Source organism: Ursus maritimus, unplaced genomic scaffold, assembly GCF_017311325.1.
Source record: "Ursus maritimus isolate PB19 unplaced genomic scaffold, ASM1731132v1 scaffold_22, whole genome shotgun sequence".
Lineage (NCBI taxonomy): Eukaryota > Metazoa > Chordata > Mammalia > Carnivora > Ursidae > Ursus > Ursus maritimus.
Genome location: NW_024424675.1, coordinates 20,028,518 through 20,171,570, shown reverse-complemented (window position 1 = coordinate 20,171,570; position 143,053 = coordinate 20,028,518). Strand labels below are relative to the sequence as shown.

At 49.4% G+C, this 143,053-nt stretch overlaps 1 protein-coding gene, 2 long non-coding RNA genes and 1 other non-coding gene across 4 annotated transcripts; 3 read left to right on the top strand and 1 right to left on the bottom strand.

Moving 5' to 3' along the window:
* Positions 1-27,842: 27,842 nt before the first annotated feature.
* LOC103674378 lies at positions 27,843-36,508 on the top strand. Its single transcript, XR_571622.2, has 4 exons — positions 27,843-28,451; positions 30,103-30,215; positions 33,620-33,688; positions 36,429-36,508. It is a non-coding gene; the product is annotated as an uncharacterized LOC103674378 (long non-coding RNA).
* A 21,579-nt stretch (positions 36,509-58,087) lies between these two features.
* On the top strand, positions 58,088-58,192 carry LOC121104663. The gene has a single exon (XR_005837013.1). It is a non-coding gene; the product is annotated as a U6 spliceosomal RNA (small nuclear RNA).
* A 791-nt stretch (positions 58,193-58,983) lies between these two features.
* STK35 (serine/threonine kinase 35) lies at positions 58,984-102,225 on the top strand. Its single transcript, XM_040638083.1, has 4 exons — positions 58,984-59,714; positions 60,308-60,905; positions 73,450-74,199; positions 97,543-102,225. The coding sequence occupies exons 1-3, from the start codon at positions 59,406-59,408 to the stop codon at positions 74,160-74,162; spliced, it is 1,620 nt and encodes a 539-aa protein (XP_040494017.1). The 5' UTR covers positions 58,984-59,405; the 3' UTR covers positions 74,163-74,199; positions 97,543-102,225.
* Positions 102,226-109,479: 7,254 nt separating this feature from the next.
* Positions 109,480-112,034, bottom strand: LOC121104544. The gene is made up of 3 exons (XR_005836855.1): positions 111,772-112,034; positions 111,542-111,651; positions 109,480-110,133 (listed from the first exon to the last, which is right to left on the bottom strand). It is a non-coding gene; the product is annotated as an uncharacterized LOC121104544 (long non-coding RNA).
* Positions 112,035-143,053: the final 31,019 nt, after the last annotated feature.

The window sequence follows — 143,053 nt, the reverse complement described above, 5'->3', positions numbered from 1 at the left end:
TCCTCCCCTGTTCGTGCTCTCTCTCTCAAATAAATAAATAAATCTTTTTTTAAAAAGTTACCTATTGTATAATTCCATTTTATGACATCTATAGGCCAAAATTATAGGGACAAAGAATAGATCCCTGGTTATCAGAGGTCAGTGGATGGGAAAAGATTTGTCAAAAAGGAGCAACCTCCAAGTTTTGGAAGATAATGGGACTGTTTTGGATTCTGATTCTGGTTGTGGGTATATCAACATTACGTGCATTAAACTTCCTAAAGCCATATATCGGAAAAGTCAATGGTGCTGTATATAAATTGTTTTAAACACCCAATGACAGAAAAACAGTAGAGCAATGTCTACAAGTTCCGCACCAAAACCCCATAATTTTATACCCAGTTGAGTTTTCATTTGTATAAATGAAATGGCAGCACAGAGACATTTTCAAGTGTGTGTGAACCTAAGAGCAAAGACACATTGTAGGGGGTTTTTTCTTCACATTTTTATTTAAATTCTAGTTAGTTAACGCACAGTTTCAGGAGAAGAATTCAGTGACTCATCACTTACATACCACACCCAGCGCTCATCACAAGTGCCCTCCTCCATGCCCATCCCCCATTAGCCCATCCCCACCCACCTTCCTCCATCAGCCCTCAGTTTGTTCTCTATCTTAAGAGGCAAAGAGACATTGTTTTTTTTAAGTATTCATTTGTGAAATCCAGCCAGTAAAGAGATAAACCAAAGTAAAGAATTCAGGAAACAGACAGTGGTGAGCACAAAATTATTTAAATACATAATCAAGATTAAACCACTCCAGTAACAATGAAGAAGTCAATGTTCTAAAATCTTGACAACACAAAAATAATTAACAAAAATTTGCACGTTTAGGAGGAGAAAATGAAAGGATTTCTAGGGGCGCTAATGCCATCATATTTCACAACAGGGAGTGTTCCATACCCTCTTGAATAAAAACATAATTAGAAACCACTCTAATCTTGTATGCCAATTGTAATTCAATAAAAAACCTACTCTAATCTTTTGTGTCTTATAAATTTTTTTCTTAAACTGGAAGCGATTTTTAAAAAACCTTTCACTTTGAAGTAATTCTAGATTTATGGAGAAGTTGAAAAAATAATACAGAAGATTTGGTGTGCCCTTCACTGGTTTCCTCTAATGTTAACATTTTACATGACCATATACGGTTATCGAAACCAGGAAATCAACACTGATATAATACTATTAACAAAACTACAGATCCTATTAAAATATTGCCAGTTTTCCCAATCATGTCCTTTTTCTGGTCCAGAATTCGATCCAGGATCCCACATTGCACTCAGTTGTCACGTCTCCTTAATAATTTCCTTAGAGAGATCTGTTAAAACATAATATCCCTTGTGTGAAGAAAAAGTATTTGAAAATCAGCAATTACTTCAATTTCACTTCTGTTTCTTCTTCTTCTTTAAAGTCGGGTAAAGTTAAACTTAATACCCTATTTGAAATGCTATTGCAATAACACCAGTGTCATATGAGTTGAGTGAGAGATTAATATCTCAATATTCATCAGAAAAAACTAATCAAGGTGCTGAGATGCTCTTTGAAAACCCTTATTTAGCCAGAAAATAACACCGTGCCCAGGGACTATTGTAGGCGACGAGAAATCTTTGAAAAGTTTTCAGCACAGAAGGGAACTGATTTGTATGCTTCAAAACATACCTGTGGCTGCTATGCAGGGAATGAATTAGGGGGCTCACCCCAGGGGAGGCAAGTTGGCAAGCTGGGAGGCTGAAAACACAACACGTAGACCATGTACGAATTCATTTAGTTCTTAGTAATAGAAACCCCAAATGACAGCAGCTTATACAAAGAAGGGGTTTCCTCTTTTTCTTACAAGAAATTTAGAGGTCAGCAGTTAGCTATTTCACCAAGGATCCAGGATCTTTTTTTTTTTTTCCAATGGGATGGGGGGATTCTTTCTGTTCCATCTTATTACTTCATGGTTCCAAGATAGCTGCCACAGCTCCAGACATCACATCCATGTTTAAAGAAAGAAAAAATCAGGGCAGGTATAAAGCAAGGCTCCACATCTATCCCTTTTACCTCCACAAGACTTTTGTTTCCCTCTTCTTGGTCACAACTGCCACTCCTAAGTGCTAGAGAAGCTGGGAACGTGAGTAACCGGAGATGTAATGGACATTACAGACACAAACAATGACACTTTCAGTGTAGAAGAAAGAGAGAATGTACATTTTGGGTAAGCAGTTAACAATGTCAGTCAGACAGTTTTGACATTAAGAGCCCCAAGATATGTCAATGAATGGGGGCTGGAGATGAGTGGGTACATCCAAGATATTTAGAAGACAGGAAAGGCAGAACTTGGTGACCAACTGGCTATTGGGTACGAGGAGGAGGAGGAATGAAAGATGCCTCTCCCACTTCTGAGTTAGTGGAACAAGTGAGTGGCAGTGCTAGGACTGCAGGGGAAAATGCTACTTGCTACCTCCTTGGGGCATCCAGGATACTGAGCAATGTTAGGGATGGGGTCCTTGGTTAATTTTTAAAATAATAATCAAAACAACCACCATCTAATAAGCATATACAATGGGCCAAGTATGGTATCAATTGTTTTATTTGCATTATCTCATTTAATCTTTATAACAACTCAGTGCATTTTGTCTGTTTTGGTCATTGGAATATCACCAGTGTCCAGAAAAGCACCTGGGACATAAGAGGTGCTATTTAAATATTAAACAAAGGAAGAAAGACCAGCAGGATTATCATTATTTTATAGGTGAACAATCAGAGGCTCAGAGAAACTTTTTTTTTTAAGATTTATTTTAGCAGGGGAGGGGCAGAGGAAGAGAGAGAGAGAGAGAATCCCAAGCAGGCTCCATGCTGAGCACAGAGCCCCTCTCGGGGATCGGTATCATGACCCTGAGATCATGACCTGAGCCGAAACTGAGAGTCAGACACTCAACTGATTGAGCCACCCGGCGCCCCCAAGGTTCAGAGAGGTTAAACTTGCCTCACAAGGTCATACACCTGTAGACTGGTTCAGCTCTGTGCTTTCCCACGTGGTTTACCACCTTCCTGTTAAAGCTGTGAAACTCCCACTTTTTCAGAGAAAATGGAACCACAGGAAAACTGGAAGCTTTCCAGACACCAAATCTTCCATGGCTTCCAGTCAGGCTTCCCAATGATGTCTCCCTCACCCAGTCGTTTGTCATTCTTAGATCCGTAATGCACTCCAGTCACTCCTTGCTCACTCAGATGTCTTCTCAACCCCAAAGCTGTCCTCGAGCTCTTCTCTCTGCCCTGAAAGCTCCATTCGGCTCCCAGGTAGATGGATGGCTCGTCCTCACCCATCAACTCTCAGAAGCCTTCCCTGACCCCAAGACTAGTTCCCCAGGGACAGGATCTCTAAACACCACCTACCCCTTTTCTACAGCCCTCCCTGGAGCCTATCACCAAAAAGATACAGGCATGGTTATCTGCTTATTTTCTGAACTCATGCTGGAAAGTAAGCTCCATGAACGCAAAATATCTGACTTGTCTACTATATTCCCAGTGCTCGGCACAGTGTCGGGCACATAGTAGATGCTGCGTGCACATTCTGTACCTGAAGGGATAGACTCTGATGGACGGGTGGTTATGATGGATGGATGGATACAATGAATGAATGAACAAATGGCTGGAGGAACACGTTTGGATGGATGATCTAGGTAAGTAACAGATGCTATGTATGGACAGAAGGACAGCTGGATGGATGGATGGTTGGATGGGTGAATGAATGGATGGATGAGAAGCTTTTCCTAGACCACCTATCCCAGAAGGGTCTCCATCTCACCTTCCATGTTCCTGGCAGGCTGCCGTGGGCTGCGGCTTTTGATGGCTCCTTCTTCCTTTGCCAACAAAGTCTTCCTGGTTGGATCTCACCTAGGCCCACACTGCTGGGAAAGTAGCCAAGAGCCTCCAAATCTGACTTGGGTGGGCAGCAGCAAAAGACTGTGGGCTGGCGTGGAAATATCCTTTCCCTGGGGAGAAGGTGGGCCCGTGGCAATGATGCAGCAGAAAGGGTTCTCGAAGTAAATCTGTCTTGCACAACAGGTTAGAGTTAAATTTGACCTGAGCCATGAGTCATGCTGTCAGTCTCCCATTCAACCACATCACTGAGCCAGCAACCTTTGTGAGTGCTACTATTTATATAGATACAAATACATGTATTTATATAGACAGGGATATGTGCGCATCTGAAGCATTCTGATTAATTGTATCCTTGGGGAGCAAGACTTTTTTTTGTCACTCTTCCTTTCAGTAGAAACTGGTTCAAGGATGTAGAGATGGGGGGCCTTGAAAGGCCGGAAGTAGGAGGTGTGGGAGATCACCGATTCACTCGGCAAACACTTCCTGGTGCCCACTCTGGGACAAGCCCTTGGGAGTGGGAGTGGGGTGGCAGAGGGTATGAAATTAATAAGATATGCTTTTCGCCCCCATTAAAGTCTGGGGGTGCTGCTGACTGACAGGTGGAAGGATGGTAGGTGGTTGAGAATTTAGACTCTTGTAATCAAATAGATGGAGATTCAAATCCCAGGTTCACCTTGTACTTGCTGTGTGACCTTGGCAAGGTGTGTCAAGTCTCTGAGCCCAGGCTCTCAAGTCTATGGGTAAAGAGAGATACAAATTCTGCCTTCTGGAGTTTGTGTGAGTCTGGAATAAGACAATGAAGTAAAGCCCGGCACTGAGTAAACACTCCAGAATCTCCCTCATCGGCCCCATCCTCATCACTGCTAATACTTTTTCAGCATTCTGTACGTGCCAGGTGTCTGTGCTCGCTCGCTGACTCCTCACAACGCCCCTAGGGAGATACTATTACATTCCCTCCATTTTTCAGATGAAGAACGTCTCTGAGACGTTAAGGTCACACTTCTACTAACCGGTGGGGCCAAGCCTTGAACTCAGAATACAAATGCAGATCCAGGGGGTCCCAGACCACCCCAAGATTTCTTCAGCACCCTTCCAGCACCCTTTTCCTAACTGCGATGATCCTCCTGGGGACATTGCCTCTTGGATCATTAATCATTGCTAAGGGCCAGGTGTTTCTCAGGATCAGAATTGCATGGTGTTCAGGGTTCGAATCTGTGCTCTTCTGTCACGTTAGGGAGAAGATTCATAGCAATCGTGATGAGATGAACAGTCTAACTCGAAAGGCAATGTACCGGGAACAGCTTTAACTCCGATTGGGCTCTGAAGTCACTCAGTGCCATCGGCTCTGGGCCGCTCCCTTCCCCTCCAACACCTTTTAGGCTACTTTACTTCTTTAGCAAACACTTCCCTGGCCGCTGTTTTGTTGTTTTGTATTTTTCAGTATAGTTGATACACAGTGTTACATTCATTTTGGGTGTACAACATAGTGATTCAACAAGTTTACACATGACGCTATGCTCACAAGTATAGCGACCCCCTGTCCCCATGGATACATCGCTACTATACATTGACTCTATTCCTTATGCTGTGTCTTTTATTCCCGGGATTTATTCATTCCATCACTGATCACTGTTTTTTAACATTTTAATAATATTAATCTTCATAACAATCTTAGGAAAAGAGGAACAATGGTAGCTCCATTCTGTGGATGGGAAAACTGAGACACAGAGAGGTCAGGAAACTTGCCAAGGGCAGACAGCCGGTGAGGACAGAGGCAGGATTCAAACCAGGCCACCTGGCTCCATGGTCATCAGTCCTCTTAAGCATGACACTCTCTGGCTTTACTCGCCTTCTCACATTCTAGGTATCCTCCCAACGACCCAAGGAGGGTCAACATTTTCATCTCTATTTTGCAGATGAGGACACTGATGCTCAGAGAGGTAAAACCACTTACTCGAGACCTCTGGCTCGTGAGCGGCAGTGCCCCAAGACAGAGGCCAGGCCTGCCGTGGGTGAGGTGTTCTCCACACGCAGCGCTGGGATCTTCTGGGGGACAAATCTGATCGAGCCACGTGCCAATCAGATATAAGCATTGGCTCCTCGTTGCCCTCAGGATGAAGTGCGAGTGCTCTCACCGGGCTGATGACCAGTATGCTCTCCTGCCCTGTCACTCACCACTCCCTCTGGCACCACAGACTCAAATGAATGATATGCACCTCCCAAGAGTGCCGGACCCTTCTGTCCCAGAATCCTGGCATCCTGCCCTGCTGCCCCCAAAGAGCATAGAGCCTCCGCCTCACAGCCTATGGAAACAGAAGTCCCCCCCCACCACCACCACCAAGTTTCTGGGACTTCCATGGGGCTGTGCCTGGTTTTCTCTGTTGATATCAGGGCCACTGTTCTGTAAGGAGAGAAGAAGGGAGGGAGGAAGTGGGAAGGGAAGGAAGGAGTGGGGAGGGAGGGGAGTGAGGAGGGAGGGGGGAATGGGGAGGGAAAGAAGGAGGGGAGTGGGGAGCACAGGATAGCCCCCTACGCCATCTCCATTCCTAATTCATTTCAGAACCAAAAGAGATACCCCCGCTTTGCTCAGTTCCCACATTAGAGCAATCACCACTCCATAGTTAAGCGATGGTCTTGAGGGTGTCATATCCAATCCACCCCAAAAAGTCCATCGAGCCATTAATTTTAAACAATGACAGGCTCCCCAAAGGCAAACTATGTCCAGGTCCTACCCCAAACCAACAGAACACAAATCTTTGGGGGTAGGACCTAGGCATTGGTAGCTTGAAAATGTTTCCCCTTCATCCCCCCACCACCCCTGCACCATTACCACTCTCCTTGTATGGTTAACTCTCACTGGTCCTTTAGGTCTCTCTTCCTCCAGGAAGCCCTCCTATTGTCATTCTTAAAACCCAATTGGGTGTGCTTCCTCTGAGCTCCCACAGCACTGAAAATCTACTGTAGTCACACTTACCGCCCTGGTAAAACTGTACATTTACTTTATTCCCCCTCTGAACCTTGCATGCTACATCCAGATTGTGTCTTATTACTTGCATGTGTCCCCAGAGTCTAATACAAATGTCTACCCCATTGTAAAAGGCCTTAATAATGGAAATAAATGGGTGAATTGCACATTGAGGATGCTTCTGGAATTTTACTCTTGTAAATAACAGTGAGCATCTCCATAAATAAGCCTTTTCTTGGGTTTTAGAATATTCCCCCAGAAGCAGGGCTACTGGGACAAGGACATAAAGATTCATGTGTCTCTTGCTACAGATACATATGTCTTGCTCCATACTTTTCCTTTCCTTCTTCTTTTAAGACCTGAGATACGCCGCCCATAGGTTTGGGTAGGATTGACCAATCCTAATCCCTTGAGTAAATTTTCGGTGTAATCCAATCAGGATATCCTGCGGCTCCCCACACCCACACACTGCCACATGCAGCGATGGATTTAAGGATAATTACATGATCAAAGCTAGGCCCATGGGGCCAACCAGACTCAGATTCAACACTTCTTTTTTCACTATCAGGCATGACTCTGACCAGAGCCAGAAAGCATATAGCTCCTATGCTCGTGGCATCAATTTTGTGGCCATAAGGGGAAGGCCCATTGCTTAATAAGGATTAGCACCGCCCCCTCCCTCCTGCAAGGAAGCAAAGGAGGGAAATTCACAAAAAGAAATTGACCCTGGTTACATTGCTGCTGGATTAAGCTTCACCTGAAACTTCTCTACCTCTCAGCTTTTGAGTTTTGTTAGTCAATAAATTCCCTCTTTCGTTTAAACCACATTAAGTTGCTTTTTTTTTTTAATATTTTTTAAAAAAGTAATCTCTACTCCCCAACATGGGGCTCGAACTCACAACCCCAAGATCAGGAGTCATGAGCTCTACTGGCTGAGCCAGCCAGGTGCCCCTGAGTTGCATTTCATTTTTACTTTCAAACATAAGCATCCTAATGCATATACTATATGTTGCCAGATTGTTTTTCAAGGATTTATCCACATTTGCAATTAGGCTGAAATTGTTTTAACCTGTGGATAAGACAGCTGCTTCGAAGAACTCAATAAATCAGGATATTGGGGGCACAAAGACTCTAGGACATTGACTCATTCCTATTGCTCCCCCTCCCAGCGAGCGGTAGAAGAGGAGGTCAAACAATATCTGTCACCCTGACCTGGAGAAACAGGTAGATGCAAGACCAATTTCTGTTCCCAGATGGTGTTGTGCGGTTTTTGTGTTTGTTTTCATGTCTGCGACTTTTAAGAATAACCTTTCCTGTTGGTTTTTCTTTTTCAATCCTTAAATATAAAACAAACCTTGTTCGTTGCAGAATGACCAGAAATATCTAGGTTCCAACCATTTATTGCTGTGTAACAAACTGCTCCAAAATTTCACAGCTTAAAGTAATTTTATTTCGCTCCCACATTCTGTGGGTCAACAATCTGGAAAGGACACAGTGGGCATGGCATATATTTGCACCACCAGGGGCCATCAATTGGGAAGACCAAAGGCTGAGACTGACTTAACTGCTGGGGGCAGAATTATCTGGAGGCGTCTAGAGACGCTATCTGGAGAACTTAAATGTCTGGTCCCTGATGCTGGCTATTAGCTGGGACCTCAGCTGGGCTGTCAAGCTGGAACACACACACAGGGACTGTCCGTGTGGCCTGGGCTTCCTCAGAGCATGGCTGCCTCACACTTCTCACATGGAAGCTCTAGGCTCCAAGGCTTGTGTTCCAAAAGAACGAGACGAAAGCGTCATAGCATTTTATGACTTAGCATTGGAAGCCACATAGCATAATTTGCACCACACTCCAGAGGGCATTCAGTCACCAAGGTCCTCCAGATTCAGTGGGAGAGAACAGAGAACCCATCTTTTGCTGGCAGAGATATCAAAGAATTTGTGGACATGTTTGGGGTTTGGTTGGGGGGAGGGGGTTGGACATGTTTTAAATTTATTACAATATTCCAACAAAAAGAAGACAATAAGCAACAACATAGCCCTGGCCACCCAGAGAAAATCACAATCAACACCTTGGGGGTGTCTACTTTTATGAATACTTTTTTAAAAAGATTCTATTTATTTGAGATAGAGCGAGAGGGAGAGAGAGAAGCAGACTCTCCATTGAGCAGGGAGCCCATGCGGGGCTCGATCCCAGGACCCTAGGATCATGACCTGAGCGGAAGGTAGACATTTAACTGAGTCACCGGGGTGCCCAATATTTTTTTTTAATTTTTTGTTACTGATTTTTATAAAACTGGGCTCGTTTTAGTCAAGACTCTTTTACTTTAAAGTGAGAGAAATCCAATTCAAACTGATGTAAGCAATAAAAGCAATGCATTGGCTCCTAGAGTTGAAAATCCTAGGGGCTGGCTTCAGGAGCGGGTGGCTCCAGGAGCTCAATGAATGTCATCTGAATCTGTCTTCCCATGTCTCCTGGTTCTACTTTCCCTTGTTTGATTTCATCCCAGGCAGGTTCTCCCACATGGAGGCAAAAAGGGATACCACAACTCTAGGCATGGATGGTTCTCAGGTCCTAGGCCTATAGAAAGAGAGCTGCTTCTCTCCCGAGGGTTTTAGCATCATCCCAGGGATGGCCTTCATTGGCCCAGCTTGAGTCAGGAGCCCAGGGCGTCCTGTCATGACATGGGCCTGTCCCGAATATCCTGGGGAAACGAAAAGCTCACGTCCACTCCAGGGATCATACAACACATGCAGTTTTATTCCCTGGTTCTCTCCAATTATCTTTATATTTATGCCAATGAATACACTTCCGAAAACATCATTTAGAACGACCACTTAGCCCTATCAGCAGACGAACCCTTATTTATTTAAGAATTTGTTGCTGAACCATAAGCTATTTTCAGTTTTCCCTGCAACTGTCAGTCTAGCATGTCTTTTAATTAAATCCTTGCAAGTATCCACTAAATATTATATCTGGACATGGAATTGCTAAAGTCAAAGGACATGCATGGTTTTAATGCTCTTGGTGCTTTTTTTTTTTTTTTTTTTTGGTCAGATTCCCTTCGTGAAAAGTTGCAGCAACTTCTACTCCCACCTACTCCCACCTACATGATTTAAGACTGTTAATTTCTCCCCTCCCAGACCCATGCTGGACACTAAAACTTCAAAAACAAAATCTTTACCAAACAGACAAAATGTTATTTTGTGGTTTTCATTTGTATTTTTTCCCCTTATTGCCAGGGAGGCTCAATGAATTTCACTTCTTTCCATTCATTGCATTTCCCAGGAAAGAAGCAAACCGCTTGTGAGGGTAGCTTGGTTCAAGACCTGCAGCTCCCAATCCCCCAGCGGCAGCGGGAAGTAACAAGAGTGCTATTTGCAGTGATAATTTAAATAATAGTAGCTAGGGTTATAAAGGCTCCGCAAGGATCAACTGCTGCGCTCAACACCGTTGAGTGTCTGACCTCCTGGGACATCATATGTAGCCCCTTCTGTTGGGGGCCCCTCTGGTAGAGGGAGAGCTTTGCTCAGACCTCAGTTTCATGGCTAGGAAGTCCTCTCTCGGAATTTCTGCCAAGGGGTTTCTTTACTGCGCCCTCTGCGGGAAAGTCTCCGTTGTATCCCCTCCCTACTCAGCCTCTTCACTTAACACCTGACAGCCCCGGAAAGTAGGCAAGGGGCTTACAGCACAGACGGGCTGGCCAACTTCACTGTTTCTTGTCTTCTCTCCTCCTCCCAGGAGCAGAAGCATCCCTCTCCATCCACACAGCCTCATAGGAATCGCCCTGGGTGAGTTCAACACGCCCCAGTCAGGGGATGCGGCTCTCAGCCTGCACGGGCTTATCAAGGTATTTATTTCCATACACGGAACAGGAAAGAAGTGGAAAATAAAATATTCTCTAGGCTTTCAACATCTACAAGGTAGGGGGCTGATGCTGCCCCAGTTTATAGATGAGAAAACTGAGGTAAAAGAAGTACCATCGTTTGTCCGCGGTCCTCCACTTACATGGGCTAAGAAACTCTCAGGGAAGTTGCCTTGGCAACAAGAACCATCTACTCAGCCTTAATTCACAGCATGTCTTCTTGCCCCCAGGCCTTCCCTCCTGCAGTTTCCCTTGTTTCTCAATGACTGTCCCACATCCTCTCATTATCCCAATATCTGCTGGGCCAGGAGGCCACAGCTGCTTCCTGCGTCCAGCCAAACAGCTCAGCCCCTAACAGCTGGAGAGATCGGTCACAGACACAGGTCCCCGTCGGCCTGAAAGGTGAGCAGCTGTGACCTTGAGACCTCTCTGTCCAGCACAACACCCCCCACCTTGGCACTCAGCCTGGAGAACGAGGACACCCCCCCGTGCAACTCTTGAGTGGCTCACAGCTCCTCCAGACCAGGTAGAGACCAGCCTGTACCAGGGCTGGCACCTGACTCATTCACCCAGATCCCTTCCCATCTTCTCAGCTCCGGCAGCTCCCGATGCAAAGCTGAACGCTCTCCTCTGCGTCCTTGTGTGCCTGCTGTCGGGGGCGGGGGCTTTGGGTAGATCTCTGAAAAGCAATTATGCTTATTACTGGTTAGGATTTCAGAAACCTTCTCTGTTTGCTGAGTGCATTAATTGCCAACCCTTTCCATCACTCATGCTTCCTGACAGCCCCATTTTGCAGGTGGAAAAATGTGCCGATGCCAAGCAGTAGAGAAAGGCTGTAACAGGAAACCAAAGAGGGAAAGAGAATGTCCTGACGACATTATTGGTGTCCGTGGAGTTCCCAAGCCCTCACCCTGGACACCTCAGTTATGTGAGCCAATAAATCCTTTCCTTTACTTAAACCTGTTCCAGGTGGATCTCTCTTCCTTACCATCAGCAGGTTCCTGACTTCCTCTTATATGTGGTGTCCTTAAAATATATGTTTTAAAAAATAAAATATGAATTATATATATTTTTACTAATCATTAATCAACTTGTTGAAACAGGTAAGAGGCCATAAAGTAAATACAAATAAAATAAAGACAAAATTATGTTTTAAATAAATACTTCATTTTGTTTATTTATTCTTTTCTTATGCAGGGCCTTGCTGGCAGGTGCTGCTGCAGCTCCCCCAGCTCCTTGTGCAGTTGTCATGCTCCACCATAGCCCTGGGCACTCCCGTAAATATTTTAAATAAAAATTTTAAAATATAAAAATATTTTTAAAATATAAATATTTTATATAAATATAAAAATATAAATAAAAAATGTATATAATATTTTAGTTTATTTTACAAACTAAGGGCTCGTGTTAAAAATCAAAACCATACAAAACTATCTAAGGTAGGGACTTGGGGTTAAGCATCATCGAAGAAGCACGCGGGCATGCCCCCTTGCAAATTCCCGCTACAGTGAAAAGAAAGGGATAAAAGAAGCGAGCCACAAGGGTGAGGCGAAGGAGAGGGAGGACATCAGTCGTCACACACAGAAGCCCTGCACCAAATGGACAAACGGGGACCAGCAGCGCCGAGCTGAGAAAGCTGAACCTGTGCAAAGCCGCGGAGAGCGGGCGAGCCATCTCCTCTGTGTGCCTGGATTCCCCAGAAGGATCAGCAATGGGGGGTGTCACGGGCCTCCTAAAACAGGTGCAGACAGGGCAGGAAATGGCCGGTGTGTTAGGAGTCTGTAAAAAGAAGCTGTTAGAGGCCTCCGCGTGAGGACCCGTCACCCAGGCAGAAGATTAAAGGGTGTCTTTCGGGGTCGAGGCAAGAGACTGTGGCCGTGGAGTGTCCATCCGGAAGCCAGGAAGGAGCTGAGTTACGTGAGAGGTATGTTCTGAAGGCTGGGGCCCTGATCTCCTCTCTACTCTGGGAGAGTCAGGCTTTCCCCCACCGGGCCACTGGAAGATTCCACTGTGGGAAAATGAGCAGCGTAGGAGAAAAGGCGTATCAATACTCATAGCTTCGCTCAAATAAACAGCTCCGCCAGACCAGTCCTTTTCCAGGCAATACCACCTCCGACGCATTTACTCACGCATAGTCACTTACGAAGGAGGGAAGGCTGTCGTTACGCACACAGTGCTGCCTTCTGCTTTTTTAATTTAATAACGTACCGTGGACACATCCCTTGTCAGTACGTGTAAGTCTCTTTGTGCCGTAGGCTGATCTGTACAAGGAACAAGATATTCATGCAGTCTCCCAGAATCACCCCACAGGTGACTTATTTACAGAGCGAGGAGGGTTCTTTTCCAATGAGAAATCCGATGACTGCTGCTTTCATCAAAGCATGGAATCGGGCCGAATCAGTGAGGGACGCACTAGTACCGCTCGCTGCTTCTGGGACGCACCGCCAAGCACACAATTCCCTGCAAGACGTTCCCGCCAAAAATGCATATCCTGAATCTGGCCGGGAAGAAATAGACGAATCTGGAATGTGACACAGTCTCCTAGACTCTTCAAAGGTGTCAATGCTATGCGAGGGGGAAAGAAAAAAGCCGAGAGCTGTTCTAGATCGAAGGCAACTAAAGAGCTCTGACAACCAAACGTAACGGGATCCTCGATTGGAGAGAAACTAGCTGAAAAGGCCATTTGGGGGACAGCTGGGGAAATCTGAATATAGGATGTAAATCTGAATACAGAATGGATAGAATGTATTAATTAAAGTATGGCACAAATACGGCAAATTGCTGGCAACTGGTGGAACTAGGTAAAGGGGATGTGGGTGTTCATCGCACGAGTCTCACAAGTTTGCTGTAAGTTTGAAATTTTTCACGATAAAAATCTGGGGGGGGGCTGAGGGATTGGCCTCTGGAGACTCCTCCACGTGATCCATTTGGGCAGGAGACTCCACTTCTCGAGTGCCTCCTGTCGAGAGTGATAATAATAGAACGTACCTCATGAGCCCGTTGAATTAAATGAGGTAATGCTTGCAAAGTGCGTATCAGAGTGCCTGACATAGCAAATGGTAACTGTCACGATCCTCTGCCTCGTTCTCTTTAATGGATGCATAATTCCATTGTCTTGAGATTCTCTTGATTTGGCAGGAAAGTCATCGCCCAGCTAATGAGCTGTGCTATTTTCTTGTCAGTGCCAGATAAGGTGGCCACAGTTGGTGCCGCCTGCAAGGGATTGGAGCAGAAAGAGGTCTTGCCCCGACTGTTGAATTTGGATGTCCAACCAGTGCACCGCTGCCCCTTNNCCTACCTCTTTTGGGTTAGAGCTCCCTTTTCAGAGGAGCACCCATTCGAAGTGGTGTGATTTGGGTTAACTCTGCTTCTATTGCCAATGAGGCAGCCGCCCCCCCTCCCCAGTCCTCGATAAAGCCCTTTCCTCCTGGCTGTAGTGGTTACTTTATTTATTTATTTATTTTTTAAAGTTTTCTTTCTTTTTTTTTTAAAGATTTTATTTACTTATTTGACAGAGAGGCAGCCAGTGAGAGAGGGAACACAAGCAGGGGGAGTGGGAGAGGAAGAAGCAGGCTCCCAGCAGAGGAGCCTGACGTTGGGCTCGATCCTAGAACACCGGGATCATGCCCTGAGCCGAAGGCAGACACCTAACCACTGAGCCACCCAGGCGCCCCTGTAGTGGTTACTTTAAGCATCATCTCACGCAGGGTCCTCCCTAGCAGTCGTTTGCCAGCACGGTCTGGAATACCTACAACGAATCAGAAGTACAGGAATAGATGGAGCCCAGCCCGGGACAGAGGTGATCCTCGGGTCTCGAAGGGGAGACAGCCGATACAAAGATCAGCTCCCTAGAACCCCAAATCCCAAAAAACGCTACCTTTCGTTTCTCTGTCATTCCTTCAAATGAGGCACCAGAACTGAACTTCTCAGAAACTTGCTTCATCCGCAAGAGGGAGATTTAAGGTTGCCTCAGACCCGCAAGGAGCAATTTCCTCCCAATTACCACAAGTTTCTCAACGCCATTCCCTTGGGAGGCTTTATAGAGGGGAGATGGTGCCGGCTGATAATGTCAGGGGCTCTGCACTATTAAGTAAGTTCTGGAAATCCCCAGGGCTTAATGACAATGCTTTTCCTTTGAACTCCTAACTTCTTTTTTTTTTTTAAAGCATTCTCCAGCTATTTCATTTTATTGTGTTCAGACCATCCTTTGACGCAAGTGGGACAAATATAGTCGTATCTGTCCCTCTGATAGCAGAGGAGGGGGTGTGGCGTTGTGGAGAAGAACACGGTCTCTGGCGTCAGACTGCTGCATTCCCTCTTGGCTCTTCCAATTAGCAGCTGTGTCATCCTGGGCCAGTGACTTGGCTTTTTTTGAGCCTCAGTTCCCTCTTCTGTGAAATAGGGGTGAAAAAGTACTTGCTTCGTGACGTGTGGTAAAGCTCAAGGGGAATCATGGATGCAGGGGCAAAATCTGGCACATAGCAAGTGTTTAATAAGTACTAGCTATTATTATTGCTATTGTTGTTGTTGTTATTGCAGACAGTCCGGGGATGGCAAAGTTGGATAAGCAATCATAGACGGCTTCCAGGCAGAAGCATGATATTGTCCCTGAATATCATATCCCAAGAAAATTGTCCCCGCTCCCAGGGACCTGAAAACTAGGTTGGGAAAAGGGGACAAAATCAGGAGCAAGCAAAATAATAATGCCAACAGTTAGAAAGGGGTGTGCTATCAAAGACATCGCAAGGAGGCATCAACACACAGGTGCACAGTCGGGCACTGGCGTGAGCTCCACACGGTCAGATGGGAACTCATTCATCTCCAGCCGGGAATCAGCAGAGAAGCAAGCCCCAGGAGATGCTCAAATGAACATATATACACATATACATGTTCAAATGTTCAGAGTGAGGACATTTGTTACAGACAGATGTGCTTTGAGAAGTGTCTTGCCAAATTCTCCCAGGGAAGATACCTCATGAAGTTAGCCTGGCTTGGAATTCAGGTCTGTCCGATGCCAAAGCTCCCAATCTTTCTGTGACGTCCCACTGCCTTCACTGATTGCTGCCTACAGCCCCACCATTCTGAAGTATGGTGGGTGGAGAGGATGGAAGGATGGGTAGATGGCATATGGTGGGTGGATTGAAGAGACCAGGTAGATGGTGCATGAATGGAAGATGAGGGATAGAGAGAAGGATGGTGGGTAGAAGAAGGGGTGGATGGTGGCCACATAGATGTACAGTGGATGGCTGGCTGGCTGGTGGCTGGAAGAACGGTGGGGGATGGATGGATGGGGGCGATGGAGGGATGGCAGATAGATGGACGAAGACACAGACTTGTTTCAGACAAAAGCTCAGAAGATGTAACCTATAGATGAGACGCTAGCCCGGGGTGAAGTCCGGATGACAAAGCAACCAAGTATAGTCAGGTACTTAAGAGCCCAGTTACTCCTTGTTAAAGTAACAACTACTTCATGGTAGTTAGTAAGTACTATAGCTGAGTACTTACTATGTGCCAGAGACTATGCTAAGCCCTTGAGAAGGAGCATGTCACAGAAATCCCGAGGTCACTGTTGTCATACCCCTACAGAAACTGGGGCTCCAGGAGGTACGGCTCCAGGTTGCACCGCAAGTAAACAAGGGGGCAGAATCAGGCCGCCGAAAACCCCCAAACTCCTGTTCCTAACCACTGTGATTGACCTTCTTCTCCACAGAAGCGTCAGAGCACCAGCTAGGAGTCAAGAAACACTTCCCAGGGAAGGAGATACCAGAGCTGAGTCTTAAAAGCCGGGAGAAGGAAGGACTGTCGAGGCAGAAAGCGCAGAGAGCCCAGCACCGAGGAGGCATGACAAATCCTACCCACACGTGAGAGCGAAGCAGGAAAAGAGATGAGGCTGGAAATGTAGGCTGGGACCACGTCAAGGAGGGCCTCAAGTGCCGTATCTAGAATAATTAATAGTAATATTAATAGCAGAGTATAAGAGTCAAGCATTCTGCTAAGTACCTTTACTTGTATTAGCTCATCTGATCCTCGTAAATATGTGAGCTCAGCCCCATTTGCGGCTGAACAGCTGAAAGACGGAGTCACTTACTGCAGGTCACACAGCTAATAAGTGGCAGAGCCAACCCTCGAACCCACGCGTCTCTGGCTCCATGGTCCATGTCTCAACCACCATGCTGTGCCGCCCTGTGTGAGCTTGAACTGTATCCATTCCACAGGGGTTTGGACTTCCTCCTGTCCAATGGGAAACCACTGGAAGTTTTTGAACAGAGGAATAGCCTGATAAGATATGCGTCTTCAAAATGTCCCCACTGTGCAAGTTGGACAGAGTAAGACAAAACTGGTGTCTACTGTAAGCCCACCTTTGATTGGCCTCTCCTAAGTGCCTCCCTCTGCCTAGACAACCCGGAGCTCACCTCCAGCCCTCGGAGCCCACTCACTGCATCGGAGGCCAAAACAACTGCTTCTCTATGGGACCTTAAGGAACGCCTGACCCTCAATGGGCCTCGAATTCCTGATAGGAAGGGGGTGGCTCCTACATCTTTAAAAATCTCTCCGGCTCTGACATTATACTTCCCTCTGATGTTCTCTGGGGCGAGGCAGCTAAATGTGTCACTTTAAGCCACTCATAACAGCCTCGGGAAAGTTGACATCTGCATTTTATCCCCACCACCACAAAGTTCCAATGGCTCTTCCTCCCAACATAAAAGAGTTATTTTTGGCCACTGTTCAATATAAAGCTTTGTTCTCCCGGCCCTCATGTGTCATCACCAGCTTGTCGCTACAGAATCCCCTTCAAGACACCTTTGCCTTCCAGAGCCACTAACTCCAAGGGGGAAGCTATTTATAAGCCTCTGACAGCGCGTAATTGCTGATTGCGTCTAGCCGAGGAGTTGTCAACAAGGAACGTTATGCTGGAGACTGGCTTTCTTAATGCCAGCAGATGTGTCAACTGTCACTTTGTTGAGACTCTGGGGAAGCTCTGCATTCCATTTAAATGGGGTCCAAGGGCTAAATGGAGGTGGGGGGGTTGTAAACCAAATGGTGAACATGGCCTCTGGCCTGTACCGTGAGGCGTATTCGGGTAAGCCTGCCTCCCTTCGTCCTTGATGGAAGGACAGGTGCTGAGGAACAGGGAGCACTGCAGTGTGGTATCCAGAGGTGTGGGCTTGGAGCCAGACTGCCTGGGTTCAAAGCTCAGCTGTGGTTCTTAGATGTGCTACAACCTTGAGCAAGTTACCTAACATCTCTGTGCCTCGCTTTCCCCATGGGGAAAAATGGGGATATTGTGGGTTTAAGGGAGTTATTGTGACGTCCTAACAGTATCAAGCACATCATCACAGCTTGATAAAATGTGGGATATTGTCGTTATTATTAGGATTCCAGGCATAGTGAGAGCCTCCACTGGCCTGAAGAAATAAGGAGACCACAAGGCAGTGGTCCTCAAAGTGTGGTCCCTAGCTCTACCAGAGAACCTGTTAGAAATGCCAATTCTCAGACCCCACACAGACCCACTGAATCAGACTCTCTCAGGGTGGAGCCATAGATCTGGGTTTTAAGATATCATGTATCTGTGTGACACTGATACACAAAGACATCTGGATGGCATCCCTCCCTTTCTTCCGCAACACTCCTAACCGGTCATCCTTTAAGATGAATGAAAATGGCAGCATCGCTGTGTGACTTAGGGCAGGGCTTTTCCTTTGCCTGGGCCCTTCTCTCCACGGTGAAATGGGTGAAAATACAGGGCTGGCGTGGGGAGCCAATGATATTAGACTATGACAAGCTTGAATGACGTCTCCCGCCTCTGTTTTGTCTTCCCGGGTGACCTGAGGGAAATGTCCCTAGGATAAAAGGCAAGCCCCAGCTGATTGCAGAGTTTGGTTCACTGGCTTTGGAAGCACGCAGACCTTTACAGTGAAGAGAAAACCAACAGAGAGGTGAGCGGCTGGGTGGCTCTCAGCAGGTGGCATCCTCCTCCCTGGGATCCGGTTCCTCCTAGCCATTGATAAACCTGGCAGCAGAGGGCCTTCAGACCAGATGACTGGGGAAGAGGAATGGCTCCAGAATGATCAAGACTCAAATCTTGGTTCGAGGTGAGTGACATGGGCAACTGTGGCGCCTCTCTGAGCCTTTCTATAAAACAGAAATATCATCCTTCCGTGCAGGTGGCTGAGACAACGATATGAGATCTCTCACCGAGAGACCCTTCTCAAGCACACACTGTGTGCAGGCTCTGTAGACACAGCAGTGGCAAGACCAACGGGCTCCTGCCCTTGTGGAGCAGCTGCTCTAATGAGGGAGTGAGAGATCCAGCATCCGGTTACCAGGCTGATTATCTTATTTCACTTGTGATCGATACGTGGTGGTGCAAGAAGGACTCACGCTGATGTGTGAGCTTCAGGACAGGTGAGAAGATGGTAACTTTTGGTCTGAGAGCAGGAATTCCAAGGGCAAAATTCCAGAACCTTGACAGCCACCTTGAGAGTTTTGAGCAATAAGAAGCAATAAAGGATTTTCAGCTGGGGCATGAAGTTGATCAAATCTGAGTTTTTTGAAGAACCCTCTTATTAAAAAAAAAAAAAAAAAGACCATAGCAAGTGCTGATGAAAATTCGGAGCCACTAGAACTCTCCTCTGTTGCTGGTGGGAATGTAAAATGGTGCAATGACGTTGGAAAACAGTTGGCAATTTCACATAAAGTTTCACATTATAAAATACTTCTATTACCATATAATCCAACAATCCCATTTTAAGGTATTTACCCAGGTGAAATACACCATATGTTCATACACACATACACACACATTGGAGGCCAATGTCTATAGCAGTTTTGTACAAAACCTGGAAACAATCCAGATGCCCCCTGACTGCTCAAGGGATAAACAAAATGCCCACTGCTAAGCAGAAAAAAAGACACAAATCACAAGTCCATGCAGCGACATGGCTGAATTTCATAAGAATGATGCTGTGTGAGAGAAGACTCGGGAACGCCTACTGCATTGTTGTATTTATATGCTATTTTAGAAAAGCCAAAGCTACGGATGAAAAACAGATCAGTGGAGCACCTGGGGGGCTCAGTTGGTGAAACGCCTGACTTCAGCTCAGGTCATGATCTTAGGGTCCTCGGATCAAGTCCCGCATCAAGTCCCATGTCGCATCTGGCTCTGCACTCAGAGGGGAGCCTGCTTTTCCCTCTCCCTCTGCCCCTCCTCCTGCCTGTGCTCTCTCTCTCTCTCTCCCTCTCTCTCTCTCTGTCAAATAAATAGATAAAATCTTTAAAAAAATAAAAATAAAATACACACTGGCTCTCGAAGCTGTAGTCCAAAAGAGGGTGTAAAATACCTCATTAATAATTTTATATGGTGCCTGAGTGGCTCAGTTGGTTAAGCAACTGCCTTCAGCTCAGGTCATGATCCTGGAGTTCCAGGATGGAGTCCTGCATCGGGCTGCCTGCTCAGTAGGGAGTCTGCTTCTCCCTCTGACTCTCCCCCGCCACGCTCTCTCTCTTTCTCATTCTTTCTCTCAAGTAAATAAATAAAATCTTAAAAAAAAAAAAAAACCAGATCAGTGGTTGCCAAGGGATAGGGGGAGGGAGGGCTTGCTTGTAAAGGGGCACAGGGAAACTTCTGGGGGTCACAGAACTGTTCTATATATGATGATCAAGGTGATGGTTACCTGACTGTGTTTGTCAAAACTCACAAAACTGTACACAGAAAAGAGGGAACTTCACTGTGTGTGAATTATGCTTAAAAAAAAAAAAAGACGTGTTTGTTACAGAAAGGAGACTAGTTAGGGCCAGGGGACCATTAGAAGACTTTTACATGTCAGAGGTAAGAGATGACAAGTCTGTGCTTGGGGTGGGGCGGTAGGGCTAGAGAAGCAGGCAGATTTAAGGACTGGTCTGGAGGTGAGTATATACACAAAATGCCCCACAACATAAGGCACCTTACAGCCTCTCTGTGCCATTTATGAGCCATACGTATACATAGACAGCTTTCATATATACATCCTTTACTCCTGCCCATCACAGCATGCTATGGCCCTGCAGTTTCATAAGGGACAGTGGTCAGGTGAAGGGGGGGCATCACTGGGGACAGAGTGGAACAGAGATTCACAGGAGGACAGCAGGGCAGGTTGGAGTCAAGACACACCTAAGGTGTGAACTGGGTCCTGAGTGATGGTGGCAGAGGCACAGCCAGCCCCGTCCCTGAATAAAGAGACCAAGGAAAGGGTGACAAGTGACCCTGACCGGTCTGTCCTGGGCTGCCATGACCCCTCCCTGTACCTGCTTATCTATCCCTTCTCCTCTGAGCCTTTAAGCCTCAAAGCAGAGCCATGAATCATGGTTCAAATCTCAGGTCTAATTATTTCCTTGGATGACATTACCCTGTCTCTCAAATCTTGGACACAGAGCGAGTCTTGTGCAGTCAGACCTGGGGTGGGAGTCATGAGACCTGAGTCATCAGCCCTGTTCTCACTCTCTCACTCTGGGTGGCTTACTTTCACTCTCTGGACTTTGACTGCTATGTTTGGAAAAGGAGCTAGTTGATCTGAGGACTCCCCCAGCTTTTAAAATAAGTGAATTCTATCTGAAAAGTTTTTATTTTGCCCACCCTAATTCCAAAATGTATGTTAAAATATTTTACCAAAACGAATAGAGCGAGATAGAATGAATTGATTAGGAAATTGAGAGGAAGGAGGCCAAGGGTGGATTATAGGCTTGTACTTGGCTAGAGATTAACCTTAGCCTTGACCTTGGAGATTGAATTTATCTCCAAGATTTCTAGCAGCCAAAGCAAAGAGGCAATCAAGATTCATTAGATCAGGGACCGCCTGGGTGGCTCAGTCAGTTAAGTGTTAGACTCTTGGTTTTGGCCCAGGTCATGATCTCAGGGCCCCAAGATCAAGCTCCATGCTGGGCTCTGCACTCAGCGTGGAGTCCACTTGTCCCTCTCCCTCTTCTCCTCCGCCTGCTCACTCTCTCTCTCTCTCTCTCCCTCTTGAATAAATAAATAAAATCTTTTTAGAAAGATACATTAGATCAGAACTGTTTGATAGAAATTTCTGTGATGAATCTGATAGAATATTCTATATCTGCACTGTTTTTTTTTTTAAAGATTTTATTTATTTATTTGACAAAGAGAGACAGCGAGAGAGGGAACACAAGCAGGGGGAGTGGGAGAGGGAGAAGCAGACTCCCCGCTGAGCAAGGAGCCTGATGAGGGGCTCAATCCCAGGACCCTGGGATCATGACCTGAGCCGAAGTCAGATGCTTAACGACTGAGCCACCCAGGCACCTTATCTGCACTGTTTTAATGTAGTAGCCTCTAGCCTCGTGTGGCTATTGAGAACTTAAAATGTGGCTAATGTGACTGAGGATTGGAGTTTCAAACCTTTACTTAATTTTAATTAGTATAAATTGTGGTAGGCTCCAGCCACATGTTTCACGTGGCTGTTGTATTGGACAGTGAAGCTTTAGATAATTCACAATGTTTTCTCAGGGTGCCAATTATGAATTTACTGCCTCCGTTCCACCCCTCATTGCCTGGTCTGCAATACTGCAGGCGGGCCTTGTAACTATTTCTTCCTTTGCCAGCTGGCACAATGTTAAGTTTCGTCACTAGCAGCAGGGGCGCGACCCCGAAGGAGGAAGAGGTTTCTCTTCTTGTTTCCAGCCCACTCTACCAGGTCGGCTTCCACAACTCTGCCTGGTTTATGCAGCTTCAGGCTCTGGCAGCTCCTGCGGCTTTGCAGGTCCCAGTTTCTGCAACACACACGGCTTCTCCTGCAGTGTCTGTGGCGATTCTCAGTGTCTGGCAGCGTCTCCAACCCTCGGCCTCTGAAGAGCAGGCAGCAGCCCCTGCCATGTCCTGCAGCCAGCAATGGCCAGAAACAATCAGCTATCCCCAGGACCTCTTCAGGTGACTTCGGAGTGGAATGCTACAGACCAAGTACGTCCCTGTGAACAGCTCCCCCCAGCGTCCCTCTTGGACAATCTTATAGCAAGTTCTAAAGCATCACATCTCGGGGCAGATGGCTCCCCACTGGGACCCCAGAGGGCAAATGTCCAGCAAATCCTGCAGGTGCAGTACCCACTACCCAACTGGCCCTCTCCGAGGTCTGGATCACAGCCCTGGGGCCAGGAGCCTTTCCTAAGGTGCTGTCTTCCTCCCAAGGGTAGGACTACCCTCAGAGCCTTATACCCACTCTTCTTGTATTCTTCACAGTGCTTTACTGCTCACTAGCCAATTCTTCGTTACTCCAATCTTCTCTTAGAGTTAATTTTATATTCAAAAATTCTCTGCTCAAATTTCTGTGTAGTTTTTATCTCTTGATTGGACTCTGGCCGCTATCGGCATAGTCTCTGGAGACAGACCTGTAAAAATGGGGTTTGGGTGTTGGTGTGGTCATGCCCTTGGGCTTGAGAGCAATAATGAGCTCCTCACCAATGGGAAATGGGATGTAGTGACCCACTGCGTGCGTCGCTGATTAAGTAAGCTATCACCTGTGGTTGACTGATGAAGAGCCAACTGAAACAAGTGCCCAGGGAACCCCATTAGACGCTTCACTTGACTCTATGGCCATAATGATGACGATAATGACTATACTGTGGGATATATTCCTTTGAGCAGACTGGAATGCTTACTTACAGAGGGAAAAAATGCCAAGTTCAGTTCCAACCATGGTCGGAAGTTAAAAGGATAGAATTTAAGTGGGTTGAGTATGCAACTCTTGATTTCAGCTCAGGTCAAGATCTCAGGGTCGTGGAATCTGGCCCCATGTCAGACTCCACGCTAGGCTTGAGATGCTCTCTCTCTTTCTCTCTCTCTCTCGCTCTCTCTCGCTCTCCTCTGCCCCTCCCCCCTCTAAAAAACAAAACAAAAGGAAGTTAAAAGAATATTTTCTTTCCTAAAGACATACGGTTGATATGACTGAAAATACAGAAATTGTCTGAGTCGCTGAATGTCAATAACAGTTGAATTCACAGCTTCATTGGGTTGTTCACGTGAAACTGGATTGGGAAAGAATGGGATCCTAAAACGTGACAGGAGAACATCTGATTGAATCCAGATGAAACTGACGTCATTCTGAGCATCCAATATCGGTGGCAGTAGCTTCCCCCCCTGGTGTATTAGGACACTAGCACTTCTTTTTCTTGAACCCCATGACAACTTCAACTAAGACAAATGCCTTGAGAGGATGTGCTCACTCTCCTCAAGACCCACCGCAACCACCTCTAGTTGCCCTAAACCCACAGGTAGTGGGTATGCTTTATGGAGACAGGTACACATGATGACCTTGGAGGAAACAGCTTAAATATCCAAGAATTGCAAAATTTTGCTAATATAGATCTGCAGAAATCTGAGATCGTACGTGGGTCTGGATTTGAAGAGTGTTAGACCAAGGACGGTGGGCTATAACACTACGGCGAGCAAATTCATTGATGTAGATGAACCTACTAGAGACTCCAGATTTATTATGTTATCTCATATCCTTGGAAGTGTCTCTAACTGCTCACTTGGTGATTGAAACTTGAACTCAATAGTGACCTACATGTAAAGAAATTGAGAGGCTACAGCCTGGATTCATATGCCTGGGATTATATGGAAGAGGAAATTAAAAGATGTAGGGACATGAGGTTTGATTGGATTTATCATGTACGACTTGCACACCCACCCACTAGCTGTGTTCCATAAGAACACCCAGAAGACCCTCCCTTGATTAAGGCATTGAGAAATACATCTGAGAGGGGAGCACCTATGTTCTTGAAAGCTCTATGCTTGCTCTTTTTGAATGATAGGTTCAACCATAGGGAATGTCACCGCTGATATGGGCTCCCTGATTTCAGTGAAAATCATGGGATCCTGAAGTAGCAGAGGACAAATGGCATTACTTAACTGCTAACGATCAGGTGGGTATATCTAATGGCAGCAGGGATGTACCAGTAACTAGATGTCTTGGTACATGAAGATCTTTGGTAATGGTTAATTGATCATGGGAGCCTAGGGATGAAACAGATGGGCACCCTAATAGGGAACTGCTTGATTTCTATAACAGGAAAAGAATCTAGGTCTGGTAACCAAAAATCTGACCTACTGTCCACAGCAAAGAGTCATGGCTCTCACCCAATTTCAAAGCCTAGGTCAATTCATACAGTAAGAGCCCTTTGATTGAAAGAGTGGTGGGGTACCCTTAAAGAACCGTTCCACACCATTGCCTCACATACACGGTAAATCTTCCCGTAAGAGTTCCCCCAAAAGGACCAGTAGTCATTTGCTAGACTGACTTTATTAGGAGGAGAAAGAAAATTTCAGAGATAACTAGACACTAGCTCTAAACTGATGCTTATTCCTGGAGACCCCAAATACCACTGCAGCCCAAAGTGGGGGTTACAATGGTCAGATGATAGAATCTTAGCTCAAGTCAGATTCACAGTAGACCCAGTTCATCCACAAATCCACCCTATAGGTGATTTTCCCAGCTTCTAAATTTATCATTTAAATAGACATACTAGACAACTGGCAGAGTCCGCACACTGGCTCCCCTGACCAATGGGAAGAGGATCATTATGGTAGGAAAGACAGTGGAAACCCTTAGAATGTTCCCTCTTACCAGAAGTAATCCCACATCAGTGGGGAAATTGCAAAGACTGATGTCAAAGACTTGAAAAAAGTAGGGATAATGATACCTATCCCATACCTCAATTAACTCACCAGTTTGACCGATAAGGAAATCAGACAGATCTTGACAAATGTGAACTCCTATAAACGTAATCAGTGATGCTTCCCACCGCAGTTGCTGTTCCAGATTTAGTATCTTTACTGGAACACATCACTTCGGTCCCAGGCACTTAGCAGGAAGCTCCTAGAGTGTCTAATTCTTCCCCCCACCCCAGATCAGTGTGTTCCGACAGTTAGAAAGAGTTTGCATTTCCTTAGCAGGAACAACACTCTCCCTTCCCAGTTGTGCTCCATGAATACATCAATTCTGTTCTCTGCCGTAAACAATAATCTGTAGAGATCTTAATGATGGTGATATTCCATAAGATAACATACCGATTCACTACATCGATGACATTTTGCTAAGTGGATCTGAGCTATTTTATGCTTCTCATATTTTTGTTTTATATGCAAGTTTTTGAAACTTAATCTTACAATCTGGTCTTCAGATAACAATGTTCAGTGGGACTGTGACAGAACTGGGGGACAATTAACATAGCTAGCAATGGATACAATGCCTGTTGGGATGGTGTTCTCCTCTTTTGGGAGAGAGGGTGAGAACTTCTTCATGTGTAATAAGAGAACTGTATCTTATTAGATGGAAAGTTTAACCCCACTGGGGATTTCTGGGACACAATGTAGAACCCACACCTCAGGGTTACCCTCCCCCCCGAGGGTGAACAGAGATAGACTATTTTTGCGCGAACTCCCACCAGTCAGTGGTTGAAAGCTGCTGGGGAATTGCTGAGGCTTCGGCGCCTCTGGCCTGCCGGGCCAATGGCAACAGGAAATGCCTGGGCATAGAAACACAGGTGCCCACTGTTGGAAGGGGTGGTAAGGGCAGGAAGATGCAGGTGGGGCCTTGAACGTGTCTGCTCCCCTGCAGGTTCCTTCTCTTTAAACCAGGAAGGAGAGGGGCTCCTTGGTGGCTCAATGGATTAAACATCCAACTCTTGATTTCAGCTCAGGTCATGATCTCAGGGTTGTGAGATGGAGCCTCGCATTGGGCTCTGCACTCAGCAGGGAGTCTGCTTGAGATTCTCTCTCTCTCTCCCTCTGCCCCTACTTACCCCCCTCAAAAAAATGTATAAAACAGGGACACCTGGGTGGCTCAGCCAGTTAAGCAGGTACCTTCGGCTTAGGTCCTGATCCTAAGGTCCTGGGATCGAGCCCCCCATCGGGCTCCTTGCTCAGCAGGGAGCCTGCTACTCCCCCTGCCTGTGCTCACTCTCTCTCTGTGATTAAAAAACTCTCTCTGTGATTAAAAAAAATTTAAATTAAAAGAATAACAAATTTTTAAAAATGTATAAAACAGGGAGGAGAATTCCTACTTCATGGAGTTGTTTCTGGGCTGCCAACTTGCAAGCCCGGGGAGTTACTATTCATGACTTGGGGACCCTGAATTTTGCTGGGTGAACTAAGAGAGATGGTGTAGGGAGAGCAGCTGACAAAGAGTCCACCCTCGATGTGAGTGAGTCCATTCCTCTCCCTTTTCCCTGTAGGAACTGCTTCCCTATATCCAGGACTTACCCTGTGCCCGTGTGGTACAGGTGTTAACCATCCCATCCAGAAGAGGAAACAGAGGCTCAGAGGGTTTAAGTCACTTCCCCCGGGTCACTGTGCGCCCTGGAACCCTGACCGGCTGACTCCAGAGCCCTGGCTCTTAACCTCGGTGCTGCACTGCACCACCGACGGCTGGTTTCCCACACGCTCGTCCCCATGCTTGTGGAGGAGCTCGGCTACCAGATGCCTCGGAAGCACCCGCCCCTGCCAGACGTGACCCAGATCAGCTTTGGGAGAAGCCGCTGCCAGGAACTTGCCTGTCTTCTGCTTCTCTTCCTTCCTCATTGATGTCCCACCAAGAGAGCTCAGGTGGGTGGGAGTGTCTCCTTTCTACCTGCCTCAGGCTTTGTCCTCTGCTGCCCACACACGCACCCGAAGCATCACATAGCCTTACCTTCTGAGGGCTTCCTTCGGGGAATTCATCTGAGTCTAGGCCTGGAGGCTCGATGGCCAGGCTCTTTGTTCTGTCAAGCTGGTTCATCTGAGCACAGGAGGACATTCTGCCTACTTTCTGCCTGGGGAAGCTGTAGCTGCTCCCCTTTTCCTCATTGGGCTCGTGGTCTAGCAGAGGCAGACTGAGCATGTGCTTAGGGTACCAGCAAAGAAAGGCACTGGAAAGGGATAGTGATAAGTGCAAACCAATGTAGTGACCAGGAAAATGGTTCCTACCTTTGGGCCGTGTTTCCGACATCAGGGGTTGCCTCGCTCAACTCCAAACCCCGCCCCTGTGGCTACTTTACCACATGCTAGGGGCTGGCGAGCCCAACTCTACAGACGGGGTCCTTGAGGAACCTGGGTTCCAAAAATGGCCGCGCTGTGTGGAAGCTGGAAGCGAGGTGGACAGTGTACTTCCCCGGAACTCTGCACTAACAAGCGTGTTCTTGGAGCATTCTTTTTTTTCCCTTGCAGCAGGGACAGCAGAGGTCCAGTGACCGGGGCCTCACCGTGTTTTCCTAAAAGGAAGGCCCTGGGACATCCATTTGGTGGCCCTCAGTCAAGGCAGAGGCAGTGTGGCCCTGGAGCCCAGAGTGGTAGAGGTTTCCTGATCTATGCATCTCAGCTGAGGCAACATGGCCTGGGAGCGACTGAGACACAGACTTCCTGAATCTTCCTCTTCCTCATCATAGACGCTCCTTTGGCGGGCCAATCCCACTGGCACATTCTGCGAGACATTCCTGGAAGTTCTGCCTACGTCTGGGAGGGAGAAGGCACATGTTGCTTCTCTGCACTCGTGGGCAGACACATGGGCTTCAGCAGATGGCCACAGAAGCCTCTAGACATTCCCTTACGACTGTGGGACCTACAGGCCATCGTGGAGCTCCAGGCAACACGTCTGATACTGGAAGGGGCTCTGGAAAACACGTACATTACCTCATTTGATTTTCACAGCAACCTTATGAAGAAGAGGCTGTCCATAATCCCACCTTACAGATAAGTAAGTAGAGGTTAAATAGTCACCCTAGGCCACAGGTCCATGTGACTGCAGAGCTCCTGTTCACTTTCTCCTATCCCTGACATCCTGCCCGGCTCGCCTCCACCCCTCATTTGCAAAGGAGAGGGAGTAGAGGTGTAGGAGAGGAGAGAGCAGGGCAGGAAGGAGGCAGTAGTCAAAGCATAAACTATCCCTGGAATGTCAGAAAGTTCTCTTGGAAAGTCCTTCTGAGACTGAAGCACATTCTTCTAAGGCACTTTGGAAAAATCCAGTGCTTTGAGGATGGAACTGAATGTGTGGAAATGGCCCAAGGACACCGGGTAGCACCGCTGCAGAGTAAGGAAGCCGGTCAGGCTAGGGGACACCATCAAAGGTCAAAGCCAGCCAGCATCACACAGAGACAGGCCCTGGGGGGGCAGTCAACACTGTCAGGACCATGGCAGCTTCAATGGAGGAACCCAGAGGATGAGAGTTCCAAAGGCACTCATTAGCTGTGCACCCTCGGGGAAGTCACTCCACCTCTCTGAGACTCAGCCTTCTCATCCACCCTCTGCCCAAGAGGCAGAACACTTGGTTAGGATTGCTGGCTTTCAAATCCAACAGCTGAGTCCTTGGCTCTGCCCCTACTTGCGTGGTTTCTCTATGCCTGTTTCCACATCTGTGAAATGAGGGTGAAAGTATCTATGAAACAGAGTCATTGGGACAATTAAATGAATTGGCACAGGAAAAAGATTTTGAGCTTGCACTAGGCATAGAGCAAACACTGAATAAATGTTAGCTGCTGTTTTCCTTACCAAAGAGGGAAGTGTGAGGATCAAAGGAGACAGTATGGGGGTACCTGGGGGGGCTCAGTCGGTTAAGCGTCGCCTTTGGCTCAGGTCCTGATCCCAGAGTCCTGGGATCAAGCCTTGCATCAGGCTCTCTGCTCAGCCTGCTTCTTCCTCTCCCTCTGCCTACGGCTCCCCCTGCTTGTGCTCTCTGTGTCAAATAAATAAATAAAATCTTAAAAAAAAAAAAAAAAGAGAGAGAGAGAGAGAGAGAGACAGTATGTGTGTAAGGTTTCACATATAATTTGCCTTAGAAGATCAGCTCAGAAAGTGGTGGTATTCTGGTTATCAAATACTGCATAAGAAACCGTTCCAAAGCGTAGTGCCTTAAAATAACAATGATCAATTACTTTGCTCACAAATCTGCGATCTGAGCAGTACTTAGCAGGGCTGGCTCATCTCTGCTCCATGCAACACCCGCTGGGGAGGTTTGAGGGGGACTGATGGATTCACCTCCAGGATTGTTCACTCCCATGGGTAGCCAGTTGATGCTAGCTGATGGCGGAGAGTCCAGCTGGAGCTATAGACCAATGGCCTATATTCTCTCTCTATGGCTATTCCGTGGGGCTGCTTGAGCTTCCTCGCGGCGTGGCAGCCAGATTGTAAGAGCAAGTGTTCCAAGACACAGAAGGTGGAGCTTCCACTCTCTAAAGGCGTTGGCCTGAAAATGGGCCCAACTTCACTTCTGCTGTGTTCTGTTAGTCAGCTCCCTGAGCCTGTCCAGTCTCAAGGGGAGGAAGATAGATTCCTCCTCTTGAATGGAAAGAATGTCGAAAAATTTGCAGCCGTCTTTAATCTACTACAGGTAATTTGTGTTTTCACTGCAGGTACTGGCCCCAGGTCTGTGTAAGACATAGGTGGGTAAGCTCTTTGTTCCCAAACCACACCCAACCGAGAAGCAGATGATCGAAGGGGGAAAGAGGGACCCCCTCCAACCTGGGTAAGTCCTATTTGTTGTTCCAGATTCAGTAGAAGAGATTCCATGAATCTCTCATCTTCCAAGATCCCTGGGTCACGTGCCTACCCTACATCCCCGTATTCTTGCTTCCCTCTCCCTGGAGCTGGTCAGGGAGCCCATGGTTGTATTGAGGGTTATAAAGTCAGAAGGGTGAGGCACACAGGCTGTGGAGCCTTTGGGTGGCTTCCTAAGCTCCTTCAGCCTTAGGTATCTCATCTGGAAAATGGGCATGAGACGCCCTACAGCACAAAGTCGTTCTGAGGATTAACAGAGGTCACGAGTAGGTAGGGTACAAGCAAATTAACAAGTGACCCATCGGCCTCATTTTTTTTTAATGTGGCATATTTTTTATTTCAGAAACAGATTTCCTCTTTCCCTCCAGCTCCCCACCCTACTAGGTGGTGGCAAGGAGGCAGGAGTCAGGAGACTTTAAATAACCAATTAAAAGGAAGCCTTCCTGAGATAGATAACAAGTACAGATATAAGTACAGCTATAGACACATAGTAAAGCACATAGAGATAGTGTGATCTCAACCATGTGAAAAGATAGAGGCTAGAGGGAATGTGCCGAGATGTTAACAGCGGTTGACTCTGGAAGATGAGACTATGGCTGATTTTTTTTTTTCCTGCTTCTCCTTTATAGCTTTTTTGTGTGCGTCCCCACATCGTAGCAGTTTATGTGTTACTTTTATAATAAAGACATACATATAAGATGAATAGATATGTGATAGCACCCTTCCCATGCACCCCCACGCATCCTCCCACACAAACTTGTCTTTCTACAGAGCAGGCTTTGCACAGGATGATGCTATCGGTCCTTTGGGCCGACAAGTCTTCCTCGAGCTGGAGTAGACCAGGCATCGGGAGACATTGAGCATCCCTGCCCCTCGCCCACGGAACTGCCAGTAGCGCTCCCCAGTGTCAACGGAGAACGCCCCCGCGTTATGCAGCAAAAAATGTTCTTGTTTTTCAGAGATGCATTTGGGGTGAAATGTCAGGATGTTTGTAATTTAGTTTCAACTACTTCAAAAAAAATGGATAAAACAATTACGTGGAACAAATCTAACGATCCAGAAATCTAGGCCATGGATATATGTGCATTAGTTCAATTCTTCTTACTTTTCTGCTTGAACATTTTCATAATCAAAAAGTGGCGGAAACGCCCCCTCCCCATTTTCCAAATGCCCCCAGTGGGTGTGGTACCAACCCCTTGTTGGAAAACCTACAGCTGCGTTCTGTACCAGCCTCCTCTCCATAGATGGTGTGTCTGGTTATAAGGCGAAAACCCCTACAGCAGTGCTTCTTTGGTCTTCCAATGTTTCCTCGATGACGTCTGGAGGTAGGGGAAATGTCCTCATGGCAACGGGAAGAAGGGGCCCTTGTCTGCTCCTCTGGGGCCTTGCAGGTTCCATTCGGTGCCCCCTGCACTGCCTGGTCAGTGGTGTCCCGATGACATGAGCTGAAACTCGAGATCTGTTCCCACTGGCACAGACCCAATGCCTCCACCTCTCTCCTGGGCACCTGCGTGGCTCGGAGACTCAGCTGTGCCCTCCATGCAACCCGGGCTCAGCTTGCCACCTGGCCGCTCTCCAGGCTCATCCATTCCTCCCTGGGGGCACATAGAGACCTCTCGGGCTCTCCCGGGGTGTGCACACCCTGAGATTGTTCCTAACACAGGTGACAACACCGGGATGGGATAAGATGCAGTAACGGGGGAGCCCAACCATCCACCCGTACTTTACTCGTACGTGGCATTTTATAGATTTCATGGACACGCTCCCTTCAGTCACAAACCCTTTCTGAGTGCCTACCCCACACCAGGCACTGTACTAAGGGTCTGGGCCCCCCGCCCCACGGCATATACACACCAGGTATCTGTGGATACGTGCAAAGGCAAGCAGATCATGCTTCAGCCATACAAGTGAATATCAAGCAGCTGCCACAAAGAATAAAACGAATTGATATGTACTGATAAGGAAAGATAGCCACGCAATTTCGTTCCAAGGAAAGGCAAGTTTCAGTATAATGGGTGGGGTAGGCTAGGAGCCCTTTACCACACACACACACAAAAAGTATAATAATGAGAACTGAAAGCAACACTCTTTTCTGTCCCTGCATTAAATAATATTTCGACCAAGTAATAATTTAGTTGCTTGCTCTAGGAAATACCTGCTCTCGGAAGATAAGACAGAACCAACCACATGCCTTAACTTATCGAAACAAAATTTGCTCATCTGGACTCACTTCAAGTCCCTTGCCTCTCTGGGTCCACAATCCAAAGCTCTTAGGTCATAGATTTTGCTCAATCTCAACCAGGTACCTGCCTTATACGACCCACCTTATGACCAGTACAGCTTTTAACACCGCGCAGTACCCTTCCTTAATGTCTTCGCTTTCCGACGCCACTAAGACTTTTTCTAGGTGGTGTTCTCCCTTTTTGCAGGAAGTTGAATACACTTGCTTTGTTTGATCAAGTTTTCCTGGTGGCCTTTTAGGGAATCGATGATCAAGAATTTATAATTACTATGTGCTAGGAACCGAGCTGATTGTTTTATACACTCCTCTTACTCTGTGAGATGTTTAATATCGCTGTTCCCACTTCACAGGTGAGGAAAGTAAGGATTGGAATTGGAACAACTTGCCCAATTTTACACAGGGAATAAGTGGCAGAGAAGAACTCAAGATGTCTGACTCCAGAGCCCGAGAGTTTAAGCCCTTGCTATGACCTCGGTTCTAGTTATTATGACTATATAACAAGGTACTCAAAATCCCAGCGGCTTAAAAAATTTTATTTTGCTTACAGATCTTTAATTCGGGCCGGGCTGGGTAGAGATAAGTGCCTCTGCTCCATGCAGCCTCAGCTCAGGCGGCTCAAACGCTGGAAGCGGGAATCATCTGGAAGCTCATTCTTTCGCTTATCTGGCAATTAATGCTGACTGTCAGCTGGGACCTCAGCTGGGCAATTAGCCACCACATTTGCATGGGGCCTCTTCCTGTGACCAGGGCTTCTGCATAATGTGGTGGCTGGCTTCCCAGAGTGAGCATCCCAGGAAAAGAGATTTCCAGGTAAAGCCATATTGCCTTTCATAACCTAGCCTTGGAGGTCAGGCCACGTCACTCCTGCCACATTCTATCTGTCAAGGCAATCACGGAGCCCTCTCCAGATTCCAGGGGAGGGGAAATAGACTCACCTAGTGATGGGGAGTGGCAGTGTCTGGAAGAGCGCACGGGACCCAAAATATTGATGTGGTCATTTTTGGAAACACGATCTTCCACAGACCCACATATTTATATGCATGCATATAAAACCTGAAATATTGTATAACAAATAGTTAGCTATGCTTATTCTGGAGCTAATCGGGCGTTTTTAAAAAAATTTTTAATAGGTGTCTAGAACACTATGGCAACATATTTTTCAAAGCCTTGTGTCCAATCTCAAGAAGCTCGCACTGAAGGTGAGTGGACCACCCACTGGCTATTTCTTCTCCTATGTCCATTTTCTGCCTCTCACTGCTTTACTTTGGTGCCCCAAGAGGATGGTCTCTACAGATGGTATCACCCGGATTCCTTTTCCCTCTGTCTTCTGGTTGGGTTGATCTTATGGGAGCTGAAGTCAGAGGTTGAGGGGAGAGAGAGGTGGGTATCTATTCTCCCCTTCCCACCTACCCATGGTTCTCATGATGGCCATGTTCCCCTATAGCCCAGAGCATCTGTTGGGGAGCCCCTCTTCCGTAGCTACAGGTCTCACTGGGTCCCAGTATCACTTCCTTTATCTCGATTCTTCAGAGAGAATGGCTTGCCTCTGTGGCTAGTCCCTGGGACACCTCGTTATCCCTTACAGGTTTCCTAAATCCTCTCTATTCCTCTATAATTGTCTCTTCATTAAACTCTCTTCAGTTAAGCCCTTTAAGTGTGCTCTCTATTCCCTACCACGCCCCTGTCCCTGACTGATCCAGTAAGACACTGATGGAGACACACATGCAAACAATGACACTACAGTGTAATGACTGCTTTGAAAGTCATGTCTAGGAAAAGAATATCTTTTATTTTTAACTTTTTTAGAGAGAGAGAGCATGAGCAAGGGTACTGGGAGGGAGAGAGAATCCCAAGCAGGCTCCAAGCCCAGCGTGGAGTGCAATGCGGGGCTCAACCCCATGACTCCAAGACCATGACCCAAATCAAAATCAAGAGTTTCACGGTCAACCAACTGAGCCACCCTGGCACCGCAGGAAAAGGATATCGTGGTTTTAAAGGGAAGCGTCAGGGAAATCTTCCCAAAGAAAATGACCTTAAATTGAGACCTAAAAGATGAGCCAGTATTCGCTAGTTTGTGAAAAAGAGAAGAACTTTCAACCTCATGAGGTTTCCATGGATAAGGAAACAGGCCAAGAGAGGGTTAGGTGACTTCCTTGTGGCCACACAAGATGTAGCCTAGACTCAAGCCTTCTGCTTAATCCATCACACTACGGGACAAGTTTATACTAGTTATACTAGTTGAGATGTTTTTGGCTGCAGGTAACCAGGAAAAAAATTACTTAAGCAGTAAGGAAAATATTTATATAATAGATTTATATAATCTATTTATATAATTTATATAATCTAGTTATATAATCTATATAACAACAAGAAGACCAAAGTAAGGTAACTCCAGGACTGATCAATGAAATCAGATGTTTGACAAAGTCATCCACGGATTGGAAGACTGAATATTGTTAAATCAATCCTCCTTAAATTGACTTATAGATTTAATACAATCACAATCAAATCCCCATGAAGTTTATGCCTGGACAAGCATTTGTTGCTTCTTTGCTCCCAGCCCCCCATTCGGGTTGCTGAGAAGGATCATCTGTTAGGGGGAAGGACTTGGAACGGGTAAGGCACTTGAGGGGCTCCAGCTTGGAACCTGGAAAGCAGCTACTCTCCCCAGATTGGGGGTACTGTGGAGCAAAAAGGGGAGATGCTAGAATTGGGGAGGCCCAGCTCAGCTGCAGGAGTGAGAGGTCCAGGGGCTGTGCCAGATGTGAGCAGTCAGGGTCAGGAGCCCCTGCAAGGATCAGCCCGTGGGCAGACCCTGAGCCCTGGGGGACAGAAAGGGTAGATCTGGACCTGGGGGCCAGGGAACCCACGGAGGTAGGAATCGGCCTTAGGGCAGCAGGGTCCCCTCCCAGTCCAGGCATATCCCATTTCATCTCACTAACCAGGTCCTAAAAAACAGATGTCCTTAATAAAAATATCAAAAAGAAACCTATTCCTATTATATTTAATGGGAAAAACTCAAAATCCTCAACAAATTCCCTGAAATTCTACTGACGTAAAACTCAGTAAAATGTATGTATGTGTGTATATACATATATACACAGTTTAAAAACTATTTAAAAAAAAACTATCATGTTAGGGGCATCTGCGTGGGTCAGTTGGTTAATTGTCTGCCTTCAGCTCAAGTCATGATCCCAGGATCCTGGGATCGAGCCCCACATCGGACTCCTTGCTCAGCGGGGAGTCTGCCTCTCCCTCTGCCCCTCTCCCCTGCTCATGTGCATGCATTCTCTCTCTCTCTCTCTCTCCCAATCTCCCTCTCAAAAATAAATAAAATCTTTTAAAAATCCTGCCATGTTAGGAGCCAGACAGTCTGGGTCACTTGGTTGACTTTTCAACACTTCTCCATGTATTTCTAATCTATCCATTTTGATTGGGATATAATGTGAAACTTTTTCTTCTCAATAATTTTGTTTAAAATGTTCTAATGAGCTTTAGGATCTAAATATAAATGTTTTCCTATATAAACATTTGCCCAAAAAGCACTGGTATTGACAGACACATCTACACTATGGGCTTGGGTATTATAACTAAGAGTCATTCCAGCGGGAGAACATTAAGGAGGGAACCATTCTGCAGGACATGCCTGAATACTCCGGAGGCTTCTCCTCACTTACAGCTCAACCCCGTCCCTGCAACAGTCACATAGTAAACACACCATTGTGTGCAGTAATTGACGTAAACTGTCCTCTATTGTTGGACATTTAGAATGTTTCCAATGTTTCATAACTGTAAACAAAGCTGCGTTAAACATCTTTGTACAAACATCCTTTTGTCCAATTACCTCTTTGAGATAAATCAAATCCTTGAAATGAAATTGCTGGGCTGAAGGTTCTACAATTTTAAAATTTTGATACATACCGCCACATTGCCCTCCAGAAAGGTTGTACCAACTCCACGACTTCTCCATTGCTGGAACAATGAACATGCATCACTCTGGCACACCGGCCCACCTCGATGGAGAGCAGAACGGATGGCTTTGTTAACATAGCATTTGGAAGCAGAGAGCTTCGTAATTCAGGTACCAATTACATTTGGAAATGAGATTAGCACATGGAATCTTCCCATTCATCTCTCTGGGAGTTTCAAGGTTCCATTCCTGGGCAGATGAAACAATAAAACAAAACTGGTGAAATGAAGTCAATGCGGAGCCAGGACGTTTACCCTGATAAATGTTTTCGCTTAGGACAGATTTCCAGGGCTTGCTTCCTTCTGACCTGAAGGAACGTCCACAGCGCATTCCGTCCCTGGTTGTTCCCCACCAGGGCCCCTTCCTTCCTGAAACATACACGCGGAGCCCATCAGCCCCCTTCTTAAAAGTAAATCATGATGCCCCACCCAGAACGTGTTCTCGAGAATGATGCCCAGTTTCCTAATCACGTTTCAGTTTGGGGTAATAAGAAAGTTCTGCAGATGGGTGGTGGCGATGGCTGCATGTACTTAATGCCTCAGAACTGAATACTTAGGGGCACCTGGGTGGCGCAGTCGTTAAGTGTCTGCCTTCGGCTCAGGGTGTGATCCCAGTGTTCTGGGATCGAGCCCCACATCAGGCTTCTCCACTAGGAGCCTGCTTCTTCCTCTCCCACTCCCCCTGCTTGTGTTCCCTCTCTCGCTGGCTGTCTCCCTCTGTCAAATAAATAAATAAAATCTTTAAAAAAAAAAAAAGAACTGAATACTTAAGGATGGTTAAAATGATACATTTTATGTTATGGATATTTTACTATAATGAGAAAAAAATGTAAAAAAAAAAAAAATCCCCAACATTCAGTTTTCAGTCTAGCATGTAAGGAACTTGGAAGTCATCATTCTGTCCTGACAACAAGGACAGAGCTGAACAAACTGAAAAATCAACAACTCTTCTTGGGTCTATAAGAGAAATGAGGTCCCAGGGCAGACGGCTGCCCCTAAGATTAGACAGACAGGCAGATACGGAGAATCACAATTTGCAGGAGCAGAGACCTCCACGGGAACCAGTACCGGGGGAGGCACACCTGAGCAACAACTGGCAAGTTGCAGGAGGCTCAGTGTGAATAACACTGAGAGATATAGCCTCTAGGGGCCCCCAGTCATGGGGAACACCCAGACTTTTATGAGGTTTTCCTCCAGGAGCTTGACCAGGTTCTCACAGTGAATATTGGAATTTCAGTGAATATGGGAGGAAGACCGCTTCACGCCTCTCCCAGGGCAAGAGGAAATACAAGAAAGCACTCTCTTCTTACCAGTGCCTGCCCTCAGGAGAAACTATTTTACCAGAACTTAACCTATTGGGGTTTTATCAGATCCTAACTGACCTAGGCAAAGCAAATACCCAACTCCAACACTCTCTAGCCATCTTGTCCCACGCACAGGAGGGAGAAACTGAGAAATGCTTGTGAAGTCCACAGCCTAGACACACAGCCTCATTAGAAGACTGAGACCTAATCGCAGGACGATAGCATGCTTGCCCTCCCCTACACTTTACCACCACATCACTAAAGGCCTATTTACTGGAATTTTCTATCCGCCTGGCTTTCAACAACAACAAAAAATCATAAGGCATACTAAAAGGCAAAAACACAGTTTGAAGACAGAGAAAACATCAGAACCAGACTCAGACACAGTAGGATGTTGAAGATCAGACTGGGAATTTCAAATAACTATGATTACTATGCTAAAGGCACTCATGAAAAAGTAGGCCACATGCAAGAACAGATGGGCCGTGTAAGCAGAGAGACGGACATTCTAAGAAAGAATGAAAAAGAAATGTTACAGATCGAAAACCCTGTAACAGAAATGAAGTGGTGTCTGCCTCCCATCAAGACACATAACATGAGGAATTCTTCAAATAGAGCATTGCGGTTCAGATGCAAGGTGGCTTCTGAATATTCCGAATAATGTCTCTTCCACATATCACGTGGGTTAGGGCTGGACCAACTTAAGTACTTCATTCGCACCCTTCTCCTGGCAGATACTAGCATCTGGTGCTGAATCAGATGGTCAAGGTGTTGCCCTGACCTCACCTTCCCTTTCCCAAGTTCAGGTTCAAGTTCACAGTATTCAGAAGAGCCTCAGTAAACCCAGCCCTAGTAGGTAACCTAAGGACAGAGGCAAAAAGGGTTTCAGTGATTGCCCTGTCTTCCCCTTTCTTTCTCCAGTCAGCTCACTCTGCCTTCTGCTGAGCTTTGAAGTGTAATTCAAAGGCGTGAGCTGATTTACTCCCAAGCACCTACCTAGTCCAGCTCTCAGCCCAATTAACAAGCACTTTATCCTGAGACTGGGCAAGCAGGTGCTGCTGGGAGATTATTACTCAGCTCTCCAACCAGGCTATTGGGAGAAAAGGGGCTTTTGCATCCAGAGGCAGTAGAGGTATCCCACCAAAGGAGATGAGGGAGGTGTGCAGAAGTTTGGGGAAGCACCAAGGGGGTCACCCAACCCAGACAGGAGGTTGGCAGTCAGGGACGACTTCCTAGAAAACTGTATGTCAGATGAGTCTGGAAGGAGGAGTGGGAATTACTCTACCAACAAGGGAAAGGTGCTCCCAGTCAAAGTACCTGTGTGTGCAGAGCCCAGAGGTGTAAGAAGGAAAATACATACAGGGAGGAAGCCCAGGTGAGAGCTTAGAAATCTATCCAATAAGTGACCCAGCCTTTAGTGCATCTCACACTCCCCACCCCCCCCGAGAATCTGATGCATTCGTTCTACCCAAGTCACCAGCCCATATGCACACCTATGCCGAAACTGGCACCCACTGTCAAGGACAGCAGGGATCCCAGGTTAAGGATCCTTTCCGTAAGTCAACCCTTCAGAAGCAGATGCCCAAACAAGCCCAGAGAAGGCCAAAGAGACCACTGCAGCTAAACCTTGCCTCTGCAACATGTTCTTGCCTCTCTCTCATTCGCTGGAAAACGTAGTGACTAAACATTTTTATTTCAAAGGGAGACAAGTAAAAGCTGACCAGAAGCTTTACAAGCATGGAGAAAGTTTGACAACAGATATGTTTCACTATAGGGGAACAGAGTGTCCAGCTAGACCCCATGAGAAGCCCCAGATGCCATGATTACAGTTCTTTTCTCAGGGGCAGTTGGGTTTCTTCATAAAAGGATGCTCTAAGCCACTGCTTGGGGCAGGAGAGGAGCAGGGGGTGTTGCTGAATGAGCCTAGATGCAAATATTCTGGAGCTCAGCTGGGAAGGGCTGGGGGTGTCATCCTTCAGAATGAAGCTTTATAGGTAACCCCTATGTCTAGTTCAGCACCCTCTCCCCCTCTTCCCGTATGCTGGGACTATGGTCCCGAAAGCTGGAACCTCTCTGGTTAAAATTTTCCAGAGATTAAACCCCTGAGGAAAGAAGCACCTGCCGACATGGGGTCAAAGCGCCCCATGACACAGAATTTCAGTCGGTCCTCTTGTTTTGGGCGCCCTCCCTTACCTCCACTTCCTGCAAAACCTGGTTCTGCCAATTCCAGAGCCTTCTGAGATTCTGGGGTGAATGGGCTGTCCATCAATATACGCCCCTCCTTAGGCAGGATGGTGGACCCTCCTCCACTCGGCCAAATCTTTTGTCATTCCCCAACCCAGTTTCTGTCTTCATCGATTGTGTTTCACAGTTACAGCTGTCTCCTGGTCTCATCAAAGACGGAAGTGGTGTTTGCATGCTCTTCTTGTCTGAAGTGGATTCAATGAGAAGAGAACAAGATAGAAGGAAAACCCAGCCATCCTTGAATACACTGAGTACTACTGAAATACACACTCATGCATGGTAAAGACGGTACGTGTAGTGTGAGGTGGTTTTTTACCACAATTAAAAACAAAAACGAAACTTAGCCATCTTAAAACCAGAAGTCTCCCCATTGAGTTTCCTATGGATTTTGAAAACCAAACACAAGAAGCCATTCCTTGAAAACCAATTTACATGGAGAACACGAATGTTTTGAGTCCTTCCATACAATTTATCAAGTCAATTACTGGGAATACCTACGGCGGTGGTTCTCAAAGTGTGTTCTCCAGACCAGCAGCAACAGCATCACCTGGAAACTTGTAAGAAATGCAACAACCGCCCCCCAAAAAAGAAATGCAAATTCCCAGGCCCTACCCCAGACCTACCGCATCTGAAGTTCCGCAATGTGTGTTTTAAAGCCCTCCAGGACTAAATAGTGAGTATCAGCTCTATGACAGCTGATACGTAAAGTCTGAGAACTACTCATCTAGAGCAAGGTGGGGGAAAAAGAATGAAACCAATAGAGGCTGACCATCAGAGGAAAGGTCTAACTCCGTAACACAGATAAAATGTAAAGGAAATCGTGACACGGGGAGAGAAAGTCATTCATTGGGTGCCTTCCATGCGTCAGGTACCCTGCTGGCCAGGTTAGGTACTTATTTAACCCTCACAGTTTCCTTGAAAAGAAAGAATTATTCCCCCCATCTTACAGATAAGAAAACTGAGGCTTAGGAAAAGTCAGAAACTTAGCTAATTAAGGATTTCAACTATGGTCTGCCTGACTCCTTAGGTCCTTCTCTTTGTTCTCCTCATCACTGAGAATATCACTGGCTATGGAAGACAGAAAAGAAAACAAGGTTTCTTCTCTGCTTGGTAAAGCCTATTCATCCTCCAAAGCAGAACTTACATGTCACCTCCTCTGGGAAGTCTTCAAGAACCGCCTCACTCAAAGTTAACCTTTCCGTAGCACTTTGCACATCCCTGTCTTAGAGTACCTCGTGTAGTTTATTATAGAAGTTCTCAAATCTTTGGTCCCGGGATCCCCTAGAAATTATTGACATTCAGAGGTAAATGAACCTTGACTAAACCTCACAGTTTATACAAAAATTAACTCAAAATTTTTCATCAAAAAAGGATTAGTTGTAGAATGAACACTACACAAAATTTTTTAAAGATCTATTTATTTGAGAGGGAGAGAGATATAGAGAGCAGGGGGAGGGGCAGAGGGAAAGGGAGAAAGAGAATCCTCAAGCAGACTCCCCACTAAGGGCAGAGCCTGACGCAGGACTTGATCCCAGGACCCTAAGATCATAACCCCAGCTGAAATAAGAGTCAGCCACTCAACCAAATGAGCCACCCAGGTGCCCCAACACTATACAACTTCTGGGGGAAAAAAAACTTAAAAAAAAATCTTTGTGACCTAGGGCTGGGCGAAAAGTTCATAGTAAAAGCATGATTCATTTAAAAATGATAATACGTTGGATAATGCAAAATGAAAATCTTTTGCTCCAAGAAAAGCCCTGTAAAGAGGACAAAAGCAGTGGGAGAAAATATTTGCAAACCACATATCTGACAAAGGACTGGTATGGAGAATAGGTAAAGAACTCTCCAGACCCAAGAGTGAGAACAAACAATCCAATTAGAAAATGGGCAAAGAACATGAACAGACATTGCACTGAAAAGGATATACAGATGGCAAGTAAGCACATAAAAATATTTTCAACATCATTAGCCATCAGGAAATGCAAATTCAAATCATAATGAGTTATCACTACCCAACTATCAGAATGGCTAAGATAAAACACAGCGATAACACCAAATGCTGGTGGAGATGCGGAGAAACTCGATCACTCATAGGCTGGAATGTAAATTGATACAGCCACTCAGAAAAAAAAAAATTGTGATGGCTTCTTACAAAATGAAATATGCTTACTATACTACCCAGCAATTGTATTTGGGGGCATTTACCCCCAGACAAGGAAAAACTTCTGTTCACTCAAAAACCTGTACATGAGTGCCAATAGCAACTGTGCTTGCAATAGTGAAGAATCAGAAACGATCCAAATGTCCTTCCCCAGGGGAACCATTCAGTAAACCGCAGTGCGTCCACACCATGAGACACCATGCAGCCAAAGGAAGGGGTGCACTCTGGATACACACAACACCTGGGGTGGTCTCAAGGGAATCATACTGAGTGGAAAAGCCCATCTCAAGAGGTTACATAGCGTATTATTCCATTTCTAGAACATTCTTGATGACAAAATTATAGAGAGGGAGAACAGGGGTTCGGGAAGGGAGAGGGAGGGAGGTGGCTGTGGGGACAAGCGGGTAGTAGGAGAGACCCTTGTGATGGAATTGTTGTACATCTTGACTGTGGCGGTGGACACACAAATCTATGCATGGGATAAAGTGGAGTAAATTAAACACACATGCGCACACACACGCATATACACGCAAGAGATGGAGTCTGGATAATGGAGTTGGATTGTATCATCACCAATCTCCTGGTTGCACTGAAGTTACACAGGATGTTTGCCATCAGGGCAAACTGGGTGAAGAGTAGACAGACTCTCTCTGCAGTCTTTCTTACAGCCCCATGTGAACCTACCATGATCGCAAAGTGAAAACTTGAAAAAAAAAATTATTGAGGACTGCAAAGAGATTTCGTTTCTGTGAGCCCTATTAATTGGTATTTGCTATGTTAGAAATTAAAATGGAGATTTTTTTTTGGTATTTATTACCTTTAAAACAATAATAAGCCCCTCTTGGGCTAATATAGACAAATCATTTTTGTATGAAATGCATTTTTTGAAAAATCGTGAGAAGAGTGACACTCTTTTACAAATTTACAAATTCTCTTTAATGTCTGGCTTCACAGACAACTGATTCTCCTGTCTGCTTCTGCATTATAATATGTTGTGATAACAGACATCATGCAGTCTCTGGAAAATTCCACCGTACACACATGAAAAATTTAGAATGAAAAGGGCAAATAATGTCTTAGTGTTATTCTGAAAACAGTTTTGGCCTCATGGATCCCCTCAAAGGTCTCAGCCCGCCCCCCTCCGCTGTCCTGGGACCACACTTGGGAAATTCTTGCGTTATTGTGATCATTCTTTCACACACTTGCACCTGCACTTACTGAGTGAGGACGGGGAGGACATCTTTTTCGTCTTTGTATTCCAAGCACCTTATACAGTGCCTGGCAAAAAGCTGATACCCGATAAATATTTGATGAACCAATGGAATATTAACAACTTGTTAGCCCTTGGAGAGAGTGAGAGAGAGAGAGAGAGAGAGAGAGAGAGAGAGATCACCAAACTGATTGACAATATAGGCTTTAGACTTTTGAGTTCTCAGTCAGAATAAAGGTCAGAGTGTTCTGCCATAGCTCGGTCCCAAAGAACAAATATTGTTCTGAGAAACCGGGAGGCTCCTGGGGCATGAAACATGGGTTTGCAATGACTGAGTGGCCTTTTGAGAAAGGTCTCACTGTGTCCCCATCTCTCACAAGTCTTAACCTTGAGGCCTCTCCGCACCGTTCAGAACAAACGCGGTGGGGAGATGGGGGCTTCAGGGGTTGTGAAGGGATATAGTGAATTCTTTCTCCTGCTTTATTATCCTCCTACACCTAACCCCCGGGTCATCCCCCAAAGCACCCACTGGTGGCCAGTCTCAGTCCACTTGGTCCACAGCCATTCTGGGAAGAGAAAAACAGTTCTAACCACCATTCCAGATCACAAAATTGATTCTCATTTCTCATCCAAAGAATTCACCAAAGCACAATTTAGCAGGGAGCCCAGAAAAACAGCCAAAGCTGATGTAAAGTTGCCACTGAAAATGTTCGCTAGAATCCACCCTGCGTCAGACACTGAGCCAGACCTGTGGAATATTCCACCATGACAAAGCTCATGCCCCACCCCACCCCCGCCTCCCCCGCCGAGGAGCTCCTGCTCCAGTGGGGAGATGACTTGACTCTAAGCTAGCCAGCAACCAGGGCTCTGAGGTGGAGAGAGAAATCAACTCTCCTAGGATCAGGGAAAGGAGGTACATTTGATTTTGTCCTTAAAAGGCAGGAGAGGGCTGTTGCCAGGCAGACGGGGGATCAGCACACCGGAAGGTAGCATGTTAGGGAAGAGAGTCAGTTGTGTTCACACAGACCTCAGGTAACAGGGGCCTAGTAAAATGGAAGTTTCTTTCTTTTATCACAGTCCAGGCTTACGTGGTCTAGGGCCCCCGTGGCGACCCCACAGCGTCAGGGACCCAGGCCCCCTCCCTCCTGATGCCCCACTGTACCTGAGGCCCGGCCCTCGTCAGTTTGCGTGGTTCCAGACCACCATGTCTGTATTCCAGCCAGTGGAAATGGGCAAGTGGGGGGCAGACATGTTCCTTCCTTCCGGGGGCATGAGTAGGAAGTTGCACGCTCCACTTCTGCTCCCATCCCATGGGCCAGAACACAGTTGCAAGGGAGGCTGGGAAATGGGGTGTCAAATGCGAGCTTCCATTGCTCTATAGAAATTGGGGGACAGCTAGGGGTTTCTGTCCCCCAGCACAGAAGTGAGAAAGTACAGGGAGGTTTGAGAAGCCAGTAGCTAGGTGTGTTTAGAAGTTGCGGGAGGGAACAGGAAAGGTGAGTGGGGAGCATAGGATGAAGAGGGGCCACTTCATGCTGTAAGTCAGTGGGGCCCAAACTGGAGCCCATCCGCATCACCCGACGGCTTTGTTGAAGCCCGAGTGCTGAGCCCCACCTCTAGGGAGTCTGATTCAGCAAGTCAACAGTGGGGCCCGAAAATGCACATTGCCCATCAGTTCCCAGGTGCCGCTGGTGCTGCCAAGCCAGGAACTTTGAGGAAGGTGGGGTCACAGAAAGTTTTAAAGAGAAGAATGAGATGACAAAGTCTGTCTTTCAGAAAACTGATTCTGTTCAGCGATAGGGAACGGGGTGTACCGAAGCCTCCCAGAGCACAAGAGCTTCTCACTCTCTTGATCCTTAGTGTTCCCGAGAAATCTCACTCAAGAAAAACAGGGATGATAAAAAGCTTGCAACGCAGAGTTCACAGAACTCTGTGCTCAAGGGTCGCTCCCTACTTCCTGGCGGGGCCCGTGGCGTCAGTACAACCCGGACCCATCCGTTCTTCCTCTTGCATGCAGAAGCCTGGATGTGGGTGAGGACAGGCAAGTCCCTTTCCTCCCTGGACCTGGGTTTCTCCACCAATAATAATCATGAGGGTCATTTACCTATCCGGGGGCCAAGGACTGTCAGATGGCACAGATCAAAAAGCTGGACAATGTCCCGAGGCTGTAAGGACTCACTGACCCCCCTACGCCGTAGGTTGGAGAGTAAATTGGACTCCCGTGAAGGGCAATTTGATAATCAAATCAGAATTTAAGATGCCTATGCCCTTTGACCGAATAGCTCCATTTCCAGGAAATCAGCCTATAAATACACTCATGTTTATGTGCAAAAGACAGGTTGTTCGATGCTCATTGTTTGTACTGGCAAGAGGTGGGAAACAACCTAGAAGTCACCCACAGGGGGCTCGTTATATAAACCGTGGTGCATCCACAAATGGAATAATGGGCAGTCCTGAAAAATAAGCTAGATCTAGGGTGCCTGGTTGGCTCAGTTGGTTAAGTGTCTGCTTTCGGCTCAGGTCATGATCCCAGAGTCCTGGGATCGATTCCCACATCAGCTTCCCTGCTCAGCGGGGAGTCTGCTTCTCCCTCTCCCTCTGCCCCTCTCCCCACTCATTCTCTCTTTCTCAAATAAATAAATAAAATCTTTAAAAAAAAAAAAGAAAAGAAAAAAACAAACAAAAAAATCAGCTAGATCTATGAGCCAGTTTATCTATCGTGGATAGATGACGAGGAGGATGATGACGATGATGGATAGAGATAGATATATGTATGTCTGTAGAGCTCCCTTTCTCATATACATATATACGATATGTGTATGTAATTCATATGATATATACACACGATACATATGTGCCTAGGGGCTAAATACTGTCATGATATGCTGCCGTTTAAAAATATATACATATGTCCAGAAGACCATACACACACACACACACATACAAGCACGGGTACACACATATATATGCTTACATATCTCTGGAAGGATTCGGAGAAACAGGTTGCCTTTCAGGATAGGAATTGGAATGGAGGTCCAGGTTGAGAAGGAAACTTACTTCTCATTGTAACATTTGTTTGTTTCCAAGTCTCAGTATGCATCATTTATTTAAATAAACCTACAAGCAGTGCCTTGTGCTTTGCATGCTTTATCTCACTAAATCTTCAGAATAACCTAGAAGGGAAGTACTCTTACTATTCCCATGGCATGGGGAGAGTCACTTATTTGGGGGAGAAATGTGGGGGTGGAAGGAGCCTTGATGTGTAAGATTTGCTCATTCCCGCAAGGTAACTTCTCCCACCGTGGCTAATTTCAAGCTGCCAATGTGATGTCACTGAGCAGAGCTGGGGAGAGATGCGCGCCGTCGGCTCTCGTGGGCCCGGAGGAACCAGCTCCAGCACGCAACTATAATGGACCCTTGCACTCAGAAGGCAGGCACCACTGACTTCCCACTTCAAACCTGAGAGGGTCGCCTTTCAGGAGCAAAACAAATGTACGTAAATACATCATTTCAGGACCTAAGAACAGCTTCCGGGGATCTTTAGACATAGATGCTGGAGCATTTATTTATAGAGTAAATAACCTGCCTTGTTCTGCAATGGATTTGAAACAGAAACCCAGAAATTAAAATTAAGCATCTGGGTTTTATATTTGCAAATTGCTCTGCCACTCTCTTTATGAAATACTGCACACAGCTATACAAGCAGAAGGCAATAAAAGAATAATAAATTAATCAGTGTTAGCATTCTGTCAACACAGCCCCACAGACTCACCAGAGCCAGTCATCTAAATTAGCAAGTTGGTTTAGAAACTTTTCCAGTGGGGCACCTGGGTGGCACAGCGGTTAAGCGTCTGCCTTCGGCTCAGGGCGTGATCCCGGTGTTCTGGGATCGAGCCCCACATCAGGCTCCTCCGCTATGAGCCTGCTTCTTCCTCTCCCACTCCCCCTGCTTGTGTTCCTTCTCTCGCTGGCTGTCTCTATCTCTGTCGAATAAATAAATAAAATCTTTAAAAAAAAAAAAAGAAAGAAACTTTTCCAGCGATTTAATGGGAGAGGCGGGGGCGAGAGGACCAGATACACTTGGACTTGAGTTGTGTTCCGGCTCTGCCATCTGCTAGGCACCCTGGGTAAGTCACATTACCTTCTGAGTCTCAATTTACACATGTGTTAAGTAAGGATAGTGGCACCACGCGGATTTGCACAGACAGGTTCACCACGTTTAACAGGAGAGGTTAACATGTAGTATGGTGGTACGTACGTAGACATAAGGCAGGGTGTTTTTCCCTAAAAAATTACCCCATGGCATAAAGTGAGAATTGCCTTATATTTAAGCTCTTACAAAGGCTTACAGAATGTTACGTATTCCCTAGACTCTCAATTACTTGATTTTAAGCAACAAAGTATCCTTTGAGGAAGACCAATTTATAGAAGTCACCGGATGGAAGTGATTTCAGAAAAAAAAACAAAAAGGCAAACAATCTTTGATACAGACATAGCCGTTATACTGGGGGTTGGCCTCACACCCTGTATAATGAACCCAGCCCTCTAAAGATGACTTTAAAGCAACAAATTAAATGCTAGGATGTTGTGATCGCAAAGATAAACCAATAGGACGAACGGAAAAACAATAGTGTCCTAAGATTAAGTGAAGCGGGACTTCGAGGTTAAAATCTTTCAGCAAGAGAATCAATACAGGCTTAAACAGTGCTGCATCACACACAGCTTCAATAGGAGTGAAATTTATGTGATCTAGAAAGGGAGCTGGGTGATCCGGAAACCACCCCCGTAGTAATAACGATCATAAAATCAAAGACGCACAGGAAGAGACAGAACAAAATTGTTTTGTAAAATGTGAGAGTGGAAAAAAAAACGGTATTTCTCAATTAAGGCATTATTTATTAAGACGTAATATATTCAAATTTATTTAAATAATATCTTAATCTTGAAAGCGTGTGCGTACCTTAAATAATAAATTAAATATTACACAGAGACATTGGATTATTTCATCTACAGCCTGAAGAATCGATATATTCGAGTTGCGCCCCCCCAGATATTTTCCTTTTTGCAATATTCTTATTGTGAAAACTGGGAGGGCCGCCTTCTATTTAGGACTACCAAATGCTGAGAGAAGGATACGCAAGCACTTAAAACTCAACACAGTTGCATGTGATTTGCGACAGGTACTGTTATGGTTGTTAATATGATTTTTCTTATGACTGCTCCACCATCGGCTGAGTTCTTGCTGTGCTCCTCAAAGCACTTACCTGGATTGGAATTCCCTAATCTTCTACTTCCTAGCTGTGTGATCTCGGGCAAGTTGCCTAACCTCTCTGTGCCTCATCTGGAAGATAGAAATAATAGTAGTATCTCTCAATAAATTAGTATATGTATGAAGTGTTTGAACCAGTGCCTGGTAAGTGCTTCTTAAATGTTATCACCATTACATTCACCAATGGAGAACTGTATTTATAAACGAGGCAGTGTTCCTCCAATGCAGTGAGATTTTATCAGCAGGGAACTTGTCTTGCTCTTTCAGATCGCCAGATCACACAGAGGGCCAAGTGCCCAGTAAATGTTGGCTGAACTAATAATGAGTTCTGTAAGAGAGGAAGGCAATGTGTAGGGTTTGGGCCCAGCACAGCACCTGGCTCCCAGCTGTGGCTGGGATGGATGACACTTAGAGCTTGATACCTAGGCGGCAGCCTCATTCCTCCCTGGCCAACTAAAATCGAAAGTAAAATTACAGTGCAATAGAGATGGGCAAAATTATAGACTGGAATTGGTATAACCACTGTGGAAAACAGTACAAAGGTTTCTCAGTAAATTCAATGTACACCTACCATAGGATCCAGCGATTCCACTTCTGTGCGTTTATCCAAAGAAAACTAACATGCTAACTCGAAAAGATATGTGCACCCCCATGTTTATGGCAGTGTTATTTACAACAGCCAAGATATGGAAACAACTTTAGTGTCATGTCCATCCGTGGATGAATGGATAAAGAAAATGTGATACACATATATATGAATATATATATATATATAGAGAGAGAGAGAGGAATATATATATTACATAGAGGAATACATATATTTTATAGATAGGTAGATAGACAGATAGGGAGATAGATGGGAATTTTACTCAGCCATAAAAAGAATGAGGTCTTCCCATTTGTGACAACATGGAATTTGAAGGCATTATGCTAAGTGAAATAAGCCAGAAAGAGAAACACAAATACTGTATGATCTCGCTTACATGTGGAACCTACAAAAAGAAAAAAACAAAACAGAACAAAAACAAAACACCCCAATAACCCAAGGTCACAGATACAGAGAACAAATTCGTGGTTGCCAGAATCCGGCAGGCAGGTGACATGAGTGAAGGGGTCAAAGGTACAAATTCTCAGGTATAAAATAAATAAGTGACGGGGAGAGAATGTACAGCACGGTGATTATAGTTAATAATACTATATTACATATCTGATGGGACACCTGGGTGGCTCAGTTGGTTAAGCGTCTGCCTTCGGCTCAGGGTACTGGGATTGAGTCCTACATCAGGCTCCTTGCTCAGCAGGGAGCGTGCTTCTCCCTCAGCCTGCTGCTCGCCCTGCTTGTGCTCGCTCTCTCTCTCCAAATAAATAAAATCTTTAAAAAAATAAATAAAATTAAAAAAAAATTTAAAAATAATACTGTATTACATATCTGAAAGTTAGTAAATCTTGAAAGTTCTCATCACAAGAAGAATAATTCTGTAACTATGTATGATGATAATGTTAACTCGACTTGTGGTGGTGATCATTTCCTTATACAAATAAGGAATCTTTATGTTGTACACCTGAAGCTAATATTATATTACATGTCAATTATACCTCAATTTAAAAAAAAGACCATAGACTGCATCTTTCTTTCTGTCTCCACAATGAGTTCCTTCATAATAGGAACTGGCTGTTACTTGTCTCAGTCCCCGAGCTTGCAAACAGTAGGAGCTCATCAGTACTCATTGAGCAAATGAGCAATGAGATGCAGCCTACATTACTGCACATTAATTTTTAACTGAATTTTACTGTTTTTTCCTCTCTATAAAAAAGTACCTAAAAATTAATAACCAAAGACTCCCAGGTGGCTCAGTCGGTTAAGCGTCTGCCTTTGGCTCAGGTCATGATCCCGGGGTCCTGGGATCAAGTCCTGCATCGTTGGGCCTCTTGCTCAGCGGGGAGCCTGCTTCTCCCTCTGCCTGCTGCTCCCCTGCTTGTGCTCTCTCTCTGACAAATAAATACATAAAATCTTTAAGATAATTAATAACTGAAAGACAGGGGTGCCTGGGTGGCTCAGTCGTTAAGCGTCTGCCTTCGGCTCAGGGCGTGATCCCGGAGTCCTGGGATCGAGTCCCACATCAGGCTCCTCCACTGGGAGCCTGCTTCTTCCTCTCCCACTCCCCCTGCTTCTGTTCTCTCTCTCACTGGCTGTCTCTCTCTCTGTCAAATGAATAAATAAAATCTTTAAAAAATAAAAATAAAAAATAAAATAACCGAAAGACAAACATTAGAAGTTCAAATTATACAAAAATGTTGAAAGTAAAAGAATCACCTGAAGGGAATTCTTGGCATCTAGAGTATTATTTAGCTAAATGTTCCTTTATATATGCATGAAATTTGCATGTAAGTACACAGGCTATATCACGTGATAGTTTAAGACCACAAATCAGATATGCCCGGGTTTAAAATCAGGCTCCACCTGTTTAGTGTCACGGCTTTGAGAAAATCACATAACCTCTCCATGCCTCAGTTTCTTTACATTTTTTATTTATTTATTTATTTGTTTGTTTGTTTATTTATTTATTTATTTATTTATTTATGAGAGAGGGAGAGGGAGAAGCAGGCTCCCCACTGAGCAGGGAGCCCTACGTGAGGCTTGATCCCAGGACCCTGGTCACGACCCCAGCCAAGTGGAAGGCAGACGCTTAACCCCCACGGAGCCACCCAGGCGACTCCGTGCCTCCGTTTCTATGGAAAATGGGGATGATGGAGCCCACCCTCCAGGCTTATTGGAATAATAAGTCTAAATAGAGCACTGAGGATAGCGACAGATACAGAGAAAACAACTCAGAGAAGATTAGCATTTATGAACTTACAAATATATATTAAAACGAAATATGAAGTGACACTATAGATCCTGGTTTACTGTTGCCTTTTTTTACGTGACAGTATGTTGTGACTAGTTCCTGCTAGTACATACAGAGCTAATTCCTTCTTTTTGAGGGTTACATTATGTTCAAATGCATATGTAACTAATCCCCTGTGTCTGCTACCTGAGTATGTCTAATATTTTACTATTACAAATAACCACAATAAAAATCCTCATTGCACACATATTGTTCCACCCTTGAGGAAGTATTTCTATAGGGTAAGTGCTACAAATGGAATCGCTGGGTCCAAGTATATGACTTTTTCACTCTATTAATAAACAATGAGTGATCGAATTGCCTTCCTGTAAGGCTGTATCCCTTACACTTTGATCAGCGAGCGTACTTTGTCTGTCGCCTTGCGGCTGTATACACTTCAGATTCCCCAACCATTGATTTTGAATGTCCCAGTCGTTAACAGAATCAGGGACTTTGCCCTGCTACTTCTCCATTATATTCCTTTATCTTTCCAAAAAATCATAAACAACGCCTAAGAACCTAGCAACCAATTTTCTGCAGCAAAGGTTCAGGTACATAGCCTGACAAGAGAATTTTTATACTATTCCCATATGGGAGAGGAAGAAAGGCTGGCATTTCTGAGCCTTTTCAGTGGCCAACAGGAGGAACATGTGAAATTAGAACAATCCATTAAGTTTGGGAAACAGGATGCTGGTGTCGGCTTCCATCTTTGTTTTCTGTGACTTGGACCCTCGGTAAAGAGACAAGAGGCCGCCTTTGCTGAGTCTTGCCAGGGATGGGATGTCTCTAGTGCAGGGTCCCCAGGAGGTAATTTGAGCACTTAACTACTTTGCAGCTCTTCTGATGCCTTAAGATAATATGGGTGGGACAACAGGTGGGCGTCAGAGCCAGAAGCTGAACAGCGCCACCAAGAGGACAGGCGGCCTCAGTGATGGCTAAATCCCATGCCCACTTTTATTTTTAATATCGATTTTAATCCAAGTAATAAGTATTCATAATGGTTAAGAGTTAGTTACTACTGCAAACTAGATCCTAGGACAAGGCTTATAAGAATGCCACCTCCAAGGCTCATCCATGAAGCAGTAACTCATTCTGTCGTTGTCTCTTCAAACCCAATTATGGTGGCACTTCCAAGATTTTTTAATTTTAGGCTTTTCTATCAACTTACAGCTATGGAGAATAAGAATTTAGTTTTCCTCTCTCTCTCCTCTCTTTCTCTACACACACACACACACACACACACACACCCTCTCCAATTTTCCCCAAATAATTATAGCATAATTTTTGGTTAAATCAATGTGCTGTTTTTACATTATAATGACAATGTAATATTATTTCCAGTTAAATGTTGTAGTTTATGATGATTACAATGTTTTTCTTATAAATCGTTTTTGTTTTCTTGGCTTTAATAATCACTGTGTGTCTTATTTGCTTAGTTTTCTCGGTAATAGCTTCAATCCATCTGTGAATTCTTTGCCAGAATGCCAATCCTTTATAATGGCCTCAGCTTTGTGCTCAGTCTAGGGGCAGCATAGTGTAATGTTGTGGTTCTCAAAGCGTGCTCAGTCCCTGGACCAGCAACAGTAACGGCATGGCCTGGGACGCAGCTAGAGATGCAAATGATGGAGCCCTACCCAAGACTTATTCATGAGGCCCCTCTCTGGGGCTGGAGTCCAGCCATCCAGTTTTTTAACCAGCCCTTCAGGGGATGCCAGTGTGCAGTCAAGCTTGAACACCTGTATAAGGGTTAAGAGCTTGGATACCCAAACCCAAGGCTGCTGGGGTTCGGATCCCGGCCATCTCACTCATTTGGGATGGAACAGCTTCCAGGGCCCAATCTTCCCGTTCGCTAAATGGACACAAACCGTCTCTCCCACATAGTTGTTGCGAGCTCCAGTTTTCCTTGGGGATGCCCCTCCTGGAGCCCAGTGAAACCCATTCCAGGATGGGAGGCAAGTGCAAGCTGGCTGCAGAGCCTGCCCCTGGCCTTCCTGGGTCCCCTGCTCAGAATATGCCCTCCTTTGAGGCACCCACCTCGAGCCTCTGTCTTTCAGCATGTCCACAGCCCTCTGAAGTGAAGCACCCTGTAGGAGCCTCACCTCCCCCTGCTACAACTACCAGTTCACAGCATTCTCTGCCAGAGCCCGCCACCCAGCCCCACCCTCCCTCCTCATCCCCCACTCACCCTCTCCTAGCCCACTACAGCCAGCTCATGCCCCTCCCAGCTTCCTTCCTTCCACACTCCTCCACTCCACACAACCTTCCCCTCCTGGGCCACAGCTCCCCATTTCCCCACAGAACCACCCCCACGGCTGCCCCTGGGGCATTCTCCTCCCCCTGAAATACAGGGATGGGCCGGGAGCATCACCAGCTCTGCCTTCTCCCTTGGGGCAGTTCTCAGAGGAACCACCTCTGCGAGCCTCAGCTCCCCTGCTCCTTTGCTGCCTTCTGTGTGCTCGGGATCCCACAAGGGCACCATAAATGCCAAGTCTTCACCGTGGCCCCCGAGTTCCCGCCTCAGCACCGGCCTACCACATCTCCCTCGCTGGCTCCTGCTTCTCTTCCCCCATTCCCTGGGCTGCAGCCACTCTGGCCTCCTTTGTCCGCGGCATTTGGCTGACTTTTCTACTTCTATCAGGTGTCTGCCAACGGTCACTTCCTTAGAGAGGTTTTCCTAAACCACCATTCTAAAATGGCACCTGCTCTGTCCCTTGCTATCCCTTTACAAACTGCTTTAGTGTCCTGTGTAGGTCTAATGTTATTTAGAACCACATAATTCCATTATGCCTTTAAATAACCTTTCTTTTTAAGATTTCATTTATTTATTTGACGAGAGAGAGAGCGAGTGCATGGAGAAGCAGCAGGAGAGGGAGAAGCACGCTCTTCGCTGAGCAGGGAGCCCGATGCAGGGCTCCATCCCAGGACACTGGGATTGTGACTTGAGCCAAAGGCAGCCGCTTATCCCACTGAGCCACCCAGGCGCCCTCCGTTACGGCTTGTGTTCTGTCAGGCCCTCAAAGGCAGGGACCAGCTGGAAGGGCGCAGACCTCGGGGCTGCCCCTCCCGTTTCCTTAATTTCTTCAGTCACTGAATGTTGGGCTCCAGTCATGATCTGGCACCGTTTGAGGCTCCGGGAATACGGAGGCAGGCATGTGTGCCAACAGAGAAAGGCGTGGAAGGCTTGCCACAATTTTCACATAAATGCTTACCTTGGGGAAGGCTGAGCAGGAAAGGTGGAGTGAAGCGTCTGGGGTCTCAGTTCCAATCCTAGCTGGGCAACCTCGTCCCTCCTCAGTCTCCTCATCCGTAAAATAGGGCTAATGACAGTAACCACCTCACGGGATTGGCACGAGAATACTTTGTCAAATCCTGTGGCTGACAGACAACTTTAATAGCTATTGGCAACTGGTAATAATAATAATAAGAAGGTTCCTTCTGTAACTTAAGAAAAGCCAGAATAAAGGGAAAAAAAAAAATCAGTCAAGCCATCAACAATGTTTCAAGCAGCCTGGCCCTTCTCACACACACAGAAAGATTTACGCTCCTCGTGGTTCTCCCACAACTTCAGATCCAATCTCTCTTCTAAGACTCAGGTGGGATAACTAGCTGGGAGAGAGCGTCCCCTGGCCTTGCTCAACCTCTGGGGCCAGTCATGGCGGGAAGCGGGTCAGCCCTGCTCAGCACCACGCCGCCTTTCGGCCTTGGAAGCTCTGAGTAAAGATAAAGGTGTTCAAGGCATGGCAGGATTTTGGTCTGTTTTTGCACCTTTTAAATCGACTTTATGGCAGTATAATCTCCATACAATAAAATTCCATCACCCAGAAACCGCTCTTGTGCCCCTCGGCAGTCAACTCCCACCCCAAAGATAACCACTGATACGTTTTCCGCCGCCAGGGATCGATGCTGCTTGACTTTATATTAATGCAATCATACAGCATGGACTCTTCTTAATCCATTTTTTTACAGCTTTCATGAGGTAAAGCCGTAAAACTGATGTACATAAACTGTACCTATTGGAAGTGTACAATTTGAAGTGACTTTAACATATTCCCCACCCCCGGAAACGATCACGGGATAATTTCGAGATAATAAAAACATACCCATCAGCCCAAAAAGTTTTCTTCACGTACCTGCCTCCCCACCCCAACCACTAATCTGCTTTCTGTCACTGTAAATTCGTTTGCGTTTTCAAGCACTGTAAACAGGATTATGTAGTCTGTGCTCTTCCGTGCCTGGTTTCTGTCATTCAGCATGATTATTTTATTTTATTTTATTTTTTTAAAGATTTTATTTATTTATTTGACAGAGAGAGAGACAGCCAGCGAGAGAGGGAACACAAGCAGGGGGAGTGGGAGAGGAAGAAGCAGGCTCCCAGTGGAGGAGCCCGATGTGGGGCTCGATCCCAGAACGCCGGGATCACGCCCTGAGCCAAAGGCAGATGCTTAACCGCTGTGCCACCCAGGCGCCCCGGCATGATTATTTTAATTCAACCATGTTGCTGTATTCCTCCCCGTCCCCCTCAAGCCCCCACCCCAGCAGCATCTATGGGTCAAGGAAGACCACAGTTTGGTTATCCATGCGCTTACTGATGAACATGAGAGTGTTTTCCAGTTTGGGACTCTTCTGGAAAAAGCCCCCATAAGCATTCTTATGAAAGTGTATTTGTGAAGAAAAATTTTCATGTATCTTGGGTAAATACCGAGGCACGGAGGTGCTGGGCCATAGAATAGACGTTTATTTAACTTCGTAAGAAACTGCCAAACTTTTTTTTTTTTTTTTTCCCGAAAGTGGTTGTTCCACTTTACACACTCACCAGCTGGCTGAAGATGAACATCCAGTTTATTCCTGTCTCGAGGCTTCTATACTTCTTCCTGCTTCCTTAATGCCTTACCACTAGTTTTAGCATGGCTGGCTTCAGGTCCTCCCCTCCCCAAATTCATATGTTGAATTCTTAAGCCCCAGTACCTTAGAATGTAAATATTTGGAGATAGGTCTTTAAAGAGATGATTGAGGGGCGACTGGGTGGCTAAGTTGGTTAAGCGTCTGTCTGCCTTCGGCTGGGGTCGTGATCCCAGGGTCCTGGGATGGAGCCCTGTGTCGGGCTGCCTGATCAGCGAGGAGTCTGCTTCTCCCTCTCCTTCTGTGTCCTTGCTCACTCTCTCTAATAAATAAATAAATCCTAAAAAAAATAATAGTAAAGAGACAATTAACACCAGCCCATTAGGGTAGGGCCCTAATCCTATATGACTTGTATCCTTACAATAAGAGGAAAAGATACCCACACAGAGGAAAGATCTTGTGGGGACACAGTCAGAAGGTAACCACCTTCACGCCAAGAAGAGAGGTCTCAAGGGAGAAACTAAACAGACTCTTTCATCTGTAGTTCATTTCATCTCATTTATGTTTTTTTAATTGTCCAGAGCACGGGTGCCAGGAGTAAACACTCATTACGGCAGCTCAAGTAGTAATGAGGCAAAGCCTCCACTTTGATATTTGTTTTCCTAATTTTATCGTCAGGACAGGGGGCAGCTCTTGTATCACAGGTGGGGAGGGGGTGGTACATGGCGATGTTGCCCCAGGTCCCCCTGCGGCTGGAAGACTGAAGGACAGTCTGCCGACACTTTGATCTTAGGCTTCTAGCCTCCAGAACTGTGAGAAAATGAATTTCTGTCAAGCCACCCACTCTAATATTTTGTTATGGTGGCCCTAGCAAACCAATACAGAGGACTTCCCATCGCCATTTTGCAACCATTATAATAATAATTGATTCAGGCAAGAATCATCAATGAATGCTAAAACCAGTGGGCAGAGAGTGAGAGGAAAAACAGGATAGTCTCAAAATACCTTCCCACAAGGTACTTATTAATTACAAAGGGGAAAACAGCAACTTTTCAGTGTAGTAAGTTGGCTGACATCATCTTAACCCAATGATGAAAGGTAATATCACTAATTATGGGACAAACCAAGCCATGTGTCTTCTGATGTGATACCCTCAGGACATACCTCTCTTTCCATGGCATTCCTGCCAAAAATGCATAACCTGAATCTAATCATGAGAAAATAACGGACAGATTCAAATTAAGGACATCTACAAAATAACTCACCAGTACTTTTCAAAAACGTCAAGGTCATGAAAGACAAAGGCTGAGGAACTCACTGCTTCTCCAGATTAAAGCAAACTAAAAAGACAGGACAGCTAAATGAAACCTGTGATCCTGAACTGGGTCCTCGGGAATGGCTACATTATTGGGACAATTAGCAAAATTTAAATATTAAAGGTGTTTTAAAAGAATCATATCATTGTTAAAATTCCTGATTTTGATCATTACCCTGAGATTCTGCAAGAGAATGTCCACGTTCTTAGGGCATTATACACAAAAGTACATTGGATAAAGGGGCATAATGTCGGGAAATCCACTCCAAAATGATTTAGGGGAAAAAAGTACATGTCCATATTATACACACATACACATACACAAGAGAGACTGTGATAGTGCAAACGTAACAAAATATAACAATTTGTTATTTTGGTTAAAAGTATATCAGAATTCTTGTGTTCACTTCAGCAGCACATATACTAAAAATTGGAACAATACAGAGACTAGCATGGCCCCCGTGCAAGGATGACACACAAATTCATGAAGAGTTCCACATTTAAAAAAAAAACGAGAATTCCTTACTATTCTTGTAACTTACATGTAAATTTGAAAATTTACCCCCCCCTCCAAAATTACAGCCTTTCAATGACCACACTATCGGGAGTGGCCTGCTCCCAAACCCAAAGCACTTTCACTCATTCTTTTTCTCCATCATACCTATCCATGTCAAAAATTATTCTATTTGTTTAGTTAATAGCATCGAACATTTACTGTGTGCAGGGCCCTGTCCTGTTTTAAGTGTTTTAACTGTACAATCACAGTGACTCCTCCAACTACTGTTCTTCCCATCTTACAGATGAGAACTATAAAACACAAGAAAGTTAATTAACTTGCACAAGATCACCCATAGCATTTGTCTCCTCCAGGGGCATAGATCCTCAACAAAGGTAGAAATTGCCTTGTTCACTGCCCTTTCCTCAGAGGCTTAGAACAGTGCCTAGCACATTATAGGAATTAATACAGATTCAGTTTAAAAATAACGGGTACCTACTAGGCATTGGAGTACAAAGCAGTGAACAAAATAGCACTTTCAGCCTTGCACCCAATTAGCCACTTATTATATATATTCATATATACTTAGCCACTCTTAAAAATGTTTTACATATAAATTTTATATATATGAAATATATATCTATATATGAAATATATTTCTTTATATGAAATATACATTTTATATATGAAATATATATTTATATGAAATATATTTATATGAAATATATATTTATATGAAATATATATATGGATATATATATTTCATTTGGCGCTATCAACACTGGGATGTTAAGGTCCAATCACCCATTTTGCAGATCAGAAAACTGAGGCATGGAATCGGACAGTGATTTGCCCAGAATCAAGGGGCTATTGGGAGGCAGGGTGTGGATTCCAACCCAGTCCCGAAGGTTCCCAGGCACTGCCTATGAATCAATCAAACCGACCAATCCAATCAACCAATCAGTATTTATTAGGCGCCTGCTGCGCGCAGCCCTTCTTCACGCAGCGAAGGCGAGGAGGGAGGAGGCTGTGGTGGGCAGGCAGCCGCGGAGACTCGGAGGACGCAGCGGATCGCGGGAATTTGGCGCCTATTTTTTGTTGGCTGGGTGTTCTCGCCTGTGATTGGGCCCCGGCGCGGCGTGCCCGGTACGCCTGGCTGCGGCTGCTCTGTCGACCTTGGCAAGACCCAGGCGGCGCGGGACGCGATCGGCCTCCCGAGGGATGGGCCACCAGGAGCCCCCGCTGGCCCGAGTGCGGGCGGGAGGTGCGGCTTATATAAACAGGTTATGTAAAGGGCTCAGCTGGCGCGAACACGTGGAGAGCCGCGGGAGCCCGGACACCCGGTTCTCCCCCACGGGCGCCGCCGCCACCACCACCCGTGCAGCAGCAGACTCTGGAGCACACACGGCCCGGGCCGCCGCCTCTCGCGCCGCTCCGTACCGGAGGCAGCCCTGGCCCGGAGCGGACCATCCCCAGCCTGGGGCGCCAGGGGGGAAACGGGCCGCCCGGAAGTGGCGGGGCGCTAGCCAGGTAAGGGCGCAGTCTGCGGAGTCAAAGCGAGCGCCGAGGCTGGAGCCATCTCCGTCCCCTCGGGCGCTTGGGGAGGGCACTCGGGCCCCCAGTTAGGCGGGCTCAGGGACGCGGAACTTTTAAGCCAACCTCCTCCACCCGTTGCCCTCAGGGACTTGGGTCGGTCCGCCGAGCTCCGCTCAGGCTTAATTCAATGGACTGTTTACACCCGGGAGAACCCAAGCCGGGATGCGGGGAGGGGGATCCCAAAAGGGGCCAGGCAGGGAGAAAGATTTCCACAGTCAGACTTGCCTCTTAAGGTAATTTTCTTAAGTCGTAAGGAGTGCAGGTCCTTGTTTTTCCTATTCTTAGGCGATAAATTAACTGGGAAGGCGGGGGTGTTTTGCTTTTCTTTCCGGGTCCCCCTCTGAGTTACAGCGTAGTGGTTTCGTCCTTCCCGCTTTCCCCTCCCCTCCCCCGTTCAGTCAGCTGCGGCGGCTTCCGTCTTAAAGGGGCCGCGGCGGCCGGAGGAGGTGGAGGTGGGTCGCCCTGCGGCCTGCGCTCGTTTCTTCCCCGCTTCGGCCTAGTTGGTTAACCGATTCTTTCGCCCGCAGGTCACAATCCAAGGTCCCACTCCTCCGCGTCCCGGGGCCGGACGGAGGGATGAGGCAGGGGGGACCCGGGCAGCGCCGTTGCTGCTCCCCCCGCCGCCCGCAGCCATGGAAACGGGGGAGGAGGACGGCGCCCGCAGAGGTACACAAAGCCCCGAGCGGAAAAGGCGAAGCCCAGTGCCGCGGGCGCCCAGCGCGAAGCTGAGGCCGGCGGCGGCCCAGGCCATGGATCCGGTGGCGGCCGAGGCCCCGGGCGAGGCCTACCTGGCGCGGCGGAGGCCAGAGGGCGGCGGCGGGTCGGCGCGGCCGCGGTACAGCCTGTTGGCGGAGATCGGGCGCGGCAGCTACGGCGTGGTTTACGAGGCAGTGGCCGGGCGCAGCGGGGCCCGGGTGGCGGTCAAGAAGATCCGCTGCGACGCCCCCGAGAACGTGGAGCTGGCGCTGGCCGAATTCTGGGCCCTGACCAGCCTCAAGCGGCGCCACCAGAACGTCGTGCAGTTTGAAGAGTGCGTCCTGCAGCGCAACGGGCTAGCCCAGCGCATGAGCCATGGCAACAAGAGCTCGCAGCTTTACCTGCGCCTGGTGGAGACCTCGCTCAAAGGTAGGAGCGCCGCCGGCCGTCCCGCCCACACAGGGCCTGCACCCACTGCTCTGGATGGCTCGGCCCTAGCGGACCCCCAGACCTGTAGGTCCTGGTCCTGTCAGCCTGGGCCCAGACACGCCCTCCTTGCCGGATCCCAGACGTCTAGGCCCTCCTCTCATCTCAGGACCCCGGATCAGTCCCTGGTACAAACGGGAGTTGGTATTTTCATAAAAGGGGACTCATTAAGTGCTCACCATTTTCTTAGTTAAGTGCTCAGTAAAGGTGGACTGTTATTAAACTTCTGGCACTCTTGAGTTTCCACAAGGGGAGTGAGGGGGATTGGGCTGCGTTGGTAGGAGAACTTCAGAGCCCCCTCTAGGCCCTCTTCTTTCCCTCCGAAGCAAACTAAAAGAACTTTACTGGACCCACCCACTCCCCCTCCCTGTTTGGTTCCAAAAGTCCTGACACCCTTCAGCTCCACCCCCAAACTCTTGCTTCCTAGTCTTCCGTTTTCCTCTGAGACCCCCAGCCCATCCCAAGGCAGTCAAGCAAACTGGCGGGTTTCCTAAGTCCTCTGGGGCGTGCTGCATAATTAACCCCCCAAGTGGGCCTAGAGCTGTCACACAGTGGAACATCTTTTTTCTTCCTTTCCTCAGTTTTACATACTAAATCTTTTTGTAAACCCCCTAAGGCTGGCTGGCTTGGGTGTTTATAGGGAAGATGGACCTCAGTGAAGCAGGGGGGCTTTGCAGTCGTGGGAGGGCTAAGCCTAATTTCTGGGTTTTAGCTGCAGTTAGGAAGTGAGTTCATCTTGAGTGCCCAGTACTCACATGTCTTGTTCAGACTTAAAAGTAGCCAGGGATCTCTAAAGAGAGGAGAGGGCCAGTGGCCTAGAAAGGTCTTAGGAGACTTCCTCAGGGAAGAGGTTACTAATCTTGGTCCCAGTTATGTTCTAGATGTCTTAGAGAGTGACTTTCGGTAATAATTTTAAGAGTAGATCCTCTTCTCTTTCTATAAATGGAGAAACTAAAGGTTAGAGGTAAACAAATATAAGTTGATGAAGTTAATCAGCTTGTAAGGGACGTTGGATTTCCTTAGTTTTTCAGAACTTAAGTGACATAAACCCAGATCTGTCTTGATTCAAGGCCTAGATCCTTTCAAATGGGTAATGGTGTCCTCACTTCCCCAAGAATAAAGTGGAACTGACCTTTAAGAATGGGTAGGATTTGGGGTGGGGTTGGACAGGGCATTTTGTTTGGAGTTTTTGCCCAGTTTTAAGCTCCTGCAACCCATCCCAGGAGAATTCCGTCCCATTTCAAAATAAGTCAGTTGTTTCACAGTGGATTGGGGGTGTGTGATCAGTATCACCTGAGGTCCTTTTTCAAAATAGGTTTTCACTTTTTATGCCCAGCCCTGCCTCATCCATTCTGAAACGCCCATCCTCTCTCCCCAGGGAGAATACATTTGTTTTGAAAAGACTTTTCAGGAGATTCTTTGAAGCTTACCTGTGTCCTACAAGCTCTTCACTTCCATTCTCAGATTGTCTTCTCCACTGTGATTAATGAATAGTCTGGACTTCATAGTACATGACTGCCTTGGGATGTGGGAATTCACTTTGCCAATGATCCCCTTCTACCCTCAGTTCATTGAGGCTGATCTTGAAACTTCCTACCAGGTGTGAAGTCTTGACTTCCCCTCCTTACATATAAATACTGTCCAGATTCTCTCACCTGTAGAGTTTGTCAGAACTCCGCAGTAAACGGTGGCTGTATAGCCTCATGGTTAATACCATAGACTGTGGTTAGGCTCACCTAAAGTCATGGCTTGTCTGAACTGACTACATGAGGCATGGGACAAGTTGTTTAAAACCTCTGGGGAGCATTCCTCTATCCATAAGATAAGGATGCCAGTGTCCTCGAGCTGCTGTGCAGCCTGGGAATGTCCTTAAGTTGTCTGATAAGAGGAACTCAGCAAATTCAGTCCACATTTTGAGTCCTCTTTCCTCGTCCCCTTCGAGATTCACTATGTTCTTGATCAGGTTTGACAGTGGAACTCATGCTGTTGTCTGGGTTGTTAGTAACACCAGGTCGAAAGAAACACTGGTATTTTTTGCCTCCCTTTGTGAATTAAAACAGGTCTAGAGAAACGAAATACTTTTGCTTTATGCCATACACTTCAATTGTCCCTTTCTGTTGTTGGGAGTCTTCAAAATATTTGAGCCTCTGCTATGGGTCAGGTAATATTCAAGGCTCAGAGACAGAGCAATAAAGGAAATGGTGCACAATCTCGCTGATGAAACTGACATGGAAATTTACATGTCAAATGTTAACAAGCAGTAAATAGGCATTGTTTTCTGCTGTTTGTATTAAAGTGAAGAACAAAAAAGACCCACATTGCACTTAGGTTAAGTTTTCCTGCCTTCAGCTTCCAGGATTGAGCAGTCTTAATCAGCCCTGGGGCACTGGCTTTACAGTGTGCTGATACCACTCAGAAATGTCAGAGCTGGAAGGAATCTTAGAGATAATCTGGTTCAGCCCTGTCATTAAACAAACTGCTGTGCAGTCAGCTTTTGCCCAGTCTCCTGCAATTTAGAATACTTTTGAAATAGCCCAAAAAAGTGTTAATCAGCCTCAAAGTCACTTTTGAACTAAATCTACATCGTGTTACTGAGTCCTCATAGTAGCACTTCGGGCGGGGGCCGCAGCGCGGCAGCCTTTGCCCCAAAGGAACTTAATTGGAAAGTTTGAGGACCTGTAGAAGTTACAAGTGCTAATTAAAGTCCCAGGAGGAAAAGGCAAGTTGTGTGGTTAACAAGGGCTTTCTACAGAGTTTTGCATGGCTTCACAGGAATGATAATCTAGAGTTTAGCTAGGCGTTGGCAGAGAAGATAGGCTTGGAAGAAAGGTGTCTGGGACCATGTGGATAGGTAGAGAAGTGGGATTTGTTTTACAATGGGCCAAAAAGGGAATAGTTGGGGTTTTTTTTTCCCTCTTCAGTATCAGCACTCTAGTGCTGATATGCAGAAGGCATCTCTGTAGTCCTAAGAAATTATTTGACCTGTAAATCCAGTATCAGAAAGAAGAGAGAAACTTATTAATGCAGTTCTTGGTCTTACCCAACTTTTTTTTTTTTTTCCTTTTTTTAAAGACCCCATTCATCTATTCGACAGAGACAGAGACAGCCAGCGAGAGAGGGAACACAAGCAGGGGGAGTGGGAGAGGAAGAAGCAGGCTCATAGTGGAGGAGCCCGATGTGGGGCTCGATCCCATAACGCCGGGATCACGCCCCGAGCCAAAGGCAGACGCTTAACCACTGCGCCACCCAGGCGCCCCTACCCAACTTTGTTTGATAGGCGTCTAGGTCTCCTGTCCTTCCTCTCTGAACATAGACCAAACACAGAGCATTACGTAGTGAACAGAAGTTTCAGTCAGGGGTGGTCTTAGAAGCCTGATCTGGCCTTCTGTTTCACAAGGAAGGAAACAAGCGTAGGAAAGAGACAGGACTTGCCTCACCTGAATTAGTGGTAGCATTCCGACCAGGCTCCCAGACTTTTTAAAACCAGATTAACAATCCTGTAAATTATTCGGTTGATGCCTTGATGTCTTTGTTTAACTTTTACGTACTTGTCACAAAAAAACAGGAGTTAAAGCATCACCAGTTTGCTTTTATCCCCCCGTTTCCATTACCAAAGGACCCTGTCCTGAATGCACCTAAAACTAAATTCAAGATTGCTGCCACTTAGAAAACAGCAGGCAAGCCTGAACTCAGTGTCAAACTAAACTCAAATTCCTGTGTGCTCCCTCACGCACTCACTGATCTTTTGACAAACCGCGACGAATAAGGAGTTTATATCTTATGGTATATCATCTCCAGGACAAACCCAAGGCTCATAAGACCAAATAAGAAGTTTGGAAAAGCTGGGGGTCTAGCTTATCCCATCTTGTTGAGACAGTAGTTCTACTTTACCACCTATTTCATGTTTACTGCGCTCGAGAGATCTTTAGGCGGCTTCACGTGGGTGGGAAGCTAGGCCCTTGGGAAGTCGGGTCAGTGCATTTGTGCCCAGTGTTGAGTGTAAGCCAGACACTGCGGGAGAGGCTATGCAAAGTTTCTTCCATGAGGCATGCGGAAGACACAGGCCCAGGTGACCACAATTCAAGGTCCCGAGTGGTGGGTGGCCTAGAAAGCGAACAGCAGAGGTTCTGGGGAGTATAGAGGCATGGGGAACCAGAGAAGGTAGACTTGAGTAAGCCGAGGCGGGAGTTAGTGTGGGGAGGGAAACCTGGGTCTTAGCAGTGGATTGGCTGTCAGCCTGCACACTGCCCTCACCCCCCAGCCTATTGAGTCCCAAGGAAAACCGGAGGCTCAGAGCTGGCTCACCCCTTCCCGGACCCCTAGAAAGCAACTCTGAATTCTCTACTATGGCTTGGGCCTCAGAAGGGCAGAGAGCTGGGCGGTGATGTTCAGCTACTTGGACATAGATCAAAGGTGTCATTAGGGGCCTTGGAAATTAACGGGATGCAACGGCACTAGCATTGACTGGGAGTCCGAAGGTTTGGGTTCCACTTCCACCCTGTTAATGAGAGCTACAGCTTACTAATTGCTGTGGGCCAGGTGCTGTTCTAGACTTTATACCCATTAACTGATTCAATCCTCACAACCCCCTTTTGAAGTCGGTGCTATAATTACCCCTGTTTTACAGGTGAGGAGACCCAGTTTAGCGAAATTGCCAGGTGTAAAACAGCTAAGCAGATAACCGAGCTGAGGTCCAAGCACGGGCACTCGAACTTGAGTCCACTCTTCCTGACAGCTGTGCGGCACTCTTGGGACAGGTGGCTTAAATTCTGGGTTCTTCTCTTTTTCTTGGTTGTTAAATGGCCATAATCACATTTTACTCAGAAACTAATGGCTACTGTTTATTTTTTAATTAGGTGCTAATTAGCACTTGGCACTGCTAGTCTCCACGGGTGCCTCCCCTGTGTGTCAGCTGCCAGGGACCCTGTTCCTGCTTTCTGGTCCGCCCTTGAATGTCTCGAGACAACCACGCAGACTTCTCTCTCCCCGCTGCCTGCCCGCCTTCTGTGTGCACTGGGAATTCTAGATATCGGCCTCAGGAGACAGGAACAACCCTTGCTTAATGGAGAGTTTTGGCTAATTGTGTTGCACTGGATAGGTTTTTATAGTGCAAATTTCTAAGAATTGTTTCGCTTCCTATAAAACATCAGTTCTCGCTCAACTCCAGCTTGGCCTTCGGTGGGGTCATTAGTGACTCAAAAATTCTGGATCCTTACCTGGTTGTTTTTAACGTACACATTCTACACACCTACCACTAGAAGTTTCACTGTGTTTTGTTTCGTTTGGTTTTGGTTTTTTTAGCCTCTGTCTCACAGTTCTCCTCTTGTTTCATTTCACCCAATTATTGAGCCCCTGCTATGTGGGAGGTGGACCGTGAGGAGTGCAGAGACCTGGTTTCCTTCCACCACGGTGCGCAGGCTCTTGGAGGAGCCGGATGGAGCACAGCAGATGTTACCTCACTGCAGCCTCTGAGAGGCGCTCTAGGGGAACAGTTGCCAAGAATGTGGACTAAGTTTAGGGGAGGGAAGGATGAGTTGTAAAAGGGTAAACAGAAGCAATCCTGGCAAGAGGTGAGGCCTAGGTAAGTGGGAAGGCCCTCAAATGTGGAGAGAAAAATGGGCCGCGGTACCCAGGGGTTACTTCCTACTCTCCGCTTGGCTGGCAGGGTCTGTATTTTAACAAGACCCCTGTAATGTTCCGGTACTAATAGCTAGGCTTAGTATTTGCATGCTTGTTCTCACTGAATACCCCCACTTGAAGTTGGTGTTTTTGTAACCTGGTCTTATACGGGAGAAAATCCAGATCCGTCAAGGTCAAGTAACTTGTCCAGTACCACCAGTGAAGGGTCAGGCTCTAGATCGACATCCAGAAGCTCTTTCCAGTTTCCGTGTGCTTGACCTGGGGCTGCGCCTGGTGTCCAGACACATCAACAGAATTAATACACCCAGTAGTACCATGCAAAATGTTTCCTGTATCATAGTTAAGCCTTACCGTAGCCCAGCGAGGTAGATGTCTCCCAATTTATGGATAATGAGACAGATTCATAGGGTCTTAAGACCTTTGCCTGGGGTCACATAGTCTTGGAAGTGAAGAGTGAGGGTGCCGACCCTGGGCCTGGTAGGCTCTGCGGCCCTTGTCCTGTCTTTGCTGTTAGGCCTGCAGGTTCCTGGCCTCTTGGCCTCTGTAGGACACTGGATCTTGTCTTGGCGGCCACCCTACGGGGTTGATTGTCTAGTGCACAATGACATTTGACTGATCTTGTGAAGGGCTTTGAACACACTGCATGTTGATACTGGACCCAGCCTCTTTCTAGTGACAGGACACAGCCCAAGGTCATTGAGAGCAGGACCAGGGCATGGTCTGTGTGCTCATCTTTCTTTGGAAGAAGAGCTGATCTTGGGAAGGGTCATTGTCTTCAGCTTCTCAGGACTGATTTTTGGCTGAGCCATTTCTTTAAAAAATATAAATTAGGCGCGCCCGGGTGGCTCAGTGGTTAAGCATCTGCCTTCGGCCCAGGTCATGATCCCAGGGTCCTGGGATTGACCCCCACATCGGGCTCCCTGTTCTGCTGGGAGCCTGGTTCTTCCTCCCACTCCCCCTGCTTGTGTTCCCTCTCTCGCTGGCTGTCTCTCTCTCTTTGTCAAATAAATAAATAAAATCTAAATATATATATATATATATATATATATATATATATATATATATATAGCTTTTAACTAATCAAAAACAGGGATGGTATAGTCATAATGAAAATTGAATTCTTTTTTTTTTTTTAGGTTTTTTTTTCTAACCCTTTTTCTTAAAATTATAATTTTATATTCTCTTTTTTTCACTTCACATTAAACTTACTTCTGCCCTGTTATGTGACCTTCTCTTGACTTTTTGTCTAAGTAAATTAGAAGTATAACGTGGCCCTTTAAAGCATTCAACCAAATGGCAGTACTGTTCTTTTCGGTCCTTCACTTTTACTTTGTTGTGTGGAATACCCGTTCTGGGTGCTTTGGGGGCTCGTTGTGTCCTTTTTGTTGCTGTCGGTGATGGGGGTCCGTTTGTTTCTGTTTTTGTGTTTTTTTGGTACTCTTCTTAGAATAAATTCCTCGGTGAGATTTTTTTGATGTCCAATGGATTAAGCGTTTTTAAGACTTGTGATACATACTGCTGAATTTAGCACATTCAAGTCAAAAGCTGATTAGTGCTCTGCTGAGAAATGCATCTGCAGGTCGTGTGGTTGGACTGTCAACACGAGGGACTTGGTGAACGTGAAACTCCTTGGGGTCAGACGCCCGTGAACTTAACACAGAACCTGTGTCAGCGGTGGGCAGTAGAACGTCTGGGCTGTAGGATCATGGTTAGGGATCCAGGCTGTAGAGCCTGGGCCCCGTCCCTTTCTAGCTGTGAGACCACAGGCTAGTAATTCAATCTTGAGCCTTTATTTCCTCCCCCTGTAAAAGGGGGTATAATTATGGTCTCGGTAGATAGGGGTTTGGAGTAAGAAGAAAGGATTGGCTAGAGTACTCTCTCAGTGCTTCCTTCCTGTCACAGAGGACATGTGATGTTACTAAGTTGTATTGATTCGAAACCTCCCAAGACCTCCCCCCACCACCACCCCTTCTCATCTTCTCCCTTGCCAGTCCTCACTTCTTGGGGTTTCCGAAACTCCCGATGACTCTCTCAGCTGCCGAGCTGTCTTCCGTCTCTAACTCGTCATGCCGGCAGGGGAACTTGCGGCAGGGATCCTGAGACCTCTTGCACTCGCAGCATCTTGGCAGTCAGAACCCCGCGGAAGCAGTGGTGTGCGGTACTGTTGTTAGCAGCCTGTAGGTCTTACTTAAATGGTAGGTCTTAGAATTGGTGACTTAAGACTCAGTAAGCAGGATATCTTTCTAAAACGTGTCAAGAATTTTAGTTCCCGTATCTTAGAACCTAAGTTCAAATCCTTCAGTCTGCCAGACCCCGTTTGTTAGGACCCGACCGTGGCGGCTTCACCTCCAGCCTCCTTTCTGTGCGTCTCTTCTGTGCTGAGCCCGGATCACTTGGGTCCCGCGCTGCGAGCTCACACTCCGTGGGTGATGTGCTCACTGCTTACTTTCCATCCTGCGAGAACACTGCTCAAGGGCCACCCCGACTGATCCTCAGCCTGCCTCTCTCCTAACCCCCTTGCCCAGTCCTTGGGCGAAATTGCACCCTAGTCCTTGTTCTCATCGCTGTGGGCCGTCATTCTGCTTCTAAGGACCAGAAACCTTAATGAGGGCAGAGACGACTGCTGATCTCCTCTCCGGCATCTCCAAAGCAGTGCGTGCCCAGGAAATGTTTAGTGCATGGCCAGGAAGTGTGTAAGTGGAATCGACTAGAATAGGGAAACTGCAGCTCCTGGAGGCAGCTTGGGAATAGGCTCATAAAGCCCTGGGTATGTTGTATCCCTTTCTAGGAGTTTCCTGCTCCTAGGCACCCAAAGCTCCGACTCCTCCTTATTCCGAGCCTGCGGGCCTCAAGTTCTGAACAAAGCAGGCCACATTTTTTTGGGAGACACCTGCTTGACTTGTTTTTTCCCTCTATTTTCTCTGTCTCCCTGGGAACTGTGGCATAGAATGTTTTGAAGTAGAGTTTATTCTGTGGCCTTCTGGCTGTTGGGCTTGAGGGGAAGGTAAGCAACTGTCCTGAAGGCGGGCCTGTCTCTCTTTAATCACAGTGCATCTCTCAGCCCCCTGGGACGCGGGGCACAGCACTGTGTGGTGGCAGGACTTGGCCGCGGAGGCTCATGTCTTACCCAACCAGCCGTGGCCGTGATCTTCGGCAAGTTACCTAACCTTCTTCTCAGTTTGCCCACCTGTAGAAGCGAGTCCAGAGAGCTGAGACGGCCTTTACATAGTGCCTGGAACCCAGTGGCCTCTCAAATGAATTTATCTCAAATCCTTAACACTTCCAGGGAACACTCCGTCTTTTCTTTCGCTGCGGGAAGCTAATTTTTGACTCATCCTCACCTTATAGAACCGCCAGGCTGTCCCAAACAAGGGAATTATAAAGTTTAATTTTGTTTCTATCCCCTCAAAACACTGTAAGCTTCATGTGGGGATTCTGCTCTAGTTGGTACATGTGTATTCCAGTCCTCTGTCCCGAAACTGGGGGAAGCCACAGGCTGGCGTGGCGACCGCGGGGCCGGCTGCAAGATGGATGGGCACTGAAGCTGCCTGAGATCCCCTGACCTTCACGAGTCCCTGCTGGCTGGTGGACCCCAGGGGTGTGTCTCCAGGAATCCGTGTCCTTGCAGGACCGTGGTTTGGTGATCCCTGAAAGTTCGAGCACTTTTCCCTTCCCCAGCGTGTAGTCACCTTGGTGAATTAGAAGATGAGGGTTGTGGCTGGTCGGAAGAGGGAAGTTACCTGGGCAATCAGGCAAACATGGAGTAGGTCGGCCTTCAGGCAAGGTGTAAAGGGACACGTTCAGATGCTCCGGCGGAGATTTGGGGAGAGGGAGGGCTTTCTAGGGAGAGAGCACCTCAAAACAGCCTGGTCTGGCTAGAACATGGGCTTAGCTATTTACAGCCCGAGCGATACGATACAGTCATCCACTTTCATTTTCTGATTTCAACGTCCTCTGTTTCCTAGCATGTGAGAACTTCATTCTGTGGCCTACAGCGCTGGGGTTATTGGGATCCGTGGCTTCTTTGGACCTGGCCGAGGCCCAGTGGGGATGTTATTGATGGTCAGAATGTCATTTCCCCAAAGTATCTGAGGCCCTGCAAAATCTATTTCTTGTCAGTGACTTAACTCCCAGGAATATATGGTGTCTGTGTCCTTCTCAGTGTGGCGGAGGCTGCAGAGGCTCACAGAGCTTCAGCCATCTTCCCAGCCTTTGCCCAAGGTTCTTCCCATGGTATCCGTCTCTCCCATGTTTTCCTTCGAGCTAGGAGACCACCCAATTAACCAGTGGGCAGAGCTGTCATCTAACCCCCAGACTCATCACCTTCAAGCCTGGGCCCTTCCTGTGACTTCCCTCTGGCTCGCCTCTCAGCAGAAACCCGTCAGGTGCCACGCGCCCTCCATCCTACCATGAGGGAGGCAGGGGCCCGGGTGGGCAGTCTGCCAGAAGGAAAGGACGGGAATTCTCGCATGCCTCTCCTGTTTGTGAGTGGGCAGCAGGGGATCCCCGCATGAAAACATAAGCTATGGTTTCTGACAAAAGGAGCCCATGGCCCTGGCCTGTGCAGAGAAGTGCTGCTTGCCTCTGGGACAAGTGGCCGCCTTCCCTGGTTTTCCATTCTGTCATGATCCCTGATGCCGGGGAGCCCGTTTCGTCCTGTCCAGCTTTCCTCTCAACAAACAGCCCCTCCCGTAGCATCTCCTGAGCTCAGCTCCTTCCCCCCGGAGCAAGCTCTTGGGTCCCCGGCCCATAACCCCCCCCACCCCCGCACTTGTTTACCCTTCTTTTCTTTCCCTGGGTTCTCATAACCTGAACTTACAATGTCTGTTTTGCAGGCTTGTTTTCTTTTTACTTGAGTTGCCCTGGTTACCAACTTTGTATATAAAGTAATCACCATTCCCCACCCTTTATTTCCCCACTGTTTCAGTGAAAACGTTGCACTGTTTTCTGACGGTAGCCCTCGCAGAAGGAATCGGATGGCTTTTTAATCGCTTCCTTTCTGGCTGTACCGCCAGCAGACCTTTCTTGCCCTCCTTTTTATGGGTCTTGACTGTGGCGTTGGGATGGATTTGGGCTTCAGATCCCCACATCATTTCGCAGTGTTTTTAGATAAAGAGCCTCAGCCCACCAGAGCCAGTGACCTAGAAAGAGGATTATGAGATGGGAAAGAGCGAATTTTAAAAAGAAAACACCCTGTCTGCCCTAAGCTGGTTCCACCTGTATTGCTTTGGTTGTGAGTAATAGAAACAAACAAATTACATAATTACAGGGGAAGTGAGGTCCGTCAGATCGTGGTCGAAAACCCCAAGCTTCTGCCTTGTCCGTCTCTTCATCCTGCCTCGCCCTGGAACTCCCAGAGCAGTGGCTTCCATAGACTCAGCTTTGGCAGAGGCTGTATAAAGAGACGTAGCTCTTGTTTTCCGGTGGAATGGAGACCCCGTACTAGGGGTCAGAGGCCTGGTCTTCACCCCCAATTATGAATGATCCATATGACCACCCATGGCAGGCCCCGCCTTTTCATCAGCAGTATAAGACGTCTGCCTGTTTAGACTTTGGGGGCAGCTATAGTCCTCCAGTAACTTCCACAGAAGGACTCAGTGTGTCGTTAATTGCTTTTATAAAGAACATTGGGGTTTGTTTGGAGATGCCAGTCACCAGCTTTCCTGGAGTTTCTGTGGTTCAGTAAAAGGAAAGACTTCTGGAAAGGCAGAGCTGGAGTTTCGAGGCAACACAACTTGATTCTAACTTCTCTGTCTACTTTGGACTCCTGTTCCCATCAGACTTCCTTCCTGTGTACACCTCTCCCATGTTCCGTGATCCAGCCCATCTCTCAGCCTAGAATTCTCTCTTGCTTCTGCCCACTGATCACCTGCCTGTCCTTTAGGTGGGACTCGGGCCCTGCACCTTCTGACTCCCAGATCTGGCAACTTCCTCCCACCCTTCACTGTTCGTAGTAAAAGTTGACCCTGATGCAGATACTTGCGATGCTTGCTGTCTTAGATACTTACCTTTATCTCCTTGAAAGGAAGCTTTCTAGAGGGGCCTGCTACCAGACCTAACCTGTGCTGGGCGAGCAGGAACCACTGCTTGGAGTCTGCCTCTAAAACAAAGCCGTAGTGCCGTTCTAGGCGCATCAACAGGTTCTAGGCGCGTCAACAGTAGGAGTCCTACAAGTTAGGAGACGGGGAGGAGGGGTCCTTTGGCTGGTACGGATTGACAGACCTTTTTAGGCCTTCTTGCACCCTTGACCTTGTCTCATCAGCAGCCCTGTGAGCCATGGGGGTGCCATGCTGCCAGGCTGGAAGCACTAGAATGAAACCCAGTGGCTCCCCAGTCACAGGGATTGGAGTCCCTGGACTTTTAAGTCTTTGGGAGCCCCAGGTTCTGCATCTTGTAGGATGGGGCTCTTTCGTCCTACCTTGCCCGGGGGGGGGGGGGATAGTAAATATTAGCTTGAAGGTCAGGAGCCAGTGTCGGGATTCTGTGAGTGAGGACATGTGCCGCGTACAGGACATGTGGCCGCGTACAGGTGAGGCAGCAGAAGCCGAGACTCGGAAAGGTGAACCTAGTGCAGTTGCCTCCTGGTTGTTCGTTGAACCGGTCAGCAGGCACCCAGTTACGTAGCCAGGTACCGGGTAATTCCAAAGCCAGGTGCTTGACCCCAGGGTCCGCAGCCTGTCATTCCTCCCGTGTGAGTAGAGATGGGCCTGCTTGGCGCAGCGGTGGCTCCATGGGAGCCTCGTCGCCACTGTCCGTGGTCAGCCCGCTGTGCTGCGTGCGTGTGGTCTGAGAGTGGTGTGGATGTGTCCGTGGCACTCAAGCTCTTTCCGGTCTTCCTTCGATTTAGGAGAAAGGATCCTGGGTTATGCCGAGGAGCCCTGCTATCTCTGGTTTGTCATGGAGTTCTGTGAAGGTGGAGACCTGAATCAGTACGTCCTGTCCCGGAGGCCGGACCCAGCCACCAACAAAAGCTTCATGCTACAGCTCACGAGCGCCATTGCCTTCCTGCACAAAAACCACATCGTGCACAGGGACCTAAAGCCAGACAACATCCTCATCACCGAGCGGTCTGGCACCCCCATCCTCAAGGTGGCGGACTTTGGACTAAGCAAGGTCTGTGCTGGGTTAGCCCCCCGAGGAAAAGAGGGCCACCAAGACAACAAAAATGTGAATGTGAATAAGTACTGGCTGTCCTCGGCCTGCGGCTCTGACTTCTACATGGCCCCCGAGGTCTGGGAGGGACACTACACAGCCAAGGCCGACATCTTCGCCCTGGGCATTATCATCTGGGCAATGATAGAAAGAATCACTTTTATTGACTCTGAGACCAAGAAGGAGCTCCTGGGGACCTATATCAAACAGGGGACCGAAATCGTCCCTGTTGGTGAGGCGCTGCTAGAAAACCCAAAGATGGAGTTGCACATCCCCCAGAAACGCAGGACTTCCATGTCTGAGGGGATCAAGCAGCTCTTGAAAGATATGTTAGCTGCTAACCCACAGGACCGGCCTGATGCCTTTGAACTTGAAACCAGAATGGACCAGGTCACATGTGCTGCTTAAAATTCAGGGCAAAGCATCTTGCGTGTTTTTAAACTAGGTGAGTGTCCTCTTTCTGTTCTGCATGCACACTTCCTGGACTGGATTCTCCATCTCAGGCCCCACAATGGGCCCCATGGAGCTGGGGGGGGGGGGGGGGGGGGGAGACGGAGGGTTGAAGATAGCCAAGTGTTCATTACCAGCGGACCCGCCCAAGTCTTGAGGAGGAGAGCTGTGGGGTGGAGTAAGAGCTGGAAAGTCTAGAGAAGTTCTGTGAGCGGACGTCGCGTTTGAGCGGAGTCTCAAGTGTTTTAGAAATACTTTTTCTCGTCAATTAATAAATGCTTACTGGAGAAAATGTGCAAAAGAGGTACAGACAATTTTTTTTCAGAGAACGAACACTGTCCCTAATTGAATCCCTCCTGTTCACATGTCCAGTTCTGCGCAGCTGAGATCGTACAATATTTAGGTACAGTTTTGTTTCCCGCTCTTTCAGCACTCATCTGAGCATCTCCCCATGTGCTGCTTTGGAAGTAAGCTTTCCAGTAATTGACATTCCATTATATGTACCATAACGTAACCATTCTACTTTATAATCTGATGGGTTTCCTCCATTTTAGATAGTGTAAATGATGTGTGAGTGACTATTCTTGATAGGGAATTCTTATTTAAGGGATTGATTGTGGGCTCTCATTTGTCAAGTGCTGTGCTAGGCTCGGGTGACAGCAGTAAGCAAATTCAGACAGTGGCCCCATCCTCATGAATTCCGCAGCTTAGTTGAAGTAGTCGGGGAGAGAAACCTTGATCAGTAGTTGCCATAGGGGCTTTACGACAAAGGAGAAAGGGTGTTAAGGGAAACTGGCCTTTTAGGGGATGGGGCTCAGAGGCAGGAGTAGGGAATTGGGGGGAGCCTTCCAGGTGAAAGGACTAACTTCCACAAAGGAGCTGAAGCCAGAGGGAGCCTGGCACAGCTGAGTGCCTCCACTGCTCTGGGGTAGTGAGGAAAGCAGATCTGGAGTGATCGGAGAGACCATGACCTGCCCCGAGAGGAGGCCGAGCTGAGGCGGAAAATCCGAAAGTGTGTACTGGGGAGGGCACTGGTCGTTTGGTTGGACCAGAGTCTGAGCTGAGCAAGAGAAGTAAGATCAGAAGTAAGGTGAAACAGGGACCCTGGAATTGACCTCAGGAGGCATCGGGGAGCTGCGTGAGGACCAGAGCAAAACCGTGCGGTGTGAAGGCCTTCAGTACACGCGAGCTGAGTTGAACTGGAGCCTGAGAGACCAGTTGGATCAATGATTTTACTCCCACGACTAGTGAGATGCTGTCGAACCTGAAAGTGAGTAGCGCTGAGGATGGGGGAGTGCCTGGGTCGTCATCAGGGCAGGCGGTTGGCAGGACAGGCAGCCGGATGTGGAAGCAGGAGAGAGTGAGACACTGGGGGAGACTGACGGCAGTAGGTACCATTGCTGGCTGGTGTGTGGGTCAGATTCGACCGGTTTCCAAATAACGCGGCCTAGCTTTGTGGGAAGGGAAAGCATTGACTCCCGTCTAGGCCAGGTGGGCAGTTCACCTTCGCCACCCTGTGAGGGGTTAAGCCATTTATCCACTGTCCTTCTAAGCTTACTTATGGCGAATCTTGCTTATGACCCTCGCCCCCTTCCCCTGCGGGGAAGCTACTCTTACATTTGCTGAAGCCTTGGGATGAAGTGATGAGGGGTGCTGCTAGTCCCCAGGGTCACCCTGGGCACAGAGCCGGCCGTCACCTGGGTGGGTTCTCAGTCCCCCCCTTTCCCTCCATCGCCCTCAGTTGCTGGCTGCTGTTGGTGAGTGCTGAGCGGAGCCTGGTCACATCCGTAGTGTTCTCGGTGAACTTCGGGAGGGAGTCGCTAGGTTTAATTCTTCCTTCCCACAAACACGGAGCACTTTTGTAGACGCCAGGCCAGTTCGTCCTGCTGCCCCCTGAGGAGGCGTGTTCTCCAGCTGGGTTTGGGGCCAGTGCTGTGTTAGAGCCCAGAGAGGGTTGGCTAGACCCTGTTGTCATCGTGTTTCATGCCACCACTTCTCATTTCCATCTCATCCCTTCCCCTTTAAAAAACCTCTTACAGGGACACGTGGGTGTCCGAGTTGGTTAAGCGCCTGACACTTGGTTTCGGCTCAGGTTGTGATCTCGGGGTCATGAGATGGAGCCCTGCTCAGTGTGGAGTCTGCTTGAGATTCCCTCTGCCCCTCCCTTTCCACCCCCACCCCCACCCCACAATGTGCAGTCTCTTTCTCTCTCAATAAGTAAATCTTAAAACAAAACAAAAAAAAAACCTGTTAGAATTCAAGTTTGCCTTGGGATAGGATGAAGGTTGTCATTGGAAGAGAGACCTGAATTTGGGTTGGGATTGTGGGGTTGTCACAACTGAGATCAAGTCTCCATTTGGACGGCCGCAGTTGGGAATTGTGCTGTTTTGCAGGGCAAAGTTTTAGCTCAAAGGGTGAGTCCTTCAGGTAGGAGAAATAGGTGACCTTGACATAAGCAAAGATGAGGCACATAGCTCTGCTGAGTGTCCCAGGCTCGGACCGCTAGTGACGATAATACTTGGTCAGTTGGTGCCTATTTGATCATAGCCTTGCCTAGCCTTGCCTAGCCTGTCCCCGCGGGGCCCTTAGACTTGTAGGCTTGGGCCCAGGTCTGTGTAACCAGGAGCTGACCCTCATGGTGCCAAAAGCTTCAAATCATTTGCAGTGTCAATGAGCTGTATCTGGCTAATTGATTAAGGAATCAGAGGCTGGAGTTGGAAAGAGCTATTGTCCAGACTATCTCTGCTCCCCCACTTAAGTTTTATAGGTAGAGAAGCTAATTTCATATATTCAACATATTTATTGACAAACTATTTGCCAGGGATTATTTTAGTCACAGAAGACACATGAATGGATAAAAGAAACAGAAATTCTTGCAGTTGTGATACTTCCATTCTGGTGGGGAGATAGACAGTCAACATAAGTAATATGTTTGGAGATGCTCAGTGCCCTGGGGGGCTTAGAGAGGACAAGGGAGATCAGAACGCTGGGAAGTGGAGGGTGGAGATGTACTTTTAAATGGAAGAGATCAGGGTGGGTCTCTTGAGACAGTGACATTTGAGTAAAGGCTAGGAGTTGAGAGAGTGAGTCATGAGGATTTCTGGAAAAAGAGCATCCCAGACAGAGGGAACAGCCAGTATAAAGGCTTGAAAGCTGGGGAGAGAGCAGGGAGGGAGTGTAGTAAGAAAAGAAAGAAGTAAGAAAGTTAACTAGAAGTCAACTAGAGTAGGCCTATAGGCCATTGTAAGGATTTTGGGTTTTGTGCCTGGGTAAGATGGAAAGTACCGAATGCGTGTTCGTTCAGCTGTGGGATAACTGATTTTTTGAAAGGATCCTTGTGACTGCTGTGATAAAAGTAAACTTTAGGGGAACAAGCAAGGGGATAAGATGGGAGGCTACTGTAGCAAGCCAGGTGAGAGAGAATGGTGGCTTTGAACAATGGAGCCCAGGAAGTGATATTAGATTTTGGGTGAATTTTGAAGTCAGCCAACCATTGCCTGCTGGATTGAATGTAGGGTATGAGATAAGGGAATCATAGATGACTTGGAGGTTTTGGCCTTGGAAGCCTTTGGAAGGATACAAGTTGCCACCAAGTGAGATGGGAGGGACATGGAGAGGAACAGGTTGGGCTGGAGAAGGTTAGGCTTTGCTGCCATGCGAAAATTTGGAATGTCTGTTTAGAATCCAAGTACAGAGATGGAGTGGGTGGTTGGATGAGTCTGGAGTTCAGGGGAGAGATCTGGTCTACAGATAGAAATTCAGAGATGGCCAAGGTACCAGAGTAGACATAAAGATTTCAAAGAATGACTGCACTCTGGGCCATCCCACCGTGAGGTCAGGGAGAAGGAAAGGAGCCAGCGAGATAGGCCAGGGATATGATGTCCTGGAAGCAGGTGAAGGATGTGAGGAGGAGAAAGTAATTGGCTGTGGCCCATGTGCCGGTGGGTTGAGGAAGATGGGGACTGAGGATTGACCTTTGGCTTTAGCGATTGGGAAGTCATTGGTGCTCATGAGCAATTTTGGTGGCACATAATAAAGGGAACCCCTCACAGCAAGAGCAGGTTTGAGAGGGAATGAAAGGAAGAAAACTGGAGACAGAATTGACCAGTGATTCTCCAGGTTTTTGGTTTAAAAGCCCAGTTATACTTGCAAAATCGAGGACTCTGAAAAGCTTTTGTTTTGGGTTATGTCTATGGATCCTGGTAGTATTAAAAATTAAAGCTGAGAAATGTTTTAAATGTTCTTTTCAAATGAATATGATTAACAGTATCATAATTTATGAAAAATATTTTCAAACAAAAATTTAGTGAGTCGAGTGGCATTGTTTTATATTCTTGCAGATCTTTTTACTATCTGCCTTAATAGTCAGCTGGGTTCTCCTGTTTGCTTCTGATTTTAACTTGGTGCCTTGTCACTCAACATGTAACCTCTGGAAAATCCACTGTACACTCAAGAGAGGGTGTGGAAAAGCCAAACCTGTCTTAGTGTTACTACGAACAGGGCTGGCTTCATGGAGCCCCACACTCCAGACCACACTTCTGAGAACCAGTGGTATAGATGACTCTTGCTGAGGAATTTTCTGTGAAGGGGAGCTGCTGAGAAGTAGGGGGCAGCTGGAGACCTAGAAAGGAGTTATTCAAGGTCCCAAATGAAGGGACAGAACTTGGGTGTCCTTATTCCTTGTCAACTTTCCCATCAGACCTGTTGTCTTGTCCCCAGCATGGCATGATGAAGGAAGGCCTCAGCAACCTGGGATTGTAGATTTCAGAGTACTGTTCAAATCAGGGCTCACTGGTTTTCGTTTTCTGCAACGTTGGGTGGGAAACACGGGATTCCTCTGAAAGGAGAGTTGCCTCGTGGACTCTCCAGGACTGAGTGGTTGCATTTTGGCAGCTTATGGGCTCTGTGACCTCAGGCAAGTTATCTTACGTCTCTGGGTTTTATCATCCATTAAATGGAGGTAGGTCATACTTATCTTATTGAGGTGGTTGGAATCCCAGGAGGTTGTGAAAGTGCCCTGTATAACCTACCTAAATGAAATGCTCAATTTTAGATACATACTTTGGCTTGAGGTGAAAGTACTGTTAGCCTTGCCTCAGAGAATTACCAAATAGCCTTTTTTTTTTTTTTTTTTTTTTAAACAAAGCTGGACTCGAGGCAACTCTGGCCGATTGCTTGTTCCAGAAAACTTATCTATTTTTAAAGATTACTCAGTGGTGGATTCTATCTCTCCCTTATTTGTCATTTTTTAAAGATGTTTAATAATTCCTAACGTTTCCTCCCAGCCAGGCACAGACCTTACCCAAAGTGGGTAAGCTACACTGCTGTTCTAGGTGCCACCGCCCACGTTACCAGGGAGGGTGCTGTGAGATGAGGGAGTGCGCATTCATGGCCAAGTTTGCTGTCTCACAGACGAGCCTTGGTTACCAGGGCCTTCAGAAGTCAGGGCCCTTGAGTGACGTTTATTTGGAGCGGGCAGCTCAGGCCTGCTGAAGGAAATCGGTTGTTGGTGTGGCCTGGAAGGTCGTAGAAAATATTCTTCGTTCCATATGTGATCTTGATAGCTGCCTAATATCAGAGAAACAAATCCAGCCTAATTTATTGTTGAAGTAATATAGGATATCTTTATCCTTGGTGTGAGGCCCAAACGTGTGGCTCTGGGCTCACATGCTGAAGGACCTGAGTTGACCCCTTGACCTGGGCTTCAGATTCGTCTTGTTTTACGAGATTTGAGGTGGAGGTCCCCAGCCCACTAGCTGGGCCCCTGATGGTCTTCTGGGGATTCAGAAACCAGCTCATCTAACAGACAGCAGCACAGTGGCTCACACTGAAGCTGTAGAAACCAATTCAGATCACTTCTTTATCTTCGGCAGAGTTCTGCCTCAGTTGTGTCACACTGTAGGTGTCTAGTTAATCAAGAGTGATACTGGAAACAAAAAAATGGAAAAGAAATTCTTAATGTGGTTCATTTTAAACAGCAAAGTTTTCAAAACAGTCCCCGGAGGGTAAATTAAAAACGGGTTTTTGGTGAGAGGCTGGGAACCTGGGACAAATAGGTGGGTATTCAGGTCCCCTCTCCGTTGAGTGTGACTTCCTTGCCCAGCCGTGAGGACAGATGTGAACAAATCCAGGAGCACATAAGACATGTCCTTCACTCCGGACCCTGTGGGAGGTGGCCACACGAAACTGAGCTGGGGCGGGAGACCCCCCCCACACCTGGAGCCTCGCCTTGTATGTTGGGGGGAGGCTGAAGGGTTAGGTTTTGAGGGAGAGTGACAGTGCTGAAGATGGCGGAAGATGTTGATCATCACTGGTCCTCCCTGGGGCCAAGTGCCTTTTGACCATTATTTCAACTTCCCGAAGGTCACAGCTAATAAGGAGCAGAGGCTAGATTTGAACCCAGGTCTGAGTCCCTGGTGTCCACCGATACGAGGTAACGCCTCATTGAAACATCTGTAGAAATCCCGTGTCTTTTTAACTGAATTCAACAAACAGTTGCGCACCGAGTGGAGTCTGAAATGAGTAATGTGGGCAGAAGGCGTGTGGCAGTCAGTGGCCTTCTAGTTGGGAGGGAGTCCCTTGTACCCCAAAATGCAGCGTGCTGCTGAACAGCTAGGTAGCCCAGTGGGAGGGAGGAGCAAGGACACCTCCGTGAAGCCTTAACCGCCAAAGGGCCCAGAGTTGGTTTGATTCCTACATCCCAGAGGCTCATCCCACTTAGTCTCTGGTGGAGCCTTGAACTTTCCAAAGAGGGTAGAAGGAGGCACCCCGATTAGAGCCCTGCAGAATAGGGGTTTTATTTCAAGTTGAGAGATCGTTGGGAGGGGAATGTTTTTAGCCGGTGATGACCAGTCCTTAGACCCGAGCAGATCTGCAGTCTCTGAGCCTCTTTTGAGTTCTTGTCTATAAAATGGACGTCTCAGCCCCACCTTCTGCCCTGCCGCTAGCACTGCACAGGGCTAAGAGCAGAGGGCTTGTGCGTGAGGGTTCAAAGGTTTGCTTCTCTCCCCCTTGGGAAATGAAAGCTCTGCCCTCCCTCTGAGGACCTGGAGGCCCGAGGTACCGGTGGAGTCCCGGGAGACTGTGGGGCCTGGTCTGTCTCCTCGTGTTTTCTCGGGGTTCCCCCAGGTCAAGAAGGCTGGCATTTGTAAGGCTAGGCGGCTCCGCAGGGTCCAGCTTTCACCCTTGCTGTTGCCATCCCCTGACAGCTCCAGCAGTATCCAGGGGAGGAAGCTGAGCTGTCGGTTATGTAATGGGGCTGGTGGCCCCCAGGGATAGTCTGTCCCTTGAAGCTCTGCAGGACATCAAAGCACCCGGGAGGGGACAGGCCTGCCCCAGGGCTGTTTTTGCTCACATTCTCCTCCTCCCTGGCATCCTGGGCTCCTCCTAGCCCAGACGCCGGCCCTCTGGGCAAAGCAAAATCGCTTTTGTAATCGTCCAGCTGTAAGCAAAGCTGCCTGATGGTTGGGGTCCTTCCAAGTCCCATTTCCTCTTCCCCCCGGGACACAGACACTCCTACCAACAATAACAGCTCCTGGGTATAAAAACCTGCTTTGAGGGGCCCCTGACTTGTGCCGAGCAGAGGCCTTGTCCTTTCTCTTCAGCTCTGGATGAAATACTTCCCACACTTTCTAATAGCAGAGCCCACAGGTGTAATTACACAAAGCACCTGCATCGTGGCCTGCTGGCCGCACGTGAGGCAGCGGAGGGTCCCTTTACTAAGTTTGAGAGCCAGGATTCAAAACAAGGTATCTGACCGGAAATGTCACTGTTCCCTTTGCTTCCTGCAGCCTCTTTAAAAGCAGCTTTGGATGGGTTTATATTTTCAGGCGGATGGTGGACCCCCCCCCCCCAGCACCGCACAGGTGGCCCCTTAGCTATTCGTGTATGGTGCTGCCCGTGGGCGTCTCCGGGTCGGACGGCTGACCTGAGCACAGGCATGCTGGAGGGGGGCCACCGTCCACACCTCCAGGTGAGGTCACCTGTATGCGGATTCCCCTTGGGTCACCCTGATACAGCCTCACACGTGGGCAGGTGAGGCACCCACATAACCAGGGGGCGTGGGCCACAGCAGGCAGAAGTCAAAAACACCCGAAGGTTGGAAGGCAGGAGACCAGAAGCCGGCAACGTGTGACGGTGGCCAGGAAAGCGCAGGCACAGATGGGGTGCCGACAGAGCAGTCTGTGGCCCCAGGCTGAGGAAGGGGCTCTGATGGGACCCGGAGGCAGCCTGCTGTGTCTCTTCCCTCTGCCAGGGATCCTGGCAGAAGCCCCTTCCAAGTGAACGTAGCCTGGGCATTTGAGGCTGAGAACCAAAGCAAAATAGCCCCAGTGGCTGGGTTTCTCCCTGACAAGTCTCCCAGTTCGTTTATGAAATCATGACGAAAGCAGGGGGGTTCGTCATTGGTGCCCACCCCTGATGTGGCCACCCACAGCCCTGTGTTGAAAGATGCTGGGGCCAAGTCGCATTTGGTGAGCAAGAGCCCTCCTGATACATGGCAGGCACTGGCCTGGCCGTGGTGTTGACAGCGTAGACCCCCGTGTTGGCCTCTAGGAGTTCACCGTGTAGCAATGGGGAGACGACATGGATACTCAGTTGTGGTAAAGCTGTGGCTCAGGAGAGAGACAGGAAGCCTGCAGGGAGCGGAGGGAAGGCTTCTTGGAGGAGGCAGCACCTTGGGCTCGTCCTTGAAGGTCGGTTTAGAGGCACTTGTAAACCAGGTGATAAGTGAGCAGAACACAGCTCAGGGCTCGCCTTGAGCGCCCTGAGGTTTTGTTGGGTACAGGACCCAGCTGGCCAGGGGAGAGGGTACTGTTCTAGTCGTGAAATCCCCACCAGAGATGCCTTCTCGACCCAGGACCTGGGGAGAAAGCCTGGGGTTCCATCTTGATAAACTAGGGCAGCGGCATACAAGCTCCCAGCCCCTCCTTTCATTGCCACTAGTGAGTCCTCTGTGGTATTACAGAATCAAAGGAAATGGAGACCTCCTCCAGCTTCTCTAGGATTCAGAAGGATGGCAGGCCTTAAAACTGCCAGCCAAGTTTAAAATAAATCAATACCGTAAAATACTGCAATGAATTTCCCAACTCTAAAGGAATTTCACTTTCAGTTAGAGGTGCCGGGGGAAAGCCATAACTCAGCCTGCATCATACGCAGGTCAGATTTCTATGTTTTGTTTCTTTGTAAAAGAAAATGATATCTAGGGACTTGGGGGGGGGGGAATGGATTAGAGCCACCCAGGCACACCACAGGGCCGGGTGAGGAAGATGAAAATGCTTCTGTTTTTCCAGCCTGCAAAAAGCTGGGGATGAGGCCTGGGCAGTAATCTCGCGGAGGGGAACCTTGGCTCTTCATCATTCCGGGGCCTGGTACCATAGCAGTGATGGACGGCAGGTCGACTTGGGTACATGGTGTTGGATTTCAGTGTTGGCCAGCTGTCCCAGTGGGATAGTCACAGACACGGTGCGAGCCAGTTGACTCAGTCTGCATTTACTTCCATCCATTTGGAAGAAGGAAACCCTTACATGTCATGGACAGCACCCTTTTGTTTTTTGCCTTTCTGCTCTTTTCAGACATGTCTAAGACATGTCCTTCCTTCCAGAAGGCTCCGGTCTGGGGCACGTCTGAGGCATGGGCTGGAAGTACAGTGCAGTCAGATCTTGGCAGAGTGCATGGGCCTTACCGGCCCAGCCCAGCCTTGTACAGACATAAGGAGAACTGGAAGTCACAAGTAAAGACTCATTTGTTGTTAGTAACCAGATTGCATCCTTGGATTTGATGGATGTTTGGAAGGAACCCTCAGTTTGCATGGGGCAGCAGAAATGAGTGTGAGTATACCACACCCCAGACAAACAACACAGTGACTCTTAACCTTCTAGAAAAAGTTCTTTGGGAGTTTAGGCCAATTGCCTAAACTGAAATCCAGATGTCACCGCTGATGTGATCCAGAGATCGCCCTCCCTTCCCTGCCCTCAGATGCTCAGGGCAGAGGCACTAAACAGGTGTGGAGAGCAGTGTTTCGGAAGTCCAATTGCCGCGGGACAGCTTTTCGGGAACTCGGGTTTCCCACCTACTCATAGAGTGCCCCTGAGTCGGACATAAGTTCGTGGTGCTGTAGGCAGACCCAGATGTGAGTTGTCAGCATCTGCAGCCAGATTATGTGGCCTGGGTCAAGTTGAACCAGAGTTCAAAAGATTGCTTCCTTTCTATCGGTGGGAGGAGCGGAGGAAGTCACAAGTAAGAAGTTTCCTACTTAACAGATCAAGAGCCTGTCCTGTGAACTTGAAGATGTTGACAAGCCGTTGCCACACTCCTCCCTGCTCTTCCTCACTAGCTCCCATCCCCCAGCGCGCGCGCGCGCACACACACACACACACACACACACACACACACAGTGGGCAGTGACAGACCTTCTCAGAGTGTGGTCCCCAGATAGGCAGCATCACCTGGGAACTTGTCAGAATGCGTATTTCTGGCCCCACTTTAGTCCTGCGGAGTCGAAAACCAGGAGGGGCATTGAGCACGGCATCTGGGCGACGCTGATGCCCGCTCAGGGTTGAGGGCTGCCCTGGCAAAAGAAGGTAAAGGCACAATCTGCCACGTTACCGTCTGTTAAACACACAGCCACATACCTTACCTCTTAGCCTTTTACGCTCAGAAAGCTTAGGTGTAGGCATAGGAGCTAGGAAGAGCGGCCTGCCAGGTCCTGATCTGTGTCTGCCTTCCATAATTACCTAGCATTGGGACTTCGGGCAAGTCACTTCTCTGTGGGCTGTGGTTTCCTTGTCCAGAAAACCAGGACACCTAAAGGACCACTCTCAGCCCCTCTCTCCCTGCTCCATCAGCCTGGTCATGTTCGTGGGTTCCACCGTGGGTGAGTTTCTGGGAGTCGGGACTCCTGATCCTTGCTTGGTTTCTGCCTCGGTGCATGTGTCCTTAGGACGAGGTGAGGGCCTACAGCCACCTGCTCCTGGGAGGAGAAAGAAAATAATTGAATTTCTCCACGGGCTTCCCTGGCCCCGGGAGAGTAGACGTGTGAGCCAGTAATAACAGTGAGCATCTTGGGATGATCCCTCAGGGGAGGACGGGGCCCTGTGAGGGCTTTGTGGTAGGACGGGAGATCACGCTTCAAGGAAGGGGGACTTGAGAGGCAGCTGGGCGTAGGGAATGGGGAAGCAACAAGATGTGCGGGTCCGGCTTAGGTCTCTTAAGTGGAGTCCTAGATAAGGCTTTGAATCCTGGCTAGAAGTCGTCACTTGCTCATTCCCCCAACCCGTATTGAGCACCTGCCCTGTGCCCAGCTTGGGCCATGGAGACGAAGGTAATCCCTGACCTCAGTCCAGCTAAACCTTAGCATCTCTCTGAGCCTCGGAGCCCTCCTTTATAAAATGGGTTGCTAATAACATTCACCCCATAGGATTTTCATGTGGATGCAATGGAAAAAGGATGTAAAGCTAGCTGGGGGATGCTAGGCGTGCAGTAGGCTCCCCATAGCTCTTGGCTTCTGTTGTCTTTTCATACTAGTTCTTGGCCACAGTGGTGACAGCTCGAAGTAGTCACCCACCCCGATCAGTAAAGAAAACACACACCTCAGAGGGGCCCGTTAGTTTTTTTGTAGCCTGTGTATGGTGCAGACACTGGTAGGTACTTCCGGTATGTCGGGGACAGCTCAGACCTGGTCCCCACCCTCCGGGCCCTTAGACCTCAGTTTGAGAGACCGGTCCTAAGGGAAAGCTACAGGTAAATGTCATGCCTGTATGGATGGAGGAAACAGCACAAAATAGGGAACCCTCCCCAAGGCCAGAGGAGGAGGTACCATTGAACCTGAGACCTGAAGAATGAGGCATCTTCGAGGCAGTGGGGTGGTGAACTGGTAGGGGCAAGGTGGGAGAGGCTGGGAGGAGACAGGAGCCGGACGTGCCCGGCGTCGGGGGTGGTGGTAAGTCACGGATCAGCTTCCCCCATCAGGTTCCATGTTTACAGGAGCACTGGGGCTCGGTGGCTGGGATTGGAGGGGGTCAGCATGGACCTGGGGGCCCAGCTAGGAAGTCGAGTTCCCCGGGTTAGGGCAAGTGGTACACAGGACAGGGCAGAGTGAATTGAAGGTGCATTTAGACATCACTGGAGGCTTGCAGATGGATGGAATGAGGGAGATGAAGGAAGAAGGGTGGCTCCACGAATCACTGGGCCGGGGGGCAGAGCCATTTAGAAGACCGTGAACACTGCAGGAGAAGGGCTTTGTGGGGGTGGCCACTACACAGATGTGTTTTGTACACAGATGTATGGCCATCAGCCCATCCTCTCTCCTCTAGACGGGGATTTGGTAAGTGATTATCTGGGTCTTCTTGGGGTGCCGCTGGATCCCAAATTTGGGACTAAGCCTATGACACCTTCGTGAGCCCCGCGTGCCCCCCTTAGACCCAGGGCTGCCTTCACAGCCTTCACCCGCTGGCTGTGCCTTGCTGTGTTTTGTTCTTTCCTTTGTAATCAGCGTCTCATTAGGTGACTGATGTGTCTGGCTCTTCTCTGTCCGTATTTGCATATGCACTCTGCTATAATTATGTCCCAAGAACATAGCGTTTTGTTGTTTTTGTGTTTACTTTTCCGAGCTGAAAACCTGGGCAGCGTCCTGTCACATGGGCAGGCTGGCAGTTCTGCCGAAGAGCGGCTTTCTAGCGCCGCATCTCGCGCTCCGGGTTTTTTTTGCATGGTTATATAATACCGGGACCGTGATTGCTGGCTGTAAAATCGACTTTGAAGGCCACTTTAATTTGTGAATTGGGAAGTACTTTCTATTTTGGGTTAAGGAGAGGAGAGCAGGGGGAGAGGTGCAGGGAGCTCGGTGTTCAGTTGCCTTCAGGGACTTCAAGTGCAAGAGCTGAGGGGCGACCCCACGGCCTGAACTTGACATCAGGCTAGTGGAAGGGGGCTTCCCAGTCAGTCCTTCAGCCGTCCTCAGACACCTCGGTTTGAACTACGTGTGGGGTAGAAGCTGGTCCTCCCGTCTCCTTCCCCGGGGAGTAGGTCCGCGTTTTATACTCATTGATGAGTGGTGACTGGGAGCTTCTGCATTTCGCTGGCCGGCTTACCGTCGTGTGGCTTCTGTGTAGAACAGGCCTGGGGCAGCCTGGAGTCTTCATCATCCTGAGGCCTGAGGGCAGGGGGTGGGGGGCACTTCCTGTCTCTCAGTTAGCTTCTGACTGACTGAGCACATGCCACGTGCCGGACTTCATACTCTCCCCGTTTCTTATCTTGTCACGTCCGTGGGTCCTGGGTAGGATGTCCTTCCCACTCCGAAGACAGTAAGTGATGTGCCCACCGGCCACGGGGCCAGCTTGGGCCAGCTCCGGGGCTCTCTGCCATCGGCTTCTGAGGGTAGGTGCCATGCTCACGTCTGTAGTGGTACCATGCTCGGTGCTCCCAGGAGCTCAGTGGAGGGAAAACGTTGGGTTTTGGTTGAAGAAGTCAGTAATGGCAACAAGTAGGACCTGTGCCTTAAGATAGACCTTGAAGAAAGGAGGGCAGGCAAGGGTGTTGTAAGCAAGGGACGCAGCGTGAGAACATTGAGAATTTGTGTCAAGAGCAGATCTTCGGGTTGGCTTACACAGAGGTGAAGTGGGAGAGAGAAATAGCGCTAAGTTGCCCAGAGCCTTGAATATCAGCCTAAGGAGGGTGACCTTCACCTTGGGAAAATAAGTGGAGGCGGGTGGTGGTGTACAAGGCTGTTTTTTTATGGCAGATGAGTAGGTCACGGTGAGGAGAGAACTGTCAGCTCCCTGGGGGTGGGGGGAGATGTGACACCCGACAGGGCCAGCCTTCAGAAGGTGCGAGACTGGCAGAAGCACGCGAGTGAGTACGCGAAGGGAGACAGGGCAGCGGCTGATACGGCCATCATGGGTGTCCCTAAGAGACTGCGCTTGGAACCTGGGATGTTGATAAATCTAGGTTTAAATTGCAGCTCTCCCACTGCCCAGCCAGGGCAGTTTGGGCAAGTCTCCTGACTTCTCTGGGTCCCCATTTCCTGTCTGCTAAATGACGCTCGTTTAACACTGACGTTCGCTGTCTGCTGGTGCAAAGACCAAATGCACAAGAAATAGGAAATACCCAGTTCAACTCCACGCACCCCGTGAGAGCTCGGTAACCGGCAGCTCTGTGCGTTGCCTTCGTGTGGCCTGTTTGTTTTTGCCAAATCCTTACAGGCTCATCATTTGTTTTCACTAGTAATCTGCACTGCTCTTTTCCCTAAGGGAGCTCCAAGCCCCTTCACAAGTGCCCCCCGTGAGTTCCCCTGGCACACTGGGCTTCGGTCTGGTTGCTGTAACCAGAAGTCCATATGGTCCCCTTTTGCCCAGACCTCTCTGGGCATGACCTTGTTTGAGGCTGGCCTTTTCTAACCACAGACTGTCCTGTCACCATATGGAAGAGCTACCTCTCCCCTTTAGCTGTGACAGCACCTTAGGCATGCTCCTGGCAAAGGGCCAGGGGGGAGGGTTCTCCCAGGAGCCCAGCCTCTTCCCTGGAGCCCTTTGTCTGCTAATCACAGCAGCCACAGCTGAACCTCAGCCCCTTTGGGGACCAGTTGAGGCAGTCGGCAGCTTTCATTTCAACCCCACACTTAATAAGTTGAGGAAGGGAATTAGTTAGGGTGTCCCTGCAGCCGACTGCCAATTACCAGGGCTGTGTCTGCAGACAGAAAGTTCTCCGTGCTTCTGTCTGGAGTGCCGGCCAGTGATTTATCAGCTCAGGTGCTTCCCAGCTCCCTGAGGGCCCCCAGACGTGACCTCCCAAGGCCAGAGAGACTGGCTTTCAATGGGTCTGCGTCCTCAGACCCCGGTGGGATGACTTGGGGATGCGGTCCTGTGGATTGCTGGTCACAGGGGAGCCCTCCAGATCTCAGACTCTTAGGTCCTGCCAGCAATTCTTCCTTTGTTTGGGGGGTTGTTTTTTAAAGATTTTATTTTTAGGTCATCCCTACACCCACCACGGGGCTCGAGTTCACAACCCAGAGAACAGGAGTCACACGCTCCACCGACCGAGCCAGCCAGGCGCCCCAGCAATCCTTCCTTTTGTGCACTTGGCAAGCTTCTGAATACCAGCATTTGGGGCAGCTCGCTTTGGGAAATCAAAAGGTTTAAAACTGTATGAAGCAAGTCCGCAGTGGAGACGACAGGAGCGCTGCTGTAATATGACCGAGTCTCAGAGTCGGCAAGCTTCCATGGTAACTGGCAGCCGCGTTGTCTGTAGGCGCGTTCACCGCCCTGGCCCCGCTCTCGGCATAGTGGGGATGAGGCGGGCATCTGTTTGCAGCACGCACACCATCTTGGCTTTGAGCTCCCCTCGCTCCCCTTCTCTCAGTAAGCCAGGCCCCGCCAACCAGCCGGCCTGCCAGCTGTTGCTGCAAGAGAGCGTGTGTCCTCACTGTGGTAAGTGGGCCACCGACCGAGCTCAGCTGACTCGGCATAGAGCCTGTCTCCTCTCCATGGCCTTTGTCTGCTTTAAGAGTCTCAGGTTTGCCTTGAAAATCCATAAGGAGAGGGGATAACCCCCCTTCCCCAGGCAGGGCTGTGGTGCCATCGGCTGCCACCTGCCCCCCACCCACCCAGCTTGTCCTGCTCCACTGTGCCCTGGGGAACCCCGTGTAGCACTCCCGTGTCGCTTTCTGGTTAGAGCCTTTGCCTTGATAGACGAGAGCCTGCCGAGATGCTCATGGTTCTTAGAGTCCTCAGAAGCTGAGTGTCAGGGCTGTCCCTCCAGAAAAAAGGATTGACACGTGACTGACATGCACCTTGATACTTCATATGCCTTCTGGGCGTTTGCGGATCTGTCATTCTTGGAGTTCAAAGGACCCCAGATGGAGGGTCCCAAGCTCCTCGGTGGCACAGGAAGAAACGAGGTCCCCAGCCAAGAGCAGGGAGAGAGCTAGATGAGACTGAAAACCGGGGTTCCCACCACCAGGTGGGGTCCTTCATCATTTTTCTGCAGTTTCCTTCAGTGTCTCTTAGTAGGTCACCACGCAGGGGTGGATTCCTCTGGTTGCGTCTGTGCTGTTACAGCCTGGGCGACGGTCTGCCTCTCAGAATTCACAGGCTGCCTCCTCCCGACATGCAGACGTGGGCCAAGAGGATGTGGAAGACGGGAGAAGTGGCCTCTGGGACAGGGGTGGGCCCCTGGCTGCTCAGGAGCTGGTGTTCGGTTTCTCGGGGGACTGCCCTGCCGCTGCCCCCTACCACCACCACCTATTTCCGTGGCTGTGGGCTTCAAGCGTGGAGTGCGGGGTCTGCCCCATGTGCAGCACCCTAGCCGGAAGGCCACCGCCACCTCTCTAGCCCGCTGTGGAGCAGTGTTGGGCATTGGTGCGTGTTACAGGGGGTAGGTCCTAGAGGGAGGCCGCGTGGGTCTTGAAGATCTGGGGAAGACCACAGACTTGAGGCCAGAGCCAAGGCTTCAGGTCACAAGGCCACGGTTCTCATTTGCCTCTTCCTGTGGCTGGCTTTGCCTGGGGGGACACACCGAAGCCAGGCTGACCCCCCGCCGGCCACCCCTGGATTTCAAGCTTCCCTCTCCAGCTTGAACAGAAGGCCTTACTTTCTTCCCCTTCAAGAACCGGCCTCCTGCAGAAAGGTGGCAAGGGAAGGAATGGCAGAGAGAGCTGGGGTTGGGCCTCCGGATTCTGTAGTGGGGCAGCAGTGTCATGTCAGGGAAACCCTTTGTCCCCAGGTGCCTCATTTCCCCTACCCGGCTCTGCAGGTGTGCTGGGGGGCAGCATGGTAGAAATGAGCACAGGCGACATGGCGGCTCCTCCCCTGCCACCTGCTGGAGCCTGGACAAGCGGCCTGGTTCTCTCGGTGAGGGTGAGCAGCTCTCTCTCTCTTCACCTGGCGTCGCGTTGTTCAGTGGGACTCAGCTATAGGCAGGGATTTTATAACCAGGTTTTTGTGTTGAGATCCTGTCATGCTGACTGATTCCGTCAAGTTCGTAAATTAATTCATTTATTGCCACGTCCTAGTGCCCCGGTCCTGTCAATCAGCCAGTATTTGACTCGTGGGCTTGGCGACCTGAGAGGCTCAAGAGAAGCCCAGGACTATCCTGCCCTTCAGGCAGCTTGGGGTTAGGAGTGGGGCAAGGGGAGCACACGGCCTGGCTCGTGGGGGTCTGCGGTCACTTTGTGTCTGCTCGCTGGGGCTCCGGGACTGGGGTCCCCAGGAGGAAGCATGTGGAGGGGGCCTGAAAGGGTGAGTGCAGTCTCCGCTGACAGTGAGGGGGCAGGGGGCCTTACAACCAGGCCAGCACTTGCCGAGGCCCAAAGCAGAAAGGAGGCTGGCTTGACGCCAAGTCATCTCGTCTGGAATTTTTGCCTGGCCCAGCCGGTGAAGTGGTGAAGTTTAGGGTTGGGGTGTGATCGAAGCCTGCCATCACCACGTGTGAATTGCCTGCTGTATACCTCACTGTGCCCAGGATCCTGGATACCGTCACTGGATGTCACACCCTGCACGGCAGACAGGGCCACCTTGTAAGCTGAGAAAGCTGAGGCTCGGGGACCTCGACTGGTAACGGGGAGAGCTGGGGTATCAGTTTTAGATTTCCTGCCTGCTGGCCCAGGCCCTTACGGAGCAGCAGCTCGTTGCCGCTCTGTAACCCGATGCTTTGTGGATGACGTGCTCCCCACGTTCAGGACCTGCACCCAAACTTCTGCCTTCTCTTGGCCTCCCGGTCAGGGCCCCGAGGCCATCACGATGGCGTCCTTGGCCTTTGAGAGCATCGTGGCTGCTGTGGAGCCCCTATTGGGGTGCTTTGCTCAGACTCGTTCCCTTTTCCCTTCTGTAGACCCGAGAACGGACAGCATGGCCACCCCATTCATCACATGCACCTCCAGTTTTTTTCCCGACACCACGACCCCCATGTGCTGTGCTGTGGGCCGCTTTGGCACGGCGGTCCCTAGTTTTGCCCCTCTCTGAGGCCCTGTGGCTAGCAGAGCCTTCGATCAGTGGTGTATCAGAAAGCTTGGCCCCCCGGCCTCTGTCCGTCTGACAGACAGTAGTCAGTAGTGCCGGGCCGCTGAACCCCCCAGGGCTGGCAGGTCAGTATCTGAGTATGAAAAGCCAGCTGCTTTGGTGTATTAAGCAAGCGAGGAATGACTCTTTTTGGAGCTAATCCTACTTAGGAGAGGCCTCTGTGCCTCCACGGCATGATAGGAAATGGATACCTGAGCCTTGGTTTGCCCATCTGGAAAATGGACAGAATTGCACATGCTCCTTTGTTTGGGCAAAGCAAGCATTGCTTATGAAGCCTTGCATGGTGCCTAACATATCAAAGGTATTTTTGATAATCCTTCCATGCAGGAGTGCAGGGAGGACTGACTTTAAGAGTGAGTTCTTGGCTCCCCACCCAGGAATACCACAGTTTGAGTTTATACTGTGCTTTAGTCTGAGAGCATGCCAGTGACTTCCTTTTCTGTTGTATAGATGAGAGGGGTAGAGAAAAACTGGGCTTGAGGTTTGAATCCCTGTCCAGCATTTACGAGTCATTGAACCTTTTTGCATTTTGCTGAGTGTCCACAGTATACACGTCACACACGCTTCCGGTTGCGGTTTACCCTCACAGCAGGTGACATGAGCTGGGGTCCGCTGTGCCACCCCGAAACCTGGTATGGGAGCCCTCCTGACACGTGCCAGTGGTCACCTGGGGTACTGGCCCATTTTGTACCATATCACAGAAGATGGATCCTCGCAGACAGCCGGGTCGTATTTCAGATTTCGAGGCTTGTGGGCTTTAAAAATCCGTCCTTAGGCCTGAGCAGGTTGAAAGGTGCTGAGGATACCTTGGCCACCATCTGGCTGTCCATGAGGCCTTACCGCAGTGGTGTCGCGGAGGCTCCCTTCCAGGGGGCAGACTGGGAGAACTCCCCTCCGTGCCACTACCGCCTCCACTGCCTTCGTCCTAAGTGTCCGGACCACAGATACAGGATGGAAAGTTCCTGAATTACGCCTCAAGTCTAGATCTAAAGTTGTACGGTTCCGACTGAGAACCGAAGGGACCATTAACACGATGGACAACATGATAGATCATCCGAAGCGTCGCCTCTGTACCAGGTGCTGGGATAGGCAGCTTCCTTGACTCCTCACAGCAGCCCCTAAAAGGGTAAAGAGCAGCATCTCACTTGCTAGCAAGGAAAAGGAGGCTCAGGTGATAGAAGCGGCCAGGAAGTGGCCGAGGGCGGATTTGAACTCAGGACTGTCCGCCACAGCCCGTGCTGTTTCCCCGAAAGAGCGCTTGAGCGAAGTCGCTCGCTGGGAACGTAGTCGTGGCTCCCGGAGATTCTCTCATCCTGCGGCTGCCAGACTTACACAGTTGGAAGGATGGTACCGTTTAGAAGTAGGAGACCGAGTAGGAGACGAGGGACCGCAAACCGTTCCCGTTTAGCTTCATCTAAAAATGACATTTTGACATCAACAAAGTAGGAGGGCCGCACTTCCAGAGAAGGCGAACCTCCTCTTCCCCCCCAGATGTTCTGTCTCTGTGGGCTGGGGGGCCGGGAAGGAGGTAGAATGGGGAGCTCGTCCATCCCGCCCCTTCGTCCTCACTCCCCGCCCCATCCCCCACTTCCCTTTTCCATACGGCTAGTGGCACCCACGTGAGCACCTTGGTTCCCCCATCTCCTTGATCAGACCAGACAGCTACTTAGCTGACCGAGGAACTTTCTAGAAGGCTGCTCACTGCCTAGTGACTCCATATCTTCCGATGTGCTCTTCTAGACACCAGCCTTGTACAGAGGTGCCCAAGCCAAGCCCTTCACGAACCCTTTTCTGAGCGAGTGTGTTTATAAATGAAGGGATTAAGTGGGTTTTAAACGCCACTTAAGCTCTTGTCTCTCGAGGAAGGGATTTCCCAGGACAGTTAGATGCTAGAAGCAGGAGCTGTGGGCTGAGACTGACCCAGGCCCAGACACTTTTCTCTCCAACCCATTAGCCGTGCAGCCTTAGTCTCTGAGCTTCTCTGCCCCTGGGGTTGTGGGGTGAGATGAGGCTGTCGCTGTAACATGAGGACTGTGCGTGGGGACCCAGTGAGTGGGAAGCAGCATGGAAGAGCTGAAAGTTGCCTTAATGGGTTCCCCACAAAGCCCTTAGAACGTTCAATGCTGGGTGAGCGATTGCTGTGACGATAATTACAGAGAAATAAGGTCGGACGTGCTGAGGGAGTCTCGTCCAAGAGTTGAAAGAGAAGGGGAAGGATTTGCCAGCATGCCTTTCTGGATCTCTGGCCACTGTCCCCCCTCAGGACCGTGGCAGGTGCAGGTGGGGGGAACCCCCGGCTGGCGGCTCTGAGGGCACCGTGTGCAGTGCTCCACAGCACTGTGATGTGGGCCGAGCCACTCCGTCTCTCTGGGCCTGTCCCCTTGTTAAAATGGGGCAGTCAGCCTCGAAAAATGAGATGAAGGCGAAAGATGGGGCGTGCTGCTGACCTCATGCAGAGGTTCACACAGCACCTTGCATTCCGCTCAGCAGCGTGGCAGCCTCCGCACAGGGCTCTGTGGTCAGAGGTCCACGTGCCACTGGAAGCAACAAGGCAGGCCCTGGTCCACGCTGGTCACTGGGCAGTCAGGGAGCCGGGGTGTGACATCTGCGAGGATGAAGTCGGAGGCCCCCACCCCCACCCTGGGACTGGGCGCTTACACCATTTACTGTCCCAGCACGTGCCTGGGAGGGTCTGCTGCTGCCCTAACCCAGACCTGGGTGGTCTGAGCCCCTCCTGCTCATGGCTGCAGAGCCCGTCTCCAGGTGCACCTGCTGCCATTGGCTCCCTAGGGCAGGTGGACCTTCTGGAATGGGAGATGGGAGAGGAACCCAAAGCCAAGGTCCTCTCTCTGAAAGAGGCCCTCTTACTTTCCTTGTCCCTTGCCCCCAAGAGAGAAGCAGACCCAGACCTGTAGGCCATCCTGAGGCGTCCTCCCAGGAGGAGGGGCCCCAGTGCCAAAGCCGGGGGAGGGTGGAGGAGCCTGTGGGAAATGTCAGCCTGGCTTCCTGGCAAGGGCCCCAGTGATTACAGCGGTCATTACACGCTGGTGTCTCGGGAGCTCTTGCAGAGAGCCATGCTGTTGGTTTGACCTTCTGCGGGCACACTCTGTTCTGATAGTTTATTATGTAAAAAGGAACTTCTGGCTTCTGAATCTCTCTGCCTCCTTGACCGCTGCTTTTCTGCCGCCAGGGGCCACCTTCCTGCTGGTGGGCATCCCTTTGAGCAGGGTGTCCTCGGCTTGAGTCCTGCCAGGGGAGGGAGGGAGGAAAGCAGTGTTGAAAAGGTCATAACTGGTCCCAGAGATGACCTCAGCAGATCAGACATTAGCATACAGTTTCCTGGGCTTTTCTTGCCCTGTTTCACAAGGACTTGGAGTGTCTCGGATGGTGAGGGTCCCCCCAAGCCCACCCTCCCCCCGGTTGCTCATGGCTCTGCTTTGTCTGGAAAGCACAGGGAGGAGGTCATAGGCGTGCTGAATACAGCCAGAGTGTGAGATGGCTTCTGGGTCGTTCCAGGATCCAAGACCCACCAGTGGACTTTTTTTGTTGATCGAGGGGACTTCACAGGCAGGGAAACAGAAGCAGCAGAGGGAAAGGTTGAGGCTGAGAAAACCAGTATTTTCTTCCAGATCAAATACTTTTCCAGCACCGTTATAATTCACCCCCCACCCTGCTCCCCATACGCAGACACTGGGCGCCCCCACCCTCGCCTTGCGCTGGAGGAGGGAACTGCAGTCTACCCTCACCTGACAGCTCTGGAAAATTCTCCGCTTTCCACTGTGTGGAGGAGCCCAGAAAAGAGCCTGGGTCTGGTCTCTTGGACTGCTGCTCCAGGGCCCTTTCTTTGGGGCTGCCAGCTTTTCTTGTCCCTTAGAGTACGCTGGTTTTCCCATTACAAAGTAAAACACAACAACGTGACGTGTCCTCTGTATTAAGCAGGGGAAGGAGAAAATACACCCACGACAGGTGCAACGTTTTGATGTATTTCTTGACAGATTTTCCTATACGTGGTTTCTGTTTGTTGTTACATGGTTCTGCTCATACTCTGTGCCGTGGGACATCGTAGCCCGCTTGTTTCTCCTTAACCCCGAGAAGTGCTTCTGCCATAATACTCAGAATGCCACCTGCCTTCTCATTTCCTCTGTAATACATCACAGAGTAGACGGATCATTTGCTTCAATCTTTTCTTTCTGGATTTGCGGGTTGCTGCCTCGTCATGTATCATACTTCAGTGAGCGTCTTTATTCGTGAAGTCCTTCTCATATGTAAGAGACCAGTCAAGCTGGGTTTCCGGAAGTGAACTTCAGGGTCTAGAGGTCTACACACCCAAGGCTCTGAAAACACAGGGCCCATTTGCTTTCCGGAAGGTGCTGGTACACGTCTCCAGCGGGGGCCTTCCGTGCCCCCTCACCCAGCTAGGAGCAAGCCGTTTGGGTGGTCCAGTGGCTGCGGACTATATCCTGTCCAGAGCGAACACATTCATCACTTCTGGTTGGGGACGGGGACAGGCTGGGCTCATGGAGTCGGTCACTTCCAGCTGGGGTACTTCATAGTCGTTACTCGAGTCAGACCTCAAAGGAGAGCCCACCATTTCCCACAGTAGGAAACAGGCTGTCTCACGTTGCTGGAGCCCGCTGCCTCTCGTGACGACAGCCAGGCGTCTCCCTGGGACCTGAGGACGACAAGGCAGCAAGTGAGGGTACGGAGGGCACAGCTGCTCAGGCTGCATGGACCTTACACAGTGAAGGGGGGGCGGGGGGAGCGGATTTGGAGGGATCTCAAGCGTGCTGTGAAGGACTTACCTGCTGCTGTCGTTCAGGGGGAGAGCAGGCACTCCAGAACCCCGGGGTGCGTCCCTGTGCCGTGCCGATGGAGCCGTGCTGCCTAGGATGGGGCCCTGCTCAGTCCTGCAGGGGCGGCTCGGACTGGGACAGCGGGCTGGAGGCAGGTGCTGGCCCAAGGCTGCTCGCCGCAGGCTCTTGTGTTCTAGGCCTCCACGAAAATGGGTCCTGGAAAGGCTGGTAGCTGGTCCTGTTCCTGGGGCCTGGCGCCAAGACAGTTCCCGAACAATAGCTCATCATGATAGAGCCAGGCGCCGTCTCAAGTTAGATGCATTAGTTCATTTGGTCCTCGTAATAACCTGATACTCGGTGCAGGTGACGAGACCAAAGGTATTTAGAAGCCTCTCCGGCCCCCAGCAGGGCACAGTTCCTGAGGTCCTTGGGGTTGGGTGCTGGCGCTGAGTGGGGCATCCGGAGCCTGGAGGTGCCCCGAGCCCACCGGCCCAGTGTCCGCTCATCCCCGGCCTTCTGTCTTGTGTCTTCCAGGTTGATCCTCGGGACCCGCAGTCTCATCGTGTCTCCCACCGAGGACGGCAGAGGGTACAGGTGGCGGCTTGGTCGTTGGTGATCTCCCGACAGCTGGATCTCCGGCAATGTGAAGCTTTTGTTTGGGTTTTCCCCCCTCCTTTTAGTTTCGCTTAATTTTTTAACATCTTATTTTATTTTTTGTCTTTTTTTTTTCCTTTTTTAATTTAAACGATTAAGACTTCCGAAGAGCAGGAAACTATGCTGTGGAGAAACAACATGGACAAAAAGCATATGTGTAAATGTCATTTTTAATTTTTTTAAGGGGTTAGGGAGCTCTTCTGTTTTGTTCCTTTGTTTTCCCTCTGTCGTCTTTGTTTTCCCCATCCCTCAGTTCTGCTTGGAAGACCTCACTTCCCCAGAGAAGGCCTGCCTCCTCCGTGGAGGGCCAGGGTGGGTCCCGGCCCCGGGGTGGCATGAAGACAGAAGGCGGCCTGCGGGCCACCCACCCCCGCAGACACAGGCATGCCGGACTCTGGCGGGCTGCTCCCGGCCCGCCCTCAGGCCTTAGAAATGGTCCGAGGCGAAGAACCACCTGGAAGAGGAAGACAGGGTTTGGCCAGGAGAACTCAAGAAAGAAAGTCTAAACTGCGGGTTTGTTCTCTTTCAGCTGCTGGAAGCCCTGGGCCTCTCCAGGACTCACAGTGGTGGGAGTCCGTTCCCTCTTCTGCCCTTTATAACAGGGAGCGCTGGGGGGGACAGAGGTGACTATCCCCCACTTTCCGGCGGCCGAGCGCCAGCCCAGCCCAGCTCTATAAGCCTACCTTTCTGTTACTGGTCTCCCTCCCAGAGGAAGACCCCCAGGAAAAAAAAAAAAAAACTGTTGTGCCAAACCTCTGCCTGGGACACAGCTGGGTCTTCGGTGGGCATCTGTCACTCCTGTGAGGTCAGCGCCCGTCACCTCCTGCCTCCTGGATCGTCTCCTTCCCACATGTGCCCGCCACACATCCCGGTCGTCACAGAGACTGCCTAAGTCCCTGAGATCCGGTTGTGACCTGGCCATAAGAACAGGGTGTCCTGAACTGGCTGCCACTGTCCTCTGCTCACAGTGAAGGGTGTGCCCTGCATGCGGGCCCATGGTGTCACAGCTGGCAACAGCGTCAAGCGCCATCTCCCTCACCCCCAGGAACTTCCTATTAGGTGCCCTCCCTCCACATACACATGTCTGCTGGGGAAAGAATGGACCCACCAAGAGCAGGGAGAGGACGGGGTAGGACCCCCCCAGCTGTCGGGTGCCCATTTGTGGCCTGCCACCTTAAAGCTTCCCCTACGTGACCCTGTCGACCTCAGCACCAGCATCTGTGCAGCCGCGGTCTGTGTGGCCATCCCATGCTCTGCCAGCACGTGCACGGCTCCCTCCCCTCAGGCTTCTGAACCTGAGTGTTTGCCCCCCATCTCAGGGGCACGTGGCTAGCCCCGTGTCGTCCCTCTCACCCGCAGGCTGCTGGGGCTGCTCCAAAGGCTCCCCCCTTCCTTACCACCAAGCAGGCAGGGTCTGGGGGAAAGGGGAAAGGAATTCTTTTATGTTTGTTTTTCGTTTTCTCTAAACCAGCATAGGATTGATAGGGGAGACAGTTGGAGGGCATTCAGCTGGTGTGTGACCAAGGAGGGCTCTCCCCCCAGAGCGGCAGTCCTTTGGTCCTGAGAGTTTGGGAGAGAGCAACCCGACACCAACCCAAACTTGAGAACTCACCACACGTTTGCTGGCATTCTCTCGCCTTCTCTTAGCCCCTCAAACACCAGGGCTCCTGCTTCCTCCTGGGTGGACAGTTGGCCATGGCGAGCAGGGGTGCCGGTGGGAGCCAGGCCCTTCCCTTCCTTGCGTAATCCTTCGTGCCCGCCTGGCGCCCCCTGCCCCCCGGTCTCCTCTCTGGCTTCTTAGGCCACAGGACTGTGCCCTGAGCCGCCCCCGGGAGGGTGGGGAGCACAGTGTCCCTGACCACAGCACACTCCCCTTCTCTGCCCACCCCCCCACCTCCCCTCTGGGGCAGCAGATGGGAAAAACAGCCCCCCAGTTCTCACCCCTGCGCTTCCTGGCTGCAGCCCCCATCCTCAAGTTCTTGGTGAAGGCTCAGGCCTAACAAGGTATTCCCCGTGCTTCAACTTTGCCTCTGCCCTCCCCAGGTCTTGGAGCTGCAGCGATCCCCCTTCGTTATTTCTCTGGGCATCAATGTAGCCCCTTATAGGTCACAGGATGTCTCTGCCTTTTGGGCAAGGCAGGCAGCCTGGGAGGGGTAGCCCTTATCTTGCAGGACTCAGCCTCCCCTTGCTTGGTGGCAGGGCCTCCTTCCCTGGCTCATGATGGCCAGCTCATTAGCCCCAAGTGCCTGTCTCTCCCTCTTGCCCCCCCTCCCCCCAGCCAGGTGGACGGCACCCCGAAATGAGCGCCAGCTCGGCCCCACAGCCAGTGGACTAGCCTTGGTTGGACCCAGGTAGCTCCCATCCGCTTCTCAGCCACCTTCCCCCCGTTGCCGCTGTGGGTCAGCCTCCTGCCTCTTCCTGCCTCTCGCTCTCTCCACCTGCTCCTGGGGCCTGGCCGCAGCTCTGTACCACCTCATCTCAGCGCCACCACGTTTGTAAGGCCTGTCCAAGTTCTAGGAGTTTCCAAACCTTGAAATAGCAGTCATTCTCTTCTCCTTGGATCTGTGAAACGGTTAGCCCGGAGCGGGGAGGTTCTGGGCCTGAGACCCGTGGGTCTTGAGCTCAGTTCCCCCCAGCAAGAGGACTCAGCAAGACAGATCATAGTGCCTTATTCCACTACCCTCCCTTGACCAGACCTGCTGGCTCAGCTGGAAGTCCGTGGCATCCTTCTCCCTGTCTCTGTCTGTCACTTAACCTTTCACTCCCACCCACACAGAGCCACGAGGGAAGCATCTCCCCTGCCCCCCGCCCCATCCTTCCCCAAGGCCCACGGCCAGGCCCAGGGCTCCCACCACCACCAGGACACTAAGAGCAGCTTTAGCCGAGGACAGAACAACCACGTTCCCACCAGGTGGACGCTCTCTGCCCCTCACTACCCAGCAGGCCCCCTGCCTCTTACCTCTCTAGCCAGGAGGATGCCACAGTCCATTCAAGACTGGCTCCGTCTGACCCCTCTCTGGGCACCAGGGACGAAGGGCATAGTAGGCCTTAGCCCCCTCTCATCCCAGAGGCATTGGGACAGGAGAGTGGGAATTCTTTCCTCCCACCCGGATGTGGTTTGCCCCTGATGGCTGCCTTTCTGAGGGAGTGTATCCAATGTTTACTTAAGAAATACCCTGTTTACAGCTGGAGGAGAAAACGTGCCCAACACTGGCGGAGATCTGACTCCTGACGGGGCCTGGCCTCCTTTCCGGCACTGCCAGTGGTGGTCCCAGAGCGAATGACGGCGGAGCCGGCAGGGGCACATGCCCTGCACCCCCTCTGCTCCCTGACCCCGCGGTGCTAAGACCACTCACCACCTTCCTCGCAGCCTTCTTGTCCCTGGACATTCCCCACCTCTACCATTCCCTTCCTCCAAGGTTCTCTGCTCCTTGACATATCAGCTGTCTCCTAGAAAACCAGTGTTTGGAGCAATAAGATTATTTTTGCTTGAGTCTTTTTTTCTAAGAAAAGGTAAAGAGCTGGCATCGTAGGAATGTTCTCTATGCTGTTGCACTCTACCTTTTGAGAAGACAGATCTTAATAGGATGGATGTCTGGGTTGCAGCCTCAGTATCTTTTGGAAACTTGGAACAGCAGGAGTTGGGCCTCCACCCCCTAAGAAGGGGACCCCTGACTCTCTGCCCTTACCTTGCTCCCTGCTGCCTGGGCTCCTGGCCCTGCCCACCAAGGGCGCCTGTCACCTCCAATCCTCCTCGTGCCCCCCCAACCCCGTAAACACACATCTGGGGGCACCAGTGGCTCCTGGGTTATTGCTCCCCTCCGACTCCTTTGGCCTGCATGGGGGCCCTCAGACAGGCACAGGGCTACTGGAGTCACCTAGAAACTGGCAGCCGGACAACAGCCAAGTCTGGGGCTGAGGCCGGGAGATTGTCCCCCACCGGGTGGAGGCACAGCCTCCAGGATGCCAGGCCTGTCTCTGATCCTGCCTGCCAGCCTCGGAGGGCAGGGACTCCTGTCCAGACAGATGCCCTCAGAGGGGAAGCAAGGAGGTGGGACAGGAGAGTCGGTAAATGGAAGCTTCCACAGCCACCATTGACAGGTGAAGCCACGCCCATTGGTTGCCCGGAGGCCCCCACATCTTTTCCCATGAGGGGCCACAGGAGGAAGGCAGTTTGTTCAGGAACACTTTAAAGACCTCTTCTGTGCCGCAGGGGGCCTGGGAGCAGGGGAGAATGGAGGCCCCGATCTAACATTCATGTGGGGCTGACTTGGTGGTGAGGGAGGCACCGAGAAACCCAGGCACAAAGTTAGCTTCAAATACTAGTTAATAAATCTATTTTTCTTTATTTTCTTTTTTTGCACAGAAGCTGGTAATCTAGGACCTACGTGTGAACAACTTTATATGAATATTTTTTGTACTTGGTTTACTTGGGTTGGTATGATACATTCTATTTAAGTTCCTTGAACACTGTGGATCCCCTAATGTGTATGAATGACTGAGGCTTTGTAAATTAAGGGACGTTTGTGTGAATAAAGTTGTTTGATGGGGTCAAAGAAGCCATACGTGATTGGAAAACGAGTGTTTCGTGCTTTTGTTGGCACCTGTTTTGGGGGAGGGGGAAGCCGAGCGGTGCTGCAGCCCCCAGGTCCCGGCGGGTGAGTGGCTGTTGGAAGCCTCCTGGGAGCAGGCGCTTGCCCTTGGGGCATAGGAATCCCCACCTAGCCTGGCCGGCCTGTCCCAGGAGTCCCGGGGCTGCGGCCAGGCACTCAAAGGCCCTTCCAGGCCCAGCACTGCTTCTGCAAGTTCTCCCTCGGGATGTTTAACAGAGATAAGAGAGGTCTCCGAACCACAGCGGCAGGGGGAAGGGGACAGGGACGTCCTTGAAAAGCTGGGGGTGGGGAGGGACCTTGTGTCGGGCGCAGCACTTAGTGGGCTTTCAGCAGATGCTCCTGTAATTCCCTTTTCCCAGGGAGCCAGGGTTGGGGGGATGTTCCCCGAGTGTGCAGGCCTCCCAGCCCAGACTCCCAGCCCTGCACAGCCTCGGGAAAGCTGCTTGCTCTGGAAGGGCCGGTGTTTTACTGGGGGCCGGGCGCTCAGGCTTCTTGGGAATCGTACCTTGTAGACCCAGGAATCCTGAAACTGCTGGTGGCCGAGTCAGGCCTCTGGAATGTGTGCCGGAGGAACAGATAAGTGCGCCTTCCTGCCTGATGTGAGAGCGCGCTGCATTCCAGGCCCAGGCTTTGGTGTCTGGGAACAAAGCTGCTTGTAAAGGATCTTTCTGTGCTTAGCCTGGGGCTTGGGGAAGGACGACCCGCAAGTTCGCTTTAATAACTTGGCTGAGATAATTCACCCTTTTGAAGTGTACAAGTCAGTGGGTTTTCATATGTTCAGAGTTGTGCCACCGTTGCACCGTCCAATTCCAGAACATTCTTAGCACCTCATCGAAGAAAGCACACCCGTTAGCCATCCCTTACCCCTCCCCATTACGCACTCCCAGCCCCAGGCAACAGCTAATCTACCTTTTGTCCATGCATCTGCCTGTTCTGGACATTCCATGTGAACGGAATCACACACTATGTGGCCTTTGGTGTCCAGCTCCTGTCACTGCAGTGTTTCCAGGGCCCATCCATGTCCTCGCGTGCGTCAGTGCTTTGTCCCTATTGATGGCTGAGTCACGTCCCACTGCGTGGAAACTCCGCGTTCCCTGTGTCCATTCACGGTCACTGGACACTTTCTGTTTGGGGGCTCTTAGAAGTCACGCTGCTGCGAACGTGTGCGCGAGTTTCTGCACAGACCTGTACTTCTCACCCCTGGGCACATAGCCTACCCGCAGAATTGCTGGGGCGGACGGTGACTGTACAATCGTTGACGGGCCGCCCAGTTGTTTTCCAAAGACGCTGCACCATTTTACATTCCCACCAGCAAGGTGCGAGGGTTCTCCTTTCTCCACATCCTTGCTGACACTTGCCACTGTCTCTTTTTATTGTCCTCCGGAGGGGAGGGTTATGGACATCGCACCATTGTGCTACTTTCTAATGGCAGATGAGGGGAGAATAGCAAGTAGTGGGTACCTCGCAGAGTCCAAAGGCGCAGACTGCTACGTCCTGGCGCCCTTGACCTTGAGGCTGATCACCTCTCTGACTTCACTTTCTCATCTGTGAAGTAGGAAATACCCACTCATCGGGTGGTTGGCAGGACTAAAGGTTTGTGCAGATGACATGCTGGGCATGCCTCAGAGCAGTTCCTTGTCCCTGTGTCCTAGGCTCCGCGGCTCATTGGGGCGGGGCTCAGAAAGGCTCTCGGGGCTCCCAGTGCGTTGGGCTCGGCGTGCGTGATGAGGAACAGGTCACCGTCACGCGGGGTCTGCCGAGGGCCACACCACACCGAGCGGACAGGTGTGTCACCCAGGCCCTGGGAGGGAGGGATCTAGGTGTCTGGAGCTGACCAGTGCCTGCTTGGGTGGAAGGAGAAGGTAGACATCCGGGCCCTCGCTGACCTTCCCTCCAGACCAGACTCCGCAGCCCCCCCATCCCCGGCACTACCAGCAAGGAGCTCTGGGTCCAGGGGAAGGTGGGTTCAGAGAGGACAGGTGGGGCGTCATGGCAGGCTGGGCCGGGCAGGAGGGAAGCTCCAGGGGCTGCGAGGCGAGGACGGGGAGACCTGCTGGAGGCGGGAGGCCTGAGGCCACGCTTGTCCATCCAAGCTGCCTGGCCTGGGCCCCGGGCCCTCTCCGGCCCCGCTGGGGTCCCTGAGCCTGCGCCGGCCGGACAAACAGCCCACAGCAGGCGCAGCACCCTCCCTCTCCCCCACTCTTCCTTTCTGGGAGGTGCTTGCCTTACCACGTCCCACCCTAAGGAGCCAAAGGAGGGTCGATGGCGTTTGAGACCTAGCTCTCAATCCAGCCCCCACACCACAGAGCAGGCCGAGGGGCAAGACCGGCTGTCGATCTCCATTGCACATAGACTATTATGCAGACCCTCTCCCTGGGCTGTGGAAGGTGTTCTCCACCGTCCCCCTCTCCCCACACTTCCTCCTCAGACCTGCTTGCTACCCAGCACCCCCAGGCTCCACCCTCTGGCCCGCTGGGCCATATTGCTGCCATTCATTCATTCATTCATTCATTTGTCCATTTGGGGGTTTTTTGGGGTGTTTTTTTTTGTTTTTTTTTGAGCAAGAGTGAGGGAGGGGCAGAGGGAGAGGGAGAGAATCTCAAGCAGACTCCCCTCGGCTGTGGAGCCTGACATAGGGCTCGATCCCACGACCCCAAGATCATGACCTGAGCCAAAATCAAGAGTCGGAGGCTTCCAACTGAGCCACGCAGGCGCCCCTATTGCTGTCCCTGAAGCACACACAGGACATTTCCATCTCGGGGCCTTTGTGCTTGCTGTTCCCTCTGCCCCGAGAGCACGTGACTTCTTGCTTCATTCAGGTCTCTGCTCACACACCTGAGAGATCGTCCCCGGCCCCCTTAAAGAAACCTCATCACCATCACTGTCTCTTTAATATGCTTTGTTTTCCTTTTTAGCACAATCACTCGCAGGAAGTTTTCTGTATAACATACATACATGCAATGCATAGACAAGGTGCGTATACAGGTAAATAATGTCTCCTCTTCTTTAACAGGGCCTGACGTGGCCCATAGTAGACATTCAATATGTATTTAGTAAGTAGATGGGTGAGAGCAGGTTACATCAGCAGGAACACAGCCCCAGTGGAAGGAACTTGCTCGGGAGCCCACGGGGAAACAGCGTCTGTGAGCGGGGCCTATGGTGGACCGCATGGCCCATAACTGATGAGTCCAGTTCAGGGATGTGTCCCTGTGTCATGTGTCAGATCCATAGAGGTGATCTTGGTGACGGGGCAAGAACCAGGCCCAGAATGTCTGCCTCGTCTCCAGCTAGTCTCTTGGCCACCTCTCAGAGTACGTGGGAGGGAAGTGCAGGGTAGGGAGATGGACGTCACTCACTAGGTTCATGACATATGTTCGTGAACCTAGAAGCCCCGAAGTACGAGAACCTGATTGGAACACGGATTAAGAGACCCGGATCCAGATCCAGCATGGCCTCCTGCCAGCTGTGTGGGATGCGGCAGCATCTCTCCTCCCCGGGCCTCACGGTATGGTGGATTCTGGATTCAGACAGGACGGTTTGGATGACTGCTTTACCGCGAACAGTCCCATGACCTTGGCATATTACCCTCTGAGCCTGTCTTCTTGCAATACAAGTACCCGCTTCCTAGGTTTTTCTGAGAACTCATGAGAGAGTTGGCATGTGCCATCCATAGCACAGCGTCTGACATGAAGTGAATTATCCATAAATGGTATCTAGGGATAATATTTTTTAAAGGGGGGGAAACCTTCCTTTAAGATGTTTTTCCAGAAAAAGGGCTCCAACTGTTAAGGAATATTGTGTGTCTCATTCCCGCCCCCCATGTCCCAGTGCACACTAAAGGCCCTGAGAAGGCCTGTATGAGCCCAGTTTCTCAAGCTTCTGGGACCACTGATGCTTTCACATGGAACACCTATTAATGTCTCCTGGCAGTGAGTTTCTGGGGAAACGCTTCGGGGCCCGCTTCTAACCAAGACCATCTTTGCTGCTGTCAGATCCTAAGTCCCCATCAGGGGACTGTAGCCACCCCATCCTGCTTCACATGGGGCTGGAATGATTTCCCTCTTGCAAAAGCCTCAAATAATTGCCTCCACTTGGTCTACTGGTTCCTTGAGGGCAGATCAGAATAGGAGGAATTTAATAACCGCGGTCTGGATCCCCTGCCAAAATGCTGTAGGGGCCTGGCCCAGACTCGAATGCGGTGAGAACAGAGAGAGCAGCTCCCCCAGCCAGCAGACCAGGCCAAAACCCTCACGCTCCCGGTGCCCGTCTGGCAGAGCCCAGCCACTCCGCGGCGAGCGCTGACCCAGCACACCGAGCAGTTAGCCTTCCACTGGGGGGACACCCGCGTTCCATGGGTACGCACACAGGCCCCACTGCGACACTGCCAGGGGCCAAGTTGCTCTACGTCTTTAGGACTCAGTTTCCTCAAATGAAAAATGGGCATCATAATCACACCCGTGCCAGTGAGGATTTGGTACGGCTGCCTGATGGGGGGACCCCAAGTAGCAGCAGCCCAAGCAAGAGAGACGCTGGAGCTCTCTCCCATAAAACAAGTGCGAGGGGACTCCTGGGCAGCTCAGTCGGTTAAGCATCTGCCTTCTGCTCAGGTCATGATCTCAGGGTCCTGGGATCAAGCCCCGCATCGGGCTCCCTGCTCAGCGGGGTGTCTGCTTCTCCCTCTCCTTCTGCCGCTCCCCCTGCTCCTGTGCTCTCTCTCTCTCTCTCAAATAAATAAAATAAAATCTTAAAAGAAGAAAAAAGGAAGTGCGAGGCTATGCTGTCAATCCAGGGCTTCATACGTGGGGAGATCACTGGAGATCCATCGCCTTCTGTCTTCCTGTTCTGACATCTTCAGCAAGTGGCTCAGGTTCAGGGTCACTTCCCAGTCCCGGATAGCTGCTGGAGCTTCGGGCACCTTCTCCCCATCCCTGACAACATCAAGGAGGGCGGGAGGAGAGAGCTGGCTCCCTCCTTCCATGGAAGCTTCCCTGAAGTCCCACACCACCCTTCCGCTTACATCGCACTGGCTAGAGCTTAGTATGGCCACATGTGGTGCCGAGGAGGCTGGGAAGCAGAGGGCGCAGCGGTCCTGTTACTAAGGCTGACAGAGTCTTGGTGTCGGGTGGGCCAGCAGCCATCTGTGCCACCAACATGCCTCCAGCTCACTCCCGTACAGGTTAGGTAAGATCGTCATTTATCAGAGTCCTGCAGGCCTGGGTTCAAAAGAAACGAGATAACCCTCTAAGGGGGCTTGTTCAGAGCCAGGATAATAGCCACATGCGGCAACCAGCAGAAAGTTGTCGACTTGGGTTCCTTGTCTGCCAGTCTGTCATCTCTGCAGTTAGTGCAGACTGAGTGCCACCTTCTAGGGCCAGGGGTCCAGAGGAGATGCGCCAAGAGCCAGTGCCTCATGGTGATTAAGAGTGGCGTCTGAAATACAGCGCCTGGGTTAAAGTCATGCTTCCTGTGTGATCCTGGCCAGTTTACTGAACCTCTCTGGGCTTTGTTGTCTCCATCTCTAACGTGGAGAAGGTGATAAACACCATCACAGGATTATTCTGCGGGTCAAAGGAATTAATACAAATAAAGTCCTTTGAACACTGAAAAAAAATCCCTCTGATCTCTCCAGTGGACCCACAAGCTTCTCGAAACCTACTCTGCTTTCTTCCTGCCCATGCTGGGCATTCACTGAGCATGTTCTCCGCTGCTCACTGGAGATTCCAAGATGAAATACACCCTAGACCTACCTGCATTCCTTCATCATAGGGATGTTTTTTGAGCCCCTACTGTGTGCCAAGCTCCATGTCACAAGCGGACAGTCCTGAAGGAAACTAGGCAGTGGTGTGGAGTCTGGGGTGGGACACACAGAGGCTCAGACATGGATGGGTGGGGCTAGGAGACCTGGGGTCCGGCCCCAGATATCTTGGTGGCATGCGGCCTATGGACATCTGTGTCCCATGATTCTGGACAGGCAGCCCAGCCAGGCCTGTGGATGGGGCCTGGGAGAGGAGGCCACCAATTTCAGCACAGAAAAGTAGTCCTTTATTTTCCTGGGTCATCAAATGAGCGGTAATCTGGTAACAAAGGGTGATTAGCGGCGGATGCCTGCAGAGCTGAGCCAGTTGCCCTCACCCCGGAGCCCAGCCAGTTCTCTGCTCTCAGGGCCCCAAACTTGCTTCCCCAGACTGTTCCTTTGACCCCTTCCCCACCCCTACCTATTCTTGAAACCCTCCTACCCCTCCCCCGCCAGCTTCAGAGAGTCTTTGAAATCCGGGGTTCTGCGCACCTGTGTCAGTTTCTAATTCATTACCCCTCAGTTCCAAACGCTCCTTCAATAAATACTCTATGATGAGCAACAGAATTCCTTTAGGCATTTCTCCTGTAAAGTGAGCACAATTTTAAGACCTCAGCAGAGGGCTCCGGGGGAACATTGCTCCGGGGGAACAATTTCCAGCTTGGGACATAGGGCTGGTGGGGGGCGGGGGCAGGGGGTGTCCCATGGTGGATTTTTACCCCTGCCAAGGGCCCAGAACGTGATCCACCTGTGACCTTGCCGCCTCGGCCTGGTGATAACCTTCCTACAGCCCTCCTGAAACCCAAGCCCCTCCATGGCCTGCCTACAGTCGCCTGTGGTCTGGAGAGTCTCACAGACGCAACAATGCTCCCTCCACAAGTCCCTGTGCAGCCTAGGTAGTCGGAAGACACCAGCCCACCTGCGCCCAGTACCGCTGCCCATGATGATTGGCTGAAGGCCTGAAGCCCCCAACACCTACCCTCGGGAGGGTGGCCTGTTGCCTCCCTTAGAAACTCCAGGCCAGCTCCAGCCTGGCTAGGCATCAAACTTCTCTGCTGCCAGTGACTGAACCACACCTTTCCCAACAAGGTCCTTCCTTGCACAGTGTCCTTGCACAGTGTCCTTCCTTGGGCATTTGTGAAAAACTACAGTTAACATCATATATAAAGGCAAAAGACAGAATACTCTCCCTCTTACGTCAGAACAAGAAAGGACATCCACTCTTAGGAGTTTCTAGCCAGGGCAAACAGATGAGAAATACAATTAAGGATAAGGCATGAGATTACAAAGAGGTAAAACTGTCTCAATTAGCTCATGACATCACCATCTATATGGAATATCCAGTGGAATCTACAAAAAACCTTCCAGAATTAACTGAGTTTGGCAAGGTTCCGGGTTACAAGATCGATATGCAGCAATCCATTGTATTTTTATATGCAAGCAATGAGTAATCCAGAATTGAAACAGGAGGGGGGGAAAAAACCATTTACAATATCATTAAAAATTCCCAACTACTTAGGGATAAATCTGGCAAAAGGTACGAAAGACTTGTGCAGTAAACAGTACAAAGCATTGCTACGAGAAATTAAGGAAAGCCTAAATAAACAGAGATAGAAGTCAGTCTTCATTATTTGCGGATTCCACACTTGGAAATTCACATACTCGCCAAAATGTATCCATAACCCCCAAATCAATAAGGGCAGCGCTGTTGCAGTTAATCACCGACATGCACAGAACAGCAGAGAATCTGAGTAGCCCAACGCACATTCCCAAACCAGGCGATGCTCTGCCTTCTTGCTTCAGCTCTCATACCATAAGCAAGCGAGCAAGTGTCCTCTTTGCAGTCTAGTTAGTTAGTGCTATGGTTCTCACGTTTGTACTGTTTGTTGGTGATTTTCAAATGGCCACCAAGCATAGTGCCGGAGTGCTATCTGGAGTTCCTTTGTGCAAGAAGGCTGTGACGTGCCTTAGTGAGTAAATTTGTGTTCAACTTCATTCAGGCATGAGTTACAGCGCTGTTGGCTGTGATGGTAATAAATCAACCGAAGGTATTACATAAGGTCCCTTTAAACAGAAACACACATAAAACAATGTTGTTTATTGATCAGTTGGCAAAAACGTGACCAGAGGCTCTAGGAATCGAACCTTGTATTTCCCCTAGAAGCAACAGTTCAGTATTCGCTAATTCAGCATTCACGGAGACGTCATAGACCATAACTACTGTGAATAATGAGAGTCAGCTATACTTTGTTCAGGAGTAAGGAAACTCAATATTAAGATAGCAGTTCTCCCCAAACTGATCTTTAGGTTCAGTGCACTCCCAACCAAAATCCCAGCAAGCTTTCTGTAAAAATTGACAAGCTTGGGTCATGATCCCAGGGTCCCGGAATCCAGTCCCACGTCTGGCTCCTTGCTCAGCGGGGGGCCTGCTTCTCCCTGCCGCTGCTTCTGTCTGCTGCTCCCCCTGCTTGTGCTCGCTCTCGCTCTCTCTGATAAATAAATAAATAAAATCTTTAAAAAAATAAATAGACAAGCTGATCTTAAAATTCATATGGAAATAAAAAGGGCCTACCATGGTCAAAACAGATCTGAAAAAAACAAACTTAGAAAGACTAACACTGTCTACTTTTAAGAATTATTATGAAGTTACAGTAATCAGAACAGTATGATAGTGACGTAAAGATAGATAGATCGTAAGACAGAACAGAGTCCAAAAACAGACCCACACACATTCGGATATTTTTGACAGTGATGAAGGCAATGCAGTGGAGAAAGGATCGCCTTTTTTAAGAGTGGTGCTGGGAGGCACCTGGCTTAGTCGGTGGAGCGTGTGACTCTCAGTCTTGGGGTTGTGAGTTCAAACCCCACGTTGGGGTAGAGATTACTTAAAATCTTTTAAAACATGGTGCTGGAATAACTGGATACTCATGTGAAAGAGGGAAAAAAAAGAATTAATTTTTGCCTCACACTGTATACACAAATTAACTCAAAACGGTTCGTAGACCCTAAAGGTAAAACCTAACACAATACAACTTCGAGAGAAAACGCAGGAGAAAATCTGTGTGGTCTACGGTTAAGCAGATGCCTCTTAGATGTGCCACCGAAAGCACAGTCCAAAAAAGAACAAGCGAATGCACTGAACTACATCAAGGTGTAAAAATTCTTTGAGAGACACTTCCCAGAACGCGAAGACAAAGCACAGATCGGGAGCAAATCTTTACAAAGCACATATTTAATAAAGGACTTGTATCCGGAATATTTAAAGATCTTTCAAAACTGAAGAGTAAGAAAAACAACGCAGTGCAAAACTGTCTGACGATTTCAATAGACATGTAACAAGCAAAAATAAACATAGGGCAAGTGGCACATGAAAAGATGTTCAACATCGCTTATCACTAAGGGAAGTTAAATTACTGCAGTTTTTAAAATTTAAATTTTAAAAGGAAAACCCCGGTGAGCTATCACTACACACCTAATAGAAGGGCTGCAATTCTTCAGACTGACCACGACCATCCGGGGCGGGGGACATGCAGGGACAGGAACTCGGGCGCTGCTGGCAGGAATGGAAAGCGGTACGACCACCTTGGGAACACGATGACAATTTCTTAACAATTAAATGTACGCCTCCCATATGATCAAGCCATCCCAGTCGTCGGGGTTTAGTCGAGAGAAAAAGAAGTGTACGTTTTTGCAAAGACTTACATGAATGTTCAGAACAGCTTTGTGTGTGACAACCCCGAACTGGAAATCGCCAGAATGTCCATCATCATATTGACAGGTGGACAAATTGTGATGTGTCCGTCCAACGGAATGCGACTCAGCTGCAAAAGTGAGGAAGTCTATGGGGCGCCTGGGTGGCACAGCGGTTAAACGTCTGCCTTCGGCTCAGGGCGTGATCCCGGCGTTATGGGATCGAGCCCCACATCAGGCTCCTGTGTTAGGAGCCTGCTTCTTCCTCTCCCACTCCCCCTGCTTGTGTTCCCTCTCTCGCTGTCTCTCTGTCAAATAAATAAAAAAATCTTAAAAAAAAAAAAAAAGTGAGGAAGTCTGGGTACCCACGATAATAGGGAAGGATCTCGGTGACGATGCTGAGTGGAAGGAACTAACATGAAGGGGTGCAGAGGGTGCTTCCATTTCTAGAACATAAGCTCATCCGCATGACTCCAAGCAGATCGGTGGTGGCCTGGGGATGGTGAAGGGCTGGAGGAGAAGGTGGCCAGACGAAGATGGAAATGCACCAGGAAACATTTGGAGGGACGGAGATGTTCGCTGTCTTGAACACAGTCATGATTTCATGGGTGTAGACATATGTCAAAACGTATTAATTGTACACTTGAAACCTATGCAATTTATCCAATGTCAAGTATGCCTCAATAAAATTATTATTAAAAAAAAAAAAGTTGGGGCACAAGGGACTTCTGTAGGCCGAACTTGGAACAATGTGACCACCAAAAAGAGCAACGATCATCATAGATTTTTAACACAGTGAATAATAATCACGACAAAACAATCTGTAAGTGTGTGGTAATAATACAAAAAGGTGGGAGAAGACTTTTCTTTACTGAGGACCGTAGAAAGGTTTATAGAATTAGGAACATCTCCACATTGCATCCTCTGATGCCGTAATTGATTCGGGCAAGGCTGCAGAAATCACTGTGTGAAAATTTGTGGGGGAATTCACACAGGACATTCACACAGTCTCAACATCATAATTCATTACACAGATGGATTATTATTTACAAAGGGAAAGATTAACTTCACAATGGAGAGATCTGTTGGAACCTCTTGAATCGAATGATCACATTTAACATCACTAAAGATAGGACAGGCTGGCAGGATACCCTCCTTATGTAACGGGGGGGGGGAGGGGCGACCTCACCTCCGTGGCGTTGTTGCCCAGAATGTTCCACCCGAACATAAGCACGAGGAAACAATCAGATATGCCCAAATGGAGGGTCATTCAAGACAACTGGGCTGTCTCTGCAAAAATGTCAGTGTCATGAAAGAAAAAAACAAGGCATGGGGGTGCAGTGGGCACCGTTCACTCTGCATCTGACGCTGGAGGAATTGTAACCAGCAAATGAAGTGTCTAATCCTTGATGGGATCCGGGATTGGGGAAAGTCAGAGTGAGACAGGTGTAGAGGATACGTGGAGACATCTGGGCTAGATGCTGACAGACGGCACGCTGGTGAACGGTGCCGACGTCTGACGGCCGTGTGGTTACAGTGGTCAGTGTTTGGGTTCTTTTGGTGTTTTGTTGTCTAGCAGAACGGGCTTCTGTTTCGGGGGTAAATGGGTGCACGCTGAAGCGTTTCGAGGTGAAACACTAGGAGAGCCATACGGCTCCCTCTGCTCTCTAGAGACAGAGAAAGGGAGAGAGGGAGAGGGAGAAGGGAGAAGCTCTGGGGCCCCGTGCTAACCACTGAGGTCCAGGGTATGGGGATGTGTTCATTGTACGATTCTTTTAACTCTTCTGTGGGTGTGAAAACACTACAGTTAAAAGTGGGAGGTCTTTCCAGTTGGACAGTCGGCTTAGGGCTCAGACCCTTGACCACCAGGCAATACGGCGGCCTCTCCTGACCCACCACCCACCCGGAGGCCTCTTTCCCCTCTCAGCAGCCACAGTCCTGCCCGGTCCTATCAGGCCACTGATCACGGGACAGGACGGTTATCCCCTCCTGCTGGGCTTTTCCCTCCCGGAGCTCAGAATAAAACATGGCCGAGTAAAAACTAAAACCCTGTCATGGCTTCCATCTCATGGCGGGTAACGGCTCAAGTCCTCTCCGTCACATATAGGCCCTTACAGGCCCTTAGTTGGCCACTGTCCCCATCCTGACCCGAGTACTCTCCTCACCTCCCTCATGCTGTTCCAGTCCCACGCACTTCCATGTTCGTTTTGAGGACTCATGTCACAGTCACACACTCCTGCCTCAGGGCCTTTGCACTTGTTTGCTCTTCCCCTCCCATCCTCTACCCCAATAGTCCCCCAGCTCTCTCCCTTCCCTCGTGTCTTTTCTGCTGGCTTTATTTTTATCTTTCTCCTGAGCACCTATCTCCACCTCACACTCCAGATACTTGTCATGTTCTTTGTCTCCCCACCAGAGTGTCAGTTCTCCAAGGGCAGCATCTCTGTCTGTCGTGTGCCCTACTGTATTCCCAGCCCCTAGAAGAACGCCTGCTCTCGTCGTGGGTGCTCAATACTGATTTCTGGAATGATTGAGTCCAAAGTCAGGTTTCTACTTTTCTTTTGAGCAGTGGTGTGTGTGTGTGTGTGTGTGTGTGTGTGTGTGTGTGTGTGTGTCGGGCAGCCTGGGGGGCTGGTGAGCCAGGAGCCAGCTGGGTCAGTCTCCTGAGACTCATTTCCTGGGGTGTAGGCAGAGTTCTCAGAGGGCTGGGTCGATGCCACTCATAGCATCAACACATTACATAATCTGGCACTGGGCAAGGGTGAGAGGGGCAGGCAGGGCCTTTATTCTGTGTTTGCCCAGAGAAGCCTCCCCAGGCCACATCCCAAGCTGCCAACCCTTCAGCTTTGTGCCCTCTAATCGCCCCGACAGGGCCCACCGCCCATTCACCCTGCCCACTGGCTCTGAAAGGAGCCTGCACGGACGCCTGGGGCCTGGGAGGAGCAGAGGCTCTGGTATGTCCCCAACACTGTTGCCCGGGGCCTCAGCCCCACCCGAGCCTTGATGACCCTGCAAGACCATGCCTAGCTGTCCACCTGCCGACACATGCCCCGGGTTCCGGGTGCTCACTCGGGACCCAGCTCGTCTGCCCACTGACCTTTCCTGCATTGGAGCTCCAGGCCTGAGCTGCCTCAGGGGGCACCACCTCTCTCCCACAGAGTGACCCAGGACAGGTCCTGTACCTAACCTCCCAATGTCACAGGCAGCAATGCCCCTCAGGGGCCAGCCCCCTCTCAGAGGGCAGCACACGAGAGCCGCTGGTATGGTCCCAGTCACAGAGGGGCCGATCGGCCAGCCCAGGCCGGCTGCTGGGGGGCCATAGCCAGCGTGCGTTCGGCTTCTGCTCTCTTGGCACTTACGGCCCACCCAGTCAGTGAGACAGATACAAACAAACAAAAGTATGCAGTGGGCTGTGAGTGCTTTGAAGACGAGAAATCAGGGCAATGGGGTAGAGAGCGTGAGGGTAGCAGGCACAGCTTCCCTGCAGGGGGGACATGGCGCAGAGGCCTGACGGAAGTGAGGGGCCAGCCAGGCCATGGCTGGGGAGGGGGCGTAGCAGGTGCAAAGGGCTAGGGTGCCTGCAGCAGGAGGGGGGCGGGGGTTGGGGATGAGGTCAGGGGTGACCGTGTCAGGCCTGGAGGTCATTGCAAGGTCTTTGGCTTTTCCTCCCGGTGGTAGGGGGAGACTCTGGAGGGTCTTGAGCCAAGAGACAGGATCTGGCTTCCATTTTCAAAGGGTCCCTCAGCTTCCACGTTGGCAATAGATTTGGGTGAGGGGCAGTGGAGAGGCAGGGAGGGGCCCCGGGGATAAGCCCCGTCATCCCAGGCCAGGAGGTCTGGGAAGTGGTCAGAGTCTGGGGGCGTTCTGAAGGCAGAGCCTCCAGGACTAGCTGACCGGTGACAAGATGCATCAGTGACGTGAGAACTATTGCCACCCCCCTCTTCCGCCACGGCACTGGGAAGACTGCATTGCTGTCCTCATTTTCAAGATAGAGAAACAGGGGCTCTGTGAGAGGGGAGGACGTGAACCCCGGGGCGGGGTGGCACAGAGTCGTCACTGCCCTCCTTGGAGAGGTTTCCTCGGCTCGCCCACCGGCAGCCACATGCTCTCCCTCCCTGCATGTGGCTGCACACAGCGCTTTGCTCCGGGAGAACGCGGTGGGCCGACCCCGGTTCTCCGTCTCATTACAGGCTTCTGGAAATGCCCATGCCTTCTGTCCATCTGCGCAACGGCCACCCGCCCAGGGCCTGGCCCTGCACCCCGGTGTTCCCAGACCTCCACCCACCCAACCACCTCCAGTCACCCACCTCCGAGTCCACAGGTTGAAATGGAGCTGACCTCCCCTCCCACTCACCCTCCACCCCCACACTCCCCTTGCCATCCCGGCATGGGTGAGGACCCCGCGCTTCCCTCAGCACTCAGGCAGGTTGGCTCACTCCCTCCTCGCGTCTACTCTCGAGGGGAGGTACCAGCGCTGGCCCCATTGTACAGATGACAAAACCAAGGCACAAAGAAGTGAGCAGGCTTGCCTCAAGTCAGCCTGCTGGTGAGTGGCAGACGTGGGATTTGAACCTGGGCGGTCCTACTCCAGAGGCTAACCATACCCTCCACCATCCACCAGCCAGGACTGGGGAGGCGCTAAGCCTCAAGGGACAGGGAAAGTACCTGACGAACATCCACTCCCCACCCCCCTTGCCCTTATACAAGTTCCTTCCACCTGGCACAGCTCCTCACGACACCCAGCTCCATGCCCGACTCTGGGATGTGCTGTTATTATGCCCATTCTACAGATGACAAAACCAAGGTCCAGAGCAGTTGAGGCATGAGCCGATGTCACGGAAGGAGAAAGCAGCAGAACAAGGGTTGAACGTGGGTCTGTGTGATGTCGGAGCTCGTGCAGACGTAGAGGAAAGCAGTGTCTTCCGGACGTTTCACAGGAGACAACTGAGTGTGCGTGGGAGGGGGCAGGGGGACAGAAAAGCCTGATCGATGGCAGCCCAGGCAGGGGGAGGAGAATCCAAATTCAAGGCTCACTTTATACTTTGGGGTTTTCTTCTGGATGAAACAAGCTGTTCATTATGGAGACGGCCACTGCGCCGTGCCGCCTGAAATTCGGAGAGCCAAGGTAATTGGGGTCCTCTGTCTGGCCGCTCGGGCCCTGGAAAGAATTTCCAGGTAGATTTCAGCTGGGAGCGCCGATTCTACTTAGAATGTAAAATGTGTGTGTGAAGTGTTTCCTCTGAAGTGGGAACAGGTAATTGATTTTTTAAAGAAGGTGACCTTTCTGGGCTCTGGAAAGCGCTTTCAGGTCCCTTTCTTATTTTTCTGTGCATAAAGGCAATTACCCCAGGTCAGCACTCCACACAGGAAACGGGACTCGCTAATTTTGCACAACAAATGCTTCCCTGTTGCTTTTCCTTCCCCGCAAGAAGGACGATGGTATCAGCTTGTTTCACATCAGAGAGAAAAACCAGGCCCTGCCTTAACTAGGGGCGCTGAGGCCAGAGATTCCAGAAGGTCTGGAAAATCCTGGTTCTGCCTCTACCCACAGCATGCCCCTGCGAGTCACTTTCCCCTTGTCCTTAGGGTCTGCTCTGTGCAAAAGCCATCATCACGGCCCCTGCCTCTCAGAATCCTTCCGGCTGCTGGTAAACGGTGGATGGCCACATGCATGCCCTTTGTCGTCCTCCCTAACCTGACTCTGGGCACGGCCTTGTCACTCGCTCTGGACAACAGCAAACGTGACACCCACAGAGGTTTGCAAAGCACTTGCCGCTCTTTGGAATTCTGAGGCCACCGTGTGATTGAACCTGAGCCAGGCTGCTGGAGGACGGGAGGCCACATGAGGCACATGGGCCATCCCCGCCGAGGGCCCCCAGACCAACCTACCCATCAACTGCCAGACAGGTGCATGAGGCCAACCTAACCATCGAGCCCCGGCTGAGCTGGTCCAGACCAGACGAACTTCCCAATAACCTAGAGGATTGCGAGAAAGAATTGCTGGTTGTTCCCATCCACTCATTTTCAGGGGGTGTTTTGTTTCTCGGCAGTTGCTAACTAATTCATCAGCTGTTCGCCCTGTGTCTGTTAGGTCTTTTGGTACTGGGGTAAAAGGAGAAGGTACTGGGAGATTACTGGGAATCACAGACTTGAGGGAGAACCAGGCTTGGAACCAGGCAGGAGCCAGAACAGTCCCTAGCAGACTGTCAGGGCCCTGAGCGTGAAAGCAGCAGCCCCACCATCCTTGCATCCTCGGGAGTCAAGATTCCATAGAGCAGAATGAGGTCACGGGTGCAGCCCGGGCTATATCCGCACAGCGAGAAGCCCGAGGAAAAGACACCCTCCGAGCAGTGATAAAGCATGAGGCCCCCGGAGCCAGCCTATCTCCGCTCAAATCCCAGTCGGCTGCGTAGGAGCACGTCTGTCTTGGAGCTTGCTTTGGCTTTCTGGAAGTACGCTGGGTGTACTGAGATGATGCAATGAAGTGATGTGTGTAAAACCCTGAGACCGACACCTGGCATGCAGAAGACACTCTTTATTTATTTTTTTTTCTAAAGATTTTATTTATTTATTCGACAGAGATAGAGACAGCCAGCGAGAGAGGGAACACAAGCAGGGGGAGTGGGAGAGGAAGAAGCAAGCTCATAGCAGAGGAGCCTGATGTGGGGTTCGATCCCATAACACCAGGATCACGCCCTGAGCCGAAGGCAGACGCTTAACCGCTGTGCCACCCAGGTGCCCCACAAGACACTCTTTAAAGTTAGCTGGTATTATTATTTTTACGTTATGCTGTGGGAGGGGAGATCTAGAAAAGTTAGCCCGAGGGATCTGTCAAATCACGAAGACTCCATGCCATGTGGGAAAAGTAATCGGATCGGAGCACTGTTAGGAAGGGGACGACGGGTACTGGGTGACCAAGAACGATAAATGTCCCTGTGGGGGATGTTGTGAGGACCTGGCTTCATCATTTCCAATACTGAGCCCAGTGCTGCACGGGGGGAGGGGGGCAGCGACAGTGGAGAGGTGGACCCAGTCCTTGCCCCCCAGGGCTGGCCTTCTGGCTGGGGGGAGGCTGGCTGTGGACAAGTGAGTCCATAGATAACCCGATTCCTGAGATGACCAGGTGCCAAGATGAATGGGAAAGAAGGGGATGGGGTGCGGCTTAGGTCAAGGTCCTGGTGCTCAGGCATTTTATTAGCTGCTGCTTGGTGCGTGCAAAGTCCCTGCCCCCACCATGTTACCTCCCTTCCCCGGGCAGCTCTGGTGGGGGTCGGGAACCCTGGCTCCTAGTCCAGGCTGTGCTTCCCGAGCTAGCCCCTTGCCCTCTCTGAGCCTCGGTTTCCATGCTGATGTGACGAAGGTACTGGAGGGGTCAGCAAGTTTTCAAAAATGGTTTACCTTCCATTATTCCGTGTGAGACCCAAATAAAATGGATGAAAGGGAGGGGGAGTATCAGAGTCCCACTTGTGAGCCCAGCTCCTCTGTCACCTCCCCTCCGAGGCCCCTGAGACACTCTGCAGACACTGAGGCTCCAAGGGGACCCGTCTGCGAGCTACAAGCTTGCGTAAGTGATGCCTTGGGACAGGTGGATGGAACTTCTCCACTCCACCCCTCACGCGCTGCGTGGTCTGGGCTGGGTCATCTGACTTCTCTGACCCACCAGTGTCATCTCAACAGCGGCGATGGAAAGTGGAAGGTAGACTCGGTTCTAGAGCCCGTGCCCACCACTACCTTGCTCTGTGTCTTTGGCAAGCCCCCTGCCCCCTCCTTTCACTGGTCCCCAAAGCTGATGGCAGATTGGAAATCTTCATTCCCTCCTGAGTCTGCCTCCCCAGGGGCATGACAACTTACAGAGTCCCCGAATCACAGCCTGCCCCCTCCTCCCTCCCAGGCTCGATGGAAGAGAGACATCTAGGAGGCCCCTGGCAGCCCCCACAGCACAGAAATAGCAGGCCAGCTGGTGGGCGGCTGACCTTGGGACTCAGGGCCTGAGCAGAGGCCTGTTGCCTGGCAACAGGCACCATCACACACCGTGGGTGGCCAGGGGTTCTGGCGGTGGCCCGCATCACCAGCCCAGACCAGCTCCGCCCGGGGGCTGCACAGGGCGGGCGGAGTGTCCAAGGAGGCTTGGAAGCCAGGCTCCCCCCTGCAGGGGCATTTCCATGTGGCCCTCCCCACCTCCGCCCTTCTAGCATCTTCTAGAAGCACAAGCTACTACTGTGTGGTTATTATTATCTTTAATCCTGATGAGAACTCGGCAGATAGGGATCGTCAGCCCCTCCAGACAGGCAAGGGAGGTGACACCCAGCCTGGCCGTGTGTCTTGCCCGGGATCAGGTGGTCGGGCAGCACATGGCCCCACGGCTGGGGCCTGAGGAGAGGAAGGGCAGAGGGGCCAGAGGCCGCAACTGGGTTTCAGAGTGGGTTTTTCATGGTGAGGGTGGACGATGAGGTGAACAGCTGTGGCGTCTGTGGGCCAGTCCCTCCAAGTCCTGGTGAGGCGCGGTCCGGGTGCGAGCTGGGCAGAGGCGGCCGCCCCCAGCGGTGAGCGGTCCGGGCCCTGAGATCCTTGGGGGGCGGGCCGGCATGGCCCCTGGGCCTGGCTCTGGGAGGCAGCCCCCTCCGTGGGCACACACAGGACCAGGCACCAAGGAGCCCCGAGCCTCGGGGTGCTGCTCCCTCTCTACAGACACCGCCTCATCCCTTCCGTGGCCCTTTAGGGGGGGCTTCTAGGTAGGGGACCCTGACCCCCACACTGCGCATCGCACAGACCCGGGCTCCGGTGGGATGCGACCCTCCCCAGATGAGTCCCCCCCGTCTGGTGTTAGGCGGGGTCTCCCGGGGCCACCTCATCACGGGCGTCCTTCTCCGTATCCCACAGCCCGAGACACCGAGACCCAGGGAGCGAAGCAGCTTGCGAGCACTCACGCAGCCGGCAAGGCCAGAGCCGGGGTGCGAGTCCATTCGTCTCAGCTGTCTGTTGCTGCTGTGTGACCGTCATGACTGAAAACAGCAACACTCGCTGTGTGTGTGACTGGGGGGCGTGGCCAGGGTGCAGGGACACCAGGACCTCTGTTCCTGTCGCCATTAGCTGGGGGAGCTCAGAGGCTGGGGCTGCAGTCTGCCTTCTTCACTCGAGCGTGGGGTGTTGCCGGTGGCCAGTGGCGGTGACTTCAGCCGAGTGGCCCTCCGTGCAGCTGGGGCTTCTTCATGACACGGGGCCGGGCTTCGAGAGTTCAACCCTGTGAGTCTGTCCCCCAAGCCCGTGTTCTCCCCCCAAGAAGGGCCGAAGGAATGGGGAATACAGCTCTGGGCCACAGGGAGCTGGCTGGAGCTGACAGGCCCCAGCAGGATCCACACAGAATGTTCTAGCCCGGAAAGCCTCTCTCCCAAAGGCAGAGGAGGGAGGAGGGCCTGGAGGAGCGGCTGCCCACCCTCTCCCACAGCTCGGAGGTCTGAGCTGGTCAGAGGAGCCAGGGAGCCCAGACCTGAGGCTGACACGGGCCTTGAAAATGCAAACTGCCCCAGACCCAGCTGCCCCCCACGTAGGAGTCCAGCCAGGTCCTGGCCGAGAACCAGGGGGTCCTTGCTTCCTCCTCTTGCCCCACAGTCAGCACCCCCTCCGAAGTGCATGAGTCCGGGCCCTTCTCCTCAGCCCCACCGCCACAGCTGGGGCCCAGCCGCGCCGCTTTCACCCGGACCATTGCAGTACCCTCCTCACTGTCAACGCGGCTCAGTTCCAAGTCACGCCCCACTTAGTGGCCAGCGAGGCTTCAAACTGTAACCCGAACATCACATCACTCCCGTATTCGAAGTCTGAGGACCTCCTACCTTAGACGGCAATCCAAAGTGTTCAAACTCAGACTCATAACACCTACCCGTCAGCCCTTTGTCCTCTTTGCTCCCTCTGCTGAGAACAATCTCTCACAGCTTTGCTTGGCCGATTCCCCCCGGTTCCTTCCGGTTTCAGCTCCAATGCCTCCTGCTTGGAGGGGGCGCTCTCTGACCTCCTGGTCCAAATGCATGGCCCCTTCTACCTGAGACCATCTTTATCACCTTCTGATGTCACTCGAGTTGTTTGCCTGCTTTTTTTCCCTTTGTCTCCCCTCCACCCAGCCTGGTCTCAGGAGAGCAGGGACCACAGCCATCTGGTTCACTGCTGTGTCCTCAGCATCTAGAGTGGGGCTTGGCGCGGGGTAGACACGTAATTAAACACTTGTGAATGAGTGAGAGAGGCAAATAAATAAATGCACCCATAGACGCACACGTTCTCACTCCGGGCACTCAATCACATGCTCAGACCCTCTCCCACACTTGCAAACACGCAGTTCATCCACCCCTGGCTCACACACCCGGACACTCCCAGACGCATCCTGCCAGAGAAACTCTGGGGACGCTCAGGAGGCTCTGCCGCCCCCTCCTGGACAGATCTGGGAAGTGCAGGCAGGGTCTAGCCGCCACCTGAGGCTAACCCTAACTCGACTTCTAGCAGATACCAGCCAGGGCATCTGCCCGCTGTCCCCTCCCAGGCAGGTCTCTGCATCATTTCTGAGCCTTCTCTCCCTACACTGGCATTTGGCCCAGACCCTGGACCTCAGTGTGTTCTAACCAAGGGTACAGAAGGAAGAGGGAAAAGTCAGAGAGCTCTCCTCTTTCAGCTCTCCAAGCCAAGTTTCAGGATCCTTGTCACGGACCCGGTACAGCAGGACGCAGCCAGTGTCCGTGCTCTCCTAGGTTTGGAATAAGACGTGAATGGCTTCGAACACTGGGAGGAAGGCCCGGATTTTATCCCATAGCTCATAAGGAGCTTCTGTGAGTTTCTGAGCAAGAGAGGGACAGGAGCAGAACTGTCCTTCACAAAGATAAACCAGACCATGTGCATTCACTTGTTCGTTCATTCATTCATTCATTCATTCATCTAACAGGCTCTGGGAATCCAGCAGTGACCAGACAGAGGTGAGGTTGGCCTTCATGGAGCATGGTCTGGGGTAACCAACATGTGTGGGAGGGGGATTTGGACACAGAGGGACATCACCCCAGTTCTGGGTCTGCTGAGTCCTGGGGTAAGGTGAGGCTCACTTAAGAGCCTCAGCTTCTGCCCAGGTAAGCCCTGTAGGTACAGCAGAGGGGAGGGTCTGCTCAGCCACTGATGGAGTGCAGCCCCAGGGGCAGGGCCAAGCTGGGGGGCTCCGCTGGGGCTTTCCAGCCAGCCTGCCTTAAGGGCTGCATCTGTTGAGTTTTTTCCCCCAGTTTAATCAAATAGATGCAAATAGAATGCAAATGTATGCAAGAGGTCCTAACTCAGGGTATGTTAAATAAATGGATTATGGTCTGCTTGCTGCAATTATAGTCAAACTCAGCATTTAGGATGTGACCGACATGAAATAGGGAACTGATTTCACTATCAGACAGGATAATCACTTCGGAGACAAGACGAAGCAGCGGCCCGGGGACCCAGACACGCCATATGGAGAGAGGCACCTGCGACGCTCAGGTGTTTATAGAAGATTCACTGTGTTCGGGAGGTGAGGAAAGAGGAAGGAACACATCTCACTGTCAGCCCGGGCTGGCGCTACAGTCCTTCTTTCGAAGGACGGCAAATGAGGAGTTGGAAGTCCTGGGTACTAGGCTCACCTGCGCTGCTTGGCGGCCTAACAACTTCCAACTCGTCCCTTGCTGAACTGTCTTCTCTTCTGTGTCACAGGTGCAATGACAGGGAAGCATGAAGGAGACCACAGAAGGTGCCTGAGGTTAGCGTTCCCGGAAGTTGACCCTGAGACAAGGATTCCTACAAAAGTGAAGAAAGAATTCCGTGTAATAGGATGTGATATAATGATAGCGCGTAGACTCTATCTCACCGTGGAGCATTCCCGGGAAAGCTGGTGGGAAATCAAGCAGGGAAGGGACGGAAGCCAAGTGAAGGGTGTGTCATCTCCAAATCCCACTTCGGGTCAGCCCTGCAGTATTGATACTCCTTTACTCATCAGTGATGGGAGGAAGTCAGTTCCCCTCGGGAGGCCATGCATTTCCAGGCACTTCCTACTCTATCAATGCGGGCCACGTGCGGTCTGCTGAAAGAGACAGGTGCCGGCCGCAGGGGAGGGAGGGGGTGGGGGAGTGCAAGCATCCTGGGAGCCGGCGCCCAAAGGACCATCCTTGGCAGGAGGGGACACACTCTGGAAACTGTGAAGGCCTTTACCAGGTGTGAGCTGCTCTCCCAGCTCACCGATGACCTTCAGGTGATCTTGCCTCTCCGGGCCTCTTTCTGCCCCAGGCTGATGAGAGCAACAAGGCACACGGACCGTCACAGGGTGGGAGGGCTGGAGCGAGGGTGGTGAGCCCGTGGGGAAGCAGCCTCTCGCAGTGAAGGTTGGTCTCGCTGCTCGGGAGGGCCATGTGGCAGCATCTGTCAAAATTACAGCTGCACAAATCCTTCAACATTCATTTTATTTCTAAGATGTTGTCCTACATATGTATTCACACGCACGTGAAGCAACCTATTTACAGGTTTACCCACTGCAGTATTGTTTGTAGCAAAGAAATTAAAATAACCGAATTGTTGAGCAAATTATGTATACTAGTGCAATGGAATATTCTGCAACCAAAATACATAGATAAATACATAAAAGGGGAAGGAGGCAGTGCTCTCTGTACGATTATCGCATGATCTCCGAGCTCTAATAGTGAAGTGAGAAAAAAAACAAAACAAATTAAAAAAAACAAGATAAAGAACAGCGTGTATGATATTTATTTAACAAACTGCCACATAACCTCTTATCTTAGGTGCTCTACAAATGTGAATTCACTTAGTCCTGACAATCCTTTGCGATCGGTGTTATTATGATGTCCATTTTGCAGATGAGAAAACAGAGGCACGGAGAAGTTAAGTAATTTGACCAAGGTCATGAAACGACGACATGGCAGACCCAGGATTGAAGGGTGGAGGGGCTAGAAAATTTGAACTTTTTGTCGCTCTGCTGCCTTTCCTGTGGGGAGCTGGAGAGGACTGCTAGTCAACCTAACTGCCCTCTGTTCCCAGCCACGGATTGGTTTGGGAAGGGCGCACGGCCCACTAGTGACCCATGAGATGTGAGGGGCTGTCTGCAGGGGTCTCCTCGGAAAGACTCCCTCATTGATTAAGAGAGATGTTTGGCAGGGGCGCCTGGGTGGCTCCATTGGTTAAGTGGCCAACTCTTGGGCTCAGGTCATGATCTCAGGGTCATGAGATCGAACCCCAGGTGGGGCTCCATGCTCAGCGGGGAGTCTCCTCCAGATTCTCTCTGCCTCTCCCCTCCATGCACGCTCTCGAGCTCCCGCTCTCTCTTAAAAAAAAAAGAGACAGAGAGATGTTTGGCAAGCACATTCTCCTCTGCTTCCTGATGGTCTCACGAGGAAGCTGTCATTGGGGGAACCATCTGGTGACTGGGGAGGGCGGAGCCGGAAGACAGAGGCCGATGCACCGGTGTGGAAGACCTGGACAGACAGACGGAACTTGGGTCCTTATAAAGCCATCAAGCCACTGAAATGTCCAGCCGTGGGGCCTCTTGTTCTGTGAGATAGTAAACATCTTTAATGCTTGCGTCAGTGGTCCTCGGACTTGAGTAGGTATTAACATCACAGGTGGCTGGACCCCCGCTCTCAGCGTCAGGGGCAAAGACAAGAATGTTCGTTTCTAACAAGCTCCAGGGTGATGCTGATGCTGGCTGGTCCGGGGACCCACGCTTGGAGAACGACTGCTTAAAGCATTTTGAGTTAACGTTTTTATTCTATGAAGCCCAAAGCACCTCGAGGGACACTGCGACCTGGAGTTGGGTGCCTCCCAAATGCCCTGGGGCAGGGGAGGCCAGGGGTCATGGGTCAGGGAGGCAACATGGGAGAATGGAACTAGCACCAGAATGGGGGTCAGGGGCCCAGAATGCTCTTGAGCCCTTGTGCCCTTGTGCCCTTGAGCACTTCCTTTCTGCCCGGCATGGTCTGCTTCTCCACCCGTAAGTGGAAGGAGGATGGGGGAGATGACAGACGACTTTGCTTCCGGCTTTGACACTCCGTGTTCCAGGGTTCGCCAGAATGGCGTGATCTGACCTTGGGGACTCAGGGGGGATCGAGCCAGTCCCCTTTGTGACATCCGCTCCTCTCTCCCTCTCTCACGCCCTGGAGAGGCTCCTGCAGCATCAGGCGCTGGGAGGCAGATGCTGGCTCCACAGTCGTTTATAACACATTAAAGTTCCGGGCGGAAAGCTCTTTTGGAGCTTGTGTTTGAGCTGGGGGAACAGAGGCTGCAGCCAAGCCTCTCCTGCAAGGGTTTCGTCTCCTCGGCTTGAGCTGGGGTGCGTCACAAGCCAGCATCGGAGGGGCGCGAAGCCCAGGCCTCCATGGGAGCCACTCCCCAGGGGTCTCGATTAGAAGTGGTGGGTAAACACAGACTTGGCATATTTCTCTCTCCGTATCCAATCAGCCACTGAGTACTAGCTCCCCCTTCCTAAATGCCACTCAGATCTGCCAGCTTCCCCCTGTCTCTCTGCCCGGGACTCTTGGAACCAGCTCTAACCAGGCTCTCTGCCTCCAGTCTGGCCCCTGCACCCTCCTGCCTCACCAGCAACTCCTGATTCGGCCTCTGGACACTCCCATGGCCCTTCACAGTCTGCCCCCCGCCACCCTCTCTGGCGTCCCTGTGCCCTCGAAACTCCAACGGGACCAAAGTACTACAGTTTCCAGAATGTTCTGAGCCTTTGCACATGCTGGGGCTCCTGTCTGGAGCACAGTACTTATTCTCTCTCCCTCCATGCAGCCTTTCAGGTCTCAGTGTGGCTCTCACACCAGTAAGTACCAGATACGTGACTTGTTGGGCAGTGCAAAATGGAAATGTGGGGCCCCGTTGGAAATGTACTGAGTTTCCAGATGGCAACAGCAAAGCATCAAACCAAGTTTGGCACCCTTGTAAGCGTGGGCCCTGTATGACTGCACAGGTTGCCCTCTCCCCTCGCCCCAGCCTTGTGAAGCCAGGCTTGCTCCTGTCTGTCACCCCACTGTCTCCACCCTGGGCCTTTGTGCCCACAGCCCTCGGTGCGTCCCCGTCATAATCACCAGCAGCGACTGTCTGTTTCCCTTCCTCCCACTAGACTGCGAGCACCAGGCGGCAGGACTTGCACCTGTCTTGTTCTCAGAATGTCCTGGACGCCTGGCACAGAACTTGGCAGTAGGCACTCCGTGCAGATCTGTGAATTGCCATTCGATGCACAAACGCTCTGTTCGACAAATGTTTCTGCAGAGCCCCTGATGTGCCAGACGCATTGCTAGGCGCTGAGACTACATCCCTGAACCAGGCAGAGACCCTGGCTCTCGTAGAGTTGACATTCTAGCCAGGAAGACGCACTGTGTCAGGTTGGTGCTGGCAGAAGCAGGCCCCGAGGCTAGGGTCTGAGTGCTGCTGGATGTTTGGGAGGGACGGTAGGCACGGCAGGGGACTGAGGAACGAGGGCAGGAAAGGAAGAGGAGGTATCCAGGGGAGTGGGCATGGGACTCAACTCCAAGGGGAGCCCTGGGGGTGGGTGGTGTCCCACTTGAGGGGGAGGAAGCTGGGAGTACTGGTCCACCACCTCCCGTGCTGCAGTGGCTAAGGGCTGCCTCCACGGTCTGCTACACCGGGGCACTCCTGCTCCTGCGCCAGAAGGGGTCCTCTGGCAGAGTCCTGGGGGCTTGCTGCGAGAAGCCAGGGAGGGAGTCCCGTGGCAGGGAGGCAGGGAGGGGGTCCCCGCAGAACAGTGAGGGGCATGGCACACCACCACATATGCAATCAACAATGACCACAACCAATTTGAATGATGTGTCTGAGGTTGGGGGGGAGGGGTATGTGGAGCAGAGTCAAGCTGGCTGGGTGTGTGTGGGAGGAGGGGCTGCAGAACCCACTTGATCTGGAGCTGAACTTCCCCACCTTCCACCCACCCTCAGCCCTCTGCCTCCCTCTCTGCCGCCTGACTCCACGCCACAGTGTTTTTCTTTTAGCCTTCCATTTGGACCATGTATTATAATGTCGTAGGCACCCATGGCATGAGAGATGAGGACCCAAATTGCCACAGACTTTCAATTTGGCTTCTGATATCTCCTCCACTGACCCTGTTGATCTTCCAGAGAGCCCAGTCTACCCCTTCCTCTGGGCCCTAGGGCCTGGAGCAGAGGTTGCTGGCTCCCTTCCTCTGGAAGGAGCCGCTAACGAAGGCGAGAGGCAGGAGGAGGCCTTGCCCGGTCTCCTGGTGATGGTGCCGGGAGTCCTGACAGGTGGGGGCGGGGAGGCTAAGGCTTGTGACTTTATCGAGGCAGCGGTCAGCTTCCACAGAGAGCATGCCCAGAGGGTCAAGACCAGCCAACCCTGAGAATACTTCGTCTCGATTTTGTCTTGATTTTGCCTTGATTTGCTGTGCGCGTCAGAAACAAGATTTTGAAATCCAGCGCCAGGCCGAGGCTCTGATTGGCTTCTGGGAGGGTTTGGATCACTGAGTCTCTTTTGAGCCAGCACCTTGCCCTCCCCTCCTGCCCCACCACCTACAAAGGAGAATGATGAGCCCTAAGTGGAGAGCATTTAACTCACACACCTGTTTCCAACGTTCTTCCACATCCACGGTCTCATCCACCCTCAAAACAATCTTGTGGGGGCGCCTGGGTGGCACAGCGGTTAAGCGTCTGCCTTCGGCTCAGGGCGTGATCCCGGCGTTATGGGATCGAGCCCCACATTGGGCTCCTCCGCTATGAGCCTGCTTCTTCCTCTCCCACTCCCCGTGCTTGTGTTCCCTCTCTCGCTGGCTGTCTCCATCTCTGTCGAGTAAATAAATAAAAAAATCTTAAAAAAAAAAAAACTATCTTGTGGATTCGGCAGAAGGATGAATATTCCTCTTTCAGAAATAGGCAGTGAACATTGAGGCAGGTTAAGACAAGGTGTGGGCTGGTCTAGAACCTGAACTTCTGGAGTCTTCATGCAGTCCTTCCCCATCACACCGGGCTGTGTCCACCTTCCATGAACCCTGTAGTGGGGATAAGATCTTTGGGAAGCATTTTTAAAACATTTTTTAAATTGAAATATAACATAGATTTAGAAACAGTCAAGGGGATGAAAAAGTACAGCATAGGGAATACAGTCAATAACATCGTAAACATTTTGTGGGGTGACAGACGGTAACGACACTTACCGGGGCGAGCGCCGTGTCATGTACAGAATTGTCGAACTACTAAATTGGACACCTGGACCTAATATGATGTCGTATGTCAACTCTACTTCAATTAAACCTTAAAGAACAAACACAAATCATAAGCACACAGCTTAGCGAATTTCACAAAATTTTCACAAAATTCATGTCTATCCAATATCCAGGTCTAGAAATAGAAGTTTTCCCTGGAAGCTTCAAGCTTCAGTATCACAGGAAAATCCAGGCAGACGATGAACGTGAAAGCCTTGTGTGAAGCCAAGTTTCAAGTATGTGTGTTTACACATATATATTTACAAATGAATGTGCTCATTCATGCATACTCGTTGCACAGAAGCGAAAAGATGAAAACCCTCGGCAATCTTGCGTTGAGTAGGTATCTACGTAAAGAACGTCGGGACAATGTGGAGGCGTGGTAAGTCAGGCTTTATGAGTGGCTGAGCTTCGCCCCAGGTACCAGTGAAGAGAGCCTAGTGAGGGACCACGAGGAGCCACTCCTGCCTCAAGGTCCTCGGAAAGAATAGCTTGGAACCAGTGCATGCTGGGCTAGCCTCTACCCCCAACCCTCAGATGCCCTAACTCAGGAATTGATTGAGACCTCTATCACTCCACACTACCATCGGGCACGTAACAAAGTCAAATGGTATTATTATTTGGCATTTCTCTGGCGGGGAGTAGGAGCGGGGATCGCTCCTAATTTGGAAAAATATACCTCAATAAATCACCACGGGTAGAAGACAGGGGCTCCAGTGTTAGCAGGGTCAGGGCACCCAAGAGAAGAAGCCAAATTGCTCTGACTGAGGTGTTTGTTTTGCTGAGAATTGTGTTCTCATCCAGGGAGGGAGAACGAAAGGGAGAGAAGAAGTCGGAGAGGGGAAGGGGGTTAGCTGCAGAGAGATGGTAGCCTGGACGGTGTGGGGCAAAGGCCTGAAGGAAACCCCTTGGAGACCAGATGGATTTTAAGAACGGGGTGGGCCATGCAACATGGTGGTGCTTGCAGGATGGTGTACAAGGCAACTCCTCCCTGGGACTCTTACACATTATTAACGTCTGCCATTTTCACTTTGTATGGTTTGGTTTTCTTTTCTTTGGAGGGAATTAGGTGATGGTGGAGAGGACAGGGCAGAATGGGAACACGTGAAGGGACCCAAAGTGGAACAGAAATAACACTTGGGAAAATAGGAGTCCAAGGCTAGAATCGGCATTGAGAGTGTCCGCCATATTCCTACCTCACCCTGAAAATTCACAGTTACCTCAGGGGACTCTTTGACGGGTCTTGGAACCAAGAGTTCTAGTCAATCTTATTCAGATCTCAAGAGGCAGAGAGGGCCAGCAAACACAGGGGTTGAATAAAAACCCGAAAGTTTGCGACTCCGAGCACCATCATGCAAACACCATAGCAGCAGCATCTGAAGAAGGCTGAGGGAGACATATCCAGGAAGACCCTCTGTAGACAGGTGGCATGGATCACAACTGGTCTAAGCCCATCTCTACAGTCCTGTTCTCCACTTTCCCAGCAAAGGGTGGCTAAAGAGAACTATGCTAAAGTCTGCGGAGTTGCGTGTAGGGTGGGGTTGGGAGTTCTGGAAGCTTTTGTTTTCTCCTTCTGCCTTGAACACAGACATGATGATTGATGTGGTGGCAGCCACCTTGTTACCATGAGGGAAATGTCAAGAGAATCACAGAGGTATGTATCCTGACATGGTTGAGTTGCTGAACCAAAACCAGCAGCCAACTACCTCTGGTCTTGTTATATGAGAAAAATAAACCTCTATTGGATTATAGCCATTCGAATCTGGTTTTCTGTTTCTTGCACTAAACACATTTCTAACTAGTATAAAGGTGGATGAAGGAAACTGCTCCCCAAATGACTTGATTTTACTCATATATGAGAATTAAAGACAAATTCAGAGGACAATTTAACCAGATGACTGGAACCAACAGGCTCAGCTCCAGCTCTGCTAGAGAATAGCAAAGAACTGCCAAATCTCATTCCTGAAGGCACAAAACAGCCCTCCAGTGAAGCATCCCAGTTAACAGTGTGTCTCAACCTCATCGACAGGCAATGCAAGGCAGCAAAATGAAGCCAGTGATGGATGCCGCCACATCAGCTGTTCGCTTGCTCTGGTCTTAGTCCCTTAATCATCCACAGCTTCAAGATCCCAGTGGAGAAATGGACAATCAAACAGGAGAGCTGAGAAAAGGCGAGCCGCTTCTAGCTTGCAGGAACAGGAGCAGGTGTTCTTGGGCAGGAAAAAGCAACCGAGAGTAGGTAACTCTTGTCCTTACTTTATATATGAGAAAACAGATGGAATGAGACTTTAAAAGGCTTCGTTTGGTTTCAATTCATTGATTCATTTGTCAAACACTTATTAAGTACCCGCTGTATACCAAGTCCCATGCAGGGTGTCAGTAAGATACTCCGAGTGTAGTGGGGACAATAAACCAAGGACACAAATAACTATAACATAAGCCAGAGGGATCTTGGGAATCTTAGAGGAGCAAGATGTGCTGGAGTCTTGGGGAAGTGAGACCACTCTGACTTTGGATTTTCCGTGGATGGGAGAAAGACTCAATTTAGCGGTACAATTACTGTTGGGACACATGTGACATAAGCATATAAAAATAAAAGGAAAATGAAGGGAAAGGAACAGACATCCATGAGGCAGGGAGTCTCTTCCTGATTGGGCCCCAGCAACCAGAACGTGGTGAATGAACATCTTTCTTAGTTACCTAAAGTGTATGAGAGGCTCTGTGCTGGACACCTCTGGTACGTGCGTAGAGGGTTTATTGCCATTTTTCAGAAGAGGACTGGGTCCCAGAAAGAAGTAGTGTCCATGGCCTCACAGCCTGTGCGTGCTGCATCAGGATATGATCCCAGGTATATCCGAATCCAAATCCAGCCTCAATCCACAACACTACCACTATAGACTCCTTCTACTGGTCAGAACCCCTTCAGAAAATCCAACTGAAACCGTCTTAGTTGGAAAAGAGATTTGCAGGATCACATAACAAAAGAGTCTAAGAGTAGGTTCAGGTAGAGGTTGATCCAGCAACTCAAATTATGTCACCAGAGGGCTAATTTCTTTTCATCTGACAGTGCTGTGCTGTTTTGCTTTTTCCTGTGGCTCCATATCTGTCCCATCATAAAATAGGCCCAGGTTCTCTTGTATACACAATGGTCCCATTGTTCTAGATTTCATACCATCTACACTACTGACTAAGGGAAGAGAGAAGGTATGCCTTGATAGCTCTTGTAGAAAGGAGAAAAAAAAACAGCTTTGCCTTTCCAGAAACCCTGGAAAACATGTTCTCATTGACCCTGGTGGGTCACGTGCCCATCCTTGAAGTATCAGTGTGGGTCCCCTAAGGATGACTTTTATACACAGAAAAGACTGTTTTTATTTACTTTAAGGTTTTTCTTAATTTTTTAAAATTTCTTTGTCAGAAAGAGAGCACAAGTGGGGGCAGGCAGAAGGAGAAGCAAGTTCCCTGCTGAGCAAGGAGCCCAATGTGGGACTTGATCCCAGGACACTGAGATCATGACCTGAGCTGAAGGCAGACGCTTAACCAACTGTGCCACCTGGGCGTTCCTATTAACTCTAAGTTTTAAATTTCACACTAAATATATTAAAATTAGAAATTAAAAACTTTGTTCATTAAACTTTTAAATCCAACCTATAAATCTTTATTCTACTTCTAGATCTAGCAAACTTTAATAATCAAGTTTCAGGGGAGCCTTTGCAATTAATATTTTCAACTGCATCATTAAATTTAATACAGTTGATTTTATTTTTTTAGGTATTTTATCTGTCTACTAAATAAAATCTTTGAAATACTTTCATAACACTTGCAATATGGTGACTCTAAAGGCTTCTTGCATGTTTCAAATCAGTTCCCAACTTAATAAAATCACATAAACTTTTTAATGTAAAATCACAAATCTAAATCCACACCTCAATTACACTTTTTATTTTTATTTTTAATTTTTTTAAAAGATTTTATTTATTTATCTGACAGAGAGAGAGACAGCCAGCGAGAGAGGGAACACAAGCAGGGGGAGTGGGAGAGGAAGAAGCAGGCTCATAGCGGAGGAGCCTGATGTGGGGCTCGATCCCATCGCGCCGGGATCACGCCCTGAGCCGAAGGCAGACGCTTAACCGCTGTGCCACCCAGGCGCCCCTCAATTACACTTTTTAAGTAGATACTCCAATATGCCAAATAATCTTAAACACTGCAGACATTTTTAAAATACCCAATATAGGGGCTCCTTGGTGACTCGGTTGAGCATCTGGTTCTCAATATCAGCTTAGGCCTTTTTTTGTTTTTAAATATTTATTTATTTGTTTATTTATTTATTTGAGAGAGTGAGAGCTGGGGGGGAGGGACCGAGGGAGATGGAAAGAATCTCAAGCAGACTCCCCACTGAGCGGGGAGCCAGACATGGGGTTCGATCTTATGACCCTGAGATCATGATCTGAGCTGAAATCAAGAGTCAGATGCTTAACCTACTGAGCCACCCACTAGACCCTCAGCTCAGGTCTTGATCTCTGGGTCGTGAGTTCAAGCCCTATGTTGGGCTCCATGCTGGGCATGGAGCCTACTTTAAAAAAAACCAAACAAAAACAAAAAACAACCCCAATGTATACAAGTTATTCTTAAACCAAACATACAAAATATATTCAAGTTGTGGGTATGATTTACTTATTGTTTCTATTACCACTGCTAAAGCTTTCCGGGGCTAAAAGGAAACATGGCCTTGTTAGCAAAAGTCCGTGGCTCACTGGCAAAGGCTACAGGTGGATTTGCAAAAGATTGAGTTGGGGCCAAAGCATGAATCGGTCCTAAGCTGCTGATGGGACATGCGGACACCACTTCAAGATGTCATAATAGAGATCATATAATTCTGGAGAGGTTGTGGCCTAGCAGGACTGGGGGAGGAGGGGAAGGCTTCAGTCCTGGAGGGTATTTTTGGACCATCATAAGGACTTTGGCTCTGAGTAGGAAGGGAAAGCATTAGAAAATGCAATAAAACACAATTTTGTTGAGGATTATTTCATCTTTATTTATGAGGAAACTTGTGATGTTTTTCCTGGTTTTCGTATAAGGGTAATACTGGCCTCATAGAATTAGTTGGAAAGTATTTTCTTTTATTCTACTTTCTGGAAGAGTTTGTAAAGGATTGACATTAATTCTTCTTTAAGAATTTGGTAGAATCACTAAGAAGCCATACGAGCCCAGGTTGTCTTTGTAAGAAGGTTGATTACCAACTTCCTATCTTTGTGATACCTCTGTTCAGATTTTCCAATTTTCCTTGAGACAGTTTTGGTTGTTTTCGTCTTTCTAGGAGTCTGTTCATTTCATATAGTTTATCCAATACAATTGTTAACTGTATTCCCTTCTGATATATTTTAATTTCGTAAGGTTCGTGGTGGCGTCCCTCTTTCATTCTTGATTTTAGCCATTTGAGTCTTTTCTCGTTTTTCTTGGTCCGTCTAACTAAAGGTTTTTCAATTTTGTTGATCTTTCAAAGAACTAATTTTGGTTTTGTTGATTTTCTTTCTTGTTCTTCTGTTCTCTATTTCATTCATTTCCACTTTAATATTTACCATTTCTTTCCTTTTGCTTTCTTCTGTTTTAGTTTGTTCTTCTTTTTCTTATTTAAAGAAAGTGAAGTGAAATACGATCTTGCTTCTCTTTGAATACATCTGTTTACAGCTAGGAGCCTTGCCGCAACTGCATCCCATAAACGATGGTGTGGTTTGTTGTGTGTTTGTTTTTATTCAAAGTATTTTCAATTTCCCCTGTGATTCCTATGTTGTTTCATTTTCACATACTCATGTAATCCCCAAATATCCTTTTGTTATTGATTTCTAATTTCAGCCTATTGTTGTCAGACAATATACTCTGTATGATTTCAATCCTTTTACATTTATTAAGGTTTCTCTGATGGCCTGATGTATGGTGTGTCCTGTAGAATGTTCCAGGGGCACCTGAAAAAAGTGTACATTCTGTTCTGGTTGGGTGGAGTGTTCTGTAGATATCTGTTGGGTATTTGTCATACAAATCACATCTTTATACATTGGAAGTCCATCAAAAGGGTTTTATAATTAGTGCTTTATACAATTGGCTTTTTTTTTAAAAGATTTTATTTATTTATTCGACAGAGATAGAGACAGCCAGCGAGAGAGGGAACACAAGCAGGGGGAGTGGGAGAGGAAGAAGCAGGCTCACAGCAGAGGAGCCTGATGTGGGGCTCGATCCCATAACGCCGGGACCACGCCCTGAGCCGAAGGCAGACGCTTAACCGCTGTGCCACCCAGGTGCCCCTACAATTGGCTTTTTAAATCAAATAAGAGAAAAAAGTTACAAACAAAATATCCACTTACATTGTCTTTTATATTTACCTATATATTGGTAATTTGTTTTCTTTGTGTGGGATTGAGTTACTTTCTGGTGTCATTTCATCGCAGCCTAGAGAACTCCCTTTAATATTTCTTATAAGAAAATTCTGCTAGCAACAATTCTTTCAGTTTTTGTTTATATGGGATTGTCTTAACTTCTTCACTGAAGCATGGTTTTACTTAATGTAGAATTTTTTATTTTTTGGTTTTGAGTATGTCATCTCACTGTCCTTAGTTTCTGAGAAATCAGCTGTTGATATTATTAAGAATCCCATCTATATGATTGCTTCTCCAATTGCTGCTTTTTAATTTTTTAAAAAATTTTATTTATCCATTTGACAGAGAGAGAGAGAGCACAAGCAGGGGGAGCAGCAGGCAGAGGGGGAAGCAGTCTCCCCACTGAGCAGGGAGCCTGATGCGGGGCTTGATCCCAGAACCCTGGCATCATGACCAAAGCCAAAGGCAGACTCTAACCAACTAGGCCACCCAGGCACCCCCCACTGCTGCTTTTAAGACTGTCTTTGTCTTCATCCTTTAACAATTTTCTTATGATGTATATAGTGTAGATCTCTCTGAATTTTTTTTACTAGGAATTCACTGAGCTTCTTGTATGTTTAGATTAATGGTTTCCAACAAATTTAGAAAGGTTTTGGCCACTTTTTCTTCAAATATTCTTTTTGCCTTTTTTGTCCCTTTCTCTCTCTCCCCTCCCATTCTTCCTCTCCCATTATGTGTACATTGGTAAGATTGGTTTCTGAGGATCTGTTTATTTTCCTTCTTTTTTCCGTTCGCTCTTCATTGCGTAATCTCTATTAATCTATCTTCAAATTCGCTAATTCTTTTTTTGTGCCATCACAAATCTACAACTGAATCCTGCTAGTGAGTTTTTTTGTTTCTGTTATTGTACTTTTCAACTCCAGAATTTCCATTTGATTCTTTTTTATAATTTCTATCTCTCTATTAATATGCCCTGTTGGATGAGACATTGTCATTATACCTCCCTTTACTTGTTTTTTTTAATGAAACCAAACATATTTACCTAGAACTATTCTTAAAATACCCTTTAAAAACCAAGTTTTTAGTTTTTTATTTCTAATGTGAAATATGTCGCTGACCTCGTTTCACTGATTGGAAGAAGACCTTGGTCCTACACGTGTTTGTTGCACACGAAGAAAGGTGGGCAACAGAAAGAAAGTTGTCTTGTTTTCGAACAGGACTTGCTTTTCTTGGATGATTTTGTTTATAATCCAAAGCCAAATGAAGAAACTCCCAGGAAGCTTGATCATTAAAATATTTAGCCACGTGAGATACTTTCCACATTTTGAGTATGGGAGCAAACGTTTAGCTCGAAGCAGCAAAATACTCTTGATGGATTTATTGATGTATTTTTAATTATGATTGCATCCAATACTAAAGAGTAAGATTAACGAGAATAGGCATTTGTTTAATGAAATTCATATTTTTCTTTTGTCGTACAAGACTTTATTTGATTTTGGCATAGAGAGTGCAGTCAGCACACCTCATTCAGCTGAGATCTTTCAGAAGGCATCTCCGTTGCCTCTGTGAACTTTCCAGATAGCTACGCTTACTCATCACTGATGAAAATCCATCTAAACCATGTTTTCCTTTCTTATGAGACAACGTTGAGCACATTTAGACTTCTTTCTTTTTAATGAGAACTGTTGAAATGTGCTCTATAAAATGGAGACGGTAAGTAGCAATTGAAGGCCGTTAGCCTATTGTCTCAGAAGCCCAACCTCTTCATGCTCTTGGGTCTCACTTTAAGTATTTCTTTTCCTCTGTTAGACTCTCAGCTTTCACTTCTCACTTCTACCAATGCGCCTTAGCCCTATTCCTTTACTTCTTTAAGAAAGGCTTCCTTCAGTTCTTGAAATAGGTTCTGCAGCGGTGTCGACGTCTTCAGGCTGGCATCTAGGCCTTCTCAAACGCAGTGCTTGTTGCCTGCTTCTGTTCCTAACTGGCCATACTTTTCATTTCTTTGCATGCATCATGCTGTTTTCGGAAAATTGGACGTTTTAGATAGTATATTGCAGCAACTCTAGATGGAGTCCCCTAGACTTGTTGTTTGCTTCTTTATTTGGCTAGTGACTTTGCTTGAATATTCTGGTAAAATCTATTTCCCCTCCAGGGTGCAGCCTCTGGTGTTGCTTCTTAGAAAGCACAGCCTTGGGCATGAGCGCAGTCACCCTTCGATGCCAATGTATTTATTTTTTATTTATTTATTTATTTATTTTTAAGATTTTATTGATTTATTCGACAGAGATATAGACAGCCCGTGAGAGAGGGAACACAAGCAGGGGGAGTGGGAGAGGAAGAAGCAGGCTCATAGCAGAAGAGCCTGATGTGAGGCTCGATCCCAGAACGCCGGGATCACGCCCTGAGCCGAAGGCAGACGCTTAACTACTGTGCCACCCAGGTGCCCCCGATGCCAATGTATTTAGCAGGACTCTCTCAGGCTGTCTTTTTTCTTATCTTGGTGTGACTGTCTGCCTCTCTCGGTATCACACCTGGCTGTTGGCCTCCATTAATTGATGGCTGATTGTTCTATTGCTTTTGACAATGCCCTGGGGCATAAATTGCTACACGGTCGGCTCCAATAACATTTGGACTTCTTTGCAGGGAGTCTTTAAGGCTTGTTCTGATCCCAGAAGGGCTATTCTAGCTGTCTCTTTCCATGACTTTCTCTATTAACCTATTAGATGGTCTAGGGCTCAGCTTGTTGCTTTCAAGGAGGTACCCATCTCCTGGTAAGTGCTTACACCAAAGTCTGATTTGGGGAGCACCCTTAGGCCTGAACTTCACCTCATTCCGTTCCCAGTAAAGTCAGGTCTTTTGAAGAGAGCATCGGTTTTCTGTTCTTCAGGCCTCCTTTCTTCCTCTGAACTAAACCTCTGTACCACTCCCCCAGCAGCCTACTTCTCTTGCAATGATAACCCTGCTGGGCAAGTGGGGTGCTGGGTGGGGTCATAGCCCCTGGTCTTCTTGACTTGCCTTTCCTGCTATGGAATCTCTGCCCTATGATCAAGCTGGAGGAAGGCCAGTCAGGGTCCCAGTATACTCACCCTGCCATTCTTGGGATAGAGCTCTGTCCTCTGAGTGGGGGCTGGGTAGAGGAAAAAAATCCCAGATGTCCTAGCCACTCTCACCTGGAATTAGCCTCTGCCACATGGGGCTAGGTGGGGCGAGAATTCCAGGTGGCCTGCAATATTCTCGCCCTCAGCAGGGATCCGGGGAAAGGAGTCCTGTGTTCTTACCTTCCCTCACTTGGGGCAGAGCTTCATCGTGCTGCGCTGGGAGAGAGGGGAGGGGACAAGCCTCGGCTCAAAGGGCATAGACTTTTGCTCTTCTTACTTACCATAAAATGTTTCTTCATTTTCCATATGTTGATGAGACAATTTTCAGAGAATTTTCAGTGTCTTTTTAAAAAATGCTTTTTGCCAGTTATTCTTGTTTCACTGGGGAGATGGGCTACAGGAGCCCCCCACGTCACCCTTCCGGAAGCTGTTTCAAAGACGGAACTTGGATCTTTGCTTTAGCCAACGCTGGAGATGCCCTGCCTACTAACTTCTTTGTTTCTTCTTCGCATGTTTCTGTTACTTGTAGCCAATCGCATCCGGTTAGTCCTAAACTTCCTGAGGCCTGAGCAGAGATTAGCAGAACTTTCTGCATCCAGAAAGGTGACATCACATAAGACCTAGCTTGAAAGGCACCCGAACACAACACCTGTAAGACTCTCTTGTGACTTTTTTCTGTTTACTGGCCTCTTTCATTAGACGGTGGTATCTTCAAGTCAGGGTCCATGTTCTGACTATACCATGTTCTGATTATTTCAGTATTCCTGCTTCCCAGCACTGGGCTGGTGCTTGGGACGTATAGGGAAATTAGCAACGAATGAATGGGTATTAACAAGGTGGCTTCGTTACTTTCGGACCATTTGCCCTTTAGCCTGTCCTCGAAAACTTCCCAGATCTCCCGTAGAATAGAATTTGGAATTTTGCTAGGAGAACAGACCTACTCAGCTAGGCCTGTTTATCTCGGTTGCTGACGTGTCTGATAATGGAGAGATTAGACGGGGTTTGAACTGTTCTCTGTCACTTTGCCTAACAACCTTGGACATGTGTGCGGCTTCACTTCTCGGTACTAGAGTTTTGCCATCTGTTCCTTGGGGATAAGGATACCAGTCCGCATGAAATTTTACAGTAATAGTAACTAACATTATTGAATGCACACTGGGTCATAAACACTGTTCTAAACTCTTTACATGCGTGAGCTAATTTCATCCTTACAACAGCGCCATGAGGTAAGCACTACAATGACCCCCCACTTACACATAAGAAAACTAAAGTTGCGTCCATAGCTGGCCAGTGCAGCTGTTTACTTCCGCCCAGTGTATCCTGAGGACCTCATTCATTCATTCAGTAAAGACCCAGTCCCTATCATGTGCTTGGTCCTTTTCAAGCAGCAGGAGTTTTTGTGGTGGACAAAAAAGTCTTTGCTTTCACAGAACTTCCATTCTGGTGGAGAAGGGGGGCGTATAATAAACAGAGATATGTATTTTGAATAATGTCTGGTGGAAGGAAACGAAAACAGGATATGCAGAATGGGGGTCAGCGCAAGCAAGGGGCCAGCGGCACAGCTCTGAGCCGCGCTCACTCTGGCCGTGGTCCTGCCGGAAGCCTGCACTCGCGGGGCTGGAAATGAGTTGGCTTAAGAGGCCACTTGCCCCTGCTCGTCACCACTGTCCAATGGGAGGAACAGGCCCACGCTGCCACACTCACTTAGGATGTGTCTCTGTGGAAGGGCTTCTGGCTCCAGAATCCTTGTTTTCAACACTGAAGCAGCTTTTAAATAAAGTTTTCGTCGTCCTCCTCCTCCACCCCCACCCCAGGCCAACCTGGTGATTATGGGTGCGGAATGAACTGGGCAAGTCAACCGGGAGACTAAGAAAAAGCCCAGAAACCTTGAGGCCAGGAGGTCATGGGGGAGCCTGAAGTGGGGGGCTGCAGGGCCCTCACCCCCTTCCGCCCCCCGGAGGCGGTCTAGCTCCGGGGCTGTCACACGAGAGAGTGCCACCCTTACCTGCAGCATGTGTAGAAACGCAGGCTGCTGGGCCCCACAGTCGGAGGTCCTGCTCAACAGGCTGCTCTCCCTGTCCCCCGTGTCCCCCCGCCCCGCCCCGAAAGCCTGAAGACGCCTTGGTGCTTCACGCTCTCCCGTCCCTGCCCTCCCCGGCCGCCCGCAGGCTTTGGTGGCATGAGGACCCATTTCGGCACTGACTGTATTGAACACTGATGTGAATTAAAGAGCACAAAACAGCTTCTTTGTTCCCTAGAATTTACGAAAAAGAGACATCTGAAGTTCCCGGTTGCAGTCTCACTGGTACATGCTGACGGGTTGCCTGAAGAATGAATGACAAAGCTGATTGCTGCTTCACAGGGAAGAGGCAGAAAAGGAAAATAGGACACACATTTTGTGAAGGCTTTTCAAATGTCAATGACTTAGCATCAGGGAGCTGCAAGCCAGGGGGCCTTTTGGGATTCTGCTTCTGGGAGCCTCCGGGCCTTCATTTGGCTCATTTAGACTCTGCATTTCCGCCCACTCTGCCTCTACTGATCTGCCGCAGTGCGACATCCCCAATCCGAGCCCCTCTGATCGGCCCAGAAGCGCGGCCACAAGGTAGACCCTCTCCAAGGAGGGCACACACGGGGGACTGTTATCGTGACCCTGGTCTTTGTCCAAGGACAGCACGGAAAGACCGCAGCTTTGGGGGCAGACTCACATGACCTTGAGCAATCCTGGGCCACACTGAGCCTCAGTTTCCCTGCCTATAAAATGGAAAGAACGTTCATGACCTCCCAAAGTCATTGCAGGGATAAACAAGGTCAGATCAGGGAGGCGGACGTTTTTGACCCCAAGCATCTGCACTCTTGCAAATAATGTTATTACAGCCAAGAAAATGGATGAGTGCTGACACGCAAGGTAGCACCGTCGGCCCTGTGAGCGACACGGGGCTGGTGACATCTGTTGTCCAATTTCAGAGATTCACTACTTCCTCCAGGTCATTACAAACCCAGCCCTTGTTCCTGCGCTCTGCGGTCTACATGGAGAAAATAAAATGCGAACACAATGTCCGGAAAACGACCTTCTATTTCGGCACCGAGATTCTCGGGCAGGTGCGGTTCTCCGGCTCTCAGTGTTGGTGTGTCCATCTGTTATAACAGATACGCACGCAGAGGCAAAACTGATCAACCACTTCATTGCTTTTAAGAAACGACAAGATGAACGGCTTCCCTAAGTCAGTGCGTCACCGCATTTCATTTGGTGGTGTTGTTTAGAAACTCTGTGTACTGTTTTCCAGGCCAAAACATATCAAGCATTTATGAGAAGAAAACCAAAAGACAAACGACCAATTCTGACTAAAGAGGGAAATTACCGTGGTGGTCGATTAGACTCCATTCCCGGGGGAGGAGGGCAGACGCTCTTGCAGGATTCAGAAACAATAAGGAGAAAATGCCTGTTGTGTTCAGGTGCTGAGCATGGACTCAGAAGCCCTGGGTGTGGAGACCTGCCTCTGCCGCCCACGCCCACGTTACATGACCTTGAGCAGGTCCCTGCCCTTGACTGCGGCGTCTCCTCAGCCTCAAAGGGACCACAGCCGTTCCTGTTTAGCCAGCCCCCTGGGTCGCCGTGAGCACCACTTGAGTGAGCCCTGCCAGAGCTGCACTTTAGACCTGGGATTTTATTTAATCTTCATAAAGCCCGCTGACATTTGTGACTTGCCCAAGGTCACAGAGCTAAGAAAAAGAGAAGCCAGCATTGGAACTCCGGTCCGTATGCTGCCACCAGGAGCTATAAAGAAACAAAACAAGAGCTACGACAAAATTCATTGCTACCAGGGCCACCACGAGGCTGCAGCAAAACTAGAATGATACTCATTCATTAGCAATTCTTTGCTGTAGAGTGTGAGCCAGCCACGGTTCTAGGCATCGAGATTCTGGTGACTTACGAGTGTGGCGGGAAAGACATACAGTAACCAAGTAAATAAAATAATTTTAGATCACAGTAATTGTTATGAGGAAGTAGAATGTGGATTTTTTAGCGGAACATGGAAGAGAAGGGGCAGCACATTTAATTGAGGTCAGGGAAGACATCTCTGAGGAGGTGACCGCTGAGCGGAGATGTGGAGGGAGCCACGGAAGGCCATCAGGGAGATTGAGGTATGGGGATCAACCAGAGCAAAAGCCCCAGGAAGGGATTATGCTTGGTCTGTAGAGGTTCAAGAAGAGGTAAGAGTGGCTGGACCCCGTGAGAAGGTGCTGGAAGGCTAGGGCGGAGATGGGGCAGGGTTCCGCTGGGAGGCTTTGTGCAGAAGGGTGAGGAGACCAGATTTTCTGTTAAGTGAGATGGGAAGTGAGATCAGAGAGTCCACTACTTAATTCATATAGACATTATAATTTAATTGATTTATTGTTGAAGTGTAATATGGTCATGCAATTCAAAATTCAGAACTACTGGGGCACCTGGGTGGCTCAGTTGCTCAACAGTCTGCCTTCGGCCTCAGGTCCTGATCCCAGAGTTCGCATCGGGCTCCTGGATGGGCAAGAAGCCTACTTCTCCCTCTGCCTGCCGCTCCCCCTGCTTGTCTCTCTCTGATAAATAAATAAATAAAATCTTTAAA

Coding starts and splice junctions, on each gene's coding strand:
- STK35 (XM_040638083.1), top strand. CDS start 59,406: ATGGGCCACCAGGAGCCCCCGCTGGCCCGAGTGCGGGCGGGAGGTGCG. Junction 59,715..60,307: donor AGTGGCGGGGCGCTAGCCAG/GTAAGGGCGCAG, acceptor TTTCGCCCGCAG/GTCACAATCCAAGGTCCCAC. Junction 60,906..73,449: donor GGTGGAGACCTCGCTCAAAG/GTAGGAGCGCCG, acceptor CCTTCGATTTAG/GAGAAAGGATCCTGGGTTAT.